Here is a 144,179-nt window from a genome sequence, read left to right on the forward strand (position 1 = left end):
TGTCTTCTATGCTTAATTGCTGGAGGGTGCCTCACAGAAGACTTGCTGACACAGAACATTGAAAGAGGCTAGCTGGAGAGACTTAGACCTGAGCTGGCAGATGTAATGTTGGCATGAAAGGGAAAGAATCAAAAGGAAGAACAGATAGTATCCATCACTGCTGATATCTGTGTCTGTGTAAGTAATTAATAGATAAGGTTTCAAGAGACAATTCTCCAAGAGACCAAGATAATTTCTTCTTTATGGTGTATCACAATGGTTTCCTTTGTTCAGTTTTTTGCATCAGCTCTTTACAGTATCAGTCCTCTACAGAGTGTGCATAAACTCCTTGTTATGCAGGTTTGCATGTCAGGGCTGCCTGAGAGACTCAGCAGTTCCTGGATATTCCTGTAGCCCATTAACCTCAACATCTGGGTTTGGTTTTAAAAGGTGTCACTTTTATTTCAGATGCAAAGTTTGTAACTGTTGCCCAAGACTTTGTCACCTTAAGACTTGGCTGCAGTGATGTGCTTTAAGCTGCAGCAGAGCCAAACCTTCTCTTTTGTAGTATGCAGTGGAGTGCTGTCCCTTATACTGTGTGTCTGCCTTCAAAACAAATGAAGGCTCACTTGATCACTGACTTGTTCAGCCTTTTGTTTGTCCTTTTGTCTTTCTCTCTCCTTGCTTACTCCTTAGTGGGATGAGTAACCAAACGGTGGACACAAGGCAGTATGGTTTTTCTGTGATGTAGAGGCAATATGGAAACCAACAGCTGAGATATCAAACTGATTTTTCCCAAGGCAAAAAACACACCTCTCTACTCTTCTTCCTTTCTAGCAGAATAGCAGTGGTGTGGCAATTGTCTGCCCACTTCAGACTCTTCCAGCTACCACGCAATTACAGGGCAAAATGTTAAGGCCCTGATTCTATGGTTTTAGCCTATCTATCTGTTTGAGCTTACGGTCTTTATTTGTGAGATACTGGTGGCAATGTATTTAAAAAATAATAATATTTTTTTAAAAAATCTTTGGTCTTTACAACTTGTTCTTTCAATTATCCTAACACTACTGATTCCAGGTCTATAGGATAGTAGGATGATCAAGTCTACGGGATTCCTCCTTTTTGGGGTGGGCAGTACAGATACAGGAGGGCACAAGTGGGATAGTGGAGGTAGACACACATTTGCCTGTGCTGAGAACTTGGTGTTAAACAACTAACATTCACTACAGTAGAATAACAGTTCATTATAAATAGCTAGCAGGATTGTCTTCAAATTTTGGGACATTTAGGTCCAATGGTAATTTAAAGCTCTCCAGCCCCAAATCAACATCTGTTGTATTTGCCATGCAAATGCAGAACTATTAAAAAACAGTAGGCTGTAATAAAAATATTGGAAAAGTCATACTCACTTTCATTTCATAGTAGACAAGAGGTTTGACCACGATACAGTGTGGGATGTGTGACAACTTTAGCACAGGACTAGCTTGGAGGTCTTTTCTGGCTGGCAGTGCAGACCTTACAAGAGTATTTGTAGCTAGAAGGCAGCAGTCTTTCCTTTGCAAAACAGATTATTTGACACCAAAGCTCTGCTCTCAGTGATTTAAGACTGGTCTCTTTTAATGAACTCTACTTTGGACAAGGCTTTGAACATATTTGGAAAGTGAAGCTAGTGAAAAAGTACTCTAACTGAAGCCCAGCAAAATCCAGATTTTTCATCTCAGGGAATGTCTTAGGGGTGAATTTTACTTCCACTCCTAATGAAAGCAATAAAACAATCCAGAAAGCTGTTACAAAGCATGATTATGAATAAAATACTTGTTGGTCAATCAAGTGATTTGAATAAAAGGAAAATATTCCATTTAGATCTCAATTTGAAATAGTATGGAAAACAGGAAAAAAACATTTTGCAATGCAAAATTGAAAATGTCATTCTGAAAATGTAGTAACATTTAATTTTCAGCAAGCTGATTCTTTTGTTTATCTCTTCAAAGGGAACATTAGTCAAGATCATCGCTCTTAAGCAGATGTTTTGTTCTCATGAACTGGCATTTTCTGAGAGTCTAAATGTAACTGACTTGTATGTAGAATACCTAACAGTATGTTAAAGTGATCTAATCTCAATGAATTTAAGCTATTGCTGTGGACCTACAGTACACCCCCACCCAACAATCTGAAGTAGTTCTATAGAAAAAAGTTTTATTCTTTTATTATTATTTTTTTTCTTCCCAGTTCTTGGTCAGGCACTGTATTTCAACAGGCAAAATTATAAGGGGGGAAAAAAAAGGATTAAATGAATTGCACTGATTTTTCTGTTGGTCTAGAACTTCCCTCTGTCAGCTGTCACTTTTCAATTGAAGTGGAACAAATTTCAAGCCAGAATGCCGTGCTACTTTCAACAGTCTGATGTAATTCACTTTTATTCTCCTGTACTAAGCCTAAAGAAACCTCTAGAATATTTTCTGGCCATCTGGACCAGTATCCTAGAAAAGCACACATTTGTTGCTGAGGTAAATACTGTTCTCTGGTCAACTTCAGCCGCAGCTGTTTGGGTTTGTAGCCATTCATTTGCATTGCGATCTCTGTGTAGCACTGCTCCCTACTGCTTGACAGTAAGAGAGTAATCAGTCCTTGTAGCTGTCCATTGGTATTAATGGAGACCCAATTACGCTCATGGTAAACTGTTTTAATTATGGTGGCAATTAAGCTCAACAGTAGCTTTTTGGAATCAATGGAAATTAAATGCAGATAACAGACATTAATTGAACATTTATTGGAAACAATTTAAATTATGTATAGTCGTGCCTTAGTTAATGGAAATTAATGACAACCATTTGGGAATAAGCAGAACTGCTGGAATGTAATGAAAGTCAATACAAGCAGCTACAAATGGTTGAGATAAGGAAATGCGTATTGATATTAGTGATCTTCAATATTTTCCATTGGAACCATAATCTGATACAGACTATATTGCTGTGAACTTCATCTAGTGTAGAGGGATAAGAATATTATAGTTGTAAAGTGTGACTAATCTGGTAACTTGCTATTCTGAGTACTGAAATAACGCAATAGATCATTCTTAATTGTAGTCTTATATTCGCAGATAAACTGAAACCAAGGCTGTTATTGATTAAAAGAGGTGGCACACTGCAGACCCTATAAGAACTACATTGTTCTTGAATTTCATACAGTGTAGCTTAGATTTTTCCATGTGATTTGAATTACTCGAATGTCTTAAAGACCTGTGTTCCAAGCAGATGTGAGAAATGGCTTTGGTGTTAAAAGTTGTAAGGAAGGACCACCAAATAGTGAGGGGAAAAAAAACAAAACAACCCTCTATATGCATTTTTCCCTACACTTCCCATGGAAAATAAAAACTAAGAAAGGTAGCCTGCTTTTTTTTTTTTTCCTTTTAATATAACTTGGACTCCTGCCAGGAAAATGTTATTTACCTGAAAAGTATAATTATCCTTTTTCCACCTTGGCCTTTTGCTCAAAGCAAAGTTATATACTGGTTTACTGCATTTGATAGAGGGCTTTAATTGAAAGAATTGAACATTTCTGTCCTAGTCTTACTTTTTACCGTGCAAGTGGGTTACAAGCCACCTTTAACTATACCAGATATCTACTAGTTAAGTTCCACTGACTGTACTGACTACAGTAATTGGCTTTACTGATAGAACATACAAATGTTCCTGTTAACCCTACTAAGTCATAATATCTTTTTTCCATCTTTTTCCCCTCTAAGTAAAGCATTGCTTTTTAAAGTTATCTTAGTTATTTTCTGAATTCCTTGCAAGGAGTCGTTAACAAACATTCAATTTAAAATGAATGCGCTACATCTTTAAAAGGAAGATTAGGTCGCATGGTACTCCATTCTGTTTTGTTGTCTTTTCTTATCTCTCAGAAAGAGGTTTTTATTGCAAAGTAATATGACAAAGATTAAATAGATTCTGGTTTTCAAAAATTCCATGGCATGTAGAGAAACCCCTCCATTCCTGTGAAATTCTCATTGGTGAACTGAAGATGATGACTAGAAACTGACCACAAAAATGGCATGAAAAAGGCAAAGTGAATTTATCTACAAAGAGTAAATGGAAATTTCTTTTGAAATACTTCTAAAGCTCCACTGAACACAGCAGTGCAAAACTGACAGAATTAACTGGTTTGTTACGCTATATACAATGTTTAATAATGGTGTGTATTTCAAGCTAGCGGTAAAAACAAAGGTGCTATAATAAATACATTACTATGAGTTCACAGAGATACTATCTGTATTTATCTGTGAGAAGTCCAAGGAGTACAGAGATCGACTGGAAAATATAATGAGTGTTTTTCCTTTTAATTATACCTGGTGATTTGTTCAGAGATTTATAATCCTGACCTGGATATTCTATAAACAGAACCTTCATTTAGAAGAGCTTAGAGTTGGCTATGCGTGATAACTCACCTTAACATAAACTCTTTAAGAAGATGTCAGTTTATGGAGTGCCTCCTAACCATTCCCTTCCCTTGCACAACATGCCTGCTGCTAATGGGAGACCACATTGCATCACAGAACTCCTACTTCCAAGTGACCACAGAATGCATCATGCACTAACCCTTTCAGAACATAAAATGCTGTCTTATTAAGATCATCAACATTAGCATAATTTGGGGTTGACATATATGACACACTCAAGTTCAATAAGCATTATTTTATACATTTGTGAGCAGAATGTAATGGAGCTTTTTTTATGGCAAAGCATCAGCAGAGAGACCTCCCTAGGTAATCTAACCATTCCAAATGCCAAGGTCTCAGGAAGGCAAAGGTTTGCTAATCCATCTTAGTCTGTGAACTGAAAGAAGTGCAGACACTCCTCCAACCTGGTCAGGTGGAGGCTGGTTCCAGCCCAGAACATGCATATGGCTGACTGCCTAAACTTCACAACTACTGTGGGCTCCCTGGCTCCCAATCTAGATCAGTTCAGAACCAAAATGGTGGGGCTTGACATCCAAAGAAGAAACCATAAGGGCACCAGAATCCATAGTCCCAGCAGAGTAAATGGCTAAGAACTACTACTCATCCTGATTGTGGATCCTGCTGGAACTTCATGAAAAGATGGCCAATTCTTCTATAAGTTCCTTTCTACATACTACACTTGCACACATACGCAGTTGTGAAGTGGTTACATTTTTACTGATGGCTTTGTTATAAACTGCTTTCAGCCTTGTTGAAAATGGCAGGATTAACTACCACACATCTCTTTTGAGCTTAAGAAACCCTTCAGCACATGTTTCTGCCCTAAACAAGGTGAATACAAGGTTGCTCAGGAATTTAAAAGATCTGGGCGGGGAGCACTGTTGTTTTTGTTTGGGGCAGGGAGTTAGCAGAAAGTTAGCAGACAGAGAAGCAGAGACAGAACTCAGGAGCAGACCGGGAAGAGAGGTACAAGCCTCCAGGAGCAGTAGTGCATGGCTTTGGGAGGAGCCTGCAGAGAGGGTTTTCAGTCATTAGAGGATGAGAACAAGCAACATTCCTTCAATTCCATGAGTGCTCCTGTGCTCAGGACAGCAGGATTCAAGCATCTTTTGAGCAAACACGTCAGCAGCACACCTGATACCCCTCACCTCCCCAGGCAACTGTCCTGCTCTCCAACTCAGACAGTGTACAATATGCTGAATTCCACTCAGCTGTGGCTCAAAACTGGGCAACTGTATATTCAGTCCTGTTCAAAACTGTATAAAGCTGTAGACATCCCAAGCAATGAAAAAATGTGAATAAAGCACACAAAGAGAGGAAAAAGAAACAGAAAGAAATTTGCTTACTTTTGACTTACTTACATTATAAAAATGCATGGCCAAAATACCTTGCCACTGTCTTTAAACATCAGAGAATTTAGAAAGGCTGCTTATTTACCAAACCAGAATCAACTTTGGGAAGCTCTTACAGATCTACAAATTGACAGACATAGATTGAACTAACTTATTTGAAAATTCCCAGTTAAATCAGTCTTTTGTTCTAGATTACAAACAGTGAATTTGGAAACTTCTGTATACAGACAAAATAAAGAGTTTCAGACCTTCTATGGCTATTAAGAGTAACTGCAACACTTGAAAAAGTTGATAACAAACACTGAAACGGGTCCTGAGCTGCTTATTTAAGTCACAGATTTAATAAGAACCTGGGAAGATTTACCTTTTGTAGGACTGCAGATGTGGTAACCCAGAGATTTTGGTAGGAGTCTAGAACTCATATAACTGTAATTTATTTCCACATACTTATCAATTCAGAAACTGGGATTTGTAGCACTTAATTCCCTTTAGCATTCATCTGGAAGGCCATAGAGCTCACACTCCTAGACTTGCTGATAGAAAGACAACCATCTTTGAACTTAACTTCCCAGGAACACTCCTCCTCTGTCTGGAGTCAATGGAAACACTAGCGTAGGCTTTGGTGCAAGTAAATTTAACTTCTAACGTTTTTAATGACACCTCTCTTTGGAAGGATATGCTTTCTTAAGCATTCATTACAAGTTGTCTGTGCTGTCTGTGTTGTCTGTTAATATTACGGTTAAATCAGGCTTGTAATGTATTTCTCATTTTGTATCAAAAAGTCTTGTGGAAAGGAAGGACTGTCTGTGCTGGGCAAATCTTTTAAATATTGAGCTAACTTATCTTCATCTTCCTTCCTACTATCCATTCAAATAAACAGAAGGTGTTAATGATATGAGAGTTGGCAAATAGTTCATAAAATCTAAATTCTGTTTTGTTTGTGAAGCAGGGGAAGAAGAGAAAAATTACATCATTTCAGCAACTAAAAAATTCATATATTTTTCACACTAAATTGCAGCTCAGTATGACTTGAACTGGCAGACACACCATCTCCAGCAATCCATATTATACAATGGAAATGCCAATTGACTCTGTAGAACAGCACTGTTAGTGGCACCACTCTTTACTGTTACTGAAATGAATTCATAGGAGCTGGGCTTTTGCTCTCAAATCACACATTACGTTATCACTTTTCTATTTGCACATCATTTATTTAAAAGCAATTGTTTCCTTGATTCACAGCCTTCCCCACATATGCAATATGAAACATAATGTACTATATTTCATCTCTCCCTAGGTAAAAGTCTACAATGTGTTGATGTGAGATGAGGATGCTCAGCACTTCACAAAACCAGGCCCTAAGCAAAATGCAAGCATAATGTTTCAACAAGTACAAGTTACAAATGGACATGGTGAAGGTGGTGACTGAAGACTGTTATGAGTACAGTCTGGGCTTCTGATGTTGTAGTGCTAAGCTGCTTCTATTTTATTTTTGTGTCTTATTTCTCCATGGAGCACCTCCGATAATTTTGATGCTTATTATCAATAATAATTGCCGATCCTTTACATACCATTTTTACTTAATGATTCTTGACCAACAGAAGAATTCTGCTTGTAGCAGCCCAGACTAAATCACTGTCCTCAGCAGCAGTGAATGTTTGCTCAGACTCTTTCACCTCCACCATGTTTTGTAGATGGGAGAGCACTCAGACCTTTCCAGCAGGCATTGGGAACAAAGTTCACCTCACCACGTCTGGCGGCAGGCAGCTGCACATCAGCTGCTCATTCAGACCCCCTTAGTAGCTGATGGGAAGAAACAGCACCTGTAGGTTCTGGTTCATCCTACCTATCTCAGACATTTAGGAGAATGTGAATTGAGACCTCTCAGTACCTTGTGCTATGGTGATTAACACAGTTATCACTGCTTACACTATTTGTATCCACCTTTACCCGGCTGCATTCTAAGTCTCGATACTTCTCTCAATATATCCTTAAACCCAGGACAATTCCACCTCAAGCCATTGTCAGGATTTATACAAATCGCCTCAAGCCTTACATCTACTTATCTCAAAGGAACTTTGATAAACAAGCACATTCAATGATTAAAGAAAAAACACCGATCACCTGGTGACAACGCTACATTCACCAGACGCTAAAAGCAACCCCTTCAGGTTTCACTTACATTAATATTTAGGTATCAGCAGGAAGTGATGTTCCAAAATCATGACTTGGTGATGTGTTTTTGGTCTGCTGCATGGACTCATTCACTGTAAAACAGAAAAAGATTGCTTAGCAGATAAAAAATGGTTATATTGCAAACCAAAATGAAGTTCTTTTCTTGCTGAAATATTAAGTGATCTGTTTGGTGCTCCTGCCTTAAATAGTCTGAGCTTCCCTTAAAAATGAAAACATGAAATTCTCTGTTACTTGTTTTGATTCTGTCTTACTAAAAAGTCACAGAGCCTCTTACAATTAATCCTGTCCTTTACATCAGTTCTGTTTTTTAATTGTGTTTTGCAAATTCAAACTCCATTGGTCAAACAAATCTCTCATTTTGACTATAGAAAATCCACCTTTGAATCTGAAGGTAGGTTGGGTTTCCCTCTACTTCCTATTTGAGAGCACAGTTATGGCACCTACCTGCACGCATTCATAACTAATTGAAATGCTACTGACACAAGTACATGCTAAAGAGGAGAATTTAATTTAAAAAAAAAAAAAAAAAAAAAAAAAAACAACAAAAAAACTACACGTTGAAGCAATAAAATCTTAAAGAGTTAAAAACAGCTTTTTCTTTTTTTTTCCCCAAGTTATTCAAGTTAGGAGTTGTTTGCAATGCACAGAGCACATCTGGGACTTAATTCCATCTTGCAGTGTCCTGTATCTTTTTAGATTTCCATGAATGTGACAGAGATCTACACAGTGGAGTTTGGTGAGGTGATATGAAACTCTCTCAGTGATTTTCAAAATATGCAACCCATAAATCATTCACCTTAACCCGGACCCAAATTTGCATAAAACTAGAGTCGATCATCTCAAAAGGTAATTTACTCAAAGCCCAAACAATCCCAGCTGTGTGAAGCACATAACAAAGTTATGAAGGTAGGATTCACATGGCTTCAGGGTTTGTAATGGATGCTTTGCACAGCTGTAATGATGAGTGGGTGAGGATAGTTAAGAATGAATGAAGTGTGGGTGGTGGAAATATTCACTGGGCATGTCACAGCCAGAGGAGGAAACACAGGGGCCTCCCAGCCTCCAGGATGGAAAGGACGTCAAGGCTCTGTGGACAGGGGTCCTACTTATTTATTTATTTCAGCCCTGACACATTCTCATTAGGAAGGCAAAAATGTGAAATCGATAGTTTCTCTTGAATGCAGGGAGCCGACTGTGGCTGCGCAGCAGAGCTGTCTTATAATCTGCTTCCAAACGTGTGGGTGCCTCTTGGGTTTCCTCAGAGATTTTATGGACCGCTTTCAAAGTTTTCTGTAAATTCAGGCCAACAATGTCTGCATCCCCTACCACATCAGTCAAAAATTGGACTGTGTTTCAGAGTCATGTTAATTCCTTCTATAAGAAACATTTACATTCTACGAAATGAAAACTGAGCAGACTACTTTGTGAGGTGAATTCATCCCTGGTTTGTCTCCCTTGTTACAGTGCAGCTACCACAGGGATAGGCTGACTAATAGGTTACCATTAACAAACAGAAAAACGAATAGCACATATAACTGAACATTACAAAGGTTTCTTCCAGGATTGCTGTGGCACATGATAAGATGGCACACTGATAAGATACTTCATTCTTACTGTTGTTGAATTTTCATGAGACCTTATCTGTAGCTCCACAAAACATGAAGCCCGGCTTATGTTTCTTTATGGCATTATTATAGGGCACTGTAAGTGTAATAAAACAATCTGCTAACTGTTCTCCTTGACTGTTCACATTCATTGCTCCTAGACAGGTTTGCTTGCACATATGGTAAAACATATACAACAACTTTCATATCTAAGGTCCTAGTAGTTTAAACACAGTCCATTTCTTTATTGGCAAATTATTCTTTGTAGTTAGGACTTGATTAGGCTGGGAAATATTGAAAATATGTTGACTAATGCACTGTTAAAAATATAAAAAGTGCGATGTTTAAATAATGACAGTTATTTATGGTCCAGTGTAGGATTAACTACAGTCTTCTGATGAGGTTTTAAATACAGTCTTTTTAGTTGCCTTGAATGGTTGTTCATGGTTCACAGTGGTAACCACAGCTGATAAAGCAGTTAAAAAGACACAGTTCTCCAAAGCTACCTCTATTGCCTATCAAGCAGAATGGTGGCGTAAAAGGATGTCTTTGCTGAACTCTACCCAAAATTCATCAGTTCTGGAGGAGCGGAATATTTCTTTATGTAAAAAACAATTTACTCATTTAATCTGAAAACCAAGTGTTTTTATTTATTTATTTGTGCCAAGTATAACCATCTTAAGGGACAAAAAAAGTCTTTGGCCCTGGGCAAGAATTAGTGGCATTGATAACTGTCATGTCCAGAGGTTTAAAGGAAAACAATGAGAATTCAAAATTTGCCAGCGTTTCCTTTTTTTAAGCTAAAAGTCTCACACAGCAAGAATCTGTAAATGACACTCAATCAAGAAAGAGCTTTCTGAACAGCTGATGTGAAACATGAAAAGCGGCAACGTAACAAATGTGATGCGGGAGGCAGCTCTTTCATTCCACTTCAGGAACATCTGGTTTATTGCAACAATAACTACTGTAATTATATCACTGCTGGAAAAGCTGCTCTAGGTTAGGTTAAGTTTGTGGGTTTCTATAATAAACACTGCTTTGGAGGAGTGGGGGTTTCAGTATTTCAGCCATGTCAGATCACACTGAACTGAACTGTGATTTGAGGCAAAAATAACAAAATATGGAAAACATAAAAGCATTGTTCCTAACCATATATTTCTTGAGATATACCCTTGGTTCATTCCTCATTATAGCAAGTGGAGGGTATGCCAAAGAAGCAAACTGTTGGATGACTGACCATATTTCACTGATAAAAACTAAAAAAGTAAATTTTTTGTCAGCTGGAAATAGGTTTGTTAATGCATTACAACAATATGCATTGCCATAATAAATAAACAAGCATCCTGCAAAGCATATTAAGTACAGTTATTGTCACTTTACACACAGGGACAGATAATAGCTTAATGGCAGAGAGCCTCTGACTTAGAATATGGTGCATTTTTCCAGATGAGAGCCTGTGTGATAGGACTTCTTGTTCAGCCACCATATTATTTCACTAGTCTTTTGAAATACAGCCAAGGTAGAAGGGAAGGTCTTAATCTTCACCAATCTTTTACTACATCAGGACCAACTGAATTTTCTCAGCTGCCAAGTCTATTTCCTGAATATTACTGCAGCAGGAAGAAACAATTGTCGGTTTGCTTGGCAACAGGGTACAATTATTGACCTCAGCACCAGTAGTGTTCATTGCAGAACCATGGCTGCACTTGGATCTGCAACGGGTTAGGAGTTATGCATTAAAATTTTCTCACAAACTGAGAAATAGAATTAAACTAGTTTGTATTCTGCTGGTAGGGCGTGCTTAGACAATAGTTATGTAAATATGCTGTAAGCCTACACAACTACAGTGTATCAGCAATGTATGAAAAAGAATGGGTCAACATCTTCCTGACAAAGGGAAATAGGAATGTCATTGCAAATATATGAATACCCATTAAAATGCTTTGTTATTACAGGAAGGTCTAAGACTGCTTCAGACCTCTGGGAATGATGGAGAAAAAGGATGTTTTATTACGGTGGCTTGTTTCTCTATCTCAGGATTTGAAGTTGTGTGCTGCTGTGTACTGAGATCCACATATTTGTACAAAACATAACAAATGGAATTTGCAAATTACATGCATGCATTGTTCCTAACCACTGTCTCAGTAGTCTTGCATGCTTACACTGGCAAAACATTACCTAAGCAAGAATCAACTTACCTTACACCTGCAAATGTGGGGTTTATAGGTGCAGAAGACTGCCACTTTATAAGCGCAGATTTAACACTATCTTTAGTTCTAACTCTTGCAGCTAAAATAATTCCTTCAAGATCAGTGCTTGGAATTGAAATGAAGCCTTTACTTCACTATAAATGGAATAAAATAATGCCAGAATATCACACTCCATTTTTCTTTGTGTCTTCTTATCCTACCAGAAAAGTTCAAATTGACACAGTATAAACTGCATCACATAAAGGGAGACTGAACCCTGTTGAAGGCAGACCAGTGAAAACACTTCACTTGAAATTCTTCAAAGCAACAGAGCAGGTAAAATAATAAAGTTGTTTTAAAGTTCCAACAAAAAGCAGATCTCTTGTAACTTATGATTTACACTACCTGATTTTCCTAAGCCATTATGGAGTTTAGCGCTAGACTCATTTGTTGTACAAATAGGGTTTTGTTACACAATGTACTTTCATTAGTGTATACATACACATACACAGCAATGAAATATATGTGCATACAGATGTATACATCATATACCATCTTATCACCAGGTTTACTATTCTGGCCAGTGGGCTGTTGAAATTTTGTAGAATGTTAAATAAGTATTTTTACATACCCATATCATTAATATTTTTATTTTATTTATGTTCCTGGTTCTACTTTATGGGCTTTGACACTCATTGCCACAAATGGCTTCATTCCTTGTGATTATATTCCAGAAGTTTTAAATCTCAGAATTATCAATGGAGGAACAAATCATCAGCTGGTATCAGCCATCACACACCTATGTCAAGAGGAAGATGGGGCAATTTATGTGAGCTGAAGTACAGAAGAGTATATTCAGAATATGAATAGCCCAATGTTTAAACAAATGAGGCACAAGCTTGAAGCTTGCTCTACACTCATGCTGAATGCCACCCAGAACCCTGACCTGGTACCTCTATCAGAAAAATACAAAGGTAAACAATTAGCAAGCTTCTGGCAACAGCATCAGGCACGTCTTAATCATGCTAGCCTTAAAATACCACCTAGAAGTGGGATGAACCCTTCACCTTTCTTTTCTGGTTGTTAAAAAAAAAAATAAAAAAATCTGTATCTTTGCCTCTACTTGCTGAGACACTGAATTTTGGAAGACACTGACTATTGCCTAGATGATATTAAGTGTCCTCAAATGCCTTTCTTGTCAATGCCCTTAGATACCTTCCAACACCAGGCGCTCATTCAAAAAATGAAGTTGAGTTACTGAGGTTTTCTCAGCTTACCTGGTGTCAGGAACTCTTGCAGTACTAAGGGTTCTGTCCTGTAAAGCCCTGTAAAATGTTGACCTGTCTCTCTTTTCGCTCAAAAGCAGAGGTGGGCTGTTCTGCATAACCCGTACTTTGTTGGATTCAATATATAAACTAAAAGAAAAAAGAAAAAAAAAATTAATGAAAATGAACAAGCAAACAGAACTGAAGATCAAATAGTGGACAGAAACACAATTTAAAAGAAAAACATAAAAAACAAAACAAAACAAAAAAAACCTGCTGAAGATATAATTTCCAATTCTAGTTGTTGTTTTTCTTCCCCCCACCCCCCCCCCACCCTGCTTTTATAGTGCTTTCTTAGTACATCTAAACAGCAGAAGAATTTGCTTGTGGTGGGCTGACTTCCTCCCATGGTGCTCATAAGTCACCACCAATTGGTTCAAGCGCCTTTCATCTCTGCTAAGCTCATAACAGAATTGCTTGCACTGAGGATGGTTCAATCCCATTTCCAGTGCTGGATCCCAAACCACGCGACAGTGAGAGATATTTACTGGCATTGGCTGCTCATGTTTGCAGCAAAATTATGCATGGGAAAGGTGGGGCAGCACCTGGAATCCTGTACCATTCTCATTTCTCATGCAGATAATACTGGAGGTGGTCCCCTGGAGCTGTGAGGGTTTATTTGATTTAGTACTTCTCTATGAAAAGCTCTCTTTTCTGAGAATAAGCAAAATAAGTTTACAAGTGAGGGAAATAAGTCTACCAGACAGATAGGGGATATTTTAATGACATCATTAAGATCAACAGTTAATTGTTTTCCACCATCTGTAAGCTGCAGTCTACATATGAATGATAAATAAATATACACGCATAGAGTAAAACAGACAGAAAATTAACGTTCCACTTTTGTAATGTTCTGAACACTCTCACATCCTTTCCTTAAACTTCTTTTTTTTCCTACTTCCTTCTAAATTGCCTTGTTGCAATTACAAGAGCTGGCTGTACTAAGTAGAATACATCATTCATGGAAACGCTGACACTATTTTCTGCATGAGCATAACGTATCTTCACTTTAAGGAAACTTGAATTTTATGGACACATTCAGAGATAGATGTTCTGATACTCAGACTTTGCTCAGTGATGACAGTGCAGAAGTTCTATGAGAAGCTGGGGAAACAGATTTGCAACACAATCCTGAAAAAGCCTATGTCCTAACAGTAAGGAGTTCTGTAGTAGTAATTGCACGTGCACTGCAGTGTTTTTCTCAGACTATATTACGTAAACTTCAAAACGAAACAAATTCACAAGGCATGAATGCATTTTGCATTCAGCTCCAGTGCTTGTAATGGTCTGGTCCTCTCACTATAGGCTAGAAATCAGAGATAAACAGAACATAAACTTCATGAAACAACATGAAATACAGAACACTCTGCAACTCCAATTTAGATAAGGAGTCTGACTGCAGAGTTGAACGCTGCACCAAAGGAATGCGAGAATTTGTAAAGCATGACAATAAAGGCAAGGGCCATACATAGTTCACAGATCTATGGAAGAGGCTTGTAAGGGAAACTCATCTGTAGTTCACAAAACTAAAAATGGGGGAAAAAATGGGAAAAATTGGGGAACGTTTGACACTGAAATTTTACAGGCAATCACCAGAAAGTTGCTGGGAACAGATGTTTCTGTAATCATGAAGAAAATGGAAGAATTCTTAGCGTTCAGCATCCCTCAGCTCTGTACTGCTCAGTAAGATACACACTGGATGCCAAGAATTGGTAAGACAGAATACAGCAGAGAACGTTTAGGAACTCTAGCCTGCTACTCAGCTTGGTTAATGACAGGATAATTAACATGCAGCAAAAGAAGGCCACAGTTCCTCCCATAAATGACAGTAGCTACAAAGTGACTGGTTGTCACTGCTGGGCCCATGTCCTGTTGGCCTCCCCACAGGGAGCAGCAGGAAGGGGCTGCCTGGGCACGGCTCCTTGGGGTGCTGCTTTCAGCACTGGTTTAGGCTGACAGAGCACTTCAGTGAGAGCTTTGCTGTGCCCTCATTTGTCATGAGTTTGTGTCACTGAGTTGGGCACACCCAACTGTCCGACTCAAGACTGTTTGGTACCAATGCGCATCTCCCGCCCCCCCCCCAGCATCTCCTGTCTTGGGACAGTACCAAGCATCATTACCATCATGTGCTGAATTAAAGTTGCATCTGTGCAGCTGGCTATTTTTATTCACAGTTTGTCTTTTCTTTCCAGCCCCTTCTCCAATTCAGAAATCTCACTTGTAGCCTCCAGAGAGAAGCCCACAGGGAAGAGCTCATTTACCCTTCTCCAAAAAACTGTGTCCTTTCAGTGCTCTCCCATGGTGCAGCGGCCTTTACTCTCTGCCTGAGTTCCTCCCAGGCTGCTGGTCACCCTGGAAGCACTTTTCCCACATGCTGTATTGTCAGGAGACCGCCTGACCATGGTCAGTGGTTGCTGCCTGTGGCTGTGTGGGTGGAAAGGGGCAGAGGGGCCCACCGGCACAGAGCAGAGCAACAGCAGGAGGAAGGCCTGCAGACCACTGGGGTTTGTGGGTGGGGAGCTGCTGACCTGCCAGGAGCTGGGCTCTGTGCAGACCAGGGCACTAAAAACAAAGAAAGGAATGACTCTTTAAATAGCAGGCTATGGTTTGCAGAAAGAGGTTTTGTCTCTTCCAGACTTATGCACATAAAGTTTGTCATCTGTCCACATATGCTGCATTTACCTTCTGTGCACATAATGACGGGACATCTTACCTGTGAAATTACTTATGCAGGAGTTTCAGCCTGTTTCTCACTCACAGCATGGCCACCTCATTCATTAGGTAAATTTGGACCTTGGGCTTGACTCCATCTTGCTTATAATGTTGTGACATTCGGCATTACTGTCAGTATGCCCCCATCAGCAGTGGCACCCAAAGCAAAAAGCAGTCTTTTTACAGCACATTACCCCCACTTGGTAACAGGGACTTTTGGGAAAGGCTAGCCAGTTAAACTTGCACCCAGTCATCCACACGTTACCTAAACTAGACACCAGACACCATCAAAGACTGAGATTTCCACAATCCATAACTAACAGAAAGATAAAGTAGGCTTGCCTGGGATTTTTGTTTTGTACTCTGTATGTGTGCATGTGTGTTTGTGTGTTTATGCCAGTTTTACCCAAATGATAGCTGGCAATACTTCCTGATTTTATAGTTGAGATATATAAATACAGCAAGAGTGAGATAATATCTGATAATGTAATACCTTTCCTTCCCTAGGCACTGACAGAAGCTGGTTATTAACTACCCTGCAAGTTCAGACCTACAAAGAACTCCCAAAGTGCAGCCACACACTACCTGCAGCAAAACTGCTCCACCTGAGTTTGGTCTTATTTATGTTGTAGAGCAGCAAATGCTAGTGCTCATCACTCACTGAGGTCAGAAGAGACAAGGAGCACATAGTATCATTTACACGTATGAAGTATTGCAGAAGATGCACTTCTGCAGTTGACTCATGTTCAAATCAAGGCTACTGATAATGTCTTTAAGACAATACCTTAGATACTCGGTCACAAGAGGTTAGGTAAGATTAAAGAACTAAATTTTTAAATCTATTAATATTAAAAATGGTCACTTCTGGCTTTTCATTCACACCATCTGTTGCCAGCAGGTTGTATCAGCAGTTTTAGGACAGCTTAATAATTGTTCTTGATTTTTGCACACTGAGAGGTTAAAAATAAATCTTTCAACACACTGAAGCCACCGATTTCTCTGCAATATTTTGGCAACATGAATAGAAAATGTAAAGAAAATATACCATATGAGCCTTCCAAGAATTATTCCTCCACATCACGTGCGATATAAATAAAATAAACCTCAAGAATCTGTCTTAGAATATGGAATAACACTATGCTAAGGTCATTTCTGCTGTGTTTACCACAGTAATTTTGAATTATAGGTGTCACTATACATAATATTTAAATATTTCGATGATGCACAGAGCTTTCAACACCCTTGTTTCTCTTTCCCACATTCACAACAATTTGCCAGCAACAATTTAGAACAGAGCAATCATTTCATAGCAAACTCTTTGAGTCAGGAAACTTGTGTACACACTACACAGCTGCACCTAAGATGCAGCATAATCCCCGCCTTTAGCACCTACATCATGCTCAGGAGTGCAAAAGTATTAAGACAGTCCCAGGATGCCCATCTGAAGGTTTCCCTGGTGTAAGAGATCTGTGGTTTAGAGACAATGCTGTCAGAGCTTGTGAAGATGAATCACTGTCACACTCCCCAGCAGTCATAATGTGTGTATGAGTATTCCTCCTGGTGTGTCTCAGTGCAGCCCTACTGCTGCCATGTATTCAGCCAAGTGGTAGAGGCTGCAGAATGTTTGTGTGGGGCTAATATGACTTACGTTTCTGCTTGGAGAACAGCCTATCTGAACAAAAGTCCATCCCAAGAAGAGAATGAAAATTGAAGGAGAATAAAGAAGGGAACCTACAGAAACTTTGAATTATCTAAAGTACAAGAATGAAGATAAATGCAAAACTGCTAAAAGAAAACAGTGGAAGTATCACAAATGACCTCTTAAAACATAAACAGATCTTAGTGTACAAACAGCAAATAAGGGACAGACTAAAACAAATAAGAGTAGCTCCAGACATGAGCATTAAAAAATGTTTCATTTAGTGATATTTTCACCGGATTTTGAAGTGTGCACAGGACTTTTGGACATGAAGTTGATTTTGACAAGGTAATTGTCAAACAGTAATTAATTCCTTTCATAAAGTTCCATCTCTACAGCTACTATAGTCAATTTTTTCAAGAGTATCTGTCAAATAAATGTAAAGTGCTGAACATATCTGAAAATGTGGTCATTATAAGGTACCCAAGTGGAAGTCAAGCTATTCTCATCAGTGAGTTTTGTACAAAGCAAACCCTGTCTTCATAATCCAGATATTCTGTGTGATTACTCAAAAGACAATGAGGATAATTACATATCTGGGAATAGCCACAGGAAGGTGCTGTGACAGGGAGGAGGAGAGACCAGTTCAGAGGTGTGGGAAGCCCAAGGCTATCCCATTTCCTCCAGCCTCTTCTCGAGCCTCAGCCACTCCTAAGACTTGCTGCAGCCTCCCACCAGTTCCAGGATCTTCCCAGAGTGGAAAAGTCACTGGTGGAGCTGGACCACTACAGCAGCAAAAGCCAGCAAAAGAAAGGGCTGGGGCTATTGCTGGCGACACAGAAGGGAGCATTATACAAAGTAGCATTAGCTGGAAATGTGTTACTGATCTTAATGAAGAGCAAGGGAGGCACACATTGACTGCCTAGTACAAGGGATAAGGGTGGGTGCTAGAAGGGATTAAGCACTTGGCTGGAAGGTTCTTAGTTGGTGGACAGGAGGGAGCAGGAATGGGAAGGCAAAATAATTTCTCCTGAGCCAAAAGAGGATTTTGTACAGAATTTCCTTGGCCTTTTTTTCTTAAGAAGTTCATAAGATGCTTCTCAAGCTATGGGTTTAGAGGCCCAGATTTCTATGGAAAACCACTCCTGCATCTACTCTGAGTTGCTATTTTTCTTTTGTGGTCATCTGACAGATTCACCTGAAGGCCCAAAAGCCTCCTTAAGGTTATGGAGGTCACAGAAATGACCTTCATACTATTTTGAAGATTTACATATTATCATCTCCATTTTAATAAATGGCTACCTAACTCGCCCACTGTCTCAGTTTGACTCAACACTGGAGTAAGGAAAGAACCCAAGAATCCCAGCTTGCCATCACATGCTCAACCACTAGCATGACAGAGTGGACACTGGATGTTTTTCCTCCCTGGAAGCTAGTCAGAGGCAATATCCACCAACAGCAAGCACAATCATATCACTCTGTGGTCAAAATAGGAAACATTATTCATTCTTCTTCTGAGACTGCAGCAAATCCCTGCACAAAAAATACCGTCAGCCAGAAAAAAAAAAAAAAAAAAAAAAAAAGAAAAGAAAAAAAAAAGAAGCGTGCATCAAATAAAGCTAAATGATTTAATTAAGCATTAGATTAGCTCTTCCCAAAGCCACTGGTAAAAACACCACAAGCATATGCAAATGATGGATGTTTGCGGACAGACCTACACAGCCTTTTCTGTAACCTTTTATATAACATTAGTGCAGGCTTAGACAAAACGTAGTCTTGTTCTTTTCAAGCCAGCATGAAGTATGGCCAGGAAGCATTAGTCATCAGAGATTTTTGGTAGTTGTAGTTTGGAACCCCAACTGGAGTGTTTGCTTTGAACAGCTTGCTTTGTGAAAGCTCAAAAGTCTAAATCAGGAATTGGCTACTATCTTGTTCAAAATATATTTCTTTTCAAACAGCTTTTGACTAAGCTATAGCTGTTAGAGGAAATTTTAAGCGCTTATAACACAAAACAAATGCAAAAGAAACAACCCTTCCCTTCTTCCCCAAGGAATCATAACATTTTTTTCAATAAAGTTTTGCAGGATTTCATATTAAAATATATTCTGAATTGTGTTTCAATGAGGAAAAAAGCAAAACAGAAATTATGATTTTCTGAACCAGAATAGAACAGATGTTAAGTATTTCTCAGAAGGTTTTTATCCTCTAGACCAAAAACGAGTATTTTTCATGTGTTATTCAGAAAAAAAATAAAATTTGAACGTTTTATGAAACAATACATGGCCTTCTTCAGTTATTGTCCATTCACAACAATACATCCATCCTCTATATTTCTGTGTTCTGGTCATAGTGGTTATTGCCAGAGCTTTGGCCTAATAAACTGCAGTTTTGCACACAAATGGGATTTGATTCTGCAATCAAGATGATTTTCTGCAAAGCACTGAAGAAGTACAAACAGTTGTGTGGACTTTGAATTCCTGAAATGAATTATGGAAAACTCTAACACAATAACACGTTGTTATTAAGTGCTCTACAGCTACAGTTGCTACAAAAGCAAAGAAGAAATTAGAGGTAGTGAAATAGGTTTTCAGCTGGTACGAATCAGCATGGCCCAACTGAACTGAAGAGAGCTACAACAACTTAAACTCAGACTTTGATACAGTCAGTGTTTCACCATAATTGGGGCATAGGGTAGTGAAATAGCATGACATGCACTGAAATCCTGGTGTCAGCATGGCCCATGCACTTAGGGATCTCTTCAAGAAAGCCTTTCTAGCATGAGGTGCAGTGTGGAAAGCAGCGTAGAAGGTATCATGACTAAAGGGTGGTCTTGGCATTCCCAGTGGGACAAAGCAGATAGATGTGAATCAATAAAAGTTTAAGACATCTTGTGCTTGAGCAGGTACAGAAGCCCCTAGATGAGCACTAGCCTGAGATGGAGCCCGGGCACAAGCTGTCCTGCTTTCTGTCAGCTGCTCTGTACCTCTTCCTGCCCATGCTGCCTTCTCCCTCACCAACTGCACAGAGATTCTCACCTGGCCCAAAAACCTGAGTGGGGCTAAAACTAGCCTGGTAGAAGGTGGCTTGGTTTAAACACAGGTCAGCTTCGTGCTTCAGTTCACAACACTGGTCAAAGGCAGGAGTGGTGTGGCGGCACCTGGGGTAGCTTTCTATAGGTGGAAAAACCACTCATATCAGTTTTAAGAGTTTCCAAAATCTATACTTGAGGAAAACTCTGGACAAACTCCCTTGCTTGTCAACATTGAGGATCAAACAGAACTGAGCATGCTAGGAACACAACTGCGAGCCTGAGAAAGCATGACTTAAGAGGTGTTTATTCTCAGCTTTCCCATTCTACTTCTTGCTCCCTGGGTGAATTACTTACTGCATCAGGAAGAAGCATCTGTGAGATAGACTACTCCATACAGACCTCAGCACTGGGGAGTAATAATGTGGCCTGGGCCCAACAGCTCTGTGGTTAAAGATAACACCTTGGCAAAGCTCTTGCTGACTTCAGTGTTGCAGGACTGTGTCCTCTGTATTGCTCGTGTATTGCTTATTCATCCAGCAGCTCTTACCTCTGATAGCCGTGGGTGTTCAAAGCAGCTTGCAGAATTTGCTCCTCATGGCCCTAAATGACTCCACCAAAACAGATCCCTCAAGACTACTACTCAGCACACAATGTAAGTTAACAGAATATGGTCTCAACCTCTCCCAGTGGGATGGATTTTTTCAGCATGTGATCTCCTCCCATCTTGGCAGGCAGAATAGCGATGTGTTACCTCAAAGGTAGATCTGCCTTAAGCATCACAAAATAACACCAACCCATGAGAAGCAAGACTTCAGAGGAGGTCAATTTAATTCAGGTCATAACAGGTATGTTATTCCCAACTCTAAAAGCTTCTGTTTCAAGAGTTAATTTGCTTAAAGAACAAAAGTATTTTAATCACAAATGCACCCTTTTCAGGCATGTTGCCTCTAACATGTCCAGGATTTTGAGGAATTTCATAACAGTGCTCTTGCATCATTGTATCCTGACACAAGGTTAACTGTTGCGAGATAAAGCATGTCTTTTTGCACTTGAGTAAGTGTGTAGCTTCCCTTTCTAACAGCCACTTTTAGGAAAAAACATTGATTTCTTTAAAGTGACACACCAGAGCAGGGTGTTTGTATGTTACCTATTCACAAGTTATCACCAAGACTATGTCAGGACACCGTGCAAAGCAAAGGGCACATGCTGCTTCCTACATTGCTTCATAGTAGGTTGGCTCCCCTGTAAGTGATACCAAGACAGCTTGGATCAGATAACAGAAAGTTCCAACAGACTGATAACCAACCTTATCGACTCTAACTGAAGAAGCATGAGGGCAATGATCAGAATAAAAAAAAATAAAAAATACATCAGATAATAGTTATTTATATGATTGACATTCTGCTCTAATGTATTCACACAAAGACCTCTCTCTCTGCCTGACATGCAGGCGCTGCATTCCCAGTGCATTCTTGCAGCCTACACCACATCGCTGAACAATAGCAAGCCTTCTTTCATTTTCCTGCCTAGCTTCTGTGAACAGCACTCTGTTGACAACCGAGTCTGTTCTCACTACTGAAGAATTCCAAAAATTGACCAATATAAGGACAGCCTGTGACTTTCAGGAGGCATCTTAACACATTTAAAACTGTGGTTTGGTGCTTTGTTTTGTTTCTGCTTCAGAGGAAACCTACAAAAGCGTAGCTACCCTACAAAGCACTCCTCAGGTGAGAGAGTTGCTCTGTATATAGCACCACTAATAGCACTAGAATGCAGTTATATATGTACAGTTTTCTCTATTTGACCATTTCAGAACAGTTTTTCCCTGCTAAACTTCTACATTCATGATGAGTGTCCAACTGACAGCCCCTGTACAACTGATGTCTTTTCAACAAGAAAAAATCAGATATATGGACATTGGTTTGCTTTCTTTGCCAACCAGTCCCAAGCCTGAAATGGACAGTCCCAGATCTCCCTCCTCCTTGCCATGCATGAGCAAAACACCTTCACCAGGATAGCACACCACTCAATCTCACAGCTGGCAGTGAACAAAATCGAAACAGAAGAGATGGGAAATCATTAGGACAAGATTACTAGCTTATTATATCTTTCTTTTGTTAGTGATGCAACGAGCAGTGTTTTCCATAAATCAGAAGTGCTTTTCAATTACTCATTCACAACATGCTCTCAGACAGACAGGGATGAGTAATGTATTTTGCCATCTTCAGTGGTAACCCATCCTGAGAGGGCCACTGTAGCCTCCCTGCTGGACTTCAGGAATGCACTATGGCAAGGCATGAAGCATTCAGGGCACAGGACATTTTAGTGCTGTATGACTGATTCATGTCTTCACAGCAGCACTCTGAACACACAAAACTGACCTCTCCACTCAACACCCACTTCTCTTAACTCAACTGCACTCTTTTTGAAGTAGACACTCAGTATGGATTTTGACTCATTAAAATTTTAAGAAACTGAAAATCTAAGTAACAAAAGCTTTTAACTAAAAGGCACTTGAAATGTGTGAAAAAAGAGAAGAGGGGAGATGACAGGAGATATCCAAATTCTCTATGCTGCTATTTTGTGCCATCTTTTGTGTTAGTTTCCTTTGCGCCAACTAACAAAAGATGGAAATATTTACAAAACCATTCCTTATGTAGTCAGCTGTTATCTAGTTTGGAAAAAAAATACAGACATACTTCAGTGTATTTTCACAGTAACATTTTGTTGTTTGTACCCCTGACTTCAAGAGTGTGCCATGCATACAGTTTCCACCTATTCAAGAAGCCCAATGAACTAGAAACAACCTCTCTTAACAATGCTTATATAAAACTTCAGTATTGTCTGCATCTTTCTTCAGGATCTTATATATAAGGATGCCTGAAGGAAAGTCCACTCTTTATTTAGGCCAAATGTGTTCTTGGCTTCCGACTTCTCTGGGTGTATCTGGCATAGTCAAGTCCAAAATGGAACATCAATGACCAAGTGTGCTGACGTCACTGAAAAACGAAAACAATTGGAAAATGACAATCAAAGGAAGGTGAAAGATCTAGTCCCAGGGCTTCCTGTTTCAGAAGAGAGTTTATTCAGATGGCCTCCAGATAATCTGAGCCAGATAGAGGGCACACAGACATTACGTTGTTTATTCTCTCCACTTTGTTAGCTGTCAAATGCAAGAACAGTCTATCCTGAATGCATTTATGCCCTACCATTTCCACACATCCTTGGGTGTAAGCTTTGATTTACAGTGTTGCAGTGGTAGAAGCAATCTGGCACTGAGAATGGGTCTAAGAAATATGAACAAGCAAGGACAAGAAGAAAGTTTCTGTCTTAAGATATCATTGGTTATATAATTATGTACAGTAATTTTCTATGGCAAATAAGTTTACTTGGTAGGTAAATACCCTTCTTTACATATCTCTAGTATTTTTGAGAGGGCTTTTATCCCACTGAAAAATCAAATTTTCCTTTATAATAATAAAGGAACACTAGTATGCATGAAAATCATTTCCACGCCATGGTAAGTCTTTCCTTTAAGAAGTGGTTAGCTATTTCAGCTATGGCTACTTCAAAGCTATAACAGTATTAAATACAAGGACAAGGGCAAATGGTGCATATAGAAATGAGAAGTCAAAGTCAAGTCATTTAATCATGTTAAAAACAAATAAAAAGTGGTTAGCTTATTTTCACTGCATGTGAATTAACACCCTAAATCTCCAGCACTCATAGCTTCACAGAGTCAAATTCTATTATCTCCACTGGAGAAAAATATGGGCTCCAGCACAGGAAGTCAAGGTAGTATCAAGGTTTCCTTAAAATGTATAATAAATAGAACAAACTACAGGAAAGTTAAGACAAGACTTAGAACAATAAGAACCACTGGCTAACAGTGGATGAACACCAGAGTGTTGCCAGAATGTTATGTTCCACTACAGAGAAAACCATTTTCATGGTTTTCCTGGAAGAAATTGCTTGCACTTATCCCAGCTGCTGTCCCACTGAAGCCTTGAACTCATACTAAGAATCTGCAATTTCCATCTCTAAAACTAATTTCCTTAGGCAATACAATAGCAACCTTTTGTTAAATGTAGCATTCACGGAGCTACTAAGGGAAACTGCATCTTTTCAAACTCAAAGGAATTCATGAATTTGGTTACGTGCAAAAAACTAAACTAGTGAAAACTACAAGCGTATGCTTCAAGTCTATATCTATCTTAACCTCATATGTGTCCAGGAAGATCATATTCCAATACATAACAAGATTTTTCAACATGTAGTTCTCATTGCAATGCTATTATTAAACTTATTTTTTTGTTGCTGCACTGATTTAGGTTTTTCATTTAGTCCCTCTAAACCATCTTAAGTATGTTAGCGATCACATTCAACTAATCCTACATTTCTTTTACAATACCGTTTGTATTTTGAAAGTTCCTAGGTCATAGAACCCTGAAATTTGCCTTGCATAATACTCACTACTAGCTACAAAAATTATTTCCTGAAGGTTGTTTCTTAATAGTAAATTTAATAATGATTTTATTTTATTATTATTAATAATGTATTTAACTTTAAATAGATGCCTAAGATCAGAATCTGAATTGTACATGTCACTGAATTGAGAGTAAGAAGAGTAGATGTAACAGTCTAGTTAGAGACTGAGCAGAGACAGCTTGAGATGGATATCCAAGATTTGCACCCAATATCCTCAGCAGGAGCCACGGCTGGGCACTCCTTCAGGTGGGAACCAGAGGCTGGTGTCCACATCAGAAGCACTCCTCCCTCCTTGTTTGCACAGCAAGTTTCTGTGCTGTGCTTAAAGCTGGGCATTTGTGCTTAAATTCCTTGGCCAAAATTGGGGTATGCTTCCCTTGTCTAGCTTTGGCCATCGAAAGCCATTCCAAGTATACAGCATTTTATTTCCTTAATTTATTTCCTTATCAACCCTTTCACTGCCTAAAAGGTAATCAGAATTTTAAGTTATTGCAATGTGCATGTCTGGCAGCTGTCTGCATCTGACTTGAAAGCTTGATGGTAAACAGAGAGGGGCTCTGGCCTTCTAGTCAGGATGCTGCTACCACTGCTGAGCTGTAGCAGTGTTCCTCCACTCCTTTAGCAAGAACTGGCCATCAAAATGCATTTGAGCAAGCTTAATCTGCAATAATTGTGTATTACGGACGTATTTATTCTATTTAGTGAGAAACTCCTTCAAGGCTCCAGATGAGATATTTCTCACATATATTATTTGGCTTTTCCTGAGGCCCTAATGAATCACTCTGAATTACAGCTTTGGATATTGATTAGCCTCATTCAGTTGAAATCTAGGCTTAGCAATCTATACCGGTCTATAGTTTATTTGTGATATTATTCCTAATAAAGAGCTGCAATTAATCCACATCAAGAAAAATCAATTAATACAGATTTGTATCACAAAGAAAGAAATCCTCCCCATATCTGCCCACTAATCCTGAAGCTTAGGCCCTTCTTTACTACCACGGAAGACAGACAAAAAAATATTGATTTCACCCTATTTTTAAAACTTATAGAGATGCAATAATAGTGTAGAGAACAGACGGGGCTTATCAATTAAAACTATTTTTATACATGATGATAGATGAGGACACACAGTGCCGCTGTTCTCTGCATTATTATTAGTAGTATGATGGGCTTGCAGTTTTGTAGTAATGATAGTTAACCCTTGTGTTTATATCATTCTGTGCATGGCTCTCAAAGAGTCTGAACTCACTTGCAGTATGGTTATGAGTCTTGCACCGTATGAATTACAATACAGTGATGGTTCTAGAAGCAAAATTGCAGTTATCTGCAGCTGCATGGGAAAGCAGAACTATCCTGTATAATTTTAGCCTAGCGGTACAATATGAAGAAACACAAGATGTTATCCAGGCTAACATCTTTCTAATTTTAACCAGTCCTATCTCCAATTTGAACCAAGCTAATATCTAACCTAATCTATTAGAAGTAAAAATAAATAAATAAATAAATAAATCTTATCAGTCTTCTTGCAGGAAGCATCACATAAACACCACAAATTAGATTTTGCAATTTTAGAAGCCAAACTTTATCCTCACTACACAAATAAGACAATGTGTCATTGTCTCTTCACAATTCCTACTGTAAGTAGTTTACATGATTTATTCTTCTGCATGCGAGATAATTACATATTTTATACTGGTATATTTTATATCATAAGTAGGTTGTTATTCTCACTGCCCCATAATAGAAATTGCGTATTTTCCCACTGTACTGAATGCTATTCTTAACATACATTGGCCTCAACTAGCTAAAAATATCAGTTCTGTTGCCTGTGGGAAAGTTTTGCTGAAGTTATTTCTATTAAAAGTTTAATATTTATCTCTTCCATTTTCCCTACTGTATGTGCCATTCACATTTAATGCTGTCTTCTCTCATATGCAATTACTTACAAGTACTTAAGTGTCACATATGGCACATATTAGGCAAATAATGCCCTAATTCACTCTAATGCTAACATTAATATGAATGATTAGGACTGAGATTAGTACTAGAGAATACCATTTTAAAATAAATTGTGATGACACAGCAACAGCTATATGAAGGATTAAGAAGTATGGATTATTGCAGGTTATGGTTCATGACACCAAGTGATATGGCTACGTTTGCTCTTGCCAAGGACACCAGGCAATCAGAAGCCCAAACAGCCAACAACAATTCTTTGATTCTTTTTGTTTGTTGGTTTGTTTTTTTTCTCAGCTCCTTTAGTCTCTGACAGGCAGTAAGTCCAGGAAAAAGAAAAATAATTATCAACTTACTGTGAGTTGTTGACATCTATGAAAGCTTTATCAATGGCCATTCAGTTTATCTGGCAACCTACAGCCAACCTGAGTGCAAATACAAAGGAAAAGCTCTGCTTTTCACAAACATTTTCTTGTCTGCCCAAAGTCACATATTCAATGAAGTTGCCTTTAAATAAATAACAGCATTTATTTTATCCATCAGTGCTCCTTTAAGCTCACCTCCTTTCAACGGTATTTTTACTTTTCTTCCTCCTTTCTCCAAAACATAATGGATGTCTATTTAGAAACTTTACCTCACACAATTGGAGCAAGAACATCCTAACAGCCTACAGAGCTCTGTACCTACACAGTTCAGGCCCCATTTTTCTCATCTCTCCATATGATACATTTCTCTTTCAGCAGATTGTAAATCAGTATGTCCTACAAAAGGAAATGAACAATGAGTTGAGAAAGAACACTGCTGCATCAAAAATTTCTTCTTAAGAGATTCAAAAGTGATTCTGGTAGACACAGATCTGTCTGCTCTCTATACCCTTCTTCCACAGTTTTAAGCCTCTCACTCCCTACATGCAGCTACATACTTCCTTTCCTCCACATGACTAAATATGTTCATATGCACATGCAATAGCTATTTTCCCTTCCCCACCAACCTACAACTTGTTGATTTTTTTTTAAACTACAGTGAACTTTATTAATTGTGGCTTTTCTGAATAGTCAGTAAAATAACTTCACTGGGATTACTTGTATAAATTAAAGTTAAGCACATGTTTTAATGTCTCCCTGAATTTGGGTGTATCTGTTTTCAATGAAAGAGCAAAAAAAAAAAAAAAAAAGAAATAACAAAATTGGTTTGTCTTAATCTGGAAATCTGAATTAATTAACATGGAGTAGGGCCAGTTTTTAGCATAATTTCCTCTCAGCTTGCTCCTTATTTTCTCTTCCATTCCTCTCCTGTTTGATCTTTTGAGTTATTTTCACCCTTCACTCTGTCGTTTTACATCCATCATGAATGTCATCCATGTCCTTGTGAGGACTCTGTCTCAGATAATGTGCTATGTGGCTTTTAATATCCAGGCACACACACACATAAACACACACATACATTCTTGTTTCTTCACTTATATGTAATGAATGCTTGCAATATTTTTCCAGCTGTTTCTGTGAACTCAATGTGCTTAAATGTAATGAATATCATATCCATTAAAAAACAATCATAACCGAACATGAGCACATTTAATACATGTGCATTGAAAATATTTCCCTTTAAAGGTGAGCTGCAAAGGGAATTGAGGCAGGGAAATAAATCCTCCTTCCATTTTTTTTTTTCTTTCCTTATTTAACACATGCAAGTATTGCCTGTAACATTCCACCCTCTCCCCCTTCTCTCATCTCTGTCTTCCTGATATTTGGAAAGCCTTTCCTACAGCAAGAGCTTTGCCAGATTGTCCTTTCTTATGGGCAGAAACCAAGACTAGTGAATATGACGGCAGCAACTGCAGTGGGTTCTCCAGGTGCTGTGAGGGTTTGGATGTCTGTAGGAGAAGGATCGTATATTAACATAGCAAAATCAATCTAAACTAATTTCGTTGTGCTGGCAAGAACTGTGTGCATACAAAAAGCTTGAGATGCAGAACAACAACAGTATATTAAAAAGATCAAGCTGTGAGCTCTTTCAAGCTTTCATTGTAAATCATCAAGAAGTGATGAAAAGCAAACATGTAATAAAAATAATCATTTGCAGGTCACTTTTAAATGATGTGATAAACGCAGTCATATCTATTGCTGAACTAGAGGACTCACACTCTCTCATCAGCCATTTCCTTTCTCTTCACAGCCCCCTGCACTGTGCCTCCTTTACACTTTTCCTTCTTCCTATCAACTCTTCCATCTTGTCTGCTTCCTTCATCTCTCAGACTTTTGCAGGAGAACTTGCCAGCCCTCCTCAGGGACTACAAGTACAACAGTCTTTCCCTTACAGAATTCTGGCACTTCCTCTTAACACTTCTTCTGCAACTTGGAAGCAAAGCATGTGAAAATGAGAAATAATGGGAATAAAATTCAGCTGACATCTTCAGAACTTCAGAAGGACCTTGGGCTGAGTGCTGAGGGGAAGGCATGACTCTGCCTGAGTGTAGCACAAGCAAAGAAAATTCAGCATCTGAAACCAAGTAGGACAGGGGGAGGTTATGATGGTTGCCATCAAGTGAATGGAGCTCTACAGGACTGGGCAATCTGTGATGATATTCATCCAGATAATTCTGCTGATGAGACATGACTCATCACACCACAATAAATACAGCCAACAGGAAAAGTCCTGGCCACTCATTTCCACCTAAACTACTGCTTTGTTATTGTTACATCTTTGTACTTCAGTTCAGATCTGTAGGTGCTTCTGTAATAAGAATAAATCATCAACAGCAGTGTATCACTGGTGATCTCTAAGGCATCTTAACTATAAACACTGAAATTTCTTATATGTTCCAGCAAACAAATGTGTACACATGTGGAACACATGTGTAAGTATATTTATTTGCATACATGTGTACATACATATCTGACTCTAAACAAGAAGTATACCAAAACTGAAGGAGAGCAAAAGACTAATAAAGTTTGAATTAATTATGGTGCTTTGTGTGTTTGTTTGTTTGTTTGTTTTTTTAATAATAGGATGTGATTCTCATTTCAAAACATCATTTGTTTCAAAAATTGCTATGGTAATTCAGAAGAATCACAGAATCATTACAGTTGGAAAAGACCACTAATATCACCAGGTCCAACCCTCTACCCATGCCCACTAACCATATCCCTCAGTGCCACACCTCCACAGTTCTTGAACACCTCCATGGATGGTAACTCCACCATTACCTCCCTGGTCAGCCTGTGCCACTGCATCGCCGCTCTAAGAAAAAATGTTTCCTAATATCCAACCTGAATTTCCCCTTAATTAATTTAATTAATCTTAAATGATGCTTTTTAGTCAAACACATACAACAGGGCACAAGCCCACATGAGCAGTAAGTGCCCATACATGTGCATTCTTCAATGCTGTGCATCCTGATAAAATGCACATACTGAATCCCTCAAAAACAATGCTGATAAACTGTAGTCTAAGAGGCCAGCTCCACTCCCTGTTTCAATAGTGAAAACTCCAGAGCTTGCCTTGTGTGCTGGGAAAGGATGTGATTCTGTCCATACCAGAAGGGCTGCAAAGAGGTAAGGTCACAAAGCAGAAAGCTGCTGTTCTGCCAGCCTAACACTGCAGCCAGCTTCAACAGGAGCTGTGCAGTGGTGTTCCTGATGGGGTCAGGGGGACACAGGCCATATGTTGAGTTCTTAAAGTTGTAGTTTAGCAATGGAAATCACATACCTCAGCAAGAGCAGGTATTTTCTATTCAGTGTAAATGGAGAATGCTGGAAAGAATCTGAACTTGGCTTTATTGTCTGGGAAAGGGTCATTTGCAAATTCTCCTTGTTTTCTAATTGCTGATCTGCTTTGTTCCTATCATGCACACAGATGCAAAAATCAGTCACTCTGTGGTACCTTCTGTGGGACTCCTAGCTGCTGCCATGGCAGGTAGGCTCACAGATCACTTATGAGCTACAACATTTAGGAAAAATGGGAATTATTTCTGCAGAATGAAATTTGCCTGCTCCCCCAGTGCAATAACTCAATCACTTTCAGGCTCCATGGTCTAAGGTTCAATAAAAAGAATTTTATTCGTTGCTGAAAAAATTTATGACCCTTAGTAACTTAATGCAATTTCAGTGTATCAGACCCAGCAAAAATTGTAAGAACAGGAAAAAGCAAAGTGTAATTAGTGAAGGGTTGTATTTGACATTACATCTATTCATTAAACCAGAAGCAGCAGCTAAAATGAGAACCATGCCAGCCACACAGCTTTGTACAGTTACGGGTTTGGGGACTGGTTCTGGGCTGCTTTGCCATCTCTCCTCCTGATCTCTTCATATTCACCCCATTGTCAGAAAATACCTGTTGCTCCTCCTTTCTTCTCTCACATTCCCTGTCTGTTTCCCTGCTGAGGTCACACTTTCTACACCCTCAGCCAGTACCAGAGCCACCTAATACTGAGGGATGTCATGTCACCCTGCTTCACAACAGCTACTTGTCCTATACAGTCAGATGGGTATCTACTACAAACAAGTTTAAGCTAGATTCAGAAAAAAGCATGCCTGTTGCTTCCCTCCAGTACTTTGCAAATGCACTGTAAAAGCTCTCCAGGAAGCACCAAGTTAGCACATGACATCTGATGAGATCACAGCATGGAGCATGCTTAGCTGCAGCCATAACAAAGCCTTTAGGATCTAGCTGTCAAGGGGTTTGCTTCTACTTTCTTTTTTGGTGACAACTAGTGCAGTACCTGCCAATTGACACTGCTGGTCCTGATGACAGCCAGGAAAACCACCACAGTGTGTGGCCATCTCACCCAACACACACCTCTGGCATGGTCCTGGAGTCCTCCTCATATGGTGATAAACAGAGACTTATATTGTAAAAAGGCTTAAAGGTATCAGTCTCTTGCCCCCTGCCTTTGCCAAACCAACAATGGAGTCACACCACACAGGGGCAAGCTTGCAAATGAAGGCTTACCAGGTACAACATATGCAGCTGTATGGGCATCATATGCAGGCAGAAAGACTTTTGCACATTAACCATACAACAGTGCACAGATCCATTGAGGTATTTTACTGCATCACTAACAGCAGCAGCTGATACCATGAAGATATTACTCATGCCAATGAAAATTGTTATGGGTAGCCTGAGTGGTATGGAGCTGACTGAGCAGTTCACAGTGGATTATTTACTCACAACAATTTAGCTTTGTTTGCTGCACGTAGAACACAACCTTTCACAGCACAATAAGTGCTACATCAATATTTCTAACTCCCTGAGACAGTTACTGTACAGTTGACAGGTAAACAAAGGTTAAACCTGATGTTTCATACAAAAGATTATCATGATAGAAAGATAAAGGGAAAATACCAATATTGAAGGTTTGGAGTAAACTCCACAAAGGAAAAATCTCCAGAGAAAGAAACCCTGCCTTACTGGTGGTCCGCCCTTAAATGAGATCTGGGAGAGTGAAGCCAAGCTCCATCCCTTCTGGTAGCACAGCTGAATTACCTTCACCTGTGCTCCCGCAGCTGACTCATTGCTTGCCTCAGGTGGTTAATCAGAGATTCAGGCTATGATCAACAGTTTCCCATAGTTACCTACTTTTTTCTTTTCTTTTTTTTTTTTTTTTTTCTCTCTTTTTTTTTTTTTTTTCCTTTGGCTTAAATACTTACAAAATATTACTTTTGCACCTAGATAATAGGCTTAACTCAGGTAACAGAAGAGAGGTTCATGGCAGATCAACTGCTACTGTGCTTGGCACTGATCAGACTAATGTCACAGCCTACTTTGGAGACAGCAGTGTAATCTTTATGGCCATCAGCTACTTGCTGAGAAAGTTCACATCTTCCAGCCAGCAGCAGCTGTGCTAGTGATTTTTTTTTTTGATACCTGATGCTATGCAGATAAAGGAGTACACTCAATAGCCTTTTCCCTAAGACCTCCATTCCCTACTGGGAATGAACAACACATTCAAAAGAGCCTAGAGCCTATTTTCCAGAATGACTGAGTCACAGACTTCCACATGAGCTCACATATCCCACTGCTGGGCTGTGGTTACACACATATTTCTCCAGAACTCCAAGTTGGCATCAGCAGGCGATGCCCACTGTGGCTGCTGCCACCCCTGTGTGCAGAACAAGGAGGGCAGTGTAGAGACTGGTGCTGGGCATTGGCAGCACAACTTGCTGCAGCCAGATTGCCACAGAGAGGTGTTTGTGGAACCACGGCCTTCAGCATTTCTCATTGGGAAAATAACCATTCACAGAGCTCCAGCCTACCACAGCAAAGCCAATTCTAATGCCTGAGTTCTAGAGACAGCCCAGGCACCCTCCCATGTCACCTCTGGCAGGTGCCTAGGTACACCTTTAGATGCTTCTGCTTCTTTGAGATTGCCTCATTCACTGGTGGAAGCAGTGCTGTTCACCTTCCATGTAGTTAAGTCCCATTAATTGCTGTGTTTCAATGGAGAAAGCATGCATAAAAGCACCTGGAGATGGACAGCCTCTGGCTAGCAAATCCTGGTCTCTCAAGGCTTTGCCTACTGCAAACACACTATCTGACAGCCATAAATCACCAACTTATTATGTAATGGTCAAGGCATTTCATAGACAAAGATGCATTTCACAGAAAGTATGGTTTTAATAAACAGGCAGCCTTTCAGCAGCTAGACGGGAATAAGCCAGTGATCTCAGCCCAGTTCCTGCTGGAAAGGCAGTCCCAGCACAAACCCACCAGCACAGCCATCAGACAGCACGCACCCTGCCCTGGACTGGCCCCAGTGGCAGCACTGCCATTGCCCTCAGCAGGCTGGACAAGCCCATGGGGTGAGGTATCGGAGGGTCCCTGTGGGATCAGGTATGCCAAGCCCCAACTACACCCCGGGTTGTGCTACCAGGGGCTGCCGTGCCCAGATGTGCGCAATTAACCTCAGACATTTCATTAATTCATTTTACACACTACTATGTGGTAAACTGAGGCATTCGTTGGGTTGGCTGAATTTAGACCTAAACTCACATGTGCTAGGCATGCACTTCTGAAATGCAATGAGAAATATTCATTATTCTTGGATAGAGCTCCCTCTTAGTTCTGCAGTTATAGCAGCTGTCGTCATTTACTGCATTAGTGAGCACTGTTTCTGTGAATTTATATCATCGTATCCTGGAGCTCTTTGCCAGCAATATGCTTAACCCACTGCTGCAAAATAATCCCATATATATTGGCTACATATTTGAGATATTATGATTAGACTTTTTTAGAGGGTGTTAGGCATTATTTTTATAAATGTGGTATGTGTGTATGCACAAGGTTTTTACAATCAACCTTAAAAAGGAAAGAAATATATTCTCATTTTTTACCTTGCACTTTGACATGGCTTCCCTCAGTCTCTCATAGCCATGCTGTTACTGTGAAATGCTTAGGAAATAACCAAAAACAAAGAAGCAAGGTAACTTAGTATCTTTTGATAAATTTTGATTCTAACAGATTTCCCACTGCCTATCAAATCTGTCATTGTAATGGAATAATAGGTGACAGAATTTGAGGATGACTGATGAGATCAGAAGACTGACAGGTCTGTACCTTAAAGAAATATGAGGATTAGTAAGCAATCTTCCTACATTCCTACAGTCAGCAGTTCCAAGCCATGCAGAAACCTTGTCCTTCCTACAACGTCACCCTTCTAGGCATTAAAGAGACTACTCAGAAGAAGCCTCTGATCAAAACATCTTTAAATTCCAGTTGCTAGAACTACATGAGAAGTTTTACTTTCTTTCTGTACAACTTTTAGACCTCAAAAGCCTCAGTCTGCAGAGGAAAGTGCTGCTTTGTTCAAAGAAAATATATTCCAGCAGACACACAACTGCAGTTCCAAGCACAGAAAAAAAAAAGAAAAAAAAAAAAAAAGAAAAAAAAATTAAGGCAAATTCATTCTAAAATTTCATAGAGGAGTATGAATCTTACCTATAATAATTATAAAATGGAGTCATAAAATAACAGAATAGTTAAATAAAATGGTACGTGTGACTACAATTTGAATGGGAAGAAATAGATTTGGGAACAGCATGTTTTTAACTCCTTTTGATAACCCTTATAAAGTGCTGATATACAATTCATGCACAGGATACAGCAGATGTTCCCTGCTGGGCCTCATCCATTGAAGATATAAATCTGCCAGCACAGCTCCCACATCAGCCACAGTTCCAGAGCTTGTCCTCAAGTCAAGTTACAGCAGCTGGTGTTCACCAACAGAAACTGGTGTGGCAGCCAAAATGGCAGCCTGCAGGAACACCCAGTGATGAGACTACTGCAAAGATTCGTACAAAGCTCTTGTTATATTTACTGAATACACTGTGAGCACACTATATTTCCCCAGTGAGGGCTGGAAAACTTACATTTCCTCAGCCACTGAAATCCAAAGACCTCTGGGACAGGGGATGCTACAGCTCTGCACTGTGGATTTGGAAATTGATGAGCATAGATGCTTTATCCAGCAAACAAATTGCACCTTTTGGGTAGTTTCTTAACATGTCTGTTAAGAGACAGTATTCTAGCTAGTTTTCCTGCTGCTTCCCTTCCTCATACCATTTTAATGAGCCATTTATTTGACAAATGAGAAGGGAGTCCCTACTGAGCTCAGTGCACAACTCTATCTGCTGGGATTTCCTGTGTGCCAACACTGATTCAACTCAAACACACATTCCAAAGGGCTGGCAGAGGGTCTCTTGGGCATCACGCAACAAAACAAATAAAGGAGGTGTAGATATCCCTATCTCTGATCAGCCTGCATTTTCTCTCTCTAGATCTGTATAGCTGAACCTGGATAAGGTTGTGAATGTGCTCTCATAAGCCAGAATGCACAGACTCTGCTCTGATCAGCATTTTAGAAATAGCGCAGTGTCTTAGCAAACTGGAGTTGACTTGCTGACCCTCCTGAGCTCAGAAGATTGCTTACTGCCATCACCAGTGTAACTGAGATTTCTAACTACAGCCAGCAGAACTTCTCCATGCACCACTGTGCCAAGAAAGCAGAGATACTCCTTCTAACAGTTGCTCACTGTGGGAGGAGAAAATGAGGGAGAGGGAAATGCAGAGAGAATCACAGCTACTTTGCACTACCGACTTGGCACGTGTGGCAGCATCACCAGCTGGCAGAGACTTGCTCCTAGGAAAATGCTGTGGCCACATCTCTCAGAGCTCAGTGGCAGTACAGGGGTTAGTACAGCAAAACTAATCAAAGGGCAAAAAATATGCTGCTATATTTACACCATCTTCACTGCAGGTTACTTAGCTCCCTTCCAGACTGGATCTCCCATTCAGAGCCAACTGTTGTAACAGATTTTCAAGAACAATAACAGTCTGAGCCTGTGAAACACTGAGTCCTTGAGTTCAGGGAAAGTTGTGGATGCTGCAATTAGACTTCTAGATAAACAAATCCTAAGGGATCTTCCCGCCCAGCATTTAGCATTTTCAGTGAGTTACAGTATTGAGTCTTCTGGAAAGGAGTCTTAATTTGTCCTTATTTGGAATGGAAAGAGCTTCTGTCTACAAAATTGCTTTGATATTTTTAATTTGTCAGCTATTAAAATCAAAGCAGCGTGTTGCATCACAATTAAGTGCTACCTGAAAGAAAAATCTGTCACCAAACGAAGAAGATAGTCATCACTGAAAGAATGAACTGAGGTTACAGACACTCTCCGGTCCCTTCATTATTTAAGTAGAAAGTGTTTAGAAAATAAGGCAGTTTCAGAAAAGTCTTGGCAATAACTGATGGTTTTCAGACCAAGCCATGTGATACACCTCAGCAGCAGCTCTCTAGCTGCTTCAGAGCTGAATACTGTTCTACTGTATATCCTGCCTCCTGGAATCATCTCAGCTTACTTAAAGGCATCCACCATGCCTTTTACTTCATTCGTAAGCATGGAGAAACACAAACCATTTGCTGCCCGATCCCCAAATACTGTGCTTATCTAAAAGTGCCGTTAATTTCACATAAAAGCCACACCTTTAGCACCACAGATCTACCCACCATCTATACGTTCAGTCCCAAACTGAAAGTTACGCATGTTCTTGCTAACCTAGTTTTATGCCTGCATGTGTTTTTTTTAATAATAGGCCTAAATCCATATTAATGATCCAAAGAGTGACCAGGCCTCAGCACCTTTTGTCCTCTATACATTAACTATCCAATAATCAACAGTAGCTGTCCTGTACTCTGGTATCTTTGGCCTAATTCAGAGGGACAGATATTTATCATCACCCTCGAATTGAGTGACCCATTCTGACAGGTCGACATCCTTATTTATGTAACAATGTCATAGACAGTAACTGCTAATGAGAGGAGTGACACAGAGGTCTGTTAGATGGAAAGGCATAGGAAAGCTGAAAAGGGCATGAGGGGTTAATGGGACTTTTCTGTTCCAACCTCCTGGGATGTGTAATTATGTCCTAATAAGAAATGAATGTATTGATTAGATTAGTGTGCAATTGTGTCCATGTGCACACGTACAGTGCCACATGCATATAGTCAGTAATTGTGTGCGACTCTGTTTTCTTCAGTATGTGTTTTTAATGTAAAGTATCTTTGTCTTTTGGACAAAACCAGGCAGTGCACTCTCACAGTCCTCTTCTTGTCCTCACTTGGGCAAACTCCTTGTGAGTCCAAGTAGAGTTTATCTGAGTAAAGGCTGAGCTTAACTTCCACCAAATAAGGGCTTCAGGATTAGGTCCTCGCAAACAAATGACTTCCTATTTGCATTGTTTGGTACAAAAACCCACCATTACTTAAAGGACCAGAAAAGCAGCCACTACACTGTAAACAATAAGCGTTGTCTGCTTAGGAGACTGTCCACTGCACAAAGTAGGCCACTCTCATCCCTAGCTAAGTCCTCCTCTATCGGTCTGCTTACAGTAGAGAGGAATTCGGCCCAGCATTCTTTCTCATCAAGTAAAATATGTTCTCTGACAGGTCAAGGAAAGCATCCTTCACATGCTCACAAAGGCCTGATTCTCCGCTGCATCTCCAAACTGTGTGCAATCTGAACTTGAGGGCGAATTCCCTTGATGGGAAAGACGCAACAGTAGAGAAAAGCAGAGGAGGGAAAAAAAAAAAAAGTAAAGCATGTCCGAAAATCAGAGCTGCCCATGGCTCAGGAGGCAAAGGAATGCAGCTGATAGTGTTACTCTAGCCTGTAGTGCCTTGCTGATGCTGATAGAGAAAGACAGAAGAACTGTAGCTTTTCATACCTTATAAATACTGCTCAAACTCCAGCTATGAACATAGCCTTATATGTCCAGTAGGCCTGCATTTGATGTTTGAGTAAAAAAAGGAACAACCAGGGTTATCCAGTAGGAATAGACTTTTTGGGTCACAACCTCAGTCCCTTGTCCCTGAGATAACGAAGGCCATAGAAGCAGTGTGCAGAAACCTTTGATAAATGAGAACCTCTAGTTGCACGCTGAAGAAATAAATTACTTTCTAGTGACTCCCTCTGGAAAGAAGCAGCATTATTGGGCTCTAGTGGGATTTCCTTCTATCCCACTCTTGACTAGGACCTTTGTGAGGCAAAGGGGGAAAAAAAGGAAAGCTGAATTCATTAGTCTGAGAGCGCTCGCTTTACCCAACTGTAATTTTTGTGCACTGTGGCTAGGATTCCAGACGTAACATTCAGGAAAGGCTGTATTACAGCGATGTAAAAAAGTACTTACTGGGCAAGATTTCTAAACATTTCTGAAATGCTTAACCTACTTAGTATAAGAACGCACTGTACAGTCAGTGTCACAAGAGAAGCACCCCTTGAAGACATATTCTGACTAATCTAGGTGTTTTTTTTCTGAAGAATGAAAGATGGTAGGTATGGAAATGCAGCAGTTGCAACATGGAGATCACTAGAGCCCTAAAGGCTAACTATTACTAAGAGATAGCACCACAGCTAAATACAATTCCTTCCCATTGCCCAATATTTCGACTTCAAATTTTCCCATTTAGGAGCAACGAGGAGGCAGGTCTTAAGTGTTTTAATTTACAAAATATTTTAAGGAACGTATTTGTTAAAGAGACTAAAAAGGGCTGAAATCCAAGATGGATCTGACTCTGAAGGTCCACCTACTCAAAATTTTCCTCAGCAGTGAAAATAATAGAAAGAAAAAGCCTGGCTCTGGCAATGATTGTAGTAGTTTTATCACTGACTTCAGTAGTGTTGAAATAGCATCTGAAATGAAAGCACTGGGGAAGGGACAGCCTAATAAATGCACGGCATTTTCTTCTACTTCACATATGAAGTCAAAGCAAGTTCAGTATCCGGAGTAAATAACAGAAATACCCTCCAAAGGAAGAATGCAGTAGTTCAAATGCAGGTCTGAACAGCAGATGCAGGGAGGTTAATTTTTCAGTGACTGCTGTCCCTTTGACTCTTAAAAGTTGAGGGTGAGTTCGCATCTGAACTCAAACAAAACTGATTTTCCTATTATATTGATGGGAACTTTGTAACGCAATGCATCATCATCAACTGGCTGATTTATTTCAGAGGGCAACTTGAAGCAGCCAAATTGGAGCAAGGTAGCCCAAACTAAGCAGAAATATCCTTCCCCATCCCATTTATTAGTGTCAGCATCAGCATAAGCTTTTCTCCTTAATGGACCAATCTTTCATTCAGGCCATAGAGGATCCTGAGAAAGTTTTCCTCGTTTCTTTATATTTTGCCAAACTTCTAAGTGAGCTCCTAAAAACTTATTGAAAGAGCATTACTCAGTCTGACACATTCCATTTATTTCAATATGGTGACAAAGAGGGAAGATCTAGTTAAAAATATTGCAATAGCCTTATGGGATACTTATGGGTTTTTTAAATGTAATACATCACAATAGAATACTTTGTTTTTGTAGAAGGGCATTCTGTATTCGCCAAAAAAGCTGCTGACTTAATCATTAGTTATGATGAGAAGAGATTTAGTGCTCTCTTTCTTTACACTGTCAGTGAGAACAATGTCTATGAAAAAGCCTATGCTTCCCATTATAAATCACTATAAGCTCCATGAAAATTTCTCCTCTACCCTGGGGTTTAAGTGAGCAAATACTCGGTCATGCAGAATCCCAATAGTAGCACTTTATGCTTAGCTCTACAAGTTTATGAAATGCTATGGTTCACTACAAGTCCAGGCACTACCCCCGCATGCAATTGCCATTGTGTAGCAATTTATGTATGGCTGGTCTTTGATAAAAATGAAATACCTACTAGTTTGCCCCTCTTTCCTTGCAGACTACGTCTGTTCTCAAGACGCTTTAAAAATGGAACATAAACATTTATCAAGGTTTCTCACTAGACTACATTTTAGAAACAATGTACCCTCTACTTCCTTCATCTTCTAACATTCAGAAGAAACCATCTCAGGTCATATTTAGAGTAAGCAAGGATTCAAAACCAAGGCCATTCAAAACAGAAATAGCATATAGATGCTTCCCTTCACTGAATAAAGAATACTGGATTAAATCATCATAAGAAGACAAATTTTACTTTAAATGGTTTGGGGAGAAGTTCTGTGATTTAGAAGCCACTCTCAATTATTGTTTTAAGAAATACCCAGAACTAAGTATTCGAGTTTAAAAATCTTTGACCTTCATTGCCTTGTTATTTTCCCTCCTCCCCCTTATCATAATCACATAGACTGGCTGAATTTTATTGCATACTTTGTAAAGAAATAAAATGTCTCTATTTTGAGCTTTCCACACATCTGCAAGCATTTTGTTTGTTTGTTTGTTGGCCCAAGGTGACAGCATTTTCTGTTCTTCTTAGTTTATCAGAAGCCTAACAAACTGTTCTGAAGAAAGGAAGCCAGGACACTTTTCCTAGGTTTTAGTGTCTTCTAATATTTAAATTTATTCTCATATATTTTTTTCTTATTCATTGCTTTTTATGTTTCTTGAAGAAAACATTCTTGTTTCAGGAAAGGGAGATATCATTTGTGCCATGACAACAAACCGCTTTAGTCTCCTCCTTTTCTGTGTTCAATGTTTTGAGCTTTATTCAAAATTCCTACCAATGTGCTCAGTTTTGAAAGGGGGGACTTTGAAAGTTCTCAGCCACCCACACTGGACCTATAAGGCCACTAGAAATAGCCCTTGTCTGCTTCATTTCTCAGGAACCAGAATACACAACATTCCCTCTGGTCTGCCCTCAGATATGGATTTGGCTCAGTAAGCCAAATGTCAGCTGCAGAAGCAGCCGGCTGCAGAACAGTTTTCGTGGAAACTGGGAGGGGGGCCTGTGTCCTCAGAAAAGACACAATACCATTTCACTAATTTATTCTTATGATTTCTTATCTATTCTGAATGAGCTCAGAAATGCACAAGAATGACAATCTAAAGTCAAATCCCTACCCATCCTTTGATTTCAGTTTGATTATTGACATTATTATTGCAAATAAAATTAATTATAAATTTATCCTGAAAAGTTTTTAGATGTCTGCGAGGTCTCTGTACTAAACCGTACCAAGATAAAAGCACAAGCACTGCAGAACTCCAGTGACTGTAGATCTCACAGTTCCTAAAGCTGTATGCTTACAAAAGAAGTTTGATTTTCACAGAAAAGGAAGATGTGCCTTAACTTTAACAGGTAAATAATACCTAAAGATGTCACCTACCTTAACTGCTTTATTGATGTCTGAGTTTTCAAGCAGACCAAAGCACTAGAGGCAGGAGCCGAGCTAGTCCTTGTGATAGGCTGAAATCCTGGGATAGTGCAGTGCTGCCAAAGATGGCTTCCCAGCTAGACCTCCCACAGGAGTTACTGGCGCAGCCTCCCTCTTGCTTCTGTGGGGATGAGCTCTCCAAGACAGACCTGACCCTGTACAAAGATAAAGAGCGGCTGACTGAAAAACAACATTTTCCAAGAAAATAAGATAGCTTTTATGTAAATAACTTCACCATTTACATACAAAGCAGAGGTGAGTCCCAAGTATGACTCCATCACAGACTGCCAAAGCCTCAGACTAAACCCATCTGAAGCTTTGAACAAGACTAAAACTCTCTAAAATTCTTGGATGTATCAAATTCTCCACTGATCAAAATAAATAGCATTTGCAGTACTCCTCCCTCCACACCAGTTCTGCAGCCCTCACAAAAAATAAAGTTACTCAACCATAACTGTACTTTGTAGATGTGTTTCCAATTCCATCTAACTTTGCTAAATAATTTTTTACTTTCCAGTACTCACTGGGATTGGTGAAATTAAAGCTAAAATTACAAATAATAAAATATACAAAAATGCAACAATTGCTGCAGTCACCTCCTTGACTGATCAATTTGATTTCATTGATTTCCTCTGTTCTTTACTCTGGGTAGCCAGTGAGTTTTGCCATCCAGTTTTTGCCATCCAACAACACCTTTTGCTTTGGTTTTGAGTCCTGCGGCTTCTTAAGAGCAGCCTCCTCCCTCCCACTCTGTTGCTACCAGGGCATTCCCAAAATCAACCACTGGATCTGTGCTGGTCTCTCCCAGGCAAGGCAGGAATGAGCAAACATTGGACTCTCTCAAAGGATCCCTGTCCTTTGTGCAGCCTTTCTAAGTCTAAACCACAGATGAAGAAAACAAAGAAAACAAAGCAAACGTGACCCTTGCAATTGAGAACCTTTTACTGGTACAAGCAGTACTATTAAAGTTGAATGGGAACGCACATCAGAATAATTAAAGTAAGCATGAGTAGGCTTTGATTGCAGGAATTCTGGGTGACCACATTTCACTTTCCCTGTCATTGGCTAAGATAGAATTTCCTCCTTCTCATCAAATAGCAACTCTTTTATTTATGGATTATGTCTATGTTTGGTGAGGAGGTAAAGTTACTGATAAAGTTTTCCTAAGAAAACATGCTGCATTTTGTTTCAGCTTCACAGATGACTGCAGTTGATCACATCTGTTTTCCAGCAAACATCAGTGTATCCAATTAGGAAGATGACAGAATATTTCAGAGATCTTAGGATCACTTGGTCAGTCAAAAGATTTGAGATTTAATAAAGAACAAGAAGGCAAATATGACAACCCTGCATGGTAAAATATTCTTTTAAAACTAGTTACACAGAGGTAATCCTTAGCTTTAAATAGATGAACATGTGTGAAAAGTAGGATAATACTTATTTATTATTATCTTATAAATCACAATAACTCAGTCAGTTGTAATCCTGGCTGTATCCATTGAACTGATGGGAAATTATTGGGATTTCATAGTCAGAAACAATTTCAAAAAGGAAAGAAAACACGAAATGTGTAGTTAACAGTTTCTAATATACTGCTGCTAATGACAGCAAGGAAAACAAAATCCCTATAGAAATATAGAGCACAAGATATCAAATAAATTTCAAATTTTTAGTTCAAAGACTGAAAATATCTTTGAAATGTTTGTGTTTTTCACACAATTAATTTCTTGATATTCCACCAGTGCTTACGTTTATGGTGTCTTCCTGGTAATCTATAAATAATTTTACAGGATCTGATAGTTGAAACCACAGTACCTCCAATACAGACATATAGACTCAGTCAGTTGAGGTTTTCTGGTTATCAGTTTTGTGTGTTTTTGAAAAGATTAAAAAAATATCCCCCCAAAAGCAAGAGAAAGCAATGGAGAGTTAAGGACAGAAGACTAAAAAAATAAGAAAAAGAACAAACTAAGAAATAAACAAATAAACACAAAGTTAGAAGATGCACTGGAAAAAAGTCATGTTGAGGAAATCTAACAGAACAGGCTTTTGAGCTAAGTGCTGCTTGTGAAAAGGCTTTTGAACAGCAAATAAATATTCTTTGTTGTTTGATGTCTGCAAGAAAACAAAGCTTTGCATATCTGTGTAAACAAACAAAACTATATGAAAAAATCTTCACAAAACAAACAAACAAACCAACAACCAAAAAGGCAAAACTTGTAATTCTATAGCTAATAGTCATTTGTAAAAATGAAAGAGTTAGTTAATACTCAGTTTTCATAGAATCATAGAATCATTTGAGCTGGAAGGGACTCTTAAAGGTCATCTGGTCCAATTCTGCTGCAATGAACAAGCACACATATGCTAGATCAGGTGCTCAGAGCCCATCCAGCCTGACCTTGGGGCATCCATCACTCTGGGCAACCTGTGCCAGTGCCTCGACGCCCTTCTTGTAAAAAACTTCTCCCTCTTAATCTCCCCTCTTTTAGTTTGAAATCATTTCCCCTTGTCCTATCAGAAGAGACCCTCGCATGTCTTTCAGATGAAACTTTGAATACTCATACATGTTCAAATACTCAAACACTTCCTTTTGAGTGTCATGTTAGTGACATCAGAGACATTTAGCATTAGACACTCCATGTAAACACTTCTAAGGACCTAGCATTCTCTCCCAGACTTTAAAACTCTCTGGACCTTGAAGCTTTCCTTGTGCTTCATATTCCAGCAGCACCCCAACATTTCAGCTAAGATGGAGCCCCTTGAACTGACCACTTGGCCAGCCATTCTCTGACAAGAGAGATGACTGCTGGAATTAATCATAGGTATGCTTTGACTTAAGCACTATATTGGAGCACTCCTCTCATTGAAACAGAGCCTGTGCTCTGGGACTGCCAACCCAAAGCCCTAAGGAGCAAAGGCATTGGGCTGGCAAGGTGCTGAGCCACAGCTCTCCTTCCAGGGGGCTCAGCCTTCCACTGGGGGTGTTAAACTCCTCAGGACAAAAGGGGTTCTGCAAGACCTTGTTATACGTGAAACATAAATAGGTGTATTGGAGCCTTTCATGCAGTCTATTTTACTTGTGCAAGTATGTTTTTTGTTAAACACATAAAACACAGAGTGGGTTTTAATGGTTGATCAAATCCTGTTAAAGCAAATTGCATGTTTAAATACAAAGGATGAAAGAGCCTCTATTTTTCTACAAATTTCTAGCAGCACTGCACCTTAAAAGGAATTTTATAGCAAATTTGTAGCTTTGCAACCAGCTCATGAACCAGAGGACATAAAAAGGACATGTGTTCCAAGTGCAAATGCATTCCATATTTCAGAAATAATAAGTTCTTGCTTGAACCCAGATCCCAACAGTGCAGGGAAGTATGCTTTGCTATCTTCAGCGGAACATTACGTCATTAAGGCTTTTAACTTGGTCTATGTTATAGCCAATCAAGACATGACTAATAAGCCCCTGCTTTTTAGCAGAGAGCCTCAGTACCTCACTCTTGAATTGCAAGCCATACAAACATTCAAGACTAAAGATACATGCAAATTGAAACACTCATCCTATTGATCAGGCTATTCAGAGGTGAAAAAAAAATAAATGGAAAGAGCCTAATAGTAAAATTAATCAATAAGATTTTTGAAGGTAGTACCATATCTGTAGCTGATGATGCCTTTGAGTATGCAAACATCCTGTTTATATAAGTGAATATTGACACAGTCAGAAAGAAAACTTTCATGCAGTCCTATAATTAGTTTCTTGCTATTAAATACAGATTGTGAGATTAGGAGGTGCAAAACATATACTTCACATAGCCTTCAACTAGGGGAATGCTTGAGTCTCTCTTCTGTGTATTTAGACGGATGTCTATAAACCTGTAAAAATTCTAACTGTCTTTAAACTAGTGAATTATCATGCACTCTGAAGCCTAAAGATGTTAGGAAAGCAGATACCAATAAACCAGAAATAAGAGCAGGCAAATATGGAAAAAGGGGAAAAAATGTAGGAAGTGATCCTGTGGATCAGTGTTCCTGGAGCTAACAGTTAGGGTTTAAGGTGTTACTGCTGCCAGCTATCTGCTCTCTGTTAGAGGCTATCACCATGAACTCTTCATCAAGTCTTTTTAGCTGCTATCAATATTATTTAAAAACAAGCTACAATAACAGAGGATCTGACACAGGTTTGCTCCTTGTGCCTTTCCACATGCATGAGTAACTCCTTCTGCTGCCCCACTGAGATTCAGCAGAGGTTGTCAGCTGGAGCCTTGAACACTTGGCTAGGGCAAGGGCAGACAGAGGGAGAGTACGTGATGATTTGCTGTCTTTGATGAGGTAACTGAAGTCTTTGGATTTTTCAGTGCAGAATGGAAAATCTTGCTTCTCTAATATACAGGAACATTTTACTTAGCTGTAGTCATCACTTCTGACTGCTGGCTAAAGCTTTGTTTCATATTAACAGTTTACTCATATGTGCTGAAAGTTATTGGTCCCCATAAACAAGATGCACTACGCAAATTAGGGGGAAAAAATACCAAGTAGTAGTAAGAAAAAGGCTGATTTTTGAAGTGCAAAACATTGTTCTCCTGTAAGAAAAGTTACACTGGATTGAAACTGCTGAATCAGTGAAAGTCATCAATATCTTGACCAACACCTGAACTATACACAATAAGCCATAACATATATTCTGCAAATTCAAGAGCAGCAAATGATGTAGAGCAGTATAGTGGGTTGTCTGCCTCATCTCAGCTCTAGGTAAGCCTCCAGATCTTAAGGTAACTCTTCTCTGTTCTCATTTATGTAAATCCATACATGTAATCATCTCATCTCTGAAGCACTTGAGTTCTTTCCAATAGCACACCAAGCTGCGATGCACTGACACCTCCACACCTTTTCCTGTGCTGAACTTGAAATGTAAGAGGAATCGGCCTTGACGGGCAAGTCAAGCAAACTCTGGTGTGCACTGTGGCAGTCAGCACCCCCTAGAGAACTTTATCTCTGAATTCTGCCCTTAACATTGTCTCTTGCATAGATCTGCTTTATCTACTTAGAAAAATCTTGCTGTGCCAGAAGAGTAAAGCGACTGAGTTGTTTTGGTTGTCTTTTTTCTGTGTGAGGGAACTAGAGTGGCTTTGATAAGAGCTTAGGGAATGGCCTGTAGGCTCATATCTCTTCATTCACCTGCAGCAACCCATAAAGCTTTACTTTCATTTCTAGATGTTACATTTTCAATCAAGTTGTGGGAGAAAAGTCTTCCAAAAAAATTGCCACGATCCCAAATGACTTGAAAAAAATAAGTCAAAATGTTGACAGCAAACTTTAGATGAATTAAAGATGAACTCCGCACAACCAGTCAAAAATCAGAGAAAACATTCTCGTTCATTCTTTCCCAGTTTCCCATTGTATCCAAGTTTCAGTTAGAGTGACAAGTAGGAAAATTCCATTTTCAAGCTAAAGAGATTTGCTGGGCTCGAAACCAGAGTGTGTCTTAAAGCACCTTTTAAAATTAATGTCTCCAGAATCCCACCACCAGTGGTAACCTTGATTTCCAACATACATAAAGTCTGGATTAGTTTTCTTGTTCAAAAAGCATTCAGACACATCTGCTGTAGAAAACCCCATGTTTTCAGTGGCTTAAATACTCACTGTAAGAAGAGAATCGTCTCACATTTGGAAGCTAGATGGTTTGCATCTTTTTCTATTCCTTCCTGCCATCTGCAAGATCTCATAAGGGGTAAAAACGGGAAATTACTCGAGCAAATCTTCAGCTTTCTTCAGTTTTCTTTAAATAACATCCTCAGCTTTCTGCCTCATGATTTACATAATAAGGAGACTGTGCTGTGTTATTACACCAGTTTCATTTCTTCAGGGAAAAGGGCTCCAGATGTATTTGACTAAGTCATTAGTGCAAACATCCCATTTTTGTAACATCATTCCCTAGATCAACTGTAAAGACACACTGTTGATTTTGGCTACAGGCTTAGGAGTGGACAGCCTTTGCCACTTGATCTAAGCAGCTGCCTCCTCATTACTCCCTAAAATGTCATTGTCATGGAGAGAAGAACAAACCCCTGGTGGATCCACAACATGAGCACTGATTCATAAAACCTGGCAGACAACTCATCTGATAAAAATCACCATTGTAAGGCTATTCAAGGAGTACATTTAGCACTCCTCTGAGAGATGACTTCCTTTTGTCAGGGTGTTTTTATTCTGTCATATGGGAATTAAATTAAATACTAAGTGCTAAATAATGACACCTTGGTTCTGGCCAGTAGGTCTGTTAGAAACTCCAGCCATGCTTGTAGAGTAGAGTATTGATTACTTAAGGTAAAGATAATGAAAGCCCTTCCTGTCAGAACTAAATGCAGCACTGAAATGTAAAAAGTGAATGTATGAGTGGCAAGTTTAATAAGAATAACGTTATTAATTTTACCACAGTATTTCCCGTATTCTCCAACTGATAGCAAAATCTCAACTGCACTGCATCATTACTCACTATCAAAAAGCAGAAGCAAGATTTTTAAATTGCAGGTAAACCATTATTGTGCCCTCATACTGACCATTAAAAATGGAAGATGTTAGTTTAAATATGTAAGTTTAGATTGTTAGCAAATTGTTCCAAATTATACAATAACACAAGCAGCAGAAATGTTTAAAAGAATACTCCGAAATATCTGGGCTGCCACCAAGGTCTTGGAAAGCAGATGAATACACATGGTGAAGCAGATGAACAGCTTCTGAAAGGAAATATCTTATTTATGAACCGATGACTTAAGAATGAGTGAGTGTTTCTTGTGAAGGCAGATAAGTTTGTACAACACTTGTGCCACAGTCTCCATTTGCTTTCTGGATGCAATCATAAGACTGAGACTTTTTGTGAATGGCTGGAGTTTCAAATTGGATGTGTACTCTCACATCTCCATGCAATAAACATTTTGTGTTCTTCCTTTGGGAACTCAGTAAAGATGCCTAGAATTACATCAAGATATATAAACATAACAATGAACAATGATAGCAGTGGGCAAGCAAAAGATATATTATGTTAATAATTGACACATGCACTGCTACAGAATTAGACCCCGCTACATGGTAGAAAATTACACTTATTTGTATCTATTGGATTAATCATAACTGTTGAGATCCTTGTTGCTGTGCAGGAGATGTGGTACTTGCACTTAATTGCATCATCTGAAAGCCTTAAAAGAGGGTATTCTAATGATTAAATCAATGTAAACCAGGTTTCAGAGCCAAAATAATCAAATGTCTGACCAAGGCAAATGTTCTCAATAAACGGAGCTTGCCAAACACAAGTGCTAATTAACACCTGATTCTAATTTGGTGATTGTGAAAGTGTGGCAATGGAGCCCTATGATTTTGCAAGTGGAAATAACATTGCTTTCCTCCATTTGGTATATCGCATGAGTTACCTTTGTGGCCAAAATTCTTCCTTTTGATCCACTCTGGAAACAATCCATCAGCATTGCAGCACCTATATTCATGTTGTACAATACTTCTCTGTCTAAGAATGTGTACCATTCCTTGGTGTTTTCTCAACTGTAATCCTTTTGAATGAATTTTTCTCTGTCTTGATGTTGGTCTTAATTGAAGATTTTCAAAACATTTAAGCTTGAAATGTTACACTGTCTGCAAAAGTCAAATTCAAATCATCATGACTTCCTTTCATATTTCCTGCTGTGATTGTTTCTTATTTTAGAGAGAGGAAGAAAAAAATACTCTCTCCCTCTCCCAGCTAGATTTTGCACGTGCATCTGAACAACAGTCCTACAACACCTGTCAAATTTTCATTCAGTAAGACAATTCCAACAAAATCAGAAGTTTTTGTAACTGAGTAATTCATGCAGTTAACAGGCACGTGATTAGTTGTTCAAGTAAGAAAGTTCTTTTGCCTTGCATTGCAAAGAGTTCTTTGCCTTTTACGTAGTGGGTGAAGACACAGAGCAGACACAAGCAAACAACTGACACATTGGTCGCCAACCAGATGTGCAAAAAGACTGACTTTTCCAACAGAAGGAGACTGGAAGGACTACTCAGTTTCCTCAAGCAGGTAATAAATAAGTGTGTCAAAGCCAACAGTGAGTCTCTTCTCTGGACACCTGGAACACTTCAGACCTTGGAACCACTAACCACTAGTAGCACCTCTCAGAATAATATTTTCCCCAATCAATGATATTCTCACAACTCTTTGCACAAATAAATGATTCAATAGCATTATCTTATCCTGAAGCAAAAGTTGCTTAGAACAAAACAAAGCTACTGCTAACGTAGGTCTAAATGTTGTAACACTTCTCACTTACGACATCACTAAAGCAACACACTCTTGATCTTCATGTGCAATGTACATAAATAACTACCAAGGCATCCAATTCATGACACATTTTCAAAACCAGGGTTAGACAAATCTAACTGCCAGTATATTATACTGTCAGTATATTTGTTTACAAAATCCATAACTTATCTACATGATCTACACAACGGTTAGGTTCTACCATACACCAACTTTTAAAGTATTTCACTCAATCTCCTATTAAAAATTAAAAACAGTCATATTTGTAAGTGCAGCAAGGTCTGCAGAAACATTTACAAAGACCTACTGGTATTTTATTATCTCTTGCAGTGCAAATGTATTTGACTGTGTGTTTAAAGCAACTGCAGTTTGTTCTTAATAAGATTGAATTTGAACTATAAATGGCATTCCCTCTTTGGAAACAATGTTTCCTTTATCTACTTGTGTTCAAAAGCACCTAACAGGGAAACCCGACTTATCTGTTTCATCTTAAAACTGGAGCTGCCTGTCAAGCTTTGACAGTCTTCAGATTCTTTTGGAAATAGGAAGCAACCCATTGTGTTCAAATTTGCTCTTAGTGACAGCTGATCCCACAGGAGCATCTAGTTAGAAAATAATTGATAGCACTTGAAACAGAAAAGATTGCAAATCAGGTACGACAAGTTTGCATTCAATGGCAGTCCTAAAACTAATTGTCCAGTTAAGGAATCAGCTTCAGAAGAGGAAAAACTTAAGAGGAAGGAAATGAGAAGTTTGTTTATTGCACATACACTTTCATTCTGACAATATTTTCCTTTTAAAAGGCAGGTCTGGAATAAGCAGTACATTAAAGGGATGGGCCCAAAGCAAAACCTCTAAACCAAATACTCTGAACTTTATGACTCAAGCCCATCTGTAGTTTGTTATAAACAAGTCATAAGGCATAAATGAAAAAATCTGGATGCGGAAGGATAGAGGCTCGATACTGCTACTATTGAAGTTAACAGAAAATCTCTTGCTGACTACAGAGGACTTTGGAGGAGGCATTAAAATTCCTAAGTAATACTGGCAAAGCTTCAATCGTGTGCGTGTGTGTGTGTGGTGCTTGTGCATATACACACACAGAAACACATACACAACCCAATACTAAGAATTCTAACCCTGATTCTTCTATCAGACTGTAGCACCGGATGTCAAAAATGAAGATAACATGGGAGGAAGTTTATTTTGATGAGGAAATCCCTAAATGCTGTTGAAAATATGCTTGGAATGGTTAATTAGTATGTAGGGGCTTTGGAGGAAATGATATCTTGCAGCTTGACCATCATCTTTATGCCAGGTTTCCCTCCGATTTATCTCTTATCTCCAGGAAACTGTCTCACAGCTTCTGAGTCTGCTGTTGGCTAAAAAGAGAAAAAGGACAATGACTCATTGTTGGGCAACAGGACAAGTTCTGTTTGGATTCTGAATTTCCACATTAATGCTAGTTAATGTCCTAGCTAATGTACTTCAGCCCATCCAGGGGATATCCAGGGTGGGCTCTGAAACTAACCAAAAGTGAAAGCTCCTTCACAAAAATAACAGAATGCAAATTAAAAGAAGATACAATACCCGCAGGATGAAAATACTGCGTAATACAGAAAGTATCTGCTGTATTTTCTATGACTAAGGCATCAAAAATGCCTTATTAATAAATGAAAGCATTGTAAACCATTAAGTAGCTGGTGACAGGATGCAGCAACTAATACCCACCAGAGTTATTTCTGGCCAGGGAATACAAAGCACGTCGATCGCTGTGGCTTGTACTTGAGGGGCTATTTTCATGCACTATCAAGCAAGGCGGGGTTCCTGACTCTGCAGCTTTTACTGAGGGCTGGCGACAAAGATGTGGTTAGCTGCAGGGAGCGCGTGAGGCTCTGCATCCAGCAGCCACAAACAGGAGCATGGCTGGGCAGCACCCAGCAAGCGTTGGAGAGGCAAGCGTTGGAGAGTCCCCGCTGCTGGGCTCCTAGTTCAACACGGATGTAAATGCTGAGCTTAAGGAAGTGCTTGGGAGGGAAGAGAACGCATCAGATGATCACTGTGCCAGCACTAATGAGTACATCAATGAAAGGATTAAGAAAGGATGGAGACATGCTGAACCCATCCCCACTCCTACAATGCTCAGAGGTGTGGCTTGCTTTGGGTAAGAACTAAAAATTCAGCGGCTTCTCCAAATATTACATAAAAGGAAAGAATGACAATAACACGATCTAACTGTGTAAATATTTTTTCCAGTTTCACAGACCAAATCCCAAGCATGTCATGTGTCTTACATTTTTTATTCCCCCAGCTCTCTTTCCCCAGTGCTGAGCTAACATCTGAAATAAGAGTACACAATCAGTATGTTAATAATCAAGGAGTCTGCTCACTGCATTATACAGACATCAGAGGAATTTCTTCCACTGTCTGATGAATATCACAAACAGGCCTGTTTGTATTAACAGAGCCTTGTGTAGCAAGTCCAAAAGTGACAAACCAAACAGTTTTAAGTGGTTGCATTCCAGCTCCAAATGTCCCGAGTATCAAACATCATTAGAAACCTGCATCCAGGCTGCATGTGAGGGAAACAAAGCCTGGTGGAGGCCCGCAATCAGTTGGACTAGACACTCGGTGTTGAAGCAGATGACTATGACAAGGTTTTTCAACTGCCAGAGTGACACTGCAATTGCAATTCGGGGCTGCAGCTGGAGAGCCAGAAATACTGTATCAGTTACCAAGAGGGAAGGCATTTATTTTACAGAGCGACATTTCAGGAAGGGTTTAAGTCTGAGTCATCATCTTTGACAGCGTGTGTGTCCATCAGCAAGCTGAGCAGCAGCGCTTCTGCAAAACTTTTCAGGGAGGTTGGAAGCTCTGTAGGTCTCTGTGGACTTGACCGGCTGCCCTACGAAGCTAACAGAAAGGTTCCCTCTGGTGCCTGTGGGCTGGGAACTGGACCCTGGGTGGCATTTCTTGGGCTTAGAGGCGGTACAACTCCCATGCCTGTGGCCAAACTGTACTATCACCCGAAACCTAACATATAAGGCAAGCAGAACCAGCAGGCACAGCTCCTTCCCTGTTCTGCCTGCAGCACATAGAAGGCAATAGCAGGAAAGATGAGAATCATATAAATACTCTTAAGGATAGTGGGGTTTTTCTTAATATCTTGTGACAGTTTCTCTGGGCTGCTCCCATGGCTCTCTTTACCTCTTTCCCCTCTCACCATCCCAGGCCCCTGGGGGACAGGTAGCCCACCCAGAGTACGCTGCACAGACCACAGGGTCTGGGCATGCACTGCAGAAGGACAGCCACAAGCATCACCTGCTGCTAGGCTCTCACACCTTGCCAGAAGGGAGGATGGCATCTCTCAAAACTGGGAGATGGAGTTTCATTCCCCAAACCTTATTTCAACCAACTTGCTTGGGTTTCCAAAGGGGGCCTGGAAACTGCAAAGGAACAGACTTTCTCATGAGACTTCCTGTTGGTGCTGCATCCAGTAGGACCGGAAATATCACAAGAATAGCTTTTCTTGTGGTATTTTATTACTTCTGCTTCTGCTCCTGGACGGAACTGGGAAGTACAAGGGTGCATGGAAATGAAATATAGTGGTCAGAGGAGAGCCTGCCAAGCATTTGGAACGACAGCAGCAAGAAAGGTCATTCACTTAAGTCTCAGGAACTGCTTCCGATCCACTCTATTTTATTCAGACACATTTATGTGATGCTGCTTTTAAAACTCATTTACTTAAGGCTGGCATCACTCTGTATTCAAACACGGGGTGTCTGTGGTTCAGCTGTGACTACTGCTGGTAAGTTCCTATGGGGAAGTGGCTTCTGTTTCCTAAAGTGTTTAACTGACATAATCCATCATCACAACAGGGACAAGAAAAAAAACAAAAAAACAACAGCCTCTGCTACACCTCCTAGTTGTACTCCCTGTACTTCATATTCTGGCAGCATATTAGCCATGTTAGACAATACGCACACATGCTTTCCATGGTCTGCACCACACTGACTACCTATTTCTTGTAACCCATTTCCTGCTCAAAATTGTTTGACAGATGAGGACAAATTCTGTCCAGCAACTGTTTGTAAATATGAGTTGCAAATATTTTTTCAGCAATCTCAGGCAGTGGCTGAGTGTCTGGTGGCAGCAGTGATGCAGTGTGAAGGCAGCAGAGCAGCTGTGATAAGGTTTCTCAGCTCTGCTTGCCCTGAAGGCAAAGGGAGGCAGATGGAGGGGATCCACCACCTTAGAGCAGCTGGGAAGAAAGGGAAAGCCAACAGCTCCAGGCTGCACTGCTGCCCAAAAGTTGTTTGGCGATTTGCACCCTTGGCATCACAATCAAAACTATCTAAACCACATGGAACCATTTCCATTTCCTGTTTGGTTGATGCAATCTTTGCATGTTACTCCTCTTTCTTCCTGAAGTGAATTCTCCTTTGCTGAAAAACTAATTTTGTTCCATTATTAAATGAGCGTTTGCTGCTAATCAATTCTTTGCTTTCCTCAACAAGCTCCATTTGCAAGCAAACTGAATTAGAAGGGCTATGAGAGCAGATGAAGAGAAATGCAATTTAAAAGCTGAGACAAGACTCCCTGAGTTCATTGCCTTATTATCTGACTCTCATACTAAGAGCACTCCGCTCAATTTAGATTACAAAGTGGAGTTTTGCTTCAGAAGCCATATGGAATAATCACGAGTGCTTTCAAGTCCTCTTTTTTCTTTTTCTTGCAAAGCACACAGGCTACTTGCTCCACACTGCTGCACTCTTCAGATGGCATGGCTCCACTCCCAGCACTGAGTTCTCTCCCTACTTCAGTCTGAAGCCAGCTGCATGGTCTTTCCTTCCCAGCTCCCCAGGCTCAGTGGCAATGCACAGGCAGTCAGCTCACCAGCCCACTTGTCTCTATTTTCTGCCCTTCCTACAAGTTGATCCTGGCACAACATCCCAAAGCTTTGCTTTCTTTCTCAGCCAGGGAGAGACATCAAATGGAATTACCTGCCAGTACAGGGGAAGAGAGATAAACAAAGGCAAGTTCAGGTAGATCCCCACATTTCAGAAGGATGAGCAAAAGGAACAGCTTGATACCAGGCTGGGGCCAAGCTCCTAACACAAGTGTTAAGGTCTCTGTCTTCTTTGAAAAATAAAAATAAAAAAAATAAAAATAAAAAGCGTCCCTCAACACAAACTAATATACAGAGGGGAGGGCAAATCCCTTTTGTTTCAAGTTCTGTACTGTTTTGAGTTGACACTCTTGGACTGCACTTGAGTCATAGCTCGTGGCTACTGGTTCATTTATTGCATGCCTACACTTTTCACTGTATTAAAAGCTGATGTTCTAAACTATAATTCTATGGTAAAAGAGAATTGGAGAGTATGTTCTATTGTTGGAGAGTTGCATAATATATACATAATTCGTATGAACATATAATAAAAGTCAGTATTCTTCTCAACATAAACTGAAAGACATTTCTCAGTGATGACAAATGACATCTGTTGAAGGACTAAAGGATTATTACAGGCCAACATGAACAAGTCTTCCATTTCTCAGTGTACTTGCACATATCCTGTAACTTGATATTGACCTAAAATGGTATGAGGATGCATGTTTCATCCTTCAAGATCATGCAGCAGCAGCCTTCACCTAAGGCACAAGAATCACTTGCCATCATTACTCCAGAAATACAAAGAAATTCAATGATCTTTCCTTTACACTTAACTTCCTTATTATTCAAGTAAAGGGGTTGCAAGGAGAATTTTAAAGTCCATGTGAGTTCTGACTGAAAAAGACACAAAATCCCCTCGACCTGACATCTGTCAGAACAGTGTGAAAGTTTGCAAATTCATAGCGAGATTACATGAATCCAATGCACCTTCATTTCACAGCAGTGCACAAAATGCAAGCAGTGGGTAGGATTGGGTGGTCCAGCTGAATATAGCCATCCTTTTGCACGACATTTCTGAAAAAGCCTGAACCAGCGACTGTTTTTCATGTTGCTTCAGAGCCCTGAAGTGTTAACAGTACACTCACAACAGCAAGTTTTCAATGTGCCTTAGTAACTATTGTGGCTGGATAGTAAAAAGTTTGAACAGCTGCAGATTCCATGTCCAATCTCTAGCTACGTTTTTGACAGACCTCTTAGGCTTGCATAATAAATACAGAAAAGCTTAAGCAAAGACACTGAATATCATTATCAACATTATTACGCGAGCAGATTGCAAACCACTTGGCATCCAAAAATGTGTCATTTGACAAAGGCATTTTCCTAACATTTTTTTTCTGTTCTCTGGAGAGCACCAGCACTCCTGAGAGCAGACACAGGCCTGAAAACTGTGGTGGTGCTCCAGTCATGGACTGTAATAGCTCTAAATTCACTCACTTCTGGCACCTATGGAAAGCTCTGCAGAGATTCTTTTACTGACTTTGCTCTGCTTAGAAATCAAAGTGTGATTTCTTCCAAGCGACAGTCCTAGAAATGGTAACATAATTCAATTAAGAACGTAAAAAGGTGCAAGCTGCAAAGCTCAGATTTGTCATCAGATTGAAAACATCACCGAAACTAGAGATAGTGACCAAAAGGCTCAAGTGCACGTGGAATCTGAGGGCTTGGTTTGGCCATTTCACAGACAGGGGTAAATCACAAAGTAAGAGTCTGGGTTCACTTCCATATTTCCTGGGCATTTGGGAATGTTTGGGTCTGAGGTTTCGTGTTGAAATTTCAACTACCTACTGCTATGATTCTCATATCTTTGTTTTAATTCCTTTCTAACACTTCAGTCGAACACAGACTTTCAGTGAACTCAGTGCTGGTGACCTGACTACTCAAAATAGCAGCTGTAAATTAGTTAGAAGACAAAGAGCTAGAAATTGGGGGTGGGGGAGGAGGAGTGAGTCCATGGCAAAAATTCTGCAGCCAGTCTAGGTTGCACAGGACAGGAGCTGGGTTTCCTAGAGGCTCATAGAGGTCTTTCTGTATTAATTGCATTTAATAAGAGGGATGAGAAATATTTTCCAAGAAGGTTGCAAAGTTAAATTATTTAAGGTTCCATTTTGGAGTGGATGGGGTGGAGAAAATGGAACATAAGGTTGGTCAAGAAAAGCAGCAGATGCTCTTCAGCAAGATACAATGGCACTTGTTTAGCTTGGAGAGTGGGCTTAAATCTATCCTGAGTTTTAAAAGCCCACAAAGATAGATCAACAAAATGGTCGAGTGAGCCATATTGCTAATGAGCCCAAATGATGACCCTGGAGTTGGGGGGCAGAAGGGAACTGGACTCCTGCTGAGCTTGGCAAGTCATACTAATCCACTTGGAATGGCACCAAACTGGCACAGGAGCAGCCCTCAGCCCACGGTGGTTTCTCAGCACAGCACACGGGCTGGTTCCCGTCCTGCAGCACTCTCACATTTCCTTACTGAGAGCTCTTCTCACATCCACGGAGGAAAGCCGCCCATAGCCCACACTATCAGCACCGTGTATCTCAGGATCTAACACGTCTCAGGGCCGGTTATCGGCTGCAGTAAAACAAGCAAGTTATAAGCATCTATTCCTGTGCCATGTTTGTAAAAGCCGACGTGCTATCACCAGAACAAATGCTGCTTTCATTGGCTTTCTGGAAATGTAAAGTTCGTTTAGAGCCTAGAAAATTAAACTGCGTTCGTCTGGGAGACTGCATGTAGACAAAATCTGCTTCAAAAGTCAGAAGGCCCCTGAGTCAGAGGAAAGTTCAATTAATTTGTCAGAGAACTGAAAACAGATGATTTCAATCAGCACCAAAAATGACTTCACGGCAGGCGTGCTCTGCAGAAGGCAGAACCCGACATGCACACACACCAGCAGCCCAGCAGGGTTCACACCGCGTTGCGAGAAGCGGAGCGACCCGCTGCCCGCGACACCAACCGGGCGCCGGCACGCCGCGGCGCTGAGCCTCGAACCCGGACCCACGGCACTGCCCTCGAACCGCCGCCGCGCGGGGCCGCGCTGCCGCTCCTGAACGGCAGCGGTTCCGAGCAACCCCATAGGCTGCGCCGTCTTCCGGGATGGCCAATCAACGTGCCGGGCGCCGGCGGCGCTGTGCCGCCCAGCGCGCTGCCAGCGCGGGGGGCCCGAGCTCGGAGCGGAGGGGTTGCCGGTTCGAGGCCCGCCAGTGCCCGTGGGACACAGGCGTGTCAGGACCGCGGGAGGGGAGAGGCTCTCTCAGGAGTACCCCTGGACACAGACCATGCCGCCCGTGCTGTAAGCACACAAACTGCATGGATGCGATGCTGGCCATAAGCCATTCATCAGTTAAGCCAAAACCCCTTGGCTCCATCTCTGCAGAACTGGGACTCCTAGGGATTCCCATTTTCATCAGCTGAGATGAGGCCATTAAACAGCTGTCCATGGGATAGCAGGGAAACACCTGTTCTCTTATCATATGTTTTTTCTCACAGACACAGACTACTACGTCCTTCAAACACAATTAGGTGAAAGTGGTGCTTATTAATAACAGAAAAATACTTTTATCTTCTATATGAGTTCACAAGACTTTTCCCAGGTGCTACTGAAATAACCCATATCCAACTTCATACAAGGTTCAGCTTTACAACATTGGTTGCAAGTTCCTGAAACACAAACCTTTATTTTCATCCCAGGAAAAGCAGGTGATTCAGATTTACAGTAACTACCAATGCAGTTATACTAATGTGTAAAAAATAACCAGCGGTACACAGAACAATTTCCAGTTGTGTAGAACAAGTCCTTAGAAGTAACTTACTGCTTCTACAATTGAAGGCATCAAATCTGCAACAGGTACCTCAGGCAGCACAAGCTGATTGGGGCAATGGGTGCTGCTCAGAGGGGGGCACCTGACCTCCAGCAGTGCTCTACCTCCTACCAAAGTGAACAGAAAAGCGATGGTTGATTTCAGAGGATAACCAACAAGTCATAAGTGCAGAAACTTGCTAAGTAAACTGTGCATAATTCATCCTGAAATAAAACAAAACATAAAATAACATCCAGAATGCAGAAGATACTTCACAACTGGCCACGATCCTTCTTTGTGAGCTTCCATCACTCTCATTCCCTTTGGTAACAGAAATGTGTTGGTGCTCTGTAGCCTCAGCTGTCACTGTGATGTCCAGGATTCCCTGGAGACAGAAAATATCTGCTTCTCCTCTTGCTATGGTCACCTCCCCACTACCCTTTCAGGAAGCTCTGGCAATTCTATGACATCCACTTGCTCTTTGAGCACCCAGGAGCTACAGTGCTCTTTTGATCAGCATATACCTATGCAATCACACAAGATGTAATCTGATGTAAAATTAATTTCTCTGGTTTTTCAGTACCTGGAAAGACCTACCTGATGCAACTGCTTACAAAGGAAGTAAACACGAACCCTTACAGTGAAACAAAAACAAAACAAAAGCAAAAAGAAAGGAAAAAAAAGAAAGACCCTTTAAAAGTATGCAAATGAGGGGCACTGTTCTTTCCTCAAAGGCAGTGACAACATTCTCACTGCTTTCAATGGCAGCAGGATGATCTCTATTCTTGAAAAGTTTTGTTTGCTGCTGGTGTATGTCAGGCTGTTCATGAATAAGCAAGCACCCTGCCGCACACGGTTTCGTTGTAAAAGCAAGAATTAATTTATATCCCATATTCTTTTCCAAGCTCGCTCTCTAATGGTAGAGGTTAAACTCCACAATTGTCTGAATGAGAAAAGATAATCCTGCAAATCAAATCTCAGTTATTGCTGTAAAATTATATTTGTACTATTTATGGAATGTGCAGATACGGGGGAAACTTATTTATAGCTGTTTTGACTGGTTCCACTGCATGCTTAGAGAAGAAACCGTGGAATTTAGGGTTTGGCATTTTTGACACCGGGCACATTAGAAGGGCCTTAATTATACTGCCTGCCATTTGCTGCTCTGTGGTTATCAGGTCAGTCAGACATCTTGGTTGGAAGTGGTGAATGATTCTCAGCATCAGTCATGTCCTCTCCAGCTAATTATCTTTAAAATGATGTGGCCAGCTCCTCTGCTCCCAGACTGCGGGAAATACTGACTGAAATCACACACTGGAAAAGAATCTCTGATTTGGAAGAAGCTTTGTATTGAATTTACTGCCTGTTAAATCAAGTCTTTACCTCACACTTGGCGTGAGAAGAGTCTTGGATATTGTTAGGAAAAAAGAAGATAATTAAATCCTGTAACTATCTCTATACACTTCTGTTTTTCTGTTACCTTGAATGTCAGCTTCTCTGAGCATGTAGGTGTTAAGTATTTATGTCAAATATTATAATTTCTTCAACCTCTTTCTGTTATATTCAGTAAGATATAATGTACTCAATATCTGTTAAAGTTCAAAGAGAGCACATACTCTGTTGGCTTGATGATGATGGTGACTTATATGTATGGAGCTTCAGAGCCTCCAGTGAACATGAAGAAGCCACTGCAAATTTAAATTGCTCATTCTACTGGGAAGGATGGAGTCAGGTCCTGAGTTCCTGCTACGCTGGGCTTTGAATTTTGACAAAGTACCCAGTCTGTGACTTGACATTATGTCATATCCAGGGATGGAACTGCTGCTACCATATCAAAAACATCACAGTTCTGTGACGCAAAATGCTGATCATTCTCTTGGACTCAATCATCCAACAACCTGTTGAGGTTAGGTCTTTACTGTCTGTCTGCGCCATTTAGCTTAGCCCTGGATCAGGTATTGCCTGTTCTTTCACAGCTGGAAGAATTCTAGCCTAAAGTGCAGATCATGGTGCCTATCAAAGCGAATAGAAGTGTGATTCAGTGCTCAGGCCTGATACAGATCAAATTTATGCAGCAGAGTAATGTGATAGCACACATATCCACTACTTATGGTAATGGGATTGTGTCTGAGAAATATTGTTAGTACAGCATTTTATCTATAGTTACAGACCCTGAACTAATAATTTATTACATTATTTTCTTCTCCTCATCAAACACTGTTCTCAAAAATACAAGATCTTCCTTGAATTCACTCTTAGACAAAAAATTCTAGAACAAATTGTTTAACCATTGGTTTTCATCTATGGACTAAATTGTTTGTGACTCTCTGCTCTTCAAAGGTTGGGAATAGGCTGGAAAGTTGAAGGGTGCTTCTTGTGTGCTACAAGCACCTGTACTGCAACCATTTTAAAATGCATTTTCTGCTACCTAAAGAACAAAATCTCATGCAAGATAAGGGGCTGTGAGCATGATTCAAGAAAAAAGTGACCAAATATTTGTGGGTTTTCTTTCACTTAAAGAATTAGAGCCATTCATCTCAGCACATTGGCATATGGGAATTTCTCAGGCTTTCCTGGCTGTGGAGATGCCATAGAACTATCTTCAGATATCCTTTCCCTTTCCCACATGACTGCAGTGATAAGTGGAGTCATGTGAAGCTGCTGGGCCAACCTAAGCACCAGCTCCTGCCAAAAAGGATGGGTTGTCTCCTGCTGCCCAATGGATGGATCTCTGTGCTGACATTAGTTCATTTGATTCCTTGGTGAGCTAACTTGGCTCATTCAGACAACTTGGAAAAAAAAGAAACAGAGGTTTTTGCTGGCAGAGAGACATGAACTAGCTTGCCAAGGGGTCATGTGTGCATCAGTTCCAGCATAAGGGCAATGTGCTGCCCACAGGAAGGCAGAGGATCGATTTGCCTCTTTCACAGGCAGCAAACTGTTCTACCACTACAGTCATCATACACAACCAAATCCAAAGACAGGACACTGGGGCAGAAAAGGGGACCATTCTTTCAATGGAAATATAGTTATGCTCATTTTCTCAGCATTTATCTCAATATTTCCCAATATTTTGACTCTACTGCAGTGTTAAAGAGCCCGCGGTCTTTGTCGGAAGGGAAGACACGGTATATCGTGTCCAGTAATTCAGAATGCTTCCTTTCTTTTCCTTCCCAAAAGGCAGAAAAAACATCATCATAAAACAGCATTGTACTCAGTAATTTATCACACTGGTTTTATCCCTATTATCATTGGACATAAGAGAATCCTATCAAGAATCAGGCCTCTGCTGTGCAACACATGAAACAAGTGCATAACAAAGAGCCATTCTCTACAATTGGTGACTTTAAATACTTGGAGGTTTACAGAGCTTTCAAATTGGAATATTTTTGATGAATCCAGGCATTCCAAAATGAAACATCTAAAGTAATAAGTAAAGGAGATTGTATTGGAAAATGTCATGATTGCATTTAAATAAATTAGCCTAGTTAGATTAAATGAATAGCTTTTAAAGAAGTAATTCTTTCTGGATTCAGTGCAGAGGTTCCATCACAGACCACCAGTATTCAAAGTAAAAAGCTTGTGAGAAACAGCTGGATTGAGTGAAAAATCGAGAAACAGTCTGATATGCAGTCAAGCCCATTTAATTACACTTGCTAATTATATTTCCCATGATAATTATATACAGTATTTAAATGCAGCATGCTATTTCCTGTACAGAGTGATTAAAAACACCCCCGTGATTGGTGAAAAGCTCTTGGTAAGACCTAGGACATTTGAGATGCTGCTGATAAGACCTGCTCCCTTGCAACAGGAAGGGAGCCCGAGTTCCAGCAGCACAGGATCTGAGAGGCAGCCGTGGGCAGATGAACGGTGTGGCACCTTCAGGGCACAGCACTGCCGAGACTGCTTCTCACCTGAGAAAAGACTCAAAGATAAATCCCTGCAACTATCTGCTGTATCTCTGCTCATGGGTCAAAATATTTAAATCTGGGTTCTTCAAGTTCAGCATCCCGCTCCTTATTAGCACATCTAAGGAAGACTTGCAGAACACCCAGGACTCCAAAGGAGCAAAAGTCTGGATTCCTGATTCCTTACTCCTTTCGTAACTGTGCTGAAAATTACTATTTACGTTTTTAGGAATGCCCGGGTAGCGCCTCGCAGGTTTTATGCTCTATACCTACATCAGAGAAGGGAGCTTATAGGGCAAAGGAAAAGCAGGCAGAAGGGGAGTGCGGTATGGGGGAAGCAGCGTGACCCCTGGAACAGCACATGGCCCACAGCAGTAATCTGCAGGGAGACATGAGGCCTCTCTGCATGCTGTTCTCATTCTGCATCCTTCTTTTTAGGAGCATCTGCATGTTTGTAGGACTAACCTACCCAGCTTCAGGATGAAGCCCATGACAGAAATGGACGGGAATCCCTGCACTTCATCATGTGGACGTGGCTTATAGGAGAGAATTGGACTTCCCAAATCCCAACCCTCCCCCGGGACAGATGGCATAGCAAAGATCCTTTGAATAAATGTCTCCCTTTTGGTTTTCTCCATTCACACTCTATTTTTTTTTTTTGTTTGTTTGTTTTGTTTTTCACTAGACATGACATATTTGTCATTGTTAAGAAGGCATGGCATTTAGTTTATAGGCATGTTCTCCTGGAAAAACCCAAAAGGGAAATATTGCTTCTTGAAATGTTGCAAAGGAAAATGCTTCCAGGAGTTGGCCTTTGAACTAAGTTTCTGCTTCATTTAACCAGTGAATTTGACAGCAGTAGAGCTCCTAATTTCTCCATGGAATGAAACACTTTCACTTCTGATCAACACAGGCTAAGTGTTTTTGCAGCACCGCAGGATAGTCCATGGAACAATATTACACGAGATCTAAACAAGCTGAACATAATAAGGATTTCTCAGGACAACTACAGATCATCGTCTAATTAGGCAGAACACAATGGGGATGTTGAACAACGGTTGTTACTATGGATGCAGCTATAACCTCAACAATCAGAATGGAAATACTAACCCCTCACTCCTCAGGAATGCTTCTTATCGGCATCTGCACCCAAAATGAATGAAGACAACCTCAAGCCAGCTGTGAGCCACCCTGGTGGACTGGGCATTTTTCATAGGAGTGGCAAGAAAGGGGTACCAGCTCAGTTACCCAGAACTCCCACTTATTGGAGATGGGAGCTGAACTTGTGTTAAAGGCTTGCTTTAGTCAATAACAAGAAACACAGTCTAAAAGGTAGAACAGCACAGTAAGATGCAAACTTCTGTATGTGGAAGGAATACAGTCATTTATTGATCTACCCATAAAGGTATAAGCATGTCATTTAGCAAATGTGGGCTGAAAGTGGAAAGGAGATCATTTTTAACAATTTATCTGAGTATTTTGGCCATTCTTGGAATGTTAAGTATGCTAGGTAATCTGGCAAAATAAGAGGCAGATTATTTGTTATGCCAGCATAACCCCTGCATAGAGGCAGTGTTTACTAACCCTAAATAATTCAAGATTCACACCACTCTGAAAAGAGTACCTGGCCCAGAAACACTATGCAAGGAGTACACAAGTACCAGAAACACCAGAACTTATAAAAAAAGAAACCAGCAAAAAACTATCATTCAAACTGATAAAGACATGTGCCTTAATTTACTGATTTGAGGTTTTCCAGTTACATTCCCTAACTCTCTCTTTTGTAATTACTCTTTCCCATCTCCCTCACTCTTTCTGAGTGAGAAAATACGCCTTTTAGGCCTTTGAAAACATTTTAAACTTAGAACTAAAGCTCCATTCCCATCTCAATCCCATGAACCAGGCTGCTTGCACTATTTCAGCACTTAATTAACAATGAATGCCTTCCTTTGGAAGCTGGGTGAAGCAGGGTGGGGATAAAAGATGAAGAAGGCTGAGGACAGACATAACAAGAATGGGGAGGGAGCAAAGTGGGTGGCTTATCAAATTCCACAAATACCAGACATGGAGAGGTGTTGATTTGTTGCTGGGAAAACCCTGTTTGTTTATGGAGTTTAATCACCTGTTGTATGTTTGTTGTTTGAAACATATGGGAGACAATGGGATTGTTTGCCTGCGATGTACTGAAATACAGTATAATAAGAGTTGTACACACAGGAATTTTAAATCACTGGTCTGTGTAAATCGGGATAACTCAGATCACTAACAGCTAGTCTCCTGGTCAAGCCATGCAAAGGAGGCAATGAAGAACATGCCCAAGGTTGACAGTCAAAAGAATGCCTTGTTTGTGACCCATAAAACAAATATAATTCTTGGAGGTGAGGCAAAGAACTTTCAAAACAATGTGTTCCACATCACCCTCATATCTGTCAGCAAGGCACTGAATGTGGCACAGCTGGGGCTTCTTTTTGTTGTATTCTATCTTCTATGTTTTAAGTGGCACCTGGACTGGATGGGCAAGGACAGAGCTGTAAAAGAAAACCGAGCCCAAATCCTGTGTCTGAGCAACTTCACTCTCTGGCTGCTTGAAGCAGATGACATTTTCACATCCTTCTCACCCACCACAGAGAGCACAATTCACATGCCCCAGTAAAGGCTCTGCTGCTGGTTTGCAAAAGAACTTTTCTACTTTTCTTTTATTACTCTGGTCCCAGCCTCCTGTTCATCCTTTTTGTTCACTTCACTTCTATCTGAATTCTAAACACAGAGACATTTCTCTGCTACCACTGGAATTCACACCTCTGTGTTCCTTCTGATTTCTGTACCATTCTTTCTCTTCTTAAAGTTCCCTATACTTTCTGCTTGCCCTCAGGACACATACTGAGACACAGTAGTTCTGTAAAAATGCATTTCCTGGACAAGAAATGCAGTGCATCTCTCCAGCTCACCTCTCACACACAAGGCTGTTCCAAAAGTAATGCCTCCTATTTTATGATGTTGACCCATGACATCAGAAGTAGATGTTGGTGGTGTGGCAGCAGAGATTGAGCCTTCCACCAATATTCTGTTACATTTTGTTGTTGTGTGACAGATGGCAGCAGAGGGGAAGTCTGACAATGGTGTCTGACATGGAGGCACGGATGAAGCAAGGGTATAGCACTGAATTCCTCCATGGGGAAAAAAAGTTGTAACAAATGACATTCATCAATGCTTGCTGAACATTTATGGCCACCACACAGCGGATGTGAGCACAGTGGGGTTGTGCATTTCAGCAGCATTTCAGCAGTAGCAACAGTGGTGGGTTACCTCCTCTGGTGCAGATTGCCACAAGTGCAACAGGCTCCTGTCTACTGCTGGTGAAAACACATAACTAATGGTGATGACTGTGTTTAAAAATAGTGCTTTGTAACTGAAAATTTGCTCTATCAAATTATTTTTCTCTTTGTATGTGTCTCAGTTCCCACAAATAAATAAGAGGCATTACTTTCAGAGTGGCATATCTAATTTAGCTATGAATGTAACTCATAATGTAGCTATGAATGTAAGCACAACGGGCTTAAGCAGTACCTTCTCTTGCAAACCCACTCATTTTCTCATCCATCACACAGCTCAGCAGCATCTTAAAGTATTTCTGAAATCTTATCATACTTCATCCCTCCACCCTCTATCAATGAGCTCTGCCAAGATGCTGTCTCCTTCCTCCAGTTGACCAGGGATGCCAGCATCCCTCAGCCTTAAGTCAAACCTGCAAACACACACTTCTGTGCTTTATGTTTTTGCCATAAATGTCCGCAAAGCTATTCAGTTATCTTTCCTCCAAACTTTCTCAGAAACAAAGTTCACAAATATCCGCATAAAGAAGACTGCATAAACGTATCTCAGACCGGTTCCTTGAAACAGCCTTTTTGTTTATATACAATCACTTTGCCCAGCTTCAGCTTAGCTCATAGCCTCTTTGGGACTATCCATATGTACAGCTCTAAATGCAAATAATTCTGTACCTGCATTGAAATGCATCAACATAAAATATAAGAAACTGAGGGGGGGGGGGGGGGGGGGGGGGGGGAAGCTTTTCTAAGAACTTCACCTTATATTCACAGTTTAAAAGGAGCTGTTAACTCTGACACTCTAGGAAGAAAGAAAAAACAACAGGCCAGTTCATGGTCACTGAAAGGCTCTGAATGAGAGAAAACTTAATATCTTTTTTTTTCCCCTTTAATATTAATTTTGTAAGCTAACCCCCATCTTCTGGGCAGTCTGATTTATGGGTTCTGAATGTTTGGGGTTGGCTGTGCTTTGTCAATTAAAAAAAAAACACCAAGTGCATCTCCTCTAAGGGACAAGTTCTTAAAAAGTTCATACTTTGTTTCCAATTCTTACAGCTAATAAGCATTTATTATTTTGTTAAAAGTGGAGGAAAATAACATCAGCATCACTTAAGTGATGTGGCTTGTGTTGTTGACATGCTTTGGTAATAGAAATAGTTTTTGTGGAGTCAAAATGATTAACAACAGAGGCTAAAGGCTGTCCATGGAGCTCTGTGTGTGTGCATGTTGGCAGAACTGGAAGCATCATATGTTATATCTGTTTTTGTGAACCTAAACTTTAAACTGGAGTTTGGGGTTTAAACATACTTATTTTGTGAGTTGTTGGAAACTACAATCCAGATCAGGACTCAAAGTTTGCAGGGTCTGAATCTTTTTTAATAGACAGTATTAAAACCTGAGCCTTGAGCACCTACATCTCTGAATATCATAGAGGAAGAGTTCATTTTGTAGCACGCAGCATAAAACCAAAGTGAAGGTCTTCCAAGTTAGACACATGGCACAAACTAGGCTGTTCAATGGACAAAAAGTTCCACATGAACTGGAAACTGTTATCTTACACAGTATCTGAGCAAGACAGCATTGCAAATGTACCATTCCTTGGAGGTGGCTGTTTGTGTTTATTCTGGCTGCACGTGAATGATGAAGTAGATGTTCAGATTTCATTTAATATTTTCTCCATTTCTAAGCAGTGTGATGCTAAGAGTCACAGACTTCTCAGCACCAGCCTGTGAACAAGCTCCTGGTACATTTTTTAATGCATTTATTTGATGTAGGAACCCAAATTCTATTTTTCAGAGGGATTTATACATATCTGAGGAATGCATGAACTTAGTACATCTAGGCAATAAATCCAGCTGATTTTAGGAAAGTTCTGAGGTAGTTTTGACGTTTTGAAAATGCAGGCCTTTGTATTATGAGCTGATTTTTTATTTTTTTCTCATTTCCTTCACTATTACAATGAAATGAATCTTGACCATCTGTTATGATCTAAAACATGTGCTGGAATTCAGTCAGCAAAAACGGCACAGTGACAGTCACAGCTGACATCTACCTTGCTTTCCCCCACTGACTGAAATGATGTTTCTGTATTTGTTTCAGTGAGAACAAAAGAAGCCGAATTCACACACCTGAAGAAGGAATTAATCTGCTAAAGTTTCCCATGGGGCAGGTATGGTGCAAGTTGAGCTGCTCCCGTGTAAATTTGCTTTTTATGTCTTGCTCCTTCTCTGACACTGATACCTAAAATCTTGCAATACAAAACCATGCTCTGGGCTCACTGGTGCTACGCTGCTTTCACCAAGTCCCTGCATGAAGCTCAGCCAATGTGTTGTAACAAAGATTAGTAGTTATATCTACCACTTGGCAATTCAGACCAATGCTTTTTTGCTGAAACCATAAAGCTGATTCTGGTTATGAAGTGGCTTCCCTGAATCCAAGTTTCACTTTATAAACTTCAGTGTAAAGTTATTAAAGGCAGTAGCAAATGACAGAAAGGTGTGACCCTCCTCCTCAGGACACTGTTCACTTGAGGTCAGTACACTACTGCTTCAGGTACTGCTCAGCATCAGCTTGCACTGGACCGTATTTATGACAGGAGTGTTTATCCCCTTGGAATGCCAAGGCCAGTATTTCTAGACACTTGGAAAAGGTGGCCCGTTCTGGAAGCATGTTTTCATGCAGCCCCTTAGTCAGCAGCCACACAGGGCCAGAGGAAAGCAAGACTCAGCTGTAATTTTGGCTTTAGGGATAAATGCTCGCTCCCCTGCTCTGGAGAAACTGAGCTGCTGCCAGCAATTTAGACACTGAAAAGCAACTCCTCCTTCCCTAGAGAGAGCAACCTCTTGCCACCAGTAATTGAAGCTGCTCTCATGGCTGTGGTTTTGCCAGCCCAGCATTCCCACAGACTTGCCGGGATGGTGTGTTCCTGCTTCTCGGAGCTCACTCCAGCACTGCGACATACCATGCCTCTGCTACAGCAATGCTGCTATTGATGCATCTGTGCAATGAACTGGAGCAGGGAAGAAGTCCAGCTTAAAAATAGCCTGGCAGGGAAACACTTAGTTTTTTGTGTGTCTTCCTCCAAATTGGATCAAATTCCTGATCCGTTTCACAGCAGAGCCACAAACCAATATGCCAGGAGAACTGAGGGGCCCGTGCACTGCAGGAGGGAAGATGAAACAAGCAGTAGGGAAAGGCTGGAAAGGGAATACCAGAAGCCAGAATTGGTGCTGAAGACTTAATCTCGTGAAACCACAGCCTTGCTCTTCCAGCCAGGAAAAAGTCAGCAGCTGCTGACCAGCGCTGTTTTTTTTCTAATGCTTCAGAGCCCCCTTTGAACTCATTCACGGTCCTTGGGGGATTGAAGCCCACAGTTAGGGAAACTCTGCCCTAAGCTGGCCGCTCAGTCGTAATACACTGGGACCAGTTTTCCAAGGAAAAGGCATTTCTCCAGCTGCTGGCACACAAAAGCTATCTGCTGGGGAACATGTCTTTTTCCACGCAGTGTGGTGAGAAATCCCAAGAATTCTGATGGGTAAAAATGCAACTGGTCAAATATAGCTCTGGTTAGAAATCAGTCTTCCCCTGCAACATGTGTTGACGACATCCAAGAAATACTTGAAAAGATTCATGGCAAAAAACTGGCTTTCAGACACTTCATAATGGAAGAGCATTGCCCTGATAACGACAACAACGAAAAGATTTCTCAAGAGAACTTTCAGTTTAAAAGTGTTGGCCAACCTTATTTAAAACACCACGGAAAAGGAAAGGCCTTGTGTTGAATTGTTAGCCTGTAATGTCCAACAACTTCCTAAGATTCATAGGGAAATGGAATGATTTGTGACTCATAAGGAAAACATGAGTTCCTCCTTTTTTTTTTCATTTCAGAGTACAAACGCAAAGATCTTTGTATGAACAAGGAGCTAAACAAACGTTTGGGTTGTTAGTAGCAGATATTTCATCCGCTTTGAAACCTGAATACTGTTTTTGTGAAGTGAAACAGACGGCGGCAGGATTTGGTCGCAAATTATCGATAGGAATATTCATACACATCTAGTTGCTGGGGCAAAGAAGCAGGCAGAAATGAATGCCAGATTCTTGGAAAGACTTGCATATTCTACAGAAGAAATTAAAGCCATGCTGTCTAAAGAACATTGTTTAATAATATTCTTTCTTGCTACCACCCTATGTTCTTTTGGTTCTTTTGTTATTCAATGTTCGTATTCAGCACAGATATTTAAGTGCGTGCATAATACTAAGCAAATGTTTCAGTGCCATTGGCTTTAAAGTTTTCAGTTAAAAGTCCTGATGTTAAGAGCATATTTTAGTGGCCTCCTGAGCAGGATTTAAATACTTTTTTTTTTTTTTTCTTGGGCCATGACATTTAGCTTGAAGCTAAAAATTTGGGTACTTTGTGTTGTGATAGCACCAATCATGATTTAGACTATTATGCTAGAACAAATAATAGGCTCATATTATTTGAATGTTGTCCCCTTCCATACATTCTAATCCTCAGTACAAGCCAGTAAAGAAATTAATCATTTTTTCTAAATGAATTTCACATATTTTCTCATATTTTCTAAAGTAAAGTAATTAGCTGTTTGCTGCCATAAGTCTTCTGTATCTCTGAGCATTTCTTTTACTAAAATGAAGGGTCTTTTTATTTAATAGACTAGCAAATAAAAATATAATTAAAGTCAATTTGAATGCCCTAACAATTCCATTTAAAGCTATGAGATTTCATCTGGGCTGTAGTCAGTGCTCAAAATAACAAGGCTTCTACCCTAAAAGAGAAACACAGATTTGGCTGGTTCTACCACACATTATTTTAGGCAGTGCCCAAACTTCATAGTTAATGAAGAAGAGGGCCAGCATCTCTCAAGGACTCCTGCAATGCTCCACAGGCTTCCAGCGGTCCATAAACCACAGCGGGGAAAACAGAGCCAAGAGGCATCAGAGTGGTACGGTTTATCTGACTCAGTTGATCTAGTCCAATTGAGGGGGGAAATGTGCCATTAGTTAGATTAGATTAATGCAGCTCTTATAGTTAATTTACTAAGCAAATTTCCCTTTATGTCTGCTTTCTTTTCTCTTTTGTCATTTTCTTTTTTTTTTTCTTCCTTTTTATTTCTGTGAGAAAAGACATGAGCTCTCTAGCTAGAAAAAGAGAGAACACGTTAAATACCTCATTATCTCCAAGATCTCTGTTGATTTAGACTTCTAGCAAGAGAAATGGAGTTCAGTTCATCTCTGACCGAACTGACACTGCAGATAACCCCAGCACATCCATCTCAAATTGTCAGCTCAAGACAAATTACCTTCTCTCCAGGATACTCTCTTTCACTGATTACCTACTACTCAAATTAAATGCCATCTGACTTCTGAGAGTCTTTTGTTTGTCAGATTCCACTGGATTATGCAAAAATGATGGGGGGAGAATCTGGTGTGTTTGAAGTCTTGAGAACAGAGTGTGCAGGCCCTGCTTCCTCATCCAGCTTTGGTGGAAGAGCCTGGGCTTCTCCTAATCTGTTTGCCACCCCAATGTATAGTAAACTTCACTGTCAGTAAGAAAGATAAAGCCTAAAACCCTCCTGAATAATGCCCTAAAGCAAGAAGATACTGTGAAATCTGAATGTTTGGTGACAAATAGTTCACACAACTCAATCCAAGACAGTTTGGAATAAAGCTTCCAATTTTCATTCATTTGAATCTTTTGCTTCATTCATTTATATTTAATTTGTTACGAAATACTTTAATGGCGGAACCAGTTATTGCAATCATGTTTAACCAGAGGTTTGTCTACAACACTTTTGGACTTATTAGTTCATTAAACCATAGAATTGTTGGCCCAATATTTTACATGTGTTCAGCTCAGACTGTTTTATGTGCTTATCTTCACTGAAACTTTTCCATTTTCCAAAACAAAATAAGATGAAGAAAAAGCTGTTTAGGTGTTTTGCAGAGAAACACTTTCAAGAAACCTATACTTGAGAGAAGGGGTTTAAATTATAACAGATCAGGGGTTGCCTTTTGCCTTACTGTTGAAATTTTGCTCATGTTTGGCTAATTTACAAAGAATTCAGTAGTTAAAATATAGCCGGTGCTCTGACAGTGCAATGAGAAATGTACGGGCTATAGTATCCATCCATTATCAACAGGTATGGAGGATGCCTGCCCTTTAGTGTGTGCATTCCTGACATGGGCTGCAGGGCTTAAGGGCCTCCAAACTGACCCTGTAGGATCTAAAAAGCCTTTGGACATGCAGGGGCTGCCCAGAAGCTTCTGTGCAGTTGTTGCTCATGGCAGCTTGGGGCTGCTGTGGTGTTGGGCACAGACTGCCGTGGTAGGAGCACTGACATGCCAGAGCATGCATTGGTTCTGGCAGCATCCAGGTTGACAGCTGGCTGGGTGGACAGATGAGCTCTCCTCAGTAAGGCCAGCAGGAGCTCTTGCCTCAGTCTGCAGCACGGTACCAGATGTTTTGAATTATAAAGATGTCTTATTAAGTTGAGCAGTTTGGAAGAGAAGGATCTCTCCAGTGAGGCATGCACTGTTAGCAGGCAACCTTGCAAGTAATTAAGTCCCATGGTGAGGAAGAACACCAATTGAAAGTGCTGTCCTAAGGTAGGTGTACTTAATTTCCATCTGTGAGAAGACAAGACCACTACATGAAACTAGTATTGCTAAGTGTGACGGTCCACATTATAGAAGCTTGGAGACACACAGACCACTGTGGAAATGCTACGCCCACATGATGCCATAGATGTAATGGGATGAACCGAAGCTACAAAGTTTTCTTGATTCTGGGTTTTCATATTGAGCATTAGTCTGCAACAGGCAAATTCTTATATGATTGCTTTGTGTTCATTATACATTCATGGGCAATTATGTTACATCCTGCATTGTTTAGCTAAAATGACCATGCAAGCTTGCACTCATTTTCATACTCACATAAATGTATACATATGGATACACATAAAGATTAAATTTGTATTGGTTTGAAAATACACTAGAGCTGAGATTGTTCTTTGCCTGTTTCGTGATGAATTTCAGTGCAAATGCAATATCTTGTTGCAGGTTTTTTTTAATGAGCAAGGGTGCACCTACACTGCTCTCAGCATGAATTTTGACTCCTATAGCTACATCAAATTAACAGTTAGATAGCTCAGAAGGGGCATAGATTGCAAGGATATGGGTAGGTAAAGTCGCTCCCAACTAAATATTCACTCAATCAACTGCAGCTAAAATGCAGCACCTATTTTAAAGTTCCAGTAACATTTTAGATTATTCTGTGAACATTTACATCCTGTGAAATATTATTTTCTAGCTCAATTTCATGGGTAGCCCACTGATATCAATACCAACTGAGCAATCCCAGTGAAGCTAGTGAGAGATTTGTCAGTCAGAGTATTAACTGACTTATAAGTGCTATGATACATATCCTTTCTGTTGGGAAAAAAACAGTTTTGAGATTATGCTAAAACACATTTGCCCTTTCTATCTGGAGAAGTAAATCATAATACAATCCTCAGATTAGCACATATTATTGTTTTATAGAAAACTAAATAAATAAAACTTTGATTTCTTCTCATTGTTTGATTTAAGGTGAAAACTAAACTTGTACATTCTCAAAATTGTTTCAGAAATGCACAGATACAATTATACCAATTGCTAATGAACTGCTGATAGAAGCACCACATTCATACAGTTAACTCCCTCATTTCTTGGTATGCTTAAATGTTTTCCTTAAACGAATCTTTGAAGATTTCCACTTCATTAAAGAATGAAAGCTCCTGGTGGTAACAGCTCTGGAGATGAGACAGTGATTAATAATCACACCTTGTACTTGCCAAACTAAGAGAACTTCAGACAACTGCAGGGAGGAGAATGGCTCCACAGAGGACATGAAGGATTTTATTTTGCATAAAACAGCAAAGCTGACAAGTACTCTCATCACCCTATCCTAACTTGAGCATGTTTCTCCCATACCCCAGCAGCATACACCAATACACTTGTATTCTTCTGGTTTCATGAATTCCTTTCAGCTTACTGGCACAGCTTGGACAGGATGGACAGAAAGCATCCTCACCCAAAACAGCGTATTGCTCATTGGCCAGAGAGCCCTCTTGGGAAGTGGGACATGAGCCCCAAGTCCCCTGAGGCAGAGGAAGAAACTGAACCCTGATCTTCTCTATGCAGAGATCAATGGTCATGGGCCCCCTGCGTGTCCTAAGTCACAGATTTCCCAGGGCTGCTGAGGCTTTGGTTGTCCAGCATCCTGCTAACCCAGTTCTCTCAGGCAGTCCCATTGCCTTTGTATTCTGTCTCATACTTCTGGCTCCCTTCCGGCCACTGAAAACTGACATTCCTGGTGTCCCTTCTGAGCTTCTGCATTCTACAGAGTAAAATTCAGTAACTAACCTCTCTGGCATCCTTCTTGAATACTCCCACTGGCAGGAAAAGGATGAAGATAAATAGACATTCCCATAAGATTGCCTCGTTTTAAGTGCAGATCAGTTTGTCCTTCCACAGACCCAAGTACCTCCTTCTTATCTTGGCCATCTGTGCTATCGACATGAAAATGGCATTTCCAAAGAGAAAAATTCCTCAGGAGAAACCACCTTCATCAAATATTTCTCACATGAGCAGAGGAAAACCACCAGAAGCTAACATCATGCCCTGGTAATATAGTAATACTGTTCATCATTTAATTTAACAAGTGCTCTCATCACAGTCCATTGTTAACACACAACAGCTTTCCAGAATACAATCCACAGACCAGTGTCTCCACCGCTTACAAGAGGAATTAAGGGCTCCCACAGCTGTCTTTCCTGTTCAACTTTCAGCATGCTCCCCAGTATGGTTTCATCCTAGGCCAACTAATACCCTTCCATACAACCCTCCAGAACAGTCTGAGGAATATGATGGGACAAGCATGGTTTCTACTAGGTAGTAAGGATAAAGTTAGTGTTATCCATATGGACATGCAGTCATACCCTACCAATTGAACAGAGTAGGCTTCACCATTTTAATTATTGATAGAGCCTTGCTCAGGTCATTATGGAAATTGCTATCATTATGGAAATCTGAGGTCATTCAGTTCCTTGCAGAATTTCATGTTTAGCTGCTCATAGCAGCATTGTCTCCCTTTGGCTTTACATCCTTCAGGACATGTTTGCCATACAAAGCTAAACAGCCATGCTAAAAACAACTGCAACCTTGGATATTGTTTATATGCTAGGACCAGACGACCATTACAAAGGAATTAGTGAGAATGAAAAATCAGAAAGGGTTTTTCAAGGCAGAAGCAACCTGAAAGAATTTGGTAAGGATCTACATACATAATTGAGAAGAATTTGGGAAGAGTGGCCAAATCAAGCTTTCTGCATACAGTAATCCTGCACTGGTATGAAAATGCCTAGATGCCTTCAGTAGTATTTTGCTTCTTTAATTACATCAACTCTGTAACAATAAAAAAGACAACAATGTCGTACATGATAAAAGGAGCACTTGCAACTAAAAGGAGTATTTTCACATTAAGAAACCAGTTGGTTATCCAACCACACTAAATATTTATAACTGCTCTACAGTGAGAAAGAGCAAAGAAGACAGTAACAAAAAAGAGGGAGGGGAGGCTGAAGTAAAGCTTCAAAGGCAAAACTTTCCACTGTGGGTGAGCTTGCTAGTGAGAAAAGAGAGGGATGGAAACACCTTGTGTATTAATATTACCAGGTGCTAATGAACAATTTTACAAACTTGGTATTGAGATTCATTCCTAGTAATCATAATAGAGCTATTTTAACTGCCTTTTACATCAAGTGGCTTTTAATTCAGTGAATCTCTGATGGGCTCTGTTTACTAGAATTGTTTATAACCCTGGGCACAAGCTCTAGTTTGAAAACTCAACAACAGCCAAGTATTTCCATTTCTAGCAGAAAAACTAAAATAGTAATGAACAACTCTGAACTGTACACTAAGAGCACTTTTACCATATTGAAATAAAACATTATGAATCAATGTCAGCAAAATATACGGTAATCAACTCAGACAACAGGTGCTAACACTGCAGGAAATGCAAATTAATCTCACATTCTTCTGTATTTAGCCCACTGATCTGCATTTCCACACTGAACAACTGCTTCAGAGCCAGTTTCCAAGCAGATTTTTTCCTCATATTGCTTCAGGAGTTCTTTAATTCATTACTACTTATTTTGTAATTGAAACTGCAAAATCAAGTGCCTTTCAAAAGACAGTAATGTGGAAACCAAAAGCAACCCTTCTGTTTTCCCTGGTTGTTGCATTTAACATCCAATATCAAAAGCCAGAGTAACCACTCAGGTCCCAATCTTTTCTTCCTCTGCACTCCCAGTTTAGCAGTTTTCCAAGCTTCCCTTAGTATTCTTTTTTCATCACTCCTCTCTATACTTCCATAGTTGTGTAGATGATTCAACAGCCCTTTCAGATCTATCTGAAGGCTGCCCAGCTGTTGCCAAGCAGTGGGCGTTATTTTGTAAGCTTCCTCAATTTTCCCTGATAGAGACCTCCGCAAAGGATAATAAGAAGAGTCTACCAAATATTTCTTATGTTCTGAAGGTGGAAATTTTTCAACCAGCTGTCAACCAGCTCAACTGCCAGTGTTTGACAGTCAAGATCATTTTGTGCTACTAAAGTAGCACAAAGTATCTACCAGATACATTGTGCCCTCACAGTCTAATAAGTTACCTCACCATCTATGTAACACAGCAGTTACAAAATTACTATGCAATGTATCATAGTAGAGACCAATAAGACAGATCTCCTATTAGTAAACCCTTCATGTCTCTCTCTCTATATATGTATGCATATACAATTTTTATTTGGTCACAAAGGTATCTTGCCTAAGATTCTGCACTGGATATAAGAAAAAAATAAATAAAAATAAATAAATAAAATAAAAAGAGACAGCAGCCTCTGGTCCTAAGCTCCTCATCTTTCTGTTGTTCTCCTTAAACCCATTAGAAAGACCTGACAATCTGGCAGAGGTCAGGAAGGTGATGATCATTTGCCTAGCATTTGGGGCAGTGTTTGTTTGTTTGCTTCTGTGATGGTAAGTGGCTTCAGGAATGTCCTCTCTTGTAAATATTCTCATTTGTGGTTTGCTTATGTCCTTGAAAAGTTGACCCAAAACACTGGATTACAATGAACGATATAAATTTTGCGGGTTATTTATTTGTTTCAATGTGAGATTTAGAAAAAAGAAGAATCAAAGTATGCCAGGCATGGAGGCAATAGTGGCAAATGTATGGTAGATGGGGGTTGGTCACCATACTCAAGAATTTGTGGTATCAGGGTATTCCAGAAAACAATCTATGCTGCAAATAAGCTCAATAAATGTGAATAAGGTACAGGGCTGTGTGAACCTGAGATGCAACCAAACCAGAACATCCGCTGAGGGCAGTGTTGTAGCTGATGGTAATAAGGCATCATCTCCGACTGCCTCATTTCAATTGCAACGAGTAATATTCAAAGAAAAGGAACTCAAAGGAAATGTAAGAGAGCACAACCTCCTGTAGGTCAGTCTGACATTGTTGTCCTGCTTGTGGGAAAACACTCCCAGCGAGGAATAGCCCTTCTAGTCATATGATGGTTCGTAGTCAAAATAAACGGAGAGAAGAAACTGGATAATGGCCGACCATGAGCACTCCTGCCTGTTCTACATGCAGTTTTTCGTTTTTATCCAGTCGTTTAGTACACAAAAGGATGTATAAAAAGACTCTTGGCATTACCTTTGCTAATGCATCCAGAACACAAACAAAAATTGAGGAGGAGGCTGTTTTAGTATCTTTCAAAGGGCTGTGTGAGAGGTTTGAGGAGATTGTTCTCAAGGCCACGGGACGATTTTTCACAGTTAGAGGGAAAAGATTTTACTTAACATCGTGTTTAGAAACACTGCTTTTATCAGAATTCGCATACTGCAAATGGAAGAGGGGTTAGAATGACTTAAAAGCAGGTGCTGGTAACAATGTAAGTGGAAATCAGTTTGGGGGAGTACATGTGAAAGGAACAAACGCTCTGTTCCTTAATACTGTAGCACGGAAGAAAAGAAGTCGTTGACATTCCAGAGGCGGCTGAGTTAATCAGTAACACACCTGATTAGTGGCTTACAACTTCACACCGCAACAAAATTCCTCTCCCCCACGCTTTCCATCCGCAGTCTGCACTGTGGGATAGGAAGGCGCTGCCTTCTGGCCTAAGCGTTCTTACACAGCACAGGACAAAACCAGCGGAAATATGCGGATGACAAAACAAGAAGTACTTTAACTGAGATTTCACGTGGAAATCACGGATTGCTGCGGTTTGTTGTGTCCGCGCGGGTACGTCTCATTATCAGAGATTAAGGGTCATTGAAATCACCTTATTTTTATGCAGATTAAATATTGCCGGAGGCTCCTTTGAAACTGGGAGCGAGTTCCCCTGTTGCAAAGTTTAAACCGTTCCTTTTGTGTGTGACCTGAGCGCAGGACATTTTCAAACACCTCAGCAAGACATTCAGGTCAGAAGATGTTTTAGGGAGTCAAGAAAGCAGCAACTGACACTTCTCTATGGAAAAGGTTCTAACTGTTATTTCCTCCCCCCACACAGCTTTTTCTCTGCAGCCTCCCCCCCCCACCCTCCGTGCCACAAGCTCTCACCGAATCTGCATGAAAGTGTTAACACAACCATTGAAATACATGGTGACTTAAGATTGCTCAGCAGGAACAACCCATAGATCTGAAAGGAATTTCCTTTTTCCTGAGGGCTCCTGGAGCTTACATAGGACTGTGAGAAGGGGAATGAAAACTTCCCGCTCCCACATCCCAAAGGAGGACGAATGTTTTACTTGTGTACAGAGGGCTGATCCTAAGCATCAAGGACATGGGGCAATTCTGAAATTCCCTGCTAGGACAAACCTTCCCTGAGAAGAGGTGACAGCAAAGCAGTGATTTCGGGGCTTATTCCTATTTTACAAAATAGAAAAGCAGGCCAGATATTCGCAATTCTTGCAGTGTGCTCACAGATCCAGGGATGACAGACCTTCAGTTTCAGCTATTTTTGGCCAGCTCTGTAACCTTTTGCCTCTCCCAGGTACTTCCCAGCACCTTGTAGCTATTAGGCAAGCCAAGCAAAAAAGTTTAAAGGACAACATTTTAATCCTTTCCAGTGCATGTATCTGTCTCATTAAAGCATTCTCCTGGAGCGGTGTAATGATACATCAAATGGAATCCATTTCAAGGTAAAATGAGTGCTGCTGATGTCTAACACACTGCTCCCGAGGCCTGGCTTAGGCCCCAGCCCTAGTGCAGCCTAGCACTGCAGTAGATTAAATATCAACCCGGGTCACGTTCTCATGGCCCAGGCACAAGTGCCAACATTCTTCCAATTATTCAAGGCCAAAGAAAGAGCAACCTGCCTGACAGAGCTGTGACACAGCTTGATTAGATTTAGCTTAGAAGCTTGCCGCAAAGGATACTGTGGTATTTAACTCAGATGGAGAAAGGAATGGCATCTCTGTTTAAACGAGCAGGGGGGAGGAAGGAACCAGGCAGAATATGTTTCTGTAATGAGGGAATGTATGTTTTAAATTTAAAATGATCATTTCACCATAATGCACCCAGCGTGTTCCACATGTGTAAACCAGTTTAATTACAAAAGGCAGCTTCGTATAGCTGTTATTTAAATAACAGTGTTCTTCAGCATGCACAGAACATTTCAGACCAAATAGTTTTGTCTTCTAGTTAGAGAAAATCACCTTGGGCAGAAAGGGCAGAAGATCGTAAGCAGGACAGAACAGAGTGGACAGAAGCTGAGGCCGAGTAAATGCCACCACTTTGAACACTGTAAGGGGGAGTCTGGGTAGGAGAACACAGAACTCCCAAGATCAAGTTATCAACATGATTTGGCTGTGACTTTAAAGCCTAAGGGGAAAAAAAATAGCATGCGTTCTGTGATCCAGCCCTGAATTGTGGATCTGATCTGACAGAGAGAGGTTCCGGGAGGTAGGAAGTCAGCTGTCACAGCACACTGTGGATTTAGTGCTGACCAAGAGCCAGTAGCACGCTATTGCCCCATCCCTGACTTTCCACAGAGGCCTCTCCCCCCCTAGCATCAGCCAAAGCTCAAAAGACTATTTATTACAGCAAACTGACACAGTCTTCCATTAAAAAAACAAACAAAAACTTCCTTATCAGAAGATATGATTTTTTTATAGTAAAAAAATACCTTTGGTTTCTGCTAAAGCACTACATTTGCCCACCATGCTCCCCAGTATCTGTCAGGAGTAATCTGGGAAGCATTGTTCACCTTGGTTATTTTGTGAGGTGTTACTGGATTCCAGAATAGGATTATTGTGTTTATTCTTGAGATTTATGCAGAGTATGGGTAATGGAGGTGCCTGTTGATGAAGAAGATGGAGAGTGTGGACAATCCAAGAAAAATTTTGGGGAACTGCTCCTAATCACTAGCACATATTCTTAGTAGAGGTAGAGGCTGAGAAGGCAGTAACTCAAGTCCACAGTAGACTACACCAAGCTGTACATGACTGCAGTATTTAGGGCTGTCTAATCACCTAAGGTAGACCCTTAGCTATATGAATACAGTTGGCTTATCCCACACAGAAATTGAATAAATAAAAGGTATTCCTGTATGACTGTAATTTAATAGCAATTACATTAATATCAGTATCATTAATTAAAGATGAAAAGGATTCTACTGGAATCCAAATGATTACATCAAGGTGTAAACTACATGAAGACCAGGCTGAGCAGGAAATATAGTAATGCATATACATACATATACACACACTATATATAGGCATATATATATACCTAAATATCAACCTCAACATTCTGACATCTACATCTCAGAATGTTGTTTTATCAATTAAACGCTGTTATGAGAAAAGCATCTGTGTAGAAATACATGATTTGTTGTTGCTCAAGCAATTTTTAATCACATCTAAATCTTCACGTCCAAAAGGATGAAGTTTTGGGGTTGAAGATTCTTTCAAATGCAGGTTTTATTTGAAAATGTTAAAGATTTGTCTCAGTTTTTCAAGACAAAACTCTTCAGAAGTTCACTTAAATTTCTGTTTTAAAAAATGTAAACGGAATGTTCAGAAGATATTTCACTCCGTCTGAAATACATTTCACCACGTTTCTTGCCTTAAAGCTGGTTTTGTCTCCCTCACCAACTCCTTCCTCTCTCTCTCTTTCCCTAATTTTGATTCTTGCAGAAAATGTATTTGCACAGCTGTACTCATAAAGCACATATATTTAGATTTTATTAGCATTATCCTGGCACCAAAGTTCTATTAAAAGCAACTTTTTAGTTTTAGGTTATTCTAAACAGGCATTTAACCACCAGCAAAGGGCAGAAATTGTACTAGGTCCCTGTGTGATAAATGCCAATTTTGACTCTTCCTAAGTTTCTCTATTTAGGTACAGAAGTTGTCACTCTCTAACAGTTCTACCCCACATCATGGAGTGAACTGTTCAATGAAGCAACGTACTGCATCTTTGTGCCTAAAGGCTCCCGAATGCTTTCTGAAAATATTCCAAATTTATTTTACTTTTATTTCTGTCTCTCTTTACATCTTCACGTTAATTTCCCCTTCAGATTTTACCTGGCTCAGTTGGCTTTCATCATTCCTTTCATTTTGTTCTGGAATCTAACAAAGGCTTTCCTTATCACACAGTGCAATTGAGACAGTAGTTCAAAATAGATGGCTTTGGACCTGGAATTCAAAATATGGACCTGGAGTTCATTGCAAGCAGTCAGTTTAAAAACAGAGCCCAGAGCCTAGAGGGAATTTCTCTCTTTTTTTAATTTTTATTTTATTTTATTTTATTTTATTTTTTTGTCTGGAAATGGGATAAGAGGGTTCATCCTCAGCACTCAGTATCAGTCACTTCATTTTGAGAGGGTTACTCTGACCCACACATATTTTTTTTAATCTCTTCTTTGCTTGTTCAGGCTTTTAAGGAGAATTTAATTTTGGACCTCTGACTACAGGATGCTTTTTCTTTGTGTGAGAGCCACGTGCAGTGAGACACTAAGCATCCACTTGGGGTAAATAAACACCTTGCACCTCAAGTGCAGTTCATTGCACTGCCTGCCACAGAAAGCAGATGGGCACCCATCTGTAAAACTGAGGTTTGTTTTCATGGTGGAGGAGGCCTGTGCTCTATGAAGCTGACTGTGAAGGGAGCAACCCCACCAATACAATCCATTTTCACTTTTCCATTCAAGCAGAAGAGCCCATAAGTCTTGACATTATGCCCTGGGCAAAATAAAATCCCCTCTTTGCCCTTGCCTTGTCCCAAGGCCACTGGACTAATTTGTAACAAAAGAAAGGTTTATAAAATGAATGGGTCAAAGAAAGAGCATCCTACTCCTCACATCCACTAATACTGCTAGCACATGGTAACCTAAAGGAACTCAATTCAAATTAAAATGCATGCCATGGTTTCAAGTTGTAATAGTTATCAACTGCCTCAAAACTATTAGTTTATCTTCACAAGTGGAGTTTTATCTGTTAATGTGCAAATGAATTGAAGTAATAAAGAAAGGCTGTTCCTTTCTTAAATTGGAAAGAAAATAAAATAAAATCAACAAAAAACCCAAAATTTTGGGCATCCTCGGTGTGGTATCAGGCCTACAATCAATCAGATACTGTATGCAGTCTGTTATTTTGTGTCTACTCCTGCTCCTAAGCTATTTTTAGATAGATCTGTTTTTATTTACTGTTGTAGCACTCAGCTAAGCTACAGGACAGTGTAATAACTCTGCCCTGAGATATGGAAGCAAGTTCCATTAATGTTTTCCTTACCCAATGATTGCACAGATCACAAAGCTCATCAGAGGCTTTAATGGGCCATGCAGTTCCCAAATCTGAGTATTGTTATCATACCAGACCTAGATATGCTTTTTAAAGCACCTATGCAGTTTAGAAGCCTAAAGCTCATTGGTTTGCAATTAAACCCTTGTTTCTAAATTAAGGTATTTTTAAAATACCATATTTTTAAAGGAAAACAAGAAGCACAACATGGCAGAGACCGAGAGTCTCTTTCCACTGGTGTAAGTTTCTGCTTGCTTCAGCACAGCCACACCAATACATTACCACCTTGACTGAGTTGGTACCTGAAACTATAGTTACATAATATTCAGCTGAGCACCTACACAAAGGAATCAAAGCCATTTAAGTAGACTGAAGATGGCAAAGAAGAATTTTGCTTTCTGGTATGAAAATCTGGATTCACTCATGCAAAAGACAGCAGACTTCAGCACAGAGATGGAACAGTTTCAAGAGTATCCAGGTCTGACAGAAAATTCAGTAAGTCTTATCTCACACTTAACTCCTCACGTTTCTTCTAGATCCCTCAAGGTCTACCCAGCTGCATAGAATACTGAAGAAAATATCATAGGGTACTCAAGAAAGAACTGGTTAAGATGGTTAGAAAGAAAAATCTCACTGATGCAGAGTACAGCTTAGGCTTCAGAGAATCTATTCACAGTCTTCAGAGGGGGAAAAAAAATAATAAAAGGGATCCAAAGTTCCCATTTGTGTGCAATTTTAGCAGAAACTTTCATTTCTGATCTTAAATCCAAACTTTCCTAGCATCATGATTAGAGACTATTACTGGTCTGGACCCTTTCCTAGTTCTGGTAATTTATTGAGGTGCCTAGGGAAACAAGAATCAGCAAAAAGAAAGATTAGACAAGGCAACTGACACACCTACTGGCAAGTAGTTGAAATACTTATAAAATAATAATAGAAATGTTAGAAATAAAAAATGCCTGGAGCGGAACCTCAGCAGACAGAAGCTGTGACAGTTTCACAGGTATGAGTTGCTACCAATTTGGAATTCAGCCTCCAAGCTCTCATTAGACCCAAAATGATCACTGCACTGAAGGAATAGCCACAACTAAGGCTGAAATTTACTATTCGCCCACTGCAAGCTCACTTTGTTCCCATCTACAAGAAACCCAAGACAAATCTTTTCAAGCTGTTTTCAGACAGAAAATACTTTGGGGGATAAAATTCATCAGAAGGAAGAATACAGAGCTATTGAAGCTCTAGGGATGGACAATTGCCAACGTGAATGCAGTATAGCTAAAGTGTTAGGAAAGATACTGTGGCATGGTTTGTTTCTGGAAAGGGGCAGCGGTCATTATGTCAGCTGATGACAGTCCTTTGAATTCTGACATTTGCCACAATACAGAAAAAAAAAAACGAGTGGAATGTTTACAATAGAGAAAATGTTTAAAAGAAACCTCAGACCAAGAAGAAGACTGGTTTAATAGCTTCTCTGCAGCTATGTAGGCAATGGCTTGAGCAGTAAAAGTGCTCTGCTGCTCTTTTTCTCCTTCTTACATTTACTTTCTGGGAGCTATCCCAGTGATTGTGGGCTGGATATAAGGATGGTTGTGATGGAGTTGAAAGTAGCAGAAGTTATTTAACACTTGCTGCTTCTGAGTCACATCACTGTTGCAAAATCAAAGACACCAAGGTCTTCAAATGAAGCGTGTACATAAGCAGTGTCTTCAGCTCAACTTCTTATTAAATTACACACAGAATTAAAGTAATGATATAAATTAGTCTTTGAAAGTGTAACCAGCATTATCTTTATAAATGACAGGAAGCCAATATATTTAGTAATAAACAAATAAGGTCCAGATCTGACCTTTCTATGCAAATTCATAATCAGATCTGTAAAGTCAATACAACTACAGTTGCGCATAAGCTGCTCTTCAAGGAAGATGGGGTTGCCAGTCTGGCCTGAAGCTATCCCAGTGACAGAGGTAGTATTACAGATACACAGCCCACACTGTCATAACCTCGCTTATCTTCTGGCAATGTTTTAACCTATAAGGATCCTAATGACCTCAATGCTATGTATTGAGATATTGCCAAACAAATGCAAGCTGTTCCAAATCTGCTCCAGTGCTGAGAATCCTGTAAAAATGAATTTCTTGACAGATTTTTTTCCAACTCACATACTCTTCTTTCCTTTTTCAACTGACTTTGTGCTAGCCAGGAAAGATTATATTATGTTATATTGTTATGTGCTTAACCTTAAGAACTGAAGTCAATGGGACCTGTCAGCAGAGCTGGGTGTTCCCCATCAGGACCTCAGGTACAGCTCTGTTTCTCAGTGCAGAATTTCAGGTCACGGAATAGCAGGAATAGCTGTATGCTATCTATGCTGCCTTGGCTCCCCTATGTTTTCAAAAGCACACAGCTTTAGAAACTACAGTCCCCCCTGCAGTCACAACCACGATGCTCAATGTGAATCTACAAACAGAGCCTGCTCAGCAAAGCAGATCTCCACACCCATGACACTTCATAGCTCTTGGTTACATCAGTATCTCTGTGTCCTCACCACAGACTCTGCTGTAAACAGGAGTGCTGAGATGATAAAGGTGAAGCGGACTCCTTTCTGTTCTTTCAGATTCTTTTTGCTATTGATCAAGTCATACTATAGTGTTAAGGAGCATTTCAGTGCTGTGTGGCCCAGCCTTGTCAACTAAAATACATCTTTCTGCTCTTTCTCACCTGCTAGGGTCCATACTTTTCCTTATCTGGTGCATGACAGTGTACAGACTCAAGATAAAGTGGATCAGGAGATTGATGAGGCTGGAAATGAAAATTTGTCCATTTTCAGCCCTGTCTCCAGCCTTGTTCACTATGTAGTCAGTGAACCAGCTGTGCTTTCTATCAGGTATAACAACCAGTGCTTAGCCACACTTCTCTAAAAACAGCTGCCTTTTCCAGTGTTGCCTGCATATCTCTGTAGCTAGTGGAGCATCAGAATTTACTCCCAGCCTTTCCAGTTCATTCTACTTCACTTTGAAGTCTCCCAGTATCCATCTCTTACACCTGCACTGCAACATTTCAGTGCATTCACTGCCTGGCTTTCTTACAGGAACTTCAGAGCTGGTAACCAGCAGTGGAATTCCCTAGGAGGGGGCTGCTCTGGAGAAATGCCAACAGCCATAGCAATAAAATAAAAATAACAACAAACCCCAACAGCATATTATAGATGTTCAGCTCTATTCAGAATTAGACGCAAGACTACGAATTGTGGCAAGCGTTGCAGCCGCCTGCGCAGACTAAAGCAACCCTGCAAAAACTGTCTGTAATGCAATAAAATGGTTATTCTTATTAGCTGATGTAATAGCTTAGGGATCTCTGCCAAGAACTATGGATGTTACATGTGGTCCTTTGATAAATACCTTTGTATGTGCTTGGTTTTAATGAAAGCATTACCATCTGTTTACCTTGCACTAATACACATCACATTCTTGCACAAATCCTAGCTTGTATTGCATAAGCCTGAGCTAGGCACAGTATCCATCAGAATGGGTGACAAAAGTTTAAATCAAGCAGGCCGTGTTTCAGCACGTTATTCATAAAACTAGGTCATGGGATAAATGTACTGTTGGAACATAGCTTTATACTAATTTTCCCAGTAAGATGCATCATAAATATTAACTGTCCTGAGCACATATACACAAGCTCATGGCCTTGGCTCCAGGCCCTTCACATGGAAGCTGGAGAATGAGCTCTGACTTAAGGTAGTGAGAATGTGCGGAACTCTGAATTATCATCAATAATAGATTCTTTGCTGCCTCAAGCTCTTTCAGCCAAACAATAGCACAGCTCTGCACATCAGCGGCTAGCAACATGGAGCCCTGTCCCACAGCACCTCACTCACGGGAGCAGTGCTCAGTACAACCATGTGGAACTGAGGGTTGTTTGCTGAGAGAAGCACTACCCCTTTAGTGATTCTGATCAGCGCGCCCTTTTCAAGCAAGCCTTTAAACTTACACAAACTCGTGCTTTTCTGCTATGTGCAGGGTAGGTCTAGTATTAATGTGGCCCAGGAAAATGCAGCCTCCCCTCCTCCCCAGACACACACACACAGCATTGTGCTATTATATCTCAGTGCAGTTTTCAGCTCACTGGTGCTATCTGAGGCAGGTATGCCTGCACACAGCACGTCTCATGCGCTGCGGGAGCTTGCAGAAACAAGAGCGTAGCAATATCTAATTATTTACAGAAGTAGCACAAAGAAGGAGATTAAGATTATTTGTGATCATGGGTACGCATCCTTCTTTCCATTCTCATGGTATTTCCTGCCTGACTGAAAGGAGGAAGAACCAGAAATCCACTGAGAATGTCTGTCTGTAAATTTTTTCAGTCTCAAGAAGGATAGCCAATAATAACAGTATTCAGAGTGCTTTTCCCCGATAATTTTCAATGTGCCTCACAAAGAGGGATAAGAATAATGATCCTTATTTTATAGACTATAACACGACCAACAAAAGAGCCCAGAATGGATCCCAGATAGCTTGCCCTTTCCTCTGGGCTTTGCTATTGTTTAAGGATTAGGACCCACATTCATGATAACACCTCAACCACATGCCTGACTTCAAGCATTTGCTTAAGTCCCATTGATTTAAGCGCATGCTTAAAATTAGGCATATTCTTAAATATGTTCCCTAACTGAGGCTTAAATAACCATCCAGTCTTCTGGGTGCATATTCAGATAAGACCAGATTTTATTTAAATTCAGGAAGAGGAGGAAGAACAGACTGGGTGCAGCTGCTTTGCCCTTAAGTCATCCTGGTAGAGCTTCCCATATTGCAATTAAAAACTGTACAGTGTTCTTAGTTATTGCCAAGTAAGTAAGCAAAGTAAATGAGATCTCACCAGAAGGAAAAAAGGAGGATGCCAAATGTCACCCAAATTGACCAAACTTTCAAAATCACCATCATTTCCCAATGTTGCTTTCCCAGAGAGAATTGTGAAACCTTGCTGCTGAAGCTAGAGCCGCAGCACAAGAAATCCCAGCACACAGCCAACTCCCACCTGCTAATGCTTCTCTGAATCAGAGAAAACTTTCCTTACTTGAACAATAATTATCACCATTATTCCCTACTGACAAGTATATACTTTTATTGTGTTTACCTGTCCTTAATAAACCTCCTCTTTTTTTGCCTAATGCTGTACAAATCTTTTCTTATTTTGTTGATACGACAGTCAGACATTTCTACATCTACACAGCTGAATGTAGAGGATCATTGCTGGTGGAACACAAAAAACTCAACATCTGAATTTGAAACTTTCAAGCTATTTCACAATGCCATGGAATTTTTAATCTGGGGCACTTCACTTTTTGAAAGTGATGATTACAATAAAGCCAGTGCTTTATATGCTGCTCAGCTGGAGGGAAAGGAATGCCTTGCAACAAACACATTTCAATGTATGGCCAAGCCTTTGTTGAGGTATATATTCCAAATTCCTACCGAGGATACAGAATGAAACCTGGAGCAAGATAATTTACCATCTCTCCTATTTCTTTAATGTTAGACATTTTACTTTGTTTATTTGTTTCCGTTCCCCTGTGGAAAAAGAAAGGAATTTAGGGATCTTTCCCCCCTCAGTTTAGCAGCCCTAACATGCTGGAGTTGCAATTTAATACATTCAGAATGAGATGAAGTTAGGGCCAAATTAGTGAAATATGCCTTCTGAGAAAGCTGGTGATATCTGATGGCATCAAGCAGATGTTGTTAATTATAGACATTAATAATAAACAAACTTAAGCAAGGCAGTCAATCCTGAATTAGACAAAGAGCCTATCACGCTGACTCTCTACAAGCAGATTAGGAGACCCTCCATATCCAGGAAATTTCTCACTGCTCCCCAGTTCCATTTCATTTACTGATGTATGTGTGAGGTTATTCTGGTCTTTCAGGTAGCGCTTTCTTCAGGCTCTTTGTGTCCCACATACCGTGCTCTCAAAAGATCACCACTGAGGTTCAAACACTCAGGAAGTATTTTATTGGAGAAGAAATTTTGCAACTAAGCCAGACATATATTCATTCATGAAAGTTCACCTAGCACTTAAGTGACTGCAAAAGTAAAAAAGGCTTATATCTTTTGCCTCATTCAGGAGATATACAAATGGAGTGAAGGGAGAGAAATATAATTCACTGGCCACAGAATTAGTAAATTAGGCTACTGCATTAAAAGCAGTTTAAGTATTCCAACTGTGATGATTTTGGCTGACGAAAACATCCCATTAGCTAATGACTTGATTGTCATGACAACTTTAACAAATATCGCTGGTGCAAGGATAGAAAATATCCATCTTAATATGCAATCAACAAGTTCTAAGTGATATGGTTGTTTTATAATATCTGCCATCTTTAGGCTCCATAACAAGCTGTTCCTTTTTATTACACTTCTGTTTGCATATAGACATACACAGTGTAAATGAGATACATTGAAAGATTATACATAGGACACCTGAATCTGTGCCAAATCATTTCCTTTTACTGTTAGGTGACAAAAATTCTGGTTATCAAGACCTTTTAGTAAAGACTTCAGATCAACCAGTACACATGCCCGTGTCTCTCTTTACGCTCTTCAATACCAGAGCTAAAAGCAAAGGCAGTATTTGTGATTTGAATATTAGACATATATTTAAGACTTCTGCTGCCTTTGTAACTAAGTGCTAATGAAAAATGGATTGTCAATGGTAAACTCAGAACAGGACAGTTCTACTGAGTAACTTAAGTGGGCAGGAATATATTAGCACACGGTGAGAAATGACAGAAAGTTTTTAGCTGTATCCACAACTTGAGAAATTCCAATCCCTGTAATAGAGTCATGCTGATTTCTACCAATTAAAGATCTGGCCCTTTATTTTCTTTTTGATATATTTTCCTCTAACACATATACAATAGTTTCCCAAAGGTAAAAGCAGCTACAAAGCATTTTTAGAGGAACATCAAAGAAAAGGAAGTTGTAACACTGACTGCCATTATTTTATCTTGGACTTTACTGCAATTAAAAGGAATATAAAATGCTGTTGCTACCCTGGACACATACTTTTACTTTTTTAGCCTTGGAAAAACACAGACTCCGACTCCTTGTGTCAGAGTAAGGGCCTCCGCACATTGTCCCTGCATTACGCTTTTTGATCCTGTTAAAAAATGTTACCCTGTGCAGCTCCATGCATCAAAGGAACGCTTGTACACACTGGGATCTGTTTCAGCCCTTAGGCAATGAGACCAAAAGACCCTTCTCATAAATTCTAATTCAAAAGTTTTTAGTTATCAAGAGGAAGTTTCCAATTGCTCTCTCACATGTGGGAAAATATGTAAGCTACTGAGAGGACCTTTTGTCTGCGACTTTAATGGGGGCAATTTGCAAGGGGGAGTGCAAAGGTTCTAATATGCAGTGTGCACAGACAGTAAGCAGGCACATACTTGGTATTTAATGAAGTTCCATGAATCATTAGCCATACAATAACCATAGGCTTCTATAAATCACCTGCAAAGATTTTTTGGCCAGTAAGTTGAGCAGCACGGTGGCGAATCGGAGCACCTCAAGGAGAGGGGGAAGCAGGAGGAGGAAGGAAAAGAGAAAGATAAAAGGGGGGCACTCCACGTATTATCCTCCAGCTGGCCTGCCAATCCAAAATCAAATCCTGTTGTTTTTACTTGTTGGCTTTACAGGAAAACAAGGCAATAAAATGAAACTCGTCCTAATAAAAAACACTAGGATCTGTGAGGAGAAAACGTAGCTGGAAGATCAGATGTATTTCAGACATCTGAACTGGAAAATATGTCTGAGGGAACATTCGCTTTTCTTTCTTGTCTTTTCTTTCTTTCTCTTTGTCAATTCACGCTGCTGATGAAACAGTCCTTCTGGAATTCCTTTCCTTTAAAAACATCAAACCATATCTGTACAGCTAGACAAAAGCTTGATTCTTTCTAATTAGCAAAAATGTAAATGTTATTTGCAAGACAGACTCTCATGAGTAGTTTCCTTATGCTGCAGTATACTCTGGTAACATACAGCTCTGTATCTGACTTGAAAAGACTAAATTTTCACTGTAATTATGCAGGAAACAAACTTCCACTGTGTTCTAAAAGACAGAATGGCCGCAACCCTCTGCTAAACCCGAGGTCCATTTTAGTAGCTCGGGAGTGGATTCTCTCAGCAGCTGAAGTCCCTGTTGATATGCCCTAAAGCAGCATAACCATGTCACACTCATGCCACCTAGCAGTAATCCCAAAGGGGCAGAGAACCTATGGGCAGGTGCGGCTGTCAAGGTGTCCTGAGCCCCAGCCATGCCCTTACTCCTCCTGAGGATGCTGGGACTGGCAGTAGCTCCAAGCTCCCAAGACTGTGGGAATTTTCAGGTGGTGCTGTATGTCCATACCCCTTCCCTTTAAGGTACGGCCTTAATACATGCCTTTGCTCCTTATTCCTCTTTACTACTGCTCATATTCACTTGGTGCTGCAGAGTAAGAAGTCCTATCATCCAGATGTAATTTTAGATAGATGGGAAAAGAGATTGTGTTAACCCTGTCAGATGGCAATGCCACCTAATACAATAAACAAACAAACAATCATGTTTTGAACAGTTCCCGTGTCTTACTTCCTTCAGAAATCCTTAAAATTAGGAGCCCACACTGTCCAAGTCCAGTGGAAGGACATTAGGAACAATATTTTAACACAGTATTTTCATGTGCCCTTGAGTGAAAGCTGGGGCCTAAGCCAGCCAGACCCTAAGCCTAACCACAACACAGGCCCCCTCAGCTAACAGAATAAATTGAAAACAAGGGACAAGGCTGCGGAATTAGCTCAACTCCCATATTTTGTCTGCATTTTCCCTCTCACTCCTATTTTGAGATTGACCATAAATTGCAAACAGCTGCCATCAGTCCCCAAGGTGGCATCCTGCATGCCGGTGGGTGAGATAAAAGGTAGAAGCAGTGTACTCGAAGTGCATTCATCTTTAAATCCCACCACTACACACTGGTATACTCAGTGGGCTCCTGTTAGGTTCTCGTGACCATTTGTCCACATCACAATAAAACCACAACACAGCATGCTTGCCTGTCTCTACCCATGAGAGGCCCCAGTACTAAATCAGCAGGGAGGTTACAGGTAAAGAATCCAAATGAATTAACAGAGCAGTATGTCTAGAGTGCTGATCTGCCTGCACTGTGCCAGCATCTAGCTTTTAGTTTTCCACCTGATCCATCACATCAGGTACCGGGATGCAGGGAGAAGTGGAAGGAGGACTTGAAAAGGAAACTGAACATACAAAAGCTGAAAGACAGATAAGTGCCAGAACCATTGCAAGACATATTACAAGACATAAAAGAGCTTTTTATTGTGACTATTCTCTGTCCTGAAAGTGATACGGCTAGCAATAAAACAACAAACTTAGCAGTGTGATTCCTAAGCCAAGAGCAATTTAAGAAGCTTGGGTTGAAAAGATTAATTGCTGAATTTTATTTTACACAGGATATTCTAAAGAATGGTGTAAAAATAACACAGCAACTCCCTGCAAACTTGTGTGTGTGTGTGTGTGATACAGCTGCAAAGATCTTGTTGCTAAACAGCTCAAAGTTGTTACAGCTTTGGTACAGTTTTAAGTAGGTATACTTCATCAACACAGTTACTACATCTTCATTTCTTAAGTTCATTTGCTGAAAACTATGCCCATTGGGTAAAGAAAGCTCTCTTCTCAGGCAGCTTTTAAAGTTGATATTCAAAGCTGAACTTTAACCTGAGGAAAATAACTATTTCATTCACTCCAGAGCAGCGGGGAGGGAAGGAAGGACTGAAAAGAGGGGGAAATATTTCAGAGGAATAACATCGTGCAAACTCAAACTTTTGTGTTTTCACATGAATTTAGATGGAAAATATTCAGCAGTTCGACTCAGTCCTAGTGCTGCCCATAATTCAGTCTCTCTTGTTTTGTGATAATCCCTTCTCCTTTCACTGAAAGAGGAGGCACTTAATCACTTAGTGCAGATAGATTGCTAGGAGGTTTAATTAAAACAATTTATTTTAAGTGATCTTAAACAAGAGGTAAATGTATTTATTGTTCTAACATTTGGAGTGGTATAGGATAGAGCAGAGGAATAACAACCTCTCTTGGTACTTGGTATCGGATTGCCTCTTTTATGAGCCATACGGTAGTGATTAGGAAGCTTAGTACCTAGAAGTTTGCTTACAAGACTAAAGGACACTGTTAGAAAGTTTTTCTCATTTCAAAAATTCGCCTCCCCCAGTCACAATGCAAAAGACAACATCAGGTTGCATATGATAATGCTTATAACCAAAGTCATTAGTAGCGTAATGTTCTCTCTTTGCAGGGAATATCCACTTCCTATTCTTGCAGAGGAATGTGTGTGTATGTATGTGTGTGGGCAAGCTGATGCATGTGCGCTCATCAGTGTCCTTTTGACTGATGGCCTGAAATACCTACTCATCCAAACACTTCCTGTTGTCAAGGGAATTTGGATCCACCACCCTGTACTGCAATTGAATTTGAATTTCAGTAACAAGCTAAGCTAAAGGGGTGAATCAGAAACCCTTCTCTGTTACATATTTGCATTCAGAGCTGGACCTAAACTAGTTACTCCTACCCAATCCTGACTTTCAGTCAATGGCATTTCTTGCACTGAATTATGCAAACACATGCTGAAAAGTAGCCTGGATTTTCAGCTGTTATTCAAAACATCAGTTAAGAGCAGATACAAAGTATAACCGGTCATTTTGCTGTTAAACCTCAGAAAGGCAGAACTCATAAGTCCAACCAACAGCAGTGCCAAGAGGGACAAAGAAATAAGGTGGCTCCTGTCATTCTCAGAGATACTTGTATATGAGAGGTGTTTTTTTTCCCCAGATCAAGAAACCATGCTTACTTAAACATATTCACTGCAGGTATATCAGTACTATGCCTTGGATGTTTAAGGGATGTGTGTACTTTGGGGAATAAATAAAGGGGTACATCCAGCTGCAATAGCTGGATGAAATCCAGGCCTCTGAACAGCGCCTTGAAAACATCCCACTGATCTCCCTGGGACTAGGACTTCCACAGTTCACTCATCTGGATGCTTCAGTTATCTCCAGTTCCACTGCAACCAATCATGAGATGAATAGGGGAGCTCCAGTTTGAAGCATTTAGTAACAGAGCAACTCAGTGGCTGAAACAAGATTCAGTGTTTGAGTCAGTTAAGCCTTAATTTAAACACTTAAACACTGTGTATTTTGAGCGTAGGCCAAGTCTTGTTCATGCTGAAATTATATGACACAAGCCATGCTAAGACACCAGATTTAGCTAAGCAGTATAACACAGCGCAGCATGGAGGAAGCCCAGACTTGCACTGGCCCACACTCAAGCTCAGCTAAGTGCCTGCTTGGGGTTTTGCACAAGTTCAGTCCATTTTTCCAACATCAGTCCTCATGGCAATACCATGTGGTCAGCCCTGGGCCAATGAGTCAGCATGGGGCTGTGATGTCCCATGGGGCAGTGCCAACAGGACACAAGGTTCCATGCTGATCCTGCCACCGGGATGTTGCCTGCAGGTGCATGAGGCAGCCTCTCCCCAGGCCGTTTCCTAGATAGCTACCTTTTCTTTCTGTTCAGCATCACAGCAATGTGTGGGATCTGCAAGCAGGCACGGTGCCAGGCACTGCACTTACAAACAGCTGGCTGGTGGGAAGGGATGCAGCCCACCCTTCAGCAGCAACAGGAGCCTACGTGCACACACCTCTGCTTGGACAGGATGACTGGGACCTGGCTCAAGGAGGCCTGGCTGGAAGCACCAGCTTTAAACAATCTTTCCAACAGTTACTGCCATTTTCATATTATTCCAAGATAAAAGGGGCACTTCAGACCTGGGAAGTTAAAGGTTTGTATTAAAAATAGACTGTCTGCCTTGAAAATTAGGGAGCTTGACAGATGGAGGATGAAAGGCTGCAACAGAAGAAAAATATAGGCCACCACCCTTGACACCGCTGACCACCCTGCTGCTGACAGCTTCTTCCCACAGCCCTGCTTTCTAAAGCGCTTCCCACTTTAAGGAAATGTATCAGAACATAGCAGTTTATCTGCCCTGACCTTTACCCCCAGATGAACCCTCTTTCATGTTAATTTTCTCCACAAAACCTACCACATGTAAGGCCCCTGCAGTGCTTTGGCTTATTTGGCTCTCATTCTTCTTATTACTATTAGTTTATATTATTATTATTGTTTTTGTTGCTATTTGATAGCTGATGAAGCACTGGTCAAGAAATTCTTGAAGTAAACATGACAATTGGTTTGCTGCTTTTGATAGCTTTAAAGTCCATGTTAAAGCTTTCAAACCACACACTGATACTAGAGAAGCCTTAGAGAAATAATAGAAGGATTCTGTTTTTAAACATTTCAACATTTTTGTGACGGGAACACTGCAGGGTTTCTCTGCTTTATGCACCTACTTGGGCTACCTGTTTAGGTGGTAACCTTCTGCATTTATAACTGAATGGCTCGGAAGCAAAGTATTTCACAGTCTGATCCCCTGACACAAATGGCAAATCAGAAGCTATGTAGAATTCAGCTTATATTCTCCAAAACATGGCAGGCATCAAGGAAATGAGCTACACTGTACTCACAGAGACCACAGTACCCGGAATGCCTTTTTCCATCAGACCAAGAGGGATCTGCTGCTGAACTTTGTTAACACCCTCTCATTCCTTTGCTGACCAAAGTCTTCTCCAGACTACACAATGAAAATTTACAAGGGGAATTAAGAGGGGCACTGTACCGTAATTTTAAATTCTCCTGACCATCTAAATGAGGTCATAGCACAGCTGAAGAAAAATCATTCTCAAGCATGAACGAATGCTTACAGGACTGGGTTTTTTTTTTCCCATCCCAATGTTGAATGTCTGCAGATGATTCTTCTCTGCCGCTGACATACAGAAGATACACACTTAAATCTGGGAGTGAGGGGAGGGACCCTCATACAGAACAGGAAGAGCTGAAATAATAATTAAGAGACCAGACTGCAACACAGGAAAGGAGAATGTAATTCCCAGCTTTCCCCTAGTTTTCACTGTGACCTCAAGCTCCTCCTCACAGGAACCGGGAGTGGGATCTGGCACCGTGAGAAGGATCCCCAAGCAGGATGAGATGTGCAGTACCTGCCCTGAGCTCAGCTCCTCAGGGTGCTCCTGGAACTGCCAGGAGACCAGACCACTCACCAATGGGGTATGCCAGGCAGGGGAGCATCATTCTAACCCAAATTTTTGTAGGAAGGGGGCTAAAAATCTCCATCCAAGCCACACTGAACAGATGTCAGACCAGGATGTTTGCCCCAAACCCTCTCCCAAATATACACAGCTACATTTCTTCCTATCCAAAAGCAAAACAAACAAAGCATAAAGCAAGCAATAACAGAAAACAGAACAGACTTCACTCTTACAATCCAGCTAGTTGATATGGCTGAGCTAATCTAAAGCATCCCTGTTGCCAAAAGGGGACTATTTGTCTCCCTTTTCTGCTTTCTTTTCACTTCCTCCTTGCTCCAGTTTCTTCCTCCTGCTGCTCGTCAGCTCTTGAGCTCACCTGAGTGTACCATGAAAGACTGAATTCACTAACCTATTAAAAAACTGATCCATCAAAATGTAGGTTTTGATCAGCCTAATGAGTTAAATTGGCTCAGCATGAGGCCAGATAAAGGAAGAACCCATACAAGAGAGGCTTTGGATCAGGGCTGGAAAAGGAGGGAGCACTAAGCTGTTGGAGGAGTTGACCTGCATTGTCCAGCTGCACTCTCGACACAGGAATGCCTCAGACACAGGATGTGAATGCAGAACTTATTCCTGCCTTTAACTCCTGTTGGTTCAAAGCCAGCCATAGGCTGAATGGAGCAAGGGTCCTAAGCTGCTATTTTTTACTGCAGTGTGCTTGATCTCCCATGCCAATGCATCTGCCACTCTCCAACTTCCCCACTCAAGCAAGGGAGAAGTTGCCACATTGCACTTGGGAATATAAGTGATCAGTACTGCAGAAAAAAGTTAGACAAGGGCACCAGTGGCAGGGGAAGGTATCACTCGCATCGTAAGCTCTGAGCCCCTTCCCATCTCATGACACCTATGAAAGTATACTTTACTCACAGAACTAGATGGAGAATCAAGTCTGTCATTCCTATCACAGGTATGTCAATGCTGATGCACAAATTCATATCCTGAATCTCTCCCAGCCTGTTCTGTTTCTGTTACACATCTATAGTTGAAGTACATCTCCTACTGCCCAGGTTAAAAATCAACTCGCTAGACTATGTGCTGAAGGGAAGGTTTTACACATAGAAATGGGGGCCTATAGGGAGCTCATATCAAGAAGCAGCTAAATGGGGATTTGGGGACTCCATATTTTCAACTCATGCACTGAACAGAGCATGGAGACACCTGAGCCACCCACTCAGATAAACTACCACTTTGTTACGCAACATAAGAAAAATCCAACTTCTTTTGTTTCTCAGAGTAATTACTGTCACTGTGATTTTACACTGTAGAAAGACCCAGTGCTCAAGGAATTATGGTCTATACATAAAAAGAGTGGTTTTTCTTTAAAGAAGCTGCATAAAAATTTATCTCTGTTCAGCACAACATGTTATTTGGACACAGGACCACCAGGGTGATGAGACTGTTTTTCTTCTCCATTCATCCATTTTTAAATCCATCACTTTCTATAAAATGAACAGATGCTATTAACACTTCAGTGGATTTGTGCAGAAACTGTGATTCATTCTTAGCAGCAAGCTAATATAAACACATGAAATTGCCTCCAATCTGCTTTCCAAGCTCTGAGAGGGCTAGCAGAATGAAAGATATTTTTACAGAAGATTATACTGGTTACATACCCATAATAATTGTCTCATTTAAACATAGATGCCAGTTGCTTGTGAATGAATATCTAATGTACCTTTTGCTAGGGGATAAAAGGCTATAAATGTTGGACTGAATCATGATGATATTTACAGTGGCATAGATGTAAAGTAATTATGCTGGGTAGGAATGAAGATGGAATTCTTCATTAACTGAAGCCTGGAGGAGGTAGATATTTTTATACTTAAATTCAGAAAAGTAAACGGAAGCATAAGGTTAGCTAAGTCAGTGAAAGAGTGGCATAAATGACAAGAGATACCTTGAATTCTGAACACCAGACAATTTTACAACCAGCAGTTACTAGATTGAAAATATCATAGGAATAAAAAGTAGATGCTGGGAATCCTATTAGCACTGAAACAAACAGATCTTTCCTAAACCTTTTCAACTTTTGTAATGACTCTATGTCTCATTCATACTCTTATTAAAACATGAGACAGGTGGACTTGTCATCAAAGTCTGGGGCATCCTTCCAGGTTTTTTCAGTCCCAGCTCTGCAAAGCTTCCTGCACAGCCCTAGTTCATGTTATTGTTCAGTCACCTACCTGTAAAAATGAGACTAGTAACAACATTCACACTCTCAGTTGTTTAGATTAGTCATGTACTTTTCAGAGTTAGAAAACATCTACTACATGGCATTAAGCACCAAAGAGCCACCATTTTAATAGCAGAGTCTAGGCTTTTCTATGACATAGGTAACTATGGCTTAGAATAATTTGCTGGGAGCAGTGCTAATTATTCTGCCGCAGCGTATTATCAGAAGTAGAGACAAATGGTAATTACTGTGCCAAAAATGTAGAAGAATGAAAAGCACATTTATTGGTGTAATATGTCTAGAAGTGCATGTCTGAAGATGTTCATCTCGGAGCATTGGTTTGTGCTGGGGTCAAAAGCAAAAGAAAGAGATTCCAAGATAGTCTGATGTTCCATCTGTATGGAAAATAACAGGGGGGAACATGAATCTGGATTTCCTGTCCACTGAGTAATTGGTCCAATCAGCACCAGATCATTTTTCAGCATTTTGTTGCCTTTTTCAGTGAAAATATATTAAAAATTCTTGATATTTTTAAAGATAAAAAAATATTTAAAGATTATTTTTAGAACTTTAAAACTTTAGCAGGATGGGAGAAATAGCGGATCTCATCTCCTAATTACAACTACAACTCCCTAACACAGTCCGGTGCTAAAACTCCTTGCTTGTGCCAGGCCTCTGGAAATATCACAGGTATGAAAATAAATTGTGCAATTATGTGATTCAGGGCACTTCTCAGACTTTTGCTCTTTTCTCTTAATTGTCAGGCTCTGTTCAAATACATGAAGTCTGTAGCTCTTTCCTTTGTGTGAATAGCTTTCTCAATCCCTATACAACTTAATATTCTGTTGCCCTATTAAGCTAGCCATGCAGAAAACGGTTTCTAGCCAAATAATAGGAATAGCAAACGTATGAACTCTATACCTCAATGAGGTGTTAACTTCAAAGCCTTGTTATTTGGTAGTTGGGGCCATTTAAATGCTGACATTATTAGGCAAGGAAGTCTAAGAAACAAGCACTCAGTGGGAGTCAAAGATCTTTTTAAAAAGCATTTTCTTTATGCTCATCACACCCCAGTTCATTTAGGATGGGCTCCTGTTCTATGCCTACACGTTTCCTAATTAAGACTTCTTTCCTTGCCACAATGTTTAGGTTAGAAGGAATCTGAGGCTCTCCATCTACCCCCTCCGTGATTGGCATATTTTTTTCTTTTCCCTCTCCCATCTCCTTGGTTGTAATTACATTACAGTGGCTTATCTCTCCATCAAAGGATGGGTAAGTGGTCCCTTTATAAAACTGCTCTGAGCAGCTGTTGGCCAGTCAGGGAACACTGAGGCCTGACCAGAGCTACGCTCTCCCCAAAGGGCTTATCTATATTGTGCCGCACTGAATGCAATGTGAATCAGTGTAGACAAGAACAAATAGCATTCAGCACATGTCAGCTAAGTGCAGTTTTAGCCTGACCTAATCAGTGTTTAATCACGATTAGCTGACACTCATGGTTTATTGTGGTCCTCACCAGCCAACATATTGTGACCAGTATTACGTCAATTATTTAGTTACCCAAAATTACATTCAGACTTGATTAAATCCTGCCATTTGTATAACTTTCTAGAGACCCAGCAACAGAAGTTTGCCTCTTTGGAACCTAGGCAGTAAAGCCTTACATCTAGGTTTGCACTTGACTCTTGTCACAGAATGATGCAAAGCATCCAGATTATCTACTCTGATAGCAATGGCAAGGCATGACTGCTACACATGTAGGTATCTCAGACTAACTCCAAACTAGGGTTGAGTGCTGAAAGCAATGAGGTCCAGGTGCCACAGGCTTCAGCTGTCAAGCAAGCAAATATTTGTTCACGGTTTCAGCTAGGCAATATCTTTCGTAGCTTACCCAAAGCCCAAGGTGTTGCAGCTTTCCTGCTACCAATAGCTATATTAGCTAAAGCAGTGCATACTGGAATGACGCATCTGACTGAAGTTCAGGTACAGCCTAGGAAAGAAGGTGCTAATTGAGGCACTGCCACTGACTGTCTCAGTCCTGCTGAGAGAAAAAGTGGTATTTATATTCTAAATAGTATGAAATAATACTCCTTTATTCCTTTAGCTCTTGCATCTCAAACATTTAAATAAGGTCTGCACAGATGCACAGAGCGAGCCCTGTATTTGTGGCTGTAGCTCCACACTGGCTCCTTAACAGGTCTCGTTGGAGCTGCCCATTCATGCGCACAAGCTGGGCTTCCTATTTTCCCCATTACAATTCCAGCTTCAGTTCCAAAAGTAACATACTCTTGGCTAACCACTCTGCTGGTACTAATGAACTCAAAATCTTTCTGTATACTCAGCATCTTTCTATAACTGGATATCCACATCCAGCTCATTCACTGTATTTAAAAAAAAAAAAAAAAAAAAAAAAAAAAAAAAAAAAAAAAAAAAAAGCACAAAACTTCAGTGCAGTTTCTTTTTTAATCCTTTCTAGAAACTTCACATATATATGGCACCAAACGAGTGAGAGAAATCCTAAACCTTGTATCTATCTTTGAAAGGATGTATCTTTTAACAGAGGCTGTTGCTATCTTTTCAGCTGGAATGAGAAGCCCCATTCAATTTTTGCATCCTGCAACAACATAACTAACGATCATCTGAGAAAGAACATGTCCTATGGGCCCTCCTGCATCTGCTGAGCATATATGTTATGGGGTCGATGGAAAATCACCTCTTCTAATGGTGCCCGCTCCTACAAGTGCAAGGGCACGTGGTTTGGGAACAAAAGGCATTATTCAGTGCCTGGAAGTAGAACACTGGCATCTATGTTTCATAGGCTATTTGACGCTTGAGATTTTTAGGGGTCAGCAGCCTCCCTAGCCTTTGTATACATTTTGCTGTTATCCCTTGGGCAGGACAACTACAACAGGAGCGGTCTCTTTGAAACCTGGGGATCCTCAGGCGACGGTTACTGTGTGAAGGAAAATCCCAAGTCGTGTACATTTGAGACCACATCTGGTGTGAAATATATTCATTGTAAGCATCCCAACCACACTGAGGCAATGTTTTAAAGCTACAATATTTTTAACCAAAACACTATGAATCACTCATCTGCTTTTTACATCTTTTTCTTCCTAACATAGTACATCAGTAAAATATTCATGTGTACATTTTCTTTCACAATCTTCTTCTTCCTCCTGGCCCAAATCTGAGGAGCAGGAAAGCATAATATGGAAACCCAGAAATATTTGTTATATTTGGATGTCAGGCTATAGCTCTGAGTTGCGGTATCACTGGATGATTCCAGGCAAAGAGAATCAAGCTGCTCACCAAAGATAAAATCTGGCACCAATTTTCCTTTTACTTATTTTGGTACAAAGCTGGAATTTCTCCTCTCAAGTCAGTAGAATTGTACCATGGGGATAAATTACAGGAGAGGCAAATCTTCTGTGTGTAATAAACAGCAATGAGAAAAGAGATCCCTGAGGGCAGTGAATACAAATTGGGTAATTTGAGAAAAATAATATAGCCGCCAGGAGTAAACTGAAGCTATTTGCTTAAAAATGAAGACCAAAAACATCCTTACTTGGTCTAGGACTATCAGGCCTAGAACTGCTGAATTCAACAAAGAAACTCCTACTCATTTCAAGTAACTTGAATCACCGCATAGGGCATGTCCTGTGGACATGCTGAGTAACCTCTGTTGTTCCCTTTTCCCTAACCATGGGGCAGGTAGGAACCCCAGAGTCTGTGCACAGACAAGGTGCCAGCTGCACTCTGCACTCTTCCAGACAGCACTGCTTGAAGTAAGTCCCATATCAGAGATGTGTTATTCATCTCCCTTTCTCATCACACAAGGATTTGAAAGAAGGTAAGAAAAAATTAAGAATCTAAGAATCTTGCTCTAGTCATGTCAATTGCAGGAATTACCGTCAATATTCTTGGTAACATTTTCGCCTCAGTTTTGGAAAACATCAAGTACTATCATAGAAGAATAGAAACAAGAAACCAGAACCTCTATTTCATGGCTCCCTCAAAACGTTTCGCAAGCACTGAGGAATTTATCCTCACCAAACTATCATGAGAAGAACTTTACTTTTGGTGTCCATCTTTCAATGGGATTTGAAAATTAGACATTAGGAAAAGAGCCCCAGTTCAAACTGAGAAATGTGAAGTTGGGAAACAGCAATTTCAGCTAGCAAGAAGAACATGTGGGGAGAGTAAATTAGGGAAACAGGCAGCTTAGCAGTCATAGGTGTAACTGGAATTTGGCCTATGTTACAATTATTAAGTATTAGGATTTATCTTCTTAGAATCATAGAATCACCAAGGTTGAAAAAGACCTAAAAGATCATCCAGTCCAATCGTTCTTAACTGAATATTCACTGCTCTGATCATATCCTAAAAGGATTTTAGCTTTCCTCCTTCAGATCAACATTATGCTGGCATTACCATTTTAAATATGGTCCAGCTTACAAAGTGTTTTTTAATAGGGATGCTAAAAGCAGATCTGTGTAAGTACTGACAGGAGTTAATCTAAGGAAGTTCTGTAGCCTACAGTATAGATCAGGAAACAAAGATGATCACAAAGAATTTTTCTGGATTTATGAACTCTGGTTTGATGATTCCCATTTAACAAAGTGCTCACTGAGGCAAAGGAGGCAGTTTTCTTTAGCCAATGGCCATAAATGGAGGTTGAAAGAAAGTCATAATCAAACACACCGCTCTTGAAACACCATTGACATTTTACTGTTAGGTTATACTTCCTTCCAAAAGATGTGCTTATTTAAACAGTCCATTAGGTTTGCCTACACTCATTTTTGCTTTGCTTCTAAGCGTGTCTGCCTCCGTAGTTAGAGCAACACAATATCTTCAAACCTATAACAACCATATCTACACCAGGTCATTTACAGGAGAACTTATAAGATAAAGATACCAGTCATAATTATTTCCAAACTGAGCCTTGCTAGCTCACTCTTTAATTGCACAACTAACTAGAAGAGAGAAATGATTATCAAAAGCTAAGGACAGGCCAGCCCTTAGTTCTACCTCATTCTAGTTCTAACTTATTTTTCTTCTTGCTGAGTCTTACCCCCACCGTGCCTCCTATCGTTGAGTGTTGCTCTGAACTGCACTATCAGCAAACCTTCAAGCCTCACGAAGAAAAAGAGAACATGAATTAGCTGAAATAAAAGACTTTGTCCAGATTGCCTTGTTGGATAAAGCACCTTTGTTGTAAGCATGTGGGAAAGGAGAGTCCAACCACAGCTCATCCAGATTCCTTAGACACACACGCCCAGTGATATGTAGTTGTGAATATTTTCCACATTTATATCTGCTAACCAAAGTAACCAGTTTTTACTTGTTTAATTACTGCTGAAGAAAGAGCAACTGTCAGTGTCTTAAGAGTTATGCCAAAGCACAGGGTGGGTTCTCTCTGATTCATATGCTGCATGGCTACCGAAACCAAGACCCAGCATCAGGAATGCCAAGCAGTAAGAAAAGAAGTAAAAGAAGCCGTCCAGCTCTACAACACATTTTTAATCTAACACTCCTGTTAAATTAATGTTATTCCTAACTTTCCCAGCAATTTAGCAGTGTGTCAGATGTATTATAAAAACACAAGGAAACAGGAAGACCTTTCGGTGCTAAAAGTATGGGACCTAATAGACTGCTATGCTAATTAAGTTTTCTTCCTCTTATTTTCAAAAAAGAGTAAATGAATGAAGGCCATCCCAGCACTTACTATCCCTCTCCTTAGCTTCATTGAAAACACAAGGTTACCACAGGAGTTAAATTAAAGGAATACATGCAATTGTTTTCTAAATGGCAAAATCCCTCACATTTTGCACACAGAAGGGCAGGAAGATAACTTAAGAATTCCTGAAAATCACAACCACCACTTAGGAAAAGTCCCCAAACCCCACTATTCTGAGAAGCATTCAGAAACTTGGCAGAACTGGGTCCTTCCATTCACACCAAAGATGCAAGCTGACAGAAGAGTAAGGTAAGGATGCAGCTGCTCCCTCTACATGTAAATGGGTCCTAAATTTCATACAAAGAGTGGGAGATAATACACAATAAGAAAGAAAAATTGGAGGTATTATTCCACGGACATTTGAGAGGATAAATACCAGAGCAGAAAATATGCTCTAATAAAGCTTTATAATGTTACCACACTGACATCTCCATCTGGCTCTGTGAGTACATACATCACATTATAGGGAGATACACAGGAAAGTAGGCACTTCTAGATGCATGTGCAGGAACACTGTCTTTAGATGAATTTGCACTGTGACTCTGAACAGCACACCTAGCATTTCTGGCCATTTGTATTGTTCCTATGCTTGTTATCTCTTTCTAACATTAGACTATGTATGCTATTTAACCTCTTTGCTATGCTTTTCCATCTGCAAAATGCAGACAGTAATATTTAAATTTTTTGCAGAAAACTTTTGGGATTAGAGAGAGATGAGTACAGCCTCTCACTACAGCCAGAACAGGACCAAAAAAACAAGATCAAGATTTTGACATAGGATGTCTGCTACTTTGTACCCTCTTGAATGAAGGACTGTTAGGTAGATAGGAAAAGACAGACATTTGTCCTGAGATCTGCAAAAAGTCTAAGCCCACAGCTTTCACATCCAGAACCACAAACCTGAAACCCCTTTATAAGCACTCTGCAATTTACTTGTCACAGCATCTAAGACAAGTAAATTAACATAATTACAACCACCTCACACTCACGTAAGCCAGGACACAGAAAAGAAGCGAATGCTGTCACCACTAGGTTTATGGTTCAGATCTATGTGATTGGTAGTGCCATCTGCGAACCACCAGTCAGAAAGCACTATCTCAGTCTATAACTCCTTAGCATAAGGTTCATCACAGAACCCTGAGATTAGTTAACTGTCCCTGAGGTTATTCTGACATAGATTAGGAACTGCTTTACTCATTGGAATGTGGTTACACTGCTGTAATGATGTTGAAGAGAGAAGGGTTTCGTTCTACAAACTGTGCACCTTGTTAACTCAAGTAGGTAGGCAGTCTAGACAGTGTATTTTATGCTGTGCTGACATGTATATAGAGTAGCAGTTGAAGCAAGAAGCTTCATACCCACGATTCAAGAAAGAACAGAAAAGATAGTGTTTAGCTCCCTCTGTTATATCCTCAGACTACAACAGTGCTTGGAGTATCAAAATGCAGTTGTGTCATAGGGAATTTAGAGTGGCTTCCCTTGAGTCAATTATTCCCAGGCTTTCTTTCCCTTTACATGTACAATTAGAACTGAAACGTTGTGGCCACAGTTCTTCCAACTTTTCCTGTGTTCTCAGCTGTAAGTGAATAGCTGTGATCAGGACAATATGATTATTAATATCTCTATGGTAATTACAATTGTCCAGGGCTGCCTTACTGTTCAGAAGACAAATGCTAAGTACTGATAACTGTAAGATCTGGAATACAGAGCAACAGGCAGTGCACAGAGAAGTCAATATCAGAGAAGCTGAACAAGTTTTGAAAGTGACTTTTGCTTCCTAACAGCAACAGATGTCCACCAGTATAACCAGAATGACAGTGCCAGAGGATTCAAGCTCTACTCTGCTGGCATGGATAACTACCCACCCATGAAACCCACACCTGGAGCTTGCACTGACAGCACACCAGCTCCTACCCAGTAGAAAAGCTGCACTGTCAGTGGGGAAGAAAGATGGCTTCATCATCAGAAAGTTCACCCTAGAGAAAACTGATGTCTAGAGGTCTGCAGAGGAGAATCTAGTCCTTCTCCCGCACTGAGTATATCAGGTTTTGAAGGTTTTGTGCAAGCCTTGAAGCAATTTCCACTGCTAAGTGTAAACAAGGCTTTCAGATAGTCCTGTGATGTCAGGATATAAAGACCAAATGAGATCCATTTACAAAAGCAGAATGAATATTTAAATAAAAAGCAGCCACCATCAAAAATGTTTTAAAAAATGCTGTTTTGGTTAATGCAACTTACTGTATTTCTGCCAACAAAGGCAGTTTCTGATCAGGACATGCCGTGTTTTCCTCTGGAGATTTTGCAGGCAGGGTGGTCTTCCAAGAGGGACGGGAAAGGGCTTAGTTAACATTACACATCTTTCATATATGCAGGCTGGTAAATGTAAGCCATTACAGCTGTGCAGTTTGTCACCAAAACCTAAGCTGAAAGGAGTCTAAGTACAGGAGACTGACAAGAATATGACCTAGTCACTCTCAAAACTTTTTATTCTCCTTCACAATAAAGCAACTTCTCTTGTATTTGTGCAGCCAGAACTCCTTGTCCTTTGCAGTGGTCAGAAAGAAAAGATAGGAGAAAAGGGATGGTACAAGAAACATAATCATTAAAGATTCATTAATTTGCTATTGGCTACAAAGGAGGACTGTAGCCTCCTAAAGCTACATTTGTTTATTTTGATAGAAAGAATACTTCTGCATTGAAAGACTACTTCAAATCCCAAAATGCAAAGTTAATTTTGGAAGCAAGAGCTACTCTAAAGAATCAACTACTTGTACAGAAGCAGATCTGAGCAGTTGGCAAACCAAGTAGACTTCACTGGGACAACACACTGCTTCTATCTGAAAAAGCATCCTTGATCAGTGCATGTTTAAAGCCAGTGAGACCTGAGCATGTACTTGAAAGTGTACATACGTTGAAGTCTTTTTCTGAATCAGATACATGTGAAGAAATACTTAATCAGTTGGAATATGGTACTCGTTCTCTGCTCATCCCCATTCCCTCCTAGAATCTTAAGAGTCTGAAATATCCTGTGCAAATAATCCATCTAAATTAATATGGAGATGCTTATGTAATTATATGTGTGCAGAAGCTACAAAGAGCATTTTCATTTTATAAACACAATATTAACCTTCTAGGCTAAACAATTTACTAAGACCATTTGTTTTTATTTTGATTGATGTTTAAAAAACTGCCAGATGGAAGTTGTGTGTCTCTCTTTGAGAGGTGAAGTAATACCTTACACATACTAATTCCAAGAAAACAGCTATCTTATCTATCATCCATGTTATAAAAATTATTATTAATAGCAGTATTTGCATGATGGGTAAAGCACATATTTGGAAGAGGGCATGAATATAAGACCATTATGCCATTAGTACTCTTCTCCTTTACTTCTGTGATTAAGGCTATAAGGATTCAGAAAACCTGCTTATCAGATTTCTTAAATTCCAAAGGTTTTAGCTGTGAGAAATAAACTCATGCAAAGGGGAATCATTTAGGAAAAGATACCATCATTTTTATCCACTTCAGTCAGAACTCACGCTGAAAGAATTTCCACTGAAATAAAAGAGACTGTTCAAGTCCAGTCAATTCAGTATATATGCAGTTGGAAGAAAGATCTATGGAGTTTTTAAAGCATATTCCTGCTCACTAGTTCCCAGTTTACAACATAGTCAACATGGCCTCTTCAGTTTCCAAGTCATGGCAGGATCACAGCCTGCCAGCATTGATCATCTGCAGCTGAGATAGCATCTCTAGCAAGCGGGATCACTGCATGACTGAGCATCCCTAAGACCACAGTTGAACACCCTACAGTGTTTAGGCCATAGCTAACTCCTGCTAGGAGTTTATGACCCTTCACATTCTTACAGCAATTGTATTGCCATCTCCTTTCCCTTTCACTTCCCCAAATTTGCTACATATTTTGGCATAATCTTTTGTCTATAGCTATGAAGAGGAAAAAGACACAGCCCTGTCATAAACTAGAATGATTCAATACAAAGTTGAGGCATTCTTGCAACATACAGACAAAGATACAGGGTAATGATTTATAGATTACATGCAAAGCCTAGAGCCATCAATAGCATCATAAAAACAAGTAGTTGACAGTTACACAACAATTTTTCTTACCCTAGTTCAGTTCCTCTCTGATAGCCTTTGAGAGATGAACAAATATTTCTAGCCCCAGCCCTATTCACCCCATACCAGATCCATGCCACAATAACTTTTACAATCTACTCACAACCCCTTAAACCTTACATTTGTTCTTTCAATTATGCAAACTCATTATGCTGACAGGCATATATTCTACACGTGGGCAGAAATGCCCAAGTCTTGACAGGGCACCCGTCTGATTTTAGAACCTGACTTTGTTGGTTTATGACCCGGGTTGGAAGGGACATTAAGGATCATGAAGCTTATATCTATACCAGGGAGCCAATCTGACACCACTAACCAATAAAATCATTCTTTAATTTCCTTCTAAAATGCCTCGGCTGCTGGAGATCATACCAAGTAATCAATCTCCAAGTAATAAAATGAAAGTAAAATATTTCAATGTATATGTTACAGAAAATTACAGTGATACTAGCTTTAGAGTAATAGAGAAATGAATCACAGCTACAACATATCTTGAACAGTCTCAATATAGCATTCATATATAATACAACTCAAAGCTCGCTAAAATTACCTGGAAGACACTTCCCAAACAGCTACAGAAAACAGCAAGATGTTGGGATACTCTTTCAAACCATAAAATAGGAAATATCAAACCATTTTACAGTGTGGAATTGCTCTATGTCAGTTTCAAACAGCTGGGGAATTAAGTACTTTCTACCATATGCAACAGTTGTAAATGTGGCCTTTAGAGAGCACAGAGATTTCAGTCACTTGTTGTAAAGACTGCAGCCTATTTGCAGTCTCCATCTTTCTTTTCCTCTCACCAGATATTTAAAGCTCAAGATGAAACACTGGATGAACTCAAAGTATAAAAGTTATCAAAGTGTGAGGAAGTAAAGAATACCTTTGGAGAAAAGTTTTGGTTGGAAACGGATTCTACAACAAGCTATACTAACCAGCTATTCCTGATAACTACAGAGAGCTCAGAGGAAGAGGAAAGCTGTGCTTAACAAGACTCCCATTAACTTTAACTTCCATGGAAGAATAATACTGAAGATAAAATATAATTTACCTCAAAGGTGAATGAATCCAACAAACTGTAATTTTGTCATGTCACAGAATGTCCTTATTATTTCAATGGCACTTAATCTACTGTTAGCTTTTCATGTACCTGCATCTCATTTCCATAACTCATACACCATAAGTATTTATCATGTCACATTTTGTTAATTTTTTTTTCCTTGTGCTTTTTCAAAAAAGTAAACTTGAATCATGATTCCTACAACAAAATTTTTCCCTCTGGAGAATACATTTAAAAGAATTACAAGAGGCCTGATTCTCAAATCTGCTGAAACTGTCATTTCTAAATGAATCAACTAATTGCATGCCAAACAGCAAATTATAAGGAAGGTATCCAAACACTAATATTTCTCTGCCCTTTAGTGGGAATGCTTAATGTTAACTTTTTGCTACACAAACTGATTTGAAACAGCAACTGATAAAAATCATTCAAACTGATCTGGTTAGTTTCCTTTCTTTTTTTCAAGGGTGAATTTCTTTCCTACTTTTTTCCTGACTCATGAAAGACACCAGAGAGTGATGTGGATGATGTGGTGAAAGCTCTGAAAAAAAAAATCTACTTAAGTCAAGAACTAGGGGAAGTGGTCACTCTGCGAGGTCATTTTCCTGAGAGACTATGTGACAGCTGGAGAAAATTAGCCAAAATATCTGCATTCCAGAGTGGTATAAAAAGAAGGAAGAAAGGGAGGGGAGGGGTCAAATGCCTTGTGGAAACCTGTAGGAACAGCAGTGGCATTTTCTGCATGGACTTGCTCATTCTGATTTCCTGAAAAAGTCTGACTGATACAGGAGATTTTTGAAGTCTCAGAGGGTAGTCAGGCACCCAGTTCCTTTAAAAGTCAGCAGGACATTCATTAAATTTCAGCAGATTAGTTGTATTGGGTCTTTTCTCCAACTGGTGCAGGGACCACACAGAAATCCCACTCCTAATTTTATTACCATTTAAAGACTTACAAATCAGACACACTTCTAGAATGGGAAAACTAGGAAGGGAGCAATAATACCACAGTAATGAGACAGATTCTTTGTTTTCCATCTTCATAATTGTCAAAGAAATAGGCAGGGAATAACAGGGAATTTTCTTTGATGCAAGCTGTGAATCCCTGATACTGTTTTTTTGTTTGTTTGTTTGTTTTGCAACAAAATCAAAACAAAAATATTTAATACTTTCAAAATTAATCTGTATTCTCTTAAAAATAAAACACACAACTTTTTATGTAAGATAGCTGTACTTCTCCATGACCAGATACAAACTAAGCCTCAAGTCCAAATCCTGTCGCAATTAGTATATTACAGTGAAACTTTTGCTTCTGATAAAGAAGAATATTAATTGAAACCATACCTTCCTCCTTCTGAAAGCTTCCATTCCCATGGACCTTCTAATCATTTCAGACTACTCTGTGAAAGAGAAGAAAAAAAACAGAGAAAAAAGTCTCATTGAGAAGAAGTTTGCTGTCATAATTTTAAACAATAGCAGGAGAAATCAGTTCATACATGAACAAAACTCTGCCCCAGCCTATCTGCAGTGTGTACTCAGGAACTCCTTCAGCATAAATAAGAGAGACAGAAGGGATCAGGTAGGAGTCAGTAAATGACTCCCACAAGTCTAAGTAGGAATGCTTTTTAAAGTGATTCAAAAGCAAAATTAAGATTTTTTCAGACTCCCAAAAATTACAGTTGAGGTAAAATCTTTAAAATAGAGAAACTGTCATTTGGGCAACTAAATGAGGGCCATATTTTACAGTCTGGCCATTCACAGGAGATTTCACATTCATTACATGACGAATAATATAACATAATTTTAAATTAAGAAAAGTTAAATAGCTTCCAGAATGTCATAGAAAGATTTCATGGGGTATCTAGCACCTAATTCAGTAACACTACATTCTTCCCATTGCAAAATACAAGGGTATGTCCCTCATAGTTTGACCATTTCATTCCAAACCTCTTGTGTGCAGATAAACACAACGTCTCTGCTCCTCCTCTAACCTGATTTTCTCTAGCAGTTTATCTCATTCATGGAGTGAAAAGAAAATAGAATCTGATTAAGGAAGACAGGTTTATTTATTTATTTTTTCCTAAAAATATATTTTGACTTGTCCTTTTTCTTCTCCTCTTTTTCCTTCAGATAATAAATAAATGTAAAGGAAGAAAAAAAAGATTTCCACCCTCCCTCCCCCCACAAAAAAAAAAGAAAAAAAAAAAATTGCAAATTTGCACTGCTAACACCATTTAGTGTCTACCCTACTCTGTACTGCTTTGGGATCTGGTATAGATATTTCCCAGGTAGCTTAAAAAAAAAGCCCCAATTAGAGAGAAGATAATGGTTTAAATAAACCATTAATCCAAAATCACATCTAAACTTGAAGTTAAACAAATTAACTGTTACAAAGCAAACAACAAAGCACGTTACATTATCTTCCTTTTTAAAGAACATATTTTAATTCTGCACTTCTGTTTTATTTTTTAAATGAACCAGAAGCAGAAGTTTGAAATGTCATGTGAAATTTGGTTCTCATGAGGCTGCTGCTTGAGTTTTACCACAGCAGGATTTAGAGAACTTTAGATAATCTGCTTAGGTTGTTACCTGAACTAAAATGCTGAACCTCTTTTGAGAACTACACATGTCCCTATCTTTACCAGACACCCTTTTTATGTATCCATGGCTGCCTTTGCACCATCAAAAAACCTATCTCCACACTGGGTATTTTCTTGACCTGGTCATGACTGCTTATCTATGCCATGAGTGCCAAATTCACCAGAATAGCTTTTCTGGGTACTCTGATCACTTATTGGTGTTCATAAGGAAGGAAAAGGAAAAGGAAAACAATGAGAAACTTTCCATATTTCTGTTTCACTATTTTTACTGTAGTTAATTTGATTAATTTTTAAAGGGTAAATATGGGAAGATATCTATTGACATACTATTATCTCTGGCTGTTTATATATGGAGGACAAATACTTTCCTTCACCCAAAGCCAAAACAAACAGATCTTGTACAGACAAGTCCTCAATTGACTGAGAGTGATTGACACCTTGCCACAGGCTGCAGAGCTGTTCCTTACTTATTACTGCACTGGAGGGATGCTCTACTGCAAAGACACTGTTTCACATCAGACCTGAAGTTAACAGCTTTCAGCCTTGACTAAAGCACTTTCACGTCAGCAACATTTTGCTTTTACACTTTTTATTAGAAGAAAGATGTGACTTATTCTTCTACCAAGACATCTGGTCTGTTTACCCACTCTGACTTTCAGGCTTCTAACCACAAAAATAATACAAGAATATGGATAATTTTGCCTCTTAAATTTACTTCAAGAAGATATTTTCAAGTCCGTCAATTTTAGATAGCAAACAACATATGCAAAAGCCCTTCACAAGTTTTTTAATTCACACATGTTTACAAATACAACATTCTGTGAAATTATTACAAACAACAAAGAAAACCCCACAGAACTATTCATTTTCCTTATTCTTCACAGAATTCTGTGTTTGAAGATACACACAAAAAAGTCATTTATAAAGAATCAGCTATACATCCCAAATTTGGTCATTCAGTATTCTGCTGAATGAATAAACACTTAGATGGTATCAAATCAATAACCAAATATACTACTGTGAGCATGTGTATTTGATAGAATAATAGACTGATGTTGAAGCTCTGTGGATCTCTGAACTGTAATGTCTGCAGCATAGCTGAAAACTGAACCAAACGTTCATTAGAAGTTACTAACATTTACCATTCTGGGAGACCTACAGTATTGCTTTCAGACAAGAGCTTCCCTCATCAGAAACCTATTTGTTCTCTATTATCATTTAAAGAAGGGTCAACAATCCTTTGAATTATTTTCGGCTACCAGGAAGGTGATTATGATTATTTTTGTTCCATGGATCAATCTCCAATGCTTTGCATCCAAAGTAGACTTGAAATGCTACCATTAGCAATTTACACCCACTTGCTGTCCATAAATGACTTTCAAGGGTCAAGGCAGTGGAGTGTAAAACTGCTAATTTAACTGCTGGAGCAATGAAGAAGAAACTGGATGAGACAGAGCGAGTCCTAAATGCCTTCCATAATTAACAAACATGGCAAGACAAGTTATGAAAAACAAAGGGACTAGACAGACTTATGCTTAAAGTCTGGTATTTCTGAAAGTTTGTCCAACTATGAAGTCTTCTTTTGATCTACATTAATTGAAAGCACTTAAAATTCAATCATACATTTATGGCCACATGTTTAATACTGAATTCTAATCTTGCATTTCCAACCTACTGGTCAGACTGGAATGCTTTCCTTCTGCATCCAGCTTACCAAGAATACAAATCTAATGATTGTCTTTAGTTTCAGCAGTAGAGTTTCATACTTGTGGTTTTGAAGGCCCCTAAATTCAGTCCTAAATTGTATCCATGACAGTGGTCAGAAATCTCCAGTAATTCCTGACAACAATCCCCTGTGGAAGCAGTAAGCCATTTGCGGATAAACACACTTGCACTGGTTTGGTTTCTAAATGCAATAAGAGAATGTGATTCACAGAATCACATAACCCTTAGAGTTGAAAGGGACCTTTGAGGGCCATCTAGTCTTCTGTTCAATCCTGTGTGATGCAGTGGTTTGTGAACTGTCCCAACATGGAGACAGCAATCTGGGTTTTTGTTCACAGGTAGAAGAGCAATGAAAAAGAGCTAGCAACCCGAAGTAAGCAACATCAAACTACCATGGAAGTCACTGTGAAGGGATACATTAAACCTCTTTTTTAATCAGGTATGGGAAAAAGGAAGAACAAGTATGCCAAAGGGCTGCAAGCTCCCAAGGTCGTTCTTAGATTAAAAGATGCAAGGTAAACATCACATACTTCTATGCCATAGAACTCCATCTGATGTTATAGGAACTAGCGAATCGAGAACTGTTTTCCTGGATCCCCTAATATGCACCAACAGCAGCACTGAAAAATCTCATAAGTTGGGCCATTTGTGCATGCTATACTCCAGATTCATAGACCTCTACGCTTTCAGTTCCTCCACAAACACCAAAAGGTAAGAAACTCTACTTGAATATTTCATTATGTTATGTGTGGGGAAGAGCTCTTTTAAAAAGCTGGGCTCTATTGTCCTGTCTTAGCTAACAGTTTGTGTGACACGCATAAGGCAGACCAGATATTTGCACCCATTATATGTAAGGATTTTTTGCCCAAGGACAACTTGTAAAACCCATTAATATGAATTGTGTCTGAGCTGACGAGGAAAAATAGAAAACACTGAATCCAGACCTTCAGTACTTTACTGGTGTTTCTGAACTTTTATTAGCTGTACTTGCTTCCATAAAATCTATTTAATAAGGCGACCAATGTTTTGGTAATGCATCAAAAGCAGTTCTCTTCAAAGGGCATCTTTTTCACTCAATCTCTTCTCTAAAGACAGTGACATTAGTTTTGTAAATTAATAAACAGGCCAGCATCTGAGGACTGCATGAAGCCTCCATCACCCTTCATTGTGCTTTCTCTTCTGACCCCACTTTCCAGTGCAGGGCCCTCATCTCGACAACAATACCCTGAAAGCCTGTGTGGCACTCTGGGATCACACTTGAAAAGGCCTTTGGCTGAGGCTGGCTTTCAAGAAGAGGGGACAATTGGCAAGAGGCCTGTGGCTATTCATGCAGAACAGGCAGTGAAAAATGCCTGAAGTCAGTTTCAGGGGTGGGCAATGCCCAAAAAAGAAAGCCCACATAACATGAATGGCTGCTGCTAGGAGACTAAAACCAAAGGCATGCTACTAGCAGGCCTCCATGTGCCGACATCAATGGGTTCATCCTATCCCTATTAGGGGCCTAAAATGATGAAGAAACATGAGAAGGGACTATAAGCAGGAAAGGAAAATAATACCAAAGTACACAACGGTCAATGCTTATATTGTTATACTAAACGCTCAGGAGAAGGAAATAATATTTTCTATGTTCAGTACCTTTTCTGCTAACAATAGTTACATCTGCTACAAAATCTAATAAGCAAAATAACTGTGGTACGTTTTCTCAGGGGAGGAAAGCTATGCACTTTCATAATTAATTATTCCTCATGCACATAATTAAGAGTGATTTCAAACACATATCAGAAAAGCCAAGGCACCATTGCAATGGTTCTGGACCTGGTGCTGGAGCTGTTCCAGTGCTCCTGGATGTGCATGCATGCAAGGTCCACTCACTTCAATCCCAGCAGTACAGGTCAGAGGGAGATGGGAGGTCTAATGGCTTATAACAGAAACCACCACCATGCACCACAAAAGCATTTCAGTGGCATACAAATGACCCAGACCTCAAATGTGCTTAGTGTTAGTGAGCCTGAGGGCACTGTCTGCAGCATGGATCCAGTGTGGTGAAAGGCCTACAGGCCTGAAAATTAACTGTGAAGAATTTTCCTCACCTACAAGTCACCAGTTCTGGTTTTGCTGTTTTTTTTTTTTTCTTTTTTCTTTTTTCTTTTTTCTTTTTTTCTTGTTTTCTTTCATTAAATGCAGCAAAAAACATATTCTCCTACTAACATTTCACACTGAAAAGCCTAAGCATAGCCTCATAGCCTGACAAGCTCTTGTGAAAGGAGACAGTCACTACCCCTTGCTGAATGTCAACAGTATTCTGAAAATGACACACCAGCATCTGTAGAAACAACCATCTTCTGTAAAATTCTCCCCATTTCAATACAGATGTTGGCTCTTGGCTAGTGAAAACCTTGAAAAAAATAAATTACAATGTCTGGTCATGTTTGGACTTATTTCTAGGCATGATCTCACCTCTTAAAAAATGATCATATTATTTAGTTTATGAGTAATAATGTCTGACTAAAAAAGGTTAAAAAACACCATATGATACTGTAATCAAGTGATTTATTTCATGTGATGTTGTTTGTTATTCAGAGTAGAAGTTCAGGAAACCTCCCCTTCTTGCTTTGTCAGTTATCTGTTTTCCAAGTCTGATATCCCAATAGGGAAAGAAAGATGCTCATTACTTCTGCATGCAACTCTACATAAGAAGGCAGGAGCTGTGAGAGCAGTGCTACCTTCAAATTTGCTCTCTGTTAGATGTTGGTTAGGGCACGCAATCGGGTGAGTATGAAATTGGGTGAGCAAGTGCTGAATCTGATACTTCACTGAAGATGATGAAGTAACCCACTGTCCTCCAGTGGGAGGTGGGAAAGGAACTACAAATGCTCCAGAAACAAAACTGCGATGACTTGCTGATAACTAAGCAATGACTTCAAAGTAACAATCCAATGCTACATTTTTTCTGTCCATTTCCCCTAAAAAATTCTAAATATAGGATGGAGTAAGGTTTACTTCCATCTGTGATCCTAATACTTGTATGTGCTTCTCTTGTGTCTAAAATTGCCCCAGTAAATTACTAGTTCTTGCAAAAAAATTGTACTTGTTCTGTATCTCCTATTTTATTGATGACAACAATTGCAAATATTCAAGCAGTTAGGCAAAATCCCAAGAATATTGGGTTTTATTAATTAAACAAATGGATGTGGGTAAGGTTAAATATATTTAGGCTACTGTTTTGCCAAAGAAACAGTTTATCTTGTACGGTCATGATTCCTGTAGCTTCTCAGTGTTGGACATTTAGGACTTGTTATTCAGAGGGAGGGAACGGGAACCAAGTGTAGTTTTTTATGACATGTGGGCATGTCAGATCCTCTTAAATCTAGAATTTTAAAACTCTGTCATAGGTTTCCCACATCCTATCTCAAGGCCACTGTTTTTCTTGCTCTCTTCTTCACGGCTGAGTGAATCACTTCCCCTCCATCAAAATGATGCATCCTTGTGGCAGCTGGGACATTTGCAAAGCATGGCACTGTATTTGAGACATTTAAGGTTTCTTTTGAATGTAGGATAGCATGTAAAGTAAAAGAAGTGTCAAAAACTCATCATGTCCTCCATGGACAAACACTATGTTTTCTAAATCTCTAAGGCTGTGATTTTAAAAATCACTTTGTTTATACTTGATAATAAGCACATAGAGAGTTTTCTGCAAAGTTACTATGGAGATATGTATGTGCCACGTAACGGGATAGATTCACTCTCTAGACAACTTCCCTTTTTAGAAGCTATTCTAGGTGCCTCAGGTAGGTATTTAATATTGATTTGAGATGTATCTAGACTACAACATTGGCCTTAATCTGTCCTACTGCAAACAGAAGCAATTTTGCTGGGTAAGATTTTGAATAGTTTGCAGAGCATTCTGAATTTATATGTTAAACATTATGTTTATCTATTTACACTAACAAAGTGAGAATAATATATTCAGCAGATAACAGATATAACAAAAATATTTGAATGTTTCAGGTTTTTCAGGGTTTCTCAACAGATTTTTAATACAATCTGTCTCAAAAGAGAGAGATTATCCCAGGCTTTGGGAGTTGTGGAAACAGCCTTTAAAATGTAAAGAAATATATCTTTTTAAAGTTTATGAGATCTGAAAGGAGAGGAGTGGGTGGTCTTAGCCCTTCAGAAGGTCTCTGCTCCTCTGACCTATTAGACCATTAGTTCACCTAAAACAGCCAATAGCTATTCAAGTCTAAGAGTACAAAGGTGGTAATAAAAATAAATTCTTAAACAAAAGGAATAGAAATAAACATTTCAAAGTTTTTCTTCTGCATAATCCAAAAACTGAAGACTATTTCTTTCTATCTACTCAGGCAAGATACCTGCCTGATCTTGCCAAGAAAAAGCAAAATTAAAACACAGTGGGTATCCAGCGGGTACACCACTGCAGGCACATGGTATGCTACTGACATTTGAAGTATGTGCTGTGTTTATACTCTTAGCCTAGCTGCTCGTTCGTTTGATGTTTACCACTGTTTTCTGCTTAGGCCAAGGTATTTTGCATACCGAAGCCACAATTACTAACTGACAATCATTTAACTGCAATACCAGGACTGTTGGGAGAGAGCGGAAGTCACACATGGATCCCTACCCAGTCTACAGGGGCTGCTCTTGTGTGTGCCTCCCAACTTCAGCTTCCCGCAGAACAAATTGTGGCTCTCAGTATTTTGGCCAAGCGTCCGTAAGGCAGAGTCTCATGTAACTTGCTGTTTCCTTGCCATTGAAAACACTGAGGAAAAGCAATACATTGCGCTGAGTCTAACCTATCATCAGGTTTGCCCCCTTCTGATTTTTTTTTTCCTTTTTATTCCAAAAAGCATTCTCCAAACATCTCATAACAGCAACCAGAGCCAGACAGCATGTGGAAAATGAGAATATCCTCCTAATACATAAACCATTAGACAGCACTTGCTCTCTATTTCAAAACCAAAAATAAGATGATTTTTCAGTGAAATAGCAAATGTCCACAGTGAAATTTTTACTGGGGTTTTGAGGCTGAGGGAAAGACTCCCAAGCCTGATTAGAAAGCATAGCTACTTCTGTTCCACAGTTGAGGCACTTGACTGGAGTCTACCCAGAATCTTCAGACCCTCTTCACGCCCTTGGATAGTTCACTTAATCCCACTGCTAAAAACCCTGGTTCCTCTGTGCAAAATAGGTAGAATAATATTCTTGTCAATCTTTGCCTTTCAAGCACTCACTACAAGAGTGTGCCTTAATGTATGTTTGCAAAGCACTTCGCACAAAAATAACTTTGGAAATTACCAAAATACAAAATGTTAAGTGTTGTATATTCTCTCAAATATTTAGTTTTCTTCCTTTCAGCTCCACTCACAGTTCATAATTCCTAGTAGTCTGATGATATTTAGCCAATGGCCAGATAAGGATTTAATCCCTCATAGTTGGTATGAATTATTGAGTTGAAAACTACTGTTCTTCACCAAATATGTGGCCATCTGCAGTCACTCTGCACCAGTTCTACAGCAGATATAGACCCATACATGCCAGAAGTTCAACCACAGAAAAGATGCAGTAGAAATATCTAGCTATAGTCCTGGCCATAGTGATGTTAGCAGTGGACTGTATTTCAACTAACATGTCATTAGGAACACATCTAAATTGCTTGCTTCTTTTTTCTTTTAATAACCACAGCTGCACAGTAACTTTATTTAGAAGATGAATATATGAAGTGCCAGCCTCTTGCTATTTTCTACTCCCCTTTGGATTCAGCATGGATTCAAACACCATTTCATGTTTCCCTGAGTGTAACCATAGTATTTACCACATTTCCTAGGTTGTTTGGTCATTTCTTGGAGAGTCTCATTGTTATCTTATTTCTTTTTTTTTTCTTTTTTTCTTTTTTTCTTTTTTTACAGCTGGCTACAGACCTGGAAAAACAAAAACTGAGCTGACCTTCAAAGCCAAGACAAAATATTACAAAAAATAAGCTAAGAGTTGTCTGATCACTGAATCCACTCCAGTAGTCTTTTTTATTAAACTACATGTGCTGAACTAATGTCAGTTAACTAGACTTACAGTGTCAGTAAATGCTTGAAAGTCTTACCCATACCTGAATAAAACCAGTGCTTTGAAGACTGATAATCCATGTTTGGGTAAGAAATGGTGACATAAAAGTGTATGAAACCAGATTCTGGGACACAATGTGAAAATAGGTTTGATAAATGGCCACGTAGTTTATGGTTACAACTACAGCATTGTCACACTTGAGTAGTATTTAAAACCAGACAAAGTAAGGGACTGCTAGTTATTTATGAGCACCAGTATCAACATTCCTCAAAAATTCTTAACCATTCATTTGTTCAGGGATGGTAGGTTTTAATCAGGTCTGAAGATTACAAAGCGCATGCCTAAATTCGAGCATTCTAATGAAGGAACAAAGTCAACTGGATTTTGATCTTGAGGAAAATATTTTTAAACGACATCCTGAGCAGTGGGCAGAAGATATAGGGTCTAAGTCTAAGCCGAAATATGAGGTTACAATTCTTTCTTTTCCTCTTAACTTGCAGCAAGGGATTCACAGAATCATTAGGGCTGGAAAAGACCACTAAGATCATCTAGAGTTCAACTGTCAACCCACTTCCACCATGCTCACTAAACTATGTTCCTCAGTGCTGTATCTCCCTGTTTCTTGAACACCTCAGGGAGTGACTCCATCACCTCCATGGTGCCAGTGCATCATCAATCTCCCTGAGAAGAAACATTTCCTAATATCCAACCTGAACCTCCTGCGGCATAACTTAAGGGCATTACCTCTCATTCTATCTTTAGTTACCTGGGAAAAGAGGAATTTCTGCCCATCTTTCCACTGATTAGATGCACTTGCAAGAAGTAAGCTGTTCATAACAGCAGCAGAAAACTACACAGGGGATTCCACAACAGAAAAAAAAAAGCAGTCTAAAAATCTCACTGTTTGTCTTGCTTGTTGCTGTTCATTTTTTTTTCCCACTTCCCTTTGTGTGATTTTAAGAGCTTTCTAACTGCAGAAAGTAGCTGTGTTATCACAGTAGTAGCAGGTTTTTATTAGCTGTGCTGACATCTAAAGTCAGGAGGAATTTACATCCCCTTTCTATAAAGAGGAAACTCTCATGCCAATTTAGTTATATGGCTTTTGTTATGTTTTGTAATAAATTATAGAATCACACTACAGCTTGTGTTGGAAGGGACCTTAAAGCCCATCCAGTTACACACCTTGCCATGGAGAGGGCTACCACCCACTGGATCAGGCTGCCCACAGCCCCATCCAGCTCAGCCTCCAGCACCTTCATGGATGGGACATCCATAGCCTCATTGGGAAAGCCTTTAGTAAATCTACTGAAGATACATGGTGAAATGACCCTTTTTCCCATGACAAGGAAATCTATGATCCTAATGAAGTTCATTCAGTATCTAAAACCAGGATTTTTTTCCTCTGTCAATACAGGCCTCTTTTTCCATCTTTTTCTAGACTCAAATTGATCATCAAATTTAAATATCAGTTCAGTGAATATTGCAGATTTATCAATAGATACTTGTATTTTCAGTAATTTCACATATTAAAATCTTTTTTAAAATGATACAATCTGCTTATTACTGACAACTACATTTATGGACATTTTTTTCCTTTTAGCTTTGAAGAGTAAAAACATCAACTACCCTAACTCAGCAACATTAAAATGTTAACATGACAATATAATGTTCTTTCCTTCTTAAAAGAGGAAAATTGCTAAAAATAATGACCATACATCAATGTTATTAGCAAAATTGATCAAGGTTTACCCTACACTAGAAAAAGACAAAGATAAAATAAGAAAATTAAAAAGGAGTCTAATAACCTCAGAGTAAGAAAGCATCTTCATTTCTTGTTAAAGAAGTGTCAATCACAGGGCATGGCTAATTATTCTCCTTTTCTATTCTGATTAAAGACAAGGAAAACTGAGGATATCCATGTTTGGCCAGGAATTTGGTAGGAACCCCATCCCTCTGAACTGACATAAATTTGATTTGTCTGTACCAGATCTGGGACAAATTTTCTTCTGACTTCATTTACATATTAGTCAGCATACAGAGGACATTCCTTGACATAGCCTTTAATTGCTGTTTTTAGCTGGAAAAAAATAATAATGCATTTCTACATGTCTGAAAGGGTACAATGTATTTTGGTAGGATTTCTGTGCTGATGTTTGGGAAACAGCGACTACAGTACCCTGATGTGGACAACTCACTCCGTTTTAAAGGCACTCTGAGTTTGTCTCAGATTCCCTCTTACCATAAATCAACTCTGCCCAGAAGCAAGGCATAGGGCAAGGAAGATACTATCAGGCAGCCAAGCAAAGGCCAAGGCAGCACAGGAGTGTGCTTTGGGTAACCACAATACAGACAGACACTCGGCAAGGCAGTGGCAAGCCACGTCCAGCCACATTCCCAGGCACTGGAATGCAAAACAAACATAGTCCAAATGCTGTGGAACAAACCTGGGACCATGAAGTCCAGACTGAATGAAACAGAGCTCAATGCAAACATGATCCAAAGGCAATGGAAAGCAAACTCAGGCAAATAAACCCCAGGCTCTGTGAAACAGAGCACAGATAGACATACTCCAAGCACAAGTAGAAAAGCAAACAGAGACAAATATAGTCTAAACTTAATGAAGCAGATAAATGAAACAGTAGCTGTCTCACCCTCCGAGCAAAATCTAAGCTGCTTCAAAACTGCCAAGCTGGAGCAACTGCAGTTCTTGTACAGGCGAGCTGCAGAGTGCTACCTCCTCATATCTGTCATGTCCTCCACTCACATTCAGTCTACTAGAATCACTTTTCACTCTGCAGTGTTACACAGTAACTGCTGCGGTTCAATAACTTTAACTTTTTTAAATTCCTTCAGCAAAATGTAAAGAGGATGGGAGCTCCAGGGTGACCTTAAAATGGAGCAAGGAGATGTTACTTGTAAATATATGGTGTTCGTTTGTTTTACGCAATGCTGCTTTGTAAGGAATGAAACAGAGAAAATGGGGACTCAATATCGATATCAATATTGATGATCAATATCAAAACACATTAAAAGCATTGAAAAGCAGAGAATAAGGAAAGCTAACAACATTGGTTTTCTACGCTTTCACACATTCACAAACCAGCGAAAGATTCCAGTAGTTATAATTTTTTGAAGAAGATAACACTAGTAGTGATACAGATGAGGTAAACATCTGGTAAATATTTCTACCCCTTATTGCAATAGAAAAGGATAGAGTAATTTTACAATTGAGGATGCTAAAATACTTCCCAGTTTGTTAATACCATAGAGGATGGTAAAGAGCTTCAATTATTGATAACTACTTCAAATCTGGCAGCTCAGATGTTGGGTTCCCAACAAACCTATGGACCTGCCTGAAGAAAATGTCTTGCATATCTTTAATGTATGTTGGAATAGCAGGAAGATTCACATGGAATTCAGAAAGGGCAGACAGGATGACACAGGCAGCACCAGGTCAGTAAGTCTGACCTCGGCCCTGCATAAAATAATGAATCAGTTGATTAGGAGCCAACTAAGCAGAAAATAAAGGAAGGAAAAATAATTCCTGTCATTCAATGCATTTAACAGGAAATAAGTCTTGTCAAACAAACATGATCCCATTCTCAATGGAGGTTGCAAGTAATTCTGTAGTTGTAATATACAATACAACACTGTGGTTCAAAACAGTAATACATGATGACATGAAGCACCTGTTACATTCATAAAGAATAGGCTCAGTACTTCTTTTGTGGTGTCATCACAACTGACCTGGATGGCACTACAGGGTATTGTGCCATGGCCCAACTCTTTTCAGTGTTTCAGTATTCCAAAATCACTTAACAAAAACATTTCTTAAAATAAACAAAATAATAATAACAAAACAGCAATCTTGTACCCAAAACAAGGACTAGTAGAATAACGAGTACAGGTCAGAACAGAATATTCAGCCAAAAATATCTGGAGCATGGATTAAGTGTCAACCATCTGATGTGTTAAAATATTATCTATATATTAAAAAATAATAATAATTAAGGTGAAAACTGGTGTTCTGTAACATGGTTTTAAGTACTGCTGGAAAGGGGACTTAGAGCTTAAAGATGCAGGTAACTTCACAGGCAAGACTGAAATGCTCAGGCAGAAAGGAATAACATCATTCCTGGAGAGACAAGGAGGAGAACTCTGAAAAGTAGAATGGCCATACTCCTTAGTGGGTGATAGGAAACACTGCCAAGACAGCATCGTTAACTTGCTGAGAGAATAACCCTCCTGTCAATGGAGAGTCAAACTGTCACAGTTACACCTGGCATGGGTGTTATCAGGGGCAAAATCCACAGCCTACAGTGAGCTGCTGCTCGCTGCTGTTCAAATGCTACCTCCTGAAGCAGGCTGGGAACACCACGAGGAGAAACAGAATAAGTGGCTGGGGATTGGAGTCCCTGCTCATGTCCCTCTCTGAGCCTGCCCTACTTATGTTTAACATCTAAAAAGTTTTTGCATGCTACCTTGCCCAGTAGCCTTTGCTTGGTGGATACTGATACGCTGTGCCAATACAAACATTGATCCTTTTACATCAAACTCAGTTACCAGCTCTACCTATCAGCTTATTATGCTTTTAGACGTCTCCTCCCTTACTGATTTTGGCAGTTGCAACCAGATTCAGAATAACTTAGATGCTCCAAAATAGGGAATTTTTGAATCATTGTAAATGCAAACTAGTCTACCTGCCACCTACTAAAGCTAAAAAAACACAAAGCCAAGGTAACTAAAAGCCTTCAAGGCTACCCAAAATAAACAAAAATACAAAGAAGCACAATTTTATTCATGCATTTCCACTACTTTCTATGTTACCTAAATATAATTTTCTTTATTCTAGGAGAAGATGCTTGAGTACAAACTTCAAAGCAAATTTACTTTCCACTTGTGCTCTTCTTTTCCAAACCAATTTTATCGCTTGCAGTCTCCTTACGAGTGCAGTTCCCTGCCACTCTCTTCTTTTTCATTGCAAGCTCTATAGAAGAACTGGGTTCCTAGTTTGTACTCAGTTGCCTGCCAAACAGAAAAATTTTGCTGTTGTCCCTGGCGATTTAAACTTGTATTTATAATGATAATGCACGATAAACTAGTTATGCCACTGATGGAAATTAGGAAATCTCCACTACTGAGCTATGCCAAATACGTGCGCTGAAGAATGAACCCAGTGGAAATTAAAAGGCAGTGCTGCTTAATTTAGTACTAATAATCAACAGGCTTTGGTTTTCTCTTTAAATAATTATTAGCTACATGCTATTTTGTTTCCTCTAATTAAGAAAATACAATAGAAAAGGAATCATAGCTGGTGGTGTTCTATTGATGAGATATCTTTGCATTACCTGAGCTAATCTTTCTCTTCATTTCCCCATGCAATTGCTGGATATCTGAAAGATCCAGATAATGGGAAATACATTTCATAGTCACTTATAACGACTGAGAAAAACATATTTATTTTTGTATAATCTAGAAGTCTGAAATTAATTTTAAACCAAGAAAAACTTTCACTACATTTCTCCTCATTGCAAAATGGTATCTTAGACACTGTTGAAGTAATAGATTCATCCATGCAACTGATTCATCAGAAAATTTTCTAGCAACACTCCCTCCTATACATACAAGCATCACTTAAAAGTAACAATGAACTGAAACTATGCCTTCACTACCAAGGCCTATGCTGTTTCTAGCCCAATATACTCAAAAAATAAAGTGAAAGTAAAAAATATTATGGCTTAGCTACGATCACTTGACTGACAACCTTCTGTGTTTGATCATTAATTCATATTTATGGTCTCTCTTTATAAATAATCATTCTTGGAAATGTTTGGAGTTTCACCAGAAATTTAGAGAATATTTACCAGAGTTATGCAGTACAGTGACACGAGCAATTCCCAGATTCTCAATGCCAGTAGAAACTACATCACAGTAAGCTGAGACTCAGCCCCATTCTCAGTGAGCAAAGCCTCTAAGCAAATTCTGTATTCCAAAGTGTTCTCTGTGTAAAAATGGAGAGTAACCACTATTACCCCAAGGCTGTTTCTTCTTATGGAAACATACTCAGATTTCAACCTCCAAAAGTACAAGCACAGAAATTCACAAAAGGAAATAAAGCACGCGTTTGGAGCTTGGGAAGGAGGTGGACATAAAAGCCCTCCAATGCAACCTACAAAACAACTTCTACCATTTGTAACACCTGTCTGAATCTGAGTTTCCAACGCAGTCACATTCCTTATCCGGCTTGGGTTTTGCTTCTGAACACAACCTGAACTGTCTCACAGTCCTGTTGGTCCTAACTACATGAATACCCACATCAAAAACAAAACAGATATGTGAAAATAGTTCTTCTACAGCTTTCCTGCTGAACATCAGGAAGAAAGGGATAAACTCTTCATTTTCATATTAAGACCATCTCATCAGGACCAAAACATGGAGAAAAACTCTCTTGTCCAGGATGAGGACATTTTTCAAAAGGAAAGAGGCTTACCATCTGCTTATATTCAATGACTGCTCATCCAACAACTCCTCATTGTAACCAGCAGGAACAGTCACCAATGCAGGAATGAAGAAACTAGAACCCAGGTTCTCTCCCCAGTCACAGACCAAGGATACCCATCAGGCATGTTTCCCTTGAATTCATGCTCTCTCAGCCTCTCTGCTTCACTGAATCCTTAAAGGCTTTTCCACAGAACAGAATGGCTTCAACTGGAGGGATAAAAAGCATTCCCTGCTCCAGCTATGGTTTAGTGGTTAGGGGATCCTCAGGGCAGTTGGGCCACATGAGCCTGACACCCAGCCAAGAGAACAGGGAATAGGCTATTCATATTCTGGGGTTGTGAATACTGCATAAAATGGTTTGGCAGTACTTTCTTGGCTATGGTTTCAAAGAAAGGAATGATCTCCATGATAGTTTCCAAGAAAATGACATAAGTACCTTATTCCAGGAAAAATTTCAGGGAAATACCTCGCTGTGTTTCACAGTCAGGCACTTAAGCTCAGCAGAAGGAGGTGTAGAATTGAAGTCATTTCCTACTGACCAGGAGTCTCTCTGCTCAGGGTGCTCACGACTGTGAGGCCCACTCTGAGACAGTTCACTTTTCTCATTCATTTTATGATGAATAGAGATGCCTAATTCTGAATTCCAGATTGCAAACTCAAGGTCAGATACATAAAAGCTGTGGTAGAATAAAGTCAAAAAGCAAGAACCGAAATCTGAAAGACCTGAGAAACCAGCTGCCTTTGGGGAGCAAAACATCCAGACATACTTTTGGACCGAACAGCAGACTATATTCAGTAGCACGTTATTCACAAGAAGTATAGTGTAATACCAGACAAATGTAGCCGAATGCACAATACGAGAAGAGCAAAGGATGCCAGACTGTAGGAGAGTTCAGAAATGCAATGCATATATGTGTGTACGCATAGACAGAAGAGTCAAAGCAAGTCTATGCTCCATTCCCACGGGGCATATTATCACCATCTGGAAGATGATTGATATTTATTTGTCTAGCTTATGCATACACACCAGCACTGCATTTTAGATGAAGGCTCTCGAGTTATATAGTAAAAGGAACAATAAGACAACCTGCTGACAACTTCAGCTCAGACTAAAAGAAACAGCCAGGAATCTCACAGCTTAGAAGTAACTCAAAACAGTTATTCACCCATACATTTTCACTATAGTGATAAAATAGCACGTTTCTCTGTTTATATACTACTTAACTTTGCAGGGATGTGAACCGCATTTTTCATTATTTAGACTTAAAGTACATCAGGGAAATAGAAAGTCCCCATACATTATCTGGAAAAAGGAAGGGTCAAATAGAGCCCCTATTTTGACCTCGATGTTTTTTGTTCTACTTAAACCAAATGAGTTTGGCCCACAAAATTTTGCAGCAGCTGTGAGGTTCTGCAGTTAGTTTACATAAGCTTTACTGAGTTTATGCTTGGAGAGTGCTGAGTGGTTAGGGGGATACTACATGCTAAACTCTTGCCTCTTTTGGGAAAAAGTGTATTAAGCTGTCATTTTTGTGTGCATAAATAGGAAACGTTGAATCAACTTCTGACTTTCTAGACATCTCATCTGTTTTTCAGCCTCCTCCTCTCCCTTCCATCCCCCTCCTTTTTTCTTTTTTCCTTTTTGAGGTTTGATCATTTACTGGTAAGAAGAGAGCCCTTGAAATGCCATTCCTTCTATTTGCTTGGGAGCACTGTTGATGGAAGGTACAGAAGGCATGCATATATAAAAAAAAAAAAACTGAAAGATACAAAGATTTGCAGAAACCTACTCATCTTCTGCTTTAGAAAGCATTTAAAATGTCACTCGTCAGAGCTTGGACCAGAATTATTATATAAAATGCTGTCTCCTGCTTAGTAATCTCCACTTCCAAAAATCACAGAACAAGCGATAACATCGTGCTTTCTAATGTCTTGGCAATGTTTATTTCTGCAGCCTAAAACCTATCACAGTCCTCAATTCCAGATGCTAACCAAAAAAGGCCACATCTTGGTAAGTGCCTTGACTGCAATAAAAAATATTAGTCACTCACCTTTAGTAAATGACACCAATTACACTTCATCAACTAAAGCATTTGACAAGGATAGTGAGACAGCTCACCTACCATACTGTGTAGTTGCTCCATGTACTACAAATGCCTACTGAAATCCCACAACCAAAATCAGATACGTAACTCTGTGGAGCTTTCTTGTGTTGCCCAAATGACTAAGCAGGACACAAAGCAATACACAGCTGTGTTGATGGGCGAAGTGTTCGATTTTATGCTACTGTAACTCCAGCTATTTCAACAGAGTTGCATATGAATAAAGCCAGTCTAATACAGTGGTGAGACAGACCCGATACATCTACAACACCCTATGTCTATGATTACAGCTTAAAAGATCTTCAAGTAAAAGAGATGTTTCAATTTCTTATGTCAGCATAATAAACAGCATATGATACCACTCTTTCTTTCTTACAGGTGGCAATTACTTCATTCTTGAAAATTACCGTATTAAGCACCTATCCAAATGAATATATTACATTTAAATATTAGTAGTAACTAATGGACCACTAACAATTGCAGATATATTTTACAGATCTTCTTTGTGGTTGGTATCTTTAATAATGCCAAATGATTTACCAGCATCTCTTCAGAGTAAATCAGTAAAGACTCCCATCTGTTAGAGGGCTGATCCAGCTTGTTCTCAGCTTTTTTTTTTTTTTTTTTTTTTTTTTGAGTCAGTTTATTATCTTCTGGGAGCAGTTCTCAGTCTGGTTCTCTTTTTTCTTTCTTGGGGAGATATTGTATAAATAATCACGAATTACAATGAAGACTAATGACTTTTTGGATTCTTTTAAATGTAGGAACAGACCCATTAAAAACTGTTAGAATTTGCACAACATCAGGAGTACATTTCCTTCTTTTTTTCAGCCTTTTTTTTTTTTCCCTAAAATTGTAAGGGTCTGCAAGAATTGGGAAAACATGAAAGTTTTATGTGGACATTGTAAACTGAATCAGAATCTAGCCTTTTTTGTGTGATCCTTCACTTTCTCCTTTTGTTTTCACAAGACTTTTTGCTTTTCCAGAAAGTACAAGAAGTGACCAAAAGAAGTGACACAACCAAAAGATGTTTTTGTGGCACAGTTGATCCTTAGCAAGGCTTCACTGCAGCCTCAAGCAACAGAAATCCTGATGAAATTCCAAGTTCTTCACCCCTAATGGTCTCTCCCAGGCACTGTGTTGTAGGCCTGAACATGTCCCCCACCACTATCAGCACTTTATCACCACTTTCTGAAACAAACTGCTCCACTAATTTAAGCCACCACTGCCAGTCTGCAAAGATGAAAAATGTTTTTACAGGAGCTGGCTGAGTAGTGAAGGTAGTTAAGGGAGTATGAAAGGATGAGATTTGAGTTAGGCAGAGAAGGCAGACTGTGAGAGAATTTCACACAGTGATACAAAGTTACAAGATCCTCAGCAGTGAGACAAAACAGGAGATGAGATGAAACTATGTATTTTTGTACCAAAAAACAAAAACAAAAAAAATAAATCTATGCACAGCAAGTTTGTTACATTCTTCAGTAATAATTTGGAACAACACGTGTGAGGAATATCTAAACACACAACCTTCCCTTTACCTACTCATTGCTCTGTTCCTCTCTGAAGTTTTAATTAGTTGCATTCTTTCTTTCACATTTGCCATTTCAAAGTTATATTAAAACACTTTAAAATTAATGGCCTGACCTATTCAACTAGAGAATATTCAACTGCAGCAAGCAAGGACTTCTCTCCCTACAACAGATCATGAAAAACAAAGCAGGTATGTAGACGGTTCAGTCTGGGCTTCACTTCACATCACAGCAGCCAGCTGTTTCAACTGACAGAGAATCAAGCCAACATCTCCCAGACCGCAAACATACTACATCTTATTCACAGCGAAACAAGAGACGTGTTTCCTTTTGACAGTTTGAGGAACAGGTGGGGAAAATTACAGTGTCATTCTGAGCATTTTCTTTTGCCTTATTATCTATTGCCTGTGTTCTTACAGCTTTTCTGATCACCATCAACAGACCTAACCCCTGACTTTATTTTATTCCACACGAAGAAGTGAGACATCGCGTGCAAAACAAGACACAAACTTCATTGCGTGGAACAGTGTGCTGTTTTAGTATTAATTCCATGTTTTACCTAGTTTCCATTTACACTGGTCCTAGGGAAATTCATAGTTGAAAGGTACTGCAGAGTCTATGCACTGGAGAATGTCAGGACATGCAAGTGGGCAGCAAACTTCAGCCTGTTGGCACAAGAATCTCCAAATGTGAATGGCATCAATATTTTTCTTGTGCCTGACTTTTGCTTCCTTTTTCTAAAAATAAGAATAAAAATCTACAGCTAGAATAAAACACCAGAAACCACTAATCTTCCTGGATACAGGCCAGTCAATACAGGGTGAGAATCTAGCATAACAGAATTATTCACTTGTTCTACTATTTGTTCGTTATTAAAATGATACTCTCCATCCTGCCGCTACTTCTCCGGTTTTTGATCATTCTATTCTCACTGAAATCTCATTATGTATTTCCATGTGAAAAGACAAAAGCATGCAAGTACATAGATGTGCCCAAGAGTAAAACACCACATCTGTACTCAAAACAACTTTGATTTCAAAATTCTTCCAGCAGCACTGATTTTGCTTATCCTCCCGATACACAGACTGCATTCTTTTTCCTGTCTGGTCCAAATCTCACTCCTCATTCTTAATTATATGTTCCATTTCTAACTCCAAACTTGCAAGCTGATTGAGCAAAGAAACCACTCAGTGCCTTACAGAAGGTGTGTTTGGTAGGCTGCCAGGTCAGTTCTTTAGGCTGTAAAGACCTTGGAGCTGGGGCCATATCTCCGTTTATGCTTGTGAATAACCAAACACATGTACAGCACTCTAGGCCTGATCCTGTATATCATAACATCAATGATGCAGGACCAGATGCTATATGAACAAATGGGAATCTGTGGCATTCATATAGTGCCTTTTTTCTAAGGAGCTCAAAACACTTTACAGTCTTTAAGCCTCACCACATGCCTGTGGGGTACAGCAGGGTAAGTAGGCCTGTAGCATTCTTTACAGAGCCAAGTACATTTATTCAAATGTAGCTGAATAATAATAATGCAACCATGACCTTCCATGACACTTACGTTCCTCAGGAACAATGGAACTGTCAGCCACAAGGGTGAAACTCATGAGTCTGGGTGACAAAACTTTTTCGGCAGCTGGCCCATGACTGTAGAACTCACTTCCGTAATAGATTAGGATGACCACGAACTTCACCACCCCAATGCAAAATGCAAAACTTAGCTTCTTCAATTTAGTTTTCTCACCCTATCAACAAATAGGCAGAACAGCCTGACAGAAAAAAAGGATCCTTCTATAGGATTTTATGAGTCACACTACAGATTCTGACTGATGCTTCTCCACTACAGGATTTGTTCAGAATGTTTCTAAAAATAAATAAATAAATAAATAAATAAATAAAATAAAATAAGACCCCTTTTCAAGAATTTCCTTCTTAAATCACTTCCAGAGATTTCCAATTCATTTAAATGGAGAGTGATTATATCCGTACATTTATTTAAACAGAACTAATTTTGCAGGGGTGAAGTGGTGGTGAAGAAAGGGAATTAACCTCAGTTTCTTTAAAATATGTTTTTCTATCCTGTTATGAATCTGCATATACTAAAAAGTAATATAACTTGTCTCCAATCCAATAACGAAAGTGGAGATGACATTTAACAAAGACCACTCCCTTCAGAAACACGAAAACAAATGAAAACCAACCTGCAGGAAACGTTTGGAAGCTAAGACACCAGACTCCTACTCAGGGACGAGTAAGAACTTCGGAGATCTGGATGTCAAAAGTACTACTATCCATGGAAAAAAAACTACCTGTGCAATATTGATCAACAACAACACTTTAAATAATGCTCTCATCACACACGTGTACTGAAATGGCGCATCATGATATGATTGCTTCAAAGTCACCATTTCCCAGAGATGGATGTTAAAATCTAAATTCCACTTAATGTACTAATCACTACATTATATGTAACACTGCTTTGCCTCCCAACTGATTTACCATCTTCCAATGACAGTTTTGGGTCTTAAACTGAGCAGAAACAACCACTGCACACACAAATTTCTTTGTCATCCACTCTGGTTTTACTAAGATGCCATTTTCCCTCCTTGTTTCCCAGTCTCCTTACTCTTTAGCAAGCACTTCTCCATCCCCTTATGTTCCCCCTGTGCATATAGTAAGGCTGGAGTTGCCACAGTCTCCTTAATGTCTAATCCTTTAACACTGGGAGAGCATTGTATTGCAGCCCTAATGCAAGGATGAATTCTGGAATGTGGAGCCTGGAGAGAGGCTTATAGAATAAGAAAGAAAGAAAAAGGGAAGAGGAAAAAGGAATTGAGAAGAGAAAGAAGTCAAAACCACACATGGGACAGAAGGAAAAAAAGGGGATTAGGTGACAATATCCGACTGCACTGAAGGGTCAGGAGAATTAAGCTTCAGAGCAGCTTGCTCAATGTGTGCTGGGATAAAAAGACTCTGATATGAATGGAGGTGGTTCAAGTGCAGTCACATTGTGGAATGCAATAGGAGTCTGCTAGGGAACATTTAAGAGAGTTGTGCACCACTTTCATGTAGCAAATAATATATATTGTTTGCTGGGCAAAGATCTGAGCCTCCCTGTCACTTTTACAAGGTTGTTACAGAGGAACTCAAAATACGAGAATGGAATGAAAAGGAATAGCATTACACTAAATGAAATAATAAATCAAATAAACAATCTGAGTATGTGCCTGTAAGATTTATTATTGCATATGATGTTTATATTGAATATAAACTTAAAACAATAGATCTCCATCCAAAGAAATCAGCCTGTCTGACATCAGTGGAGTTAGACCTGTTTTTAACAAATAGTAGAAACTGATTTTTAACTTTTAGTTGCACTGAATGTGCAGTTGAGTGCATAATCTTTTCATTAGGCCAGCTTTACATGCAACTATCGATCTTTCTAAGCCATGTAGGTGCTTTGTCCTGAAGGACTCTGAGTCATTATACCCAACAACTTAAAGACAGCCTATAAGTGACAATGTGGTTACTTCAAAAGCAACAGCTCTCTACATCTTCTTGCAGCATGACGCTGGAAATTAAAAGAGCTAGTGTCTGAGAAAATGTCCTCTGTCCTTTGACACCCTGTTTTCCCCAACATGGCTTCCCAACATAAGATGAAATAACAGTCTCATCTCAATTTGGCATGACTATCCTTCTATGAAGCTGAGAGAAAACTGGAAAACATGAGAGATGGAAGAAACAAGTCATGAATAATAAAAGAAAGTAATTCTTAACTATGTAAAGAGAATTCATTCAAGTCAACCATCTGACACAGGGCACATCCTGCAGAGAGAGCAGCCATGGAAAAACAACCAAGGCACTTCGGTTAATATTTCTCAAGAAGACACCACAGGCAACAGAATTAGAGTGGAGCACCACATCCAAGAGTATGATACTAAAAACAATTTGATACTGGTATGAAATATATCACTCCCTAGAGCCTGCATCTAGAACTCAGGTGCTTTATAAAGTACAAAAATGATTTCTGCTCACTTCTGATACTATTGCTTTGTCTTTGCTTCAGAAAGGGCCAGGGAATCTCACAGAAGTAAACCCAAAGCTAGTTTGGCATGTTACTTTTATGCACTTTGATTTGTTCTTAAAAGGGAAGGGAGGACATAACTCATACTAAAACCAAAACAAAACAAAAATCAGTCCTACAGAAAAAAACTAAAATAAAAAAAATTGCTTGGACTGGAGTGGGTAGGACATTTCCTTCCTCCTCCCCAGTGGTAACACCTATGACCTGACCCAAGACTTGACCTGGAAGCTGAGAAAAGAAGAAAAAAAGACAAAGTTTTCAGAGTTCATGACAGCATCTTTAGAAAGATGTATGTCTGTGCGTAGGCATTATGGAAGCAGTCATTTCTTCCCTGGAGACACAGATGTGAAAGTGTTGTCGATGTATATTTTTCAACTGTTACTTTCTTCTGACAGAGGACAGAAGAAAAAAAAAAAAAAAAAAAAGAATGTTTCCAATGAATTCAATAGTAATATTTTTACTGACTTCAGTGAAACTGCAGCCTTGCTCCAAGGTTCTAAATATATCACAAAAGTTCACAACCATATCAGCCATTCCTCCCCCGTCATCCATATCCTTAAAAATGCATACGTTTCCTTTATTTCCTGCATCCTCTTTGAGTTAGCTGTTTGTCCCATTATAGCACAAGCCAGCTGACAGCTAGGCCCCAGAGCCTCGGCAGCCAAACAGCACTGCATTATGCAGCCTGCTGTCTGGGGGGATGTCTGGCTAAGCCAGGAGTGATGCACGAACTGAAGAATCCACAGCCTCGTGCAGGAAGGAGCAAGCGGGCAGTGTGGCTGGCACTGTCTGGTCCCTGCATCACTGCACAGTGCTCTCTCCTGGTCTTGCTCTGTGCCTGTACACAGAGTACCCTGCCCAAATGGAGCCCAAGCATTACATCTCAAATAATAGAAAAATCCCTCAGAAAAACAAATACATCATTTTTCATGTGTTTTTTTTTTTTTTTTCTTCATAAGTCCCTCCCAAAGAGATAGCTATCTTAGAGCTAGCTTTCTGTATCACACACGCTCCTGCCCACATCCCTTCTCCCGCCTCCTTTTCCTCCTCAAACACACATACTCTATTAATAACAAAAAGTAGAGAGGAGAGAGACAGATAAAAAGAAAGGTCCTCTTTTCTTTCTCCTGTAGAATAAGAAAGAAAGAAACCCACTAAAAATACATGGCAGGATTATTCATACTCATTCAAACTCACAGTCCAGGTAGAAGAAGCTGGGAGGAAAGAACAGAAAATGCTTTCTGCTCTACCCTAACACCTTTGGGCTTCCTGCATTAGCCTACAACATAACTGTAGTCTTTACAGCTCGGGTGGCACAGGAACTGGTCCTCCAAAGCTGCTTTCTCAGAGGGCCAAGCTGGTCAGAGAGCTGAACCAACATGAGAAGGCAGAAGGGCCGTGAGCGGTGAGAGGCCATCCCTGCAAACAGCCTACTTTAAATGGCTGTGCCTCTCCTTGCCAGCCATCTGCTAGCACAGGGCAGCTCTTTTCCATCCCTTATTTCTGGGCTGTGTCTAGAACAAACAATCAAGCTCTAAATAACATTTTTCTGACTTGTCTTTGAACTTAACCGAAATGAAACCAGTTGGAGTTCAGATAAAGTTCAGGTAGAATTTTGCTCTCGTTTTCAGTAAATCACAATGCCAGGCAGAGCCAAAGGTAGCAAAGTACATTTGGAGACAACTAATTTTATATTACTCTTATCAGACGGAAGATACTTCTGGAATGTTGAAAAGAAGCTAATTGCTAGCCACCTGAGCCCATTCTGCAGGTGTGACTGCCTGAGTAGCTCAAGTAAGATTTGACAACGTCTAAACTACTGTGTTCATATCTAAGCCATAGTAAATCATATACTCACAGCACTTTCAAAACTCATTCATCATAAATGTTTTTCCTCAGTAGATAATGCCTAATATATCAGGACTGCTCCAAAAGTAATATGTCCTATTGTTACATTGATTGATTACATCAGAGTCAGATGGTGATGATTCGGCTATATAAGTTGAATCTTCCCACCAATACTCCATTCCATTTTCTTGCTGTGTGATAGATGGCAGCAAAGGGACAATCTGATAAAATGGTGTCTGACATGGAAATGCATATGAAACAAAAGTGTCACTGAATTCCTTTACATAGAAAAAAAGGACCAGTTTACATTTTTGACATTGAACAGTCACAGAGAGCAAATATTGGATGTGAGCACGGTGAGGCGGTGGGGGCGTGTTGCAGCAGTGGAGACAGCAGCAGTGGGTCACCTCCACTAACACAGATTGCAACGACTACAGCATGCAGGCTCTTGTTCATTGCTGGTGAAAACATATAGCTAATGGCAGTGACAGTGTTGAAAAATAAGTGTTACTTAGCTGAGAATTTTCTCTATCAAATAGCATTATTGGGATCTCTGTATCTTTAGTTCTTACCATGGAAATAAAAATGAGGCATTACTTTCAGAGCCACCTACATAAACTACAATGACTTCAAACTATTTTGAGGTGTTATAAAACATCAGGGAATGGTTCTGCCCCATCCCAGTCACAACCATGGCCAGAAATCAAGATTTATTTATTTATTTTTAAGGAAAAAGCATGGGAAAAGAGAGAAGAGATGATCAAGAAATTTGCGTTCTGTCAGTCAGAGGCAGGCAGTAACTATTTTCAATGAAGAACTTTTGGCTGCTTCTGCCTATATTGCTCAGCATGTGCCATCCCTACACTTTTTCCAAAGTAGTTCTCTTTAATTCAGGTCCCTTAATGATCACCACAAAGAGAAAAAGCAGCACAGTACTCAGTTTGCAGCACAGCTACCAGCAAGCTAACTTCATTTATTTCCTTTCAGTGTACACATCGCTTCCTGTGACAAAAGTCAGCCTTTCTTTCCCCACATCGCCCTTGAGCACATGAAAGGAACGCGTACTTTCAGTACTCCCAGACCAAATGAAAACTGTATGTTCAGAAGCTAAAGTGTCATCTTGACAGCTGAGTGTTAAGCCTTGTTTTGAAAATGAGCACTTGGTCTGGAGGGCACAAATCTATTTCCCAAAAACTCAGAGGATTAAATTTACAGCAGAGCCCCAGCCACAAACTATTTTTCTGTCTGTTCCCATATGTACAACAGGTAACCAGGCCTTTGGCAGTGATACCTGAGAGAATCACAGACCTGTGCTCAGTCCTCAAACAGCCTTTGCCCAAGTGAATGCCTGGAATCAGACCAACTATTGTTTCCTTCACATTCAGCACCACTGCTGAAGCATGAAGGAAACTCCCACCCTCGTCCTCCCCTTCTCACCCTCCTTCCCCTCCCCCTCAACCCACACACAGAGATGTGAGAAAGGAAGCAGATCAAATGAAAGCAGTGAGAAATTATGTTTCTTAATTTCACTGTGCACTGCCATCTATCTCCCACTGCAGCACTGGCAAAGAACGAGACAAGGGCTTCTTGGCATGAAACGGACAGTCATCAGCCACAGGCTCATTTCTCTGTAATTTTCTACCTTTGAACATCCAAGAGTTACGGAAATTAAAGATGAGAGTTTTAGTTTTTACATAATCCTGTGAATACCCCCTGCTAAGGGGAGAATTGTGCCCTGCCTCCTTAAATATACAGCACATTTTCAAAGGGCATTGCTGGACTTAATCTTCCCAAAACTTTGTCTACAAATGAATTCTAAGTTCAAGAGTACTTTGGCAACCACAATTTCAGGGGGAGAGAGGGGGGAAGAGGAAGAAAAATGAAAAGAAAGAGTAATATCCACTATTGACTTATATGAAATTCCCAAAGAAAGAGACATATCTTAAGGATATACAATATTGAAAAGAAACTGATTTGGAAGAAACAGAAGCCTAATCAGTAGTTCATTAGAATACCATTGTTTTGCAAGTCATCCATCAATTAAGTAGAGTATATAATTCAGACAACAATTGTGTTTATACCAGAACAATTAAAAGTGGTTTTAAGTAGAATCCCAATCAGTGTGCTCCAGAATAGCATGCAGACAGCTTTGGCAGATGATAAACATTATTCTTTCCTCAGACCTGGTTTTTCTGTAGGCCTTATAATTCCCTCACTAGAAATGCTTCATAGTAGTGTAAAAATGAGAGTTATATGGGCAGAAACTGGAAAAGTCAGCATCTTAAAGCAAAAGGACCAGTCAGAAAGTTATTAGACTCCAAATATTGGACAAAAGCTCAGGGCTCTGGGCTTTCTTTATAATGATGAACTCAACAGAATTATCAACTTAGAAAACAAGTTGACCATAAGTCTTGCCACAAAGAAGGCTAATTGTATACTAGGCTGTGTTAATAGCAAGAGGATAGCCAGATGGTCCAGCAAAGTGTCCCATGCTTTGTTTGGTATCTGTGATACTGTAGCTGGCGTGTTAATTTTGGGACTCCCCAGGAGAAGGCAGGCATTGGCATACTGGAGAAAGTCCAGCCACCAAGGTAATTGCAGGACTGGAACATAAGGTACAAGAAGGGGCTGGGAGACCTGAATTTCTATAGCCTTAAGAAGAGAAAGCCAGAGGGAGATCATATTGCTGTCTACAGATACCTAATGGGATGGTGTGGGAAATAAAGAAGGTAAAAGAAAATTCTTTTTCCCAGAAGGCTGTGCAGACACTGGAGTAGGTCCTTCAGCCAAGAGAGGCTGGTGACTTTCTGCTCCTGGGAAGACTGAAAACTTGGCAAGCACTGGAGCAACTTCCTCTAACTGGACCTACTCTGAGCAGGAAGTGGGATTACATGACAGGAGGTCTCTTCCTGCTGACATACTTCTGGATTCTGTTACAGAAAGATTATACTGGGTTCTGGGAGAATGACCACTGTTGAAATTATGTTCCAATCGCAAGTGGCAAAGAAAAGTTAGTGAATTAATGATAAGTCTATTGTTTCCTATATGCAGTGAATAATAATGAGCTAACATAAAGTATATCATTGTGGAATTCGCTAGTCATCGGTTTGCTTTGAATTCTTTTACATAATTATGTTACTAACGTGCTTATAACCCTTGCTACTCAGGTTTTGCATATTCATATCATCTACTGAGATACTAGTTCATAAAGTTCACTGTGCAGGTTTTAGTCATTTTTATCTTTGTAGTAGAGCAAGGTCTGTCTGGGGTTTGTTGATTTTTTTTTTTTTCACAGCATAACCCAAAATGAACCTCAGATCAAAGTCACCCAGTTCTATACAGAATACTTTGCCCTTCACTGCAGTGTCTGAGAGCCTTCCAGTAATCTATTACACAATGTGATTAACATCTGTCACGTGGTGTTTGTTTCTCATCTTCTCCCCAGGGATAAACTCAGTCAAATGTTTCACTGGTGGGAGTTTTTGTTTTGTTTTGAAATATATGAAAATGATTTGGCAAACGAATATTCCCAGATCATTTTCATTTAGCACAAGATTGATTCTGGATGCTTCCATGTTAATGCTTCACAGGGAGATAAGAAGATGAGATACATGTTATTAAATACAAAATTTGAGGAAGAATTGCCATGACGATTTTTAAACAGCAGTTTGCAAAGAAATTAAATCAATGATTCAATATACCCAGAGGCATTGATATTGCACTGTGCTGAGGATCTGCTGACTGGTAATGGGTGTCCTCAGCTCTCATTCATTTTAAGAGATGTTGAAGGTAGTGGAGAGTAAATAAGTAATTCAGAGGATTTGGCACACCGAGAGATAGCAATAGGGTGAAATCAACAGATGGACCTGAAATACCTTCCTGTGAATAGAAGATCTGTCCTCATTCCCAGAGGGAAAGTAACCTGTGGAAAACTTCATCACAGGCAAAAAACTGCTAAATGTGCTTGCTTTCCCAAGGAGCATCATTCCAAAACAGCAAGACAACTCATATTTTCTCTATACTAAAAATCCCTGACTTAGATGTGGTGAAAATAACACAATGACTTCTGCTCCTGGACAATTCAAGTCAGTACGAGTCAGATATGCTCATTAGTCAGGAAAGAATCTTGGCAAAATAAAAGAAAACACACATTTAGGCATTTTCAGCAGGCTCTTAAAATGTATATTTCTCTCAGTCCTGGCATACACCCCCTGCCACCTCTTCACCATCTTCCTTGTGTAGCCCCAAGGGCCATTAATGCAGCTTTAAAGACAGCACTTTCTTTCACAATCCAAACAACTGCCTCAGCACGTCTTTAAAAAAGTAGTGCTTTTATTAAAAATAAGAAAGAAAGAAAGAAAGAAAGAAAGAAAGAAAGAAAGAAAGAAAGAAAGAAAGAAAGAAAGAAAGAAAGAAAGAAAGAAAGAAAGAAAGAAAGAAAGAAAGAAAGAAAGAAAGAAAGAAAGAAAGAAAGAAAGAAAGAAAGAAAGAAAGAAAGAAAGAAAAAAGAATAATAGTATTCCACACTAACATAAATCATTCTTTCACACTAATTATTCAAAGGGAATTTTTTCCTTATAGATCCTCAAAATACAGAACTGCAAAGAGTGGGAATTCTCCTCTATTCACAGATAGGAGAAATAGGAGCTGATGTTAAACTCCTTCAAGTTAGTGCAACAGCTCCCAGCTGAAAGTAAAAGAGGCTTTCTTATCTGAATGTCTTGGGCGCTTTTACTATATAGTTTGATTGAAAGGAAAACAATCCTGGACACTGCAGAGTGACACAGAAGTACCAGAACTAGCCCATCTAATTCATGCAAAACATAAGAAGAAAATTAATCACAGTAATCTGAAGAAGGTAAAGCTGACTGACTATATTTATGGTCCAATTGCACAGACTTGTGTAAGTGTGCAGTGCAACTGGGCCTTGACACTGCAGCCTGGTACTGCATGGTAGGAAAAATGAATCAGGGTGGTGACAGTGTTAGGTCTGAGATTTCATTAGTTATGTCCAACTGTGAGTCACACAGCCTAATTCAAAGCAGTTAAATGTTTTCAATAGGCCTGGCTGAAGCTTTTTATCTTTGGATGAAACCCTGTTTCTAATGTAGAAATTCACATTTCAGATTTGTATTTCACAAAATTGTAGATTAAATAATAAATTAGAACAAAAAAACAACCTGTCAACACAATGTAAGCATCACTAAACTGTCATTCATACTCCAATGAATTTAGAAGTATGTGAAGTACCATGAGCAGTTGTCCAAGAAAGCCTGTGTTTGACATAATGTAACAGTAACCATTTAAAATAAACTCCCATTCTGTTCTTAGAACAGTATCAGAACTACATAAACAAACATGGTGGTGATACCATCCATTTGTGCTTCAAACTACTAACCTACCTCAAACCTGAGTAGCTCTATTTCCATTTATTTCTATTTTCTTATTGCAGGCTACAATTCCTTATGTGGATGACAATGTGTTTACACTTTAGCAAAATATTTAGTGCTCTGTTAAAGCAGATCAATTTCAACTCTCTCTTTAGATACTAAAGATGCAATCAGTAAATGATCTCATCCTGAAAAAATACTCTGCTTTAAATGTTACGCATAATAGTATGATTCTCTGGGATGCAGAGCATGTCATTTGGAGTTGGTTTCACCACTGAGAGCCTGATTCAGAGCTAACTTTTGAACCTTTGAAGCCCCAAGCTAAACCAAGATTAGAAGTGCCCTATATAGTCAGAAACAGAAAAGCTTGCACCTGCAAGAGCCCCTTCTTTTCTGTGCTGTTTGATGGGGCTGCTTGTTTCAGTGCTTCCTTCCCACAACACTGGCCTTAAGGTGAAGGTTCTCTCTTTGGAAGGTGAGCCAAGGAACAACTCTGCTGCTCTCACCCTGTGCTGCTGACAGCTTCAGAGCTGCATTCCTTTTTTATGCTCCCAGCACTGAGCAGGTTGCTCCTTATACACCATTTGCTGAACACTGTATCAGGGTTTGTATTTAATAAATTACATAAATAAAAATTAATAAATCCTGCCAGCCTGTTGCAAATGCACTTTTCAATGTAGGTTACAGAAAACAGAAGAATTTGGTATTCTATGGTTCCTGTATGTGCCATGTACTCCAAAGTGCTTAAGTATGCAGTGATTCATATCCTGGCTCATGAAAAGACTGAGAAGGTGAGCAGAATAGCTAGCAGAAACACTGCAGCAGTCAAGGACATTCTTTTTATATGAACTGCTTATGTGTTGACATGTTAACAAAACATGTCCCAAAGAGGTAGAAGTCTAAGCAGAAAAATGCTGGTTTGGATAAGAAACAAATTCCCCAAGCCTCAAGGATTTGTTTGTTTATCTGTTTCTCATCTTGGCCTAGCAAGGGAAAAAAGAAGATTCCTGGGTTTCTGAATTTCCAAGTAAAAGTAATGTATTCTGTGGATTTCACTGCATTTTCTATGAAAAATGTTGGGTGGTCAAGTTGAAAATAAATTCTCAACACCTTCTGTGTGATACTAGGAAAATCCGAGGAAGATTTGGGCTTCTGCTGGATATTTGCATTCCAGATGAAGCAGTATTTAAAAAAACAAACAAACAAAAAAAAAAAACACAAAAGATTGTGAGTGGGAAGAATTGCTTTCATGATAAGCCAAGAAGGAAGAGTACCTCTAAGTCATGCCTGGTCTCAAAAGTAGAAGACTAGGTTGAAGGTAGAGACTGAACAAGTCAAAAGACAATTGCTGCAGGCAGACTTACTAGTTAAGTATTCAATATCAGAGTAACAGTTACTGCATCTGTTGAGGCTACCAAGACATTCACTGCTCAAAGGCTGAAAAGAAGAGAAGGTGAAGTAGGAAGGGCATGAGTAGACAATAGTTTCCATTTCAGAAGAGATCCGTGGAAAGAAGAAAACAAACATTTTAGGCTTATTGTTTTAATATTTTCCTTAATTTCAACTTTTTTTTCACATTCAAGAGCAGTAAAGAAGAATTTCTCTGAGGAAGAATAGGAATCGCACTTGAAAAATGCAAGAAATACTGAACATGGAATAAACTGATGAGAGTATAATCAGAACATTCTTTTGCAATTAATTTCTGATGAATATCTCTGTACAAAAATTATATCTGGGATCTATCTCCAAAGGAAGAATGGAATGATCCCCAAGGCTGTCTCTACTGAACACAGTGCAAAACTAGGATTTCTAAGTGTGCATTTTAAAAGAAAACTCCCGCATTTCAGTAGCCAAGCAGTAACTGAGATAAACAGATTCAGAAGTGCTGTGAACCCTTCTAACCTTCATACAGCACGCTAACAGGAAGATAAACGAGATCACTGGAGTTCAGATTCCCAGCTGTGATCACTAGTTATCAACAATGTACAAACCAAAGCTATTCAGACTGATGAGGACTTTTTCTATCACAAGCTCTGGTTTTTAGGCTCTGGCTCACAGAGTTCAGTTAGGCTTTAACTGCATAAGCATTTGCAAACAGCGCTATTATGCAGTGGCAGTAGTAGATAGTAGAAAGAGAAATTCAGGATACAGAGGTTGAAAACCAATGTCTCACAGACCTCTGCATACCTTCTCCTGGATATAGAGTTTAAGGAGCAAAACAGTTCAGGGTCAAATGTTTCAGGTTGACCTCCATGGCAATGCCCCTTTTGAACACTTTTCCTTCTGCTTGCTACAAAGGTTAAAAGAGTAGGAAATGACCATTATTGTTTGACCTTGTGTCACAGAGACATTTTAAGGCTCAGATGCATAGTTATTTTTAGTTCATGCCATTATTTTGAAGCAAGGCTCAAGCAAACAAAATCAGCAAACTTCACAAAGAAAGACAATGCAAAATGGTGTCCAGCATTATCTTCCCTTTTAGCATGACAGGAATATTTGTCTTGATACCAAGAGTTAGTCCTATGCTTCCTCAAGGAATGTTGAATAACTTCCGCTCACGTTACACAAGCGCCTGTCCGTATATCACTTTCCTGTGTGGCCATTTGGCTGCAATGCATACACAAAGGCTTTGTAATTCTCAGTTCTATTATTGTTTCCTAAGGACACATCCTGCTTGAAAAACAGCAAAGGAAGGGAAACGGTATCCAGCATTATTTCCTAATTAAACTGTTTGCATCATTCAAAGTCTATGATGAGTTCCTTCCTTTTCTCTCCTTCCCTTCTTGTTTACTAAAATCAGGGGATACAAAAAGACACCAGGAGAGAGACATGATGAACAGTAATCTGTAGAACAAAAGGTAATGGAGGTTTTCTGAATTTTTACCTGCATTCTGAGGATCAAATTCTTATTGTCACATACTACTGTAACCTCACCAAGGACAGTATTCTGTGCAGATGCATTAGCTTCACTAAAATAATGTAACTTCCGGGGCAGTTTAGAACAAGGCTTAGTTTTGGATCCAAGCTTTTCCTATTTTCAAAATTGCTTGTTTATATTCCTATCTGGTGCTTACAGAAATGAGACTGAGTCATGAAGCTCACATCCAGATCTGAATTTACAAGTGAGATAACCTAGATCTTGGGTATGTTTGATCCAGGGTCTTAATTTGGGCTCATCTCCAGTTCATAGGTTGGCCTTGCTGAACAACAG

General features: G+C 39.7%; 1 long non-coding RNA gene across 1 annotated transcript; it reads right to left on the minus strand.

Annotated features, from left to right (window-relative positions):
* Positions 1-13,056: 13,056 nt before the first annotated feature.
* On the minus strand, positions 13,057-110,512 carry LOC140253486 (uncharacterized). Its single transcript, XR_011903869.1, has 3 exons — positions 110,456-110,512; positions 41,543-41,745; positions 13,057-13,194 (listed from the first exon to the last, which is right to left on the minus strand). It is a non-coding gene; the product is annotated as an uncharacterized lncRNA (long non-coding RNA).
* Positions 110,513-144,179: the final 33,667 nt, after the last annotated feature.

Source organism: Excalfactoria chinensis, chromosome 5 (genome assembly GCF_039878825.1).
Source record: "Excalfactoria chinensis isolate bCotChi1 chromosome 5, bCotChi1.hap2, whole genome shotgun sequence".
Taxonomy (NCBI): domain Eukaryota; kingdom Metazoa; phylum Chordata; class Aves; order Galliformes; family Phasianidae; genus Excalfactoria; species Excalfactoria chinensis.